General features: G+C 34.5%; 3 protein-coding genes across 15 annotated transcripts; all 3 read right to left on the bottom strand.

Moving 5' to 3' along the window:
* Positions 1-3,888: 3,888 nt before the first annotated feature.
* On the bottom strand, positions 3,889-17,669 carry onecut (homeobox protein onecut). 2 transcript variants are annotated; one of them, XM_073089987.1, is made up of 5 exons: positions 16,905-17,646; positions 8,035-8,185; positions 6,472-6,495; positions 5,978-6,084; positions 5,332-5,465 (listed from the first exon to the last, which is right to left on the bottom strand). In XM_073089987.1, exons 1-4 carry the CDS (start codon positions 17,620-17,622, stop codon positions 5,979-5,981), a joined length of 999 nt encoding a protein of 332 aa, XP_072946088.1. In that variant the 5' UTR covers positions 17,623-17,646; the 3' UTR covers positions 5,332-5,465; position 5,978. The 2 variants fall into 2 exon arrangements, with proteins under 2 accessions (XP_072946089.1, XP_072946088.1); XM_073089988.1 differs by lacking the exon at positions 8,035-8,185 and having other exon boundaries at positions 3,889-5,465; positions 16,905-17,669.
* A 9,661-nt stretch (positions 17,670-27,330) lies between these two features.
* NfI (Nuclear factor I) lies at positions 27,331-100,767 on the bottom strand. Of its 12 annotated transcripts, none has more exons than XM_073089787.1 (14): positions 100,640-100,767; positions 49,788-49,943; positions 44,393-44,584; positions 43,662-43,869; positions 42,161-42,232; positions 40,898-40,993; positions 40,303-40,467; positions 38,689-38,811; positions 37,538-37,656; positions 35,274-35,382; positions 34,762-34,919; positions 33,681-33,823; positions 32,620-32,732; positions 27,331-32,220 (listed from the first exon to the last, which is right to left on the bottom strand). In XM_073089787.1, the coding sequence occupies exons 1-14, from the start codon at positions 100,715-100,717 to the stop codon at positions 32,066-32,068; spliced, it is 1,887 nt and encodes a 628-aa protein (XP_072945888.1). In that variant the 5' UTR covers positions 100,718-100,767; the 3' UTR covers positions 27,331-32,065. The 12 variants fall into 12 exon arrangements, with proteins under 12 accessions (XP_072945888.1, XP_072945887.1, XP_072945889.1 ...); XM_073089786.1 differs by having other exon boundaries at positions 37,538-37,677; positions 38,704-38,811; XM_073089788.1 differs by having other exon boundaries at positions 27,331-32,205; positions 37,538-37,677; positions 38,704-38,811.
* A 25,785-nt stretch (positions 100,768-126,552) lies between these two features.
* On the bottom strand, positions 126,553-128,443 carry LOC140754714 (U3 small nucleolar ribonucleoprotein protein MPP10). The gene has a single exon (XM_073089772.1). The coding sequence runs from the start codon at positions 128,330-128,332 to the stop codon at positions 126,578-126,580; it is 1,755 nt and encodes a 584-aa protein (XP_072945873.1). The 5' UTR covers positions 128,333-128,443; the 3' UTR covers positions 126,553-126,577.
* Positions 128,444-133,765: the final 5,322 nt, after the last annotated feature.

Genomic DNA, 133,765 nt, shown 5'->3' with positions numbered 1-133,765 from the left:
CATCATTTATGTAAAACTAATTCTAGAAAATTGCACTTACATATTTCTTTGGTGAAAAAACTCAGTTACTATTATTAAAACATTTAAAACATCAAAGTCTCATAATAAGGGAACGTTCAGACTAGATTTTATTTCGAAAAATAAATTACTTAAAATAAATATTTTCTACGCCTATGTTACTTAAATATTGGAAAATAAAATATAATTTATTTAGCTACACTTAAAATATTACTTTTTGATGATAACAAAAATTGACGCATCTAATTTGCGACGGTATTCATTTGTATACACTTTAGTTCATTTCTTTAGCTTTGTACAAAACAACGCGTCACCATGCAAAGCGGGTCGCTGAATATATTTCAGTAATTAAGTTGCAAATAAGTATACAATACATTATATACCTTATTGCATTGAGATATCTTTGAAATACTGATAATTGAATTTGAACCTAAGATAGGAATGTATATTGGTGCAATGATAAGTTAAACTTTTAAAAACCTGTTATTATAGAAACATATCTTCGTAGGAGACGAGGATTGTACAAACATTTGCTACTTGATTACACAAATAAATACATATTTTTTCTACAATATGGCTACACACAATTCGGGTTTATTTACATCTACAAACATAGAACGTATTATACGCGTGCTGCGGCAGACAAAAAGTACATACATTATAGTATAATTAACGTTAAGCTTACCATAACTTAGCCGTGCAGTAGCCTTAGTATGAGTTTTTACGTTTTTACAAAAATGACTGTTTTTGTGTTTACGTATTTCCCATACATTTCCAAACAGTTCTAATACAGTCCGCTAGGGGTGCTGATTGGAAATGTATGGGCAAATACGTAAACAAATACAAAAAGTTATTTTTGTTAAAACGTAAAAACCCATACTAAAGTTACACATACGGACCTGGCCTGTAAAAAGATTGTATGTAATAATATGATTCTTTCTGTCACGGCCCGTGTCTGGTACGTTTATTGTCTGTAGATATAAATTACACTTACTGCGTCCCATCATGGCGTGTGTAACGCATCATGAGCATAAGTTTTGAGTCCGTTATTAATATTCAATCTATCTAATGATTTGCCAACTAAAGATCGAAATATGACAATATCTGCGAACTAGAACTGTGAAATTTCGATCTTTGGTAAGCAAAACGTTCGATGGATTGATTATTAACAACGAGTATTATCCAATAATTCGAAATAAAATTGACATAAATATTGAATAACTCATTATTCTCACTGTCCGTTTATAAGATATCCCGCTAAAATTCTCACGTTGAATTGAACGGAGCTTAAAAATATTGCATACAACGACTAGAAAAATTACTTTCGTGAGCAACAACTGTATGCGGCCTAATATAGGTTATTTAAGCTTCATCACTATCACTTATTCATCATCTCAGCCCATCATCAGTATTAACTTATGTTCAGATATCCAAATTAAATAAATCATGAGGCATTACAAGGTAGTATTTAGTTACAATGCAATATGGGCAGTCCTCCTATACTACTATGGACTATTTGGAGTTGATTACAAATGACTATAGCAGTGACTACCAATGGATTGGACACTCGGTTGTTACTTCTATATTATATAAAAATATGTCCTTATGCAATCTGCATTGCATCTGTGAGCCGTTGCAGACCTGATTTCGCCATCAGGGATTGATAACGCATGGTGTTGACCACACATGGTGCTCCTGAAGACTAAGTTGGAACGCCTCGTATAAGTGTTTCTCCTTTACCACACCCTTCAAACCAGTACCCTTACCATGAGTTTTCAAAACATCCCCCAATTTTACGTTACGTTTACTTAATTCATTATTCTGTTCCGTTTGCTTCAGTAGTCTGAGTAAACGTAACAATAAGTAAGTCCTCAAGTTACGATGAACTTTTTGTCTCCCTCACATGTTCGCAAAAAAGAGAGACAAAACATAAAGCGCCATTTTGTCAATTTATACATTTAATGTTACGTTATTGATACTATAGTTCTGATACAATCCTCTAGGGGCGCTGATTGGAAATTGTATAGGCAAATACGTAGGTAAACAAATACCAAAACAGTCATATTTGTCAAAACGTAAAAGCTCATGGTAAGGGTACAGAACACAGTAGCGCTTAACGCTGCTGTTATTGGGCAGATGTGGGTGTGACGGTGGTGCCGCTGGAGTCAAACCACAAAGTGTCTTAGCACTTTTTTTTAACTTTTTGGTATTTTTAAAAACAAGATAATACGGAACTGACACTGAGAGGATAAGAAGTGAGTTTTCAGAACATTAACCTACATTTGCACAATTTGGACTAGATTTATCAACTCCTTAATTTAAGCTGCTTAAATAATTTTAATATCTAATTTATTATAAGTTTAAGTAATATCACGTACGAATTTACTTTTCTGTTAATTTTCTACAGCATTTTGATTCAATGGAATGTAATGGAGATCTCCTGACTAGTTAAAAATATGGTCACAAAAGTCAATATAAGCAAAAATTAAAAAATAAATTATAAAATATTGCAACACCCTATAGATAATTAACATTTAACATTTACATCCTCCAAATATGTCACTGAAATTAATTATGTATATTGAAAACTGGCTTCAAATATCGCACCCTTGTAATTACAATAACGTAAGCGAATCATAAAGCTGATTTTAAGTATACAGAAAACACTTTGAAAAATGCCTGAGGTAAGCTACCCCTGAGGACTAAGCTGGAATATCTCCCTTATCACATCCTTTAAAGCAGAACGCAGCAATGCTAATGTTATTAAGCAAAAATAGATGTGACGGCGGTGCCATCACAGTGGAACACACCCTTCGAATCTTGACCACCTTTTATTCTCGTGTAAATATCATAAAATTGTTATATTTCTGTATTTTTATTTACGTGATTGTAATTCTAAGGATGTGATATGTTACATACAAAGATATTGTATATCTAGATGACGTTACGCTAAATAAATTAAACTTTAACATAATTATCTCAGTGTGAGTGCAAAAGGTAAGATAACACAAAAATGTCTTAAGCATTTCTGTTTTTACGTTGTTATAAAAATACCCCATGTAGACATAACAATATCTTTGAAACAATAAAAAATATATTTATATTACACAGTGTCAAAGTTATGTAAAAATAACAACATTTCCAATGAACATATTATTTAAATGTTATAATTTTAAATATCGTCATTCGAAAGTGGTCAATATGATTATTCATATTGATATTGCTTTTAATTGTAACCATTATTGACAGCCACTGGTTTCCAATCTAAGGGAGTTAATACATGAGCGACTGTTGATGCACCACTATCGACTACAGGTGGCGACACTGCGACAGTTACAAACTATCGCCGTCTGTCGCCAGCAACGTAGACGTAGTAACTATGTATTATTTCACTGTCGCTCCTGTGTTACCTCCCTTAGCGTTTACAAATGATATTGCCGGCGCAATATGATTATTTCCATTCATTTCTGATCATATTGCACAACAAAATTAAAAGCAACTCTCAACTTTATAAACCACTCCATAAGTGTATGAAAAGTGACTTAATGTATATAAACATTCATAAATATAGATACTAAAGGGTATTCAAAAAGTTATTATGATTTTAATTAGCAATATGATTTGGGAAATCCCTATTTTTTATTATTTTACAATATGATATTTTGTTAATATTGTATAAAAGTTTCAAATAGGTTATTTCAAACGTTTATTTCAAATAGTTTATTCAACCCATATGGATTATCATTAACCCATTATTGTTCTTTTCTTGGGCAAAGTGTGTTCAGTATACTTCGCATATCATTTAAAACAAGTGAGTGTTTTACAAATCTCAAACATGTACGCTGCCTCACAGTAATAGAAAATGCACTCTTATACAAAACTCGCAAACATATAGGTTTGTTCACACTGTAGATAATGAAACCAACTTGGATTTGAACGCCAGACCCTACCCTTTTGAATACCCTTCAGCACCCAAACACCAAGACATAATCACGTGGTATACAAATATGACTATAATTCACATCAATTTTTGTACATATTGACCTTGCAACTACATAGAAATTGTCCATAGCCCGATTTCATCGGACATTACTACTAATAACTGTCATAGTATCGATAAAGTTTATCGATAACCACAACTCTGTTATTGCATCATCTATTAGCTATAAAGCTATGAAATCACTCGAGGATCTCCAACAATCGGATTAAAACTGTGCAACATCTGACGGAGACAATCTAAATAAAACAAACCTTAGGGCTCGTTCATACTAGCTTTTGCTTGGCGCAGGCGTTCGATCGACGTAAGCGAAGCGTACACGCCACGACAAAACGACGTGTCGAGTATGGACAGCATTGCAGTGGCACGTGCGCTACGCATACGTCCATTGTACGCCTATGCTGGAAAATCGTTAATGTGAAGGAGCCCTTAGAGTGAGAACTCATGGAGCCTTTTTCTTCTTCCTCCACACTAGCCGAAAAATTTTTCTTTTTTTTTGAAAATTACATCTTTCTTTTAACAATATTTTCATATTCTACAGCTGCCTATTTTCAAAACAAATAACAGTTATGGAGTAGATATATGGAGAAAAACGCTCCATGACTTACAAGCCTTGTTCTACCTTTGGTAAGCTATATATACTATTTTGTACATTGAAATACATAACGTTAATCTACTTTTAAATAACTAATCCAGTACCGAAGCAACCTCCAGTGATTTCAAAACACACTAACAATGAAAAATACATACCGCTGAGCTAAAAGAACAACTAAATTATATATAACTATTCGATTACGTTGACTAGAGATGTATACTGAGAGATCAATCCTGGACCGTAACCGTACCTCACTTCACTATTGTTCCATTACTTAACTGTACACACACTTTAAGTTGTCAATGATTGGAATACGAATTCTGAAGCTTTGAAGACAATCAATAGATTTGAAGAAGAATCACTAAGGCTAAAAAGAAACAAGAAAACAGAAGAAGATAGAAAGACTAGTGAAGATAGAAAAATAAATAAAAATATCTTTAATAGTTAACGTAATGAAAGTTTCTTTACATTCTCAAGAAATAGAATAGCCTATGATAATTCTCCAAATAGACGAAAGTCTTCATTAGCATCAGGTATTTCATACTCAACATTTATATTGACAACTTTGAGCTCTTCTCAGAGTACCAAAAGAGTCTGTGAGACAGGGCGTCACAAGAGATGGTCGTCCTGATCATCGTGATCCTCCTCTGACTCAGCCGAATCTAGACTGGGTACGTGGTCCAGATCGTGACTGTCACAATGCGGGTCCATTTCCGTGGAAGGCGCATCGTCATCTTTCCACTTGTCCATTGATCTTCTTCGAGCGTTCATGAAGAAGTTACCAACTGTTGTCGGCTCCAAGCCTAACTGCCTCGCTATCGTCACCTGCATCTCTTTTGATGGCCTTTTTGTTTCCTGAAACATTAACATGGTTTTTATGAGATCTCTTTTCAGATTGTATTATTGAAATTATAACATACTTTACCGGTATTCATTAAAATTTAAACATTATTATTCTATAAGATTATAATAACAAACGAGCATGCAATCCAACTGATGGTAAATGATCGATGTCGCTCGTAGACATCTGTAACAACTCCATATACCATAAAGTTTCTACTCGAAGCCGATGACAAATTCTTTGCCACTCATGAGGACCAAGACATCCAAACCATCGCTATTCATATGCTGGCTTTACCTTACAAAAATCGGAGTACCTATTTATCTGCGATTTTCAAAACCGTCAATAAAACAAGTTGTGAATTATCCAAAGCTACTATAATAACTGATTTCGCCTTCAGACATTGCTTAGACATTATACCGATTTTGATAAATGATTTATTCATATTAGGTATAACCTCGACACATTATTCAAGAATGTCAGTGTGACGTCATAGTTCATCAAAATAAGAACTCATTTGTATTACCTTAAAAATAGCTTGAAGAGTACGCCGCTGGAGGTCTGTGAAAACCAAACGTGGCTTCTTCGGAGAATGATGGGTACCCGAGTCCATGTCCTCCTTGCGTTTGCAAGCTGGAATAGAATTGATAGTATGATCAGTTGGTGATAAAATTTCTATAGCTTACCTTCCGTCGGCATTGCTAATATTATTTAATCCTAACTTTAATAAAAGTCTAAGTAACTCAGAATCTGCTTTTCTTCAGAATTTATTTTTTCCAAATTTGTCATATTTCCATGATCTATTACTATTTTTTAGTTTAGTACATAGTAATTTAGCATTTGCTAATACCACTAAAAACCCTTATAATTAAGAAAAAACTTTTAATGGACTAGTGTAGATTTTACATTATGTTTCGTGTTTCATTTAATTTAATTGTGATTTATGTCTGCTAACTTAACGTAATTATAACATATTTTACGGCAACACTATAAAAGCATAAATATAAAAAAGATTCTTACTGCCTCTCTGAGGTATCTGGGCCGCTGAAACAAATAAAGGTAATTAGATAATTTTATGAAACCAAATCATATGTCACTGCTGAAATGGTCTATGACCATTGCCTTAAGCCCTTGCAATACCTAAGGACAACAACCATGCTACTAAACACAAACTACCTTCAAAGCCTTCTTTTGGTCTGGAAGAGATCATTTTAAAAATCAGTGATAGAACCTGTAGCATAAATACTTTAGATTAAAATACAAAAGAAGACTTATTGGCAGGCTTGAAACCTAGAAAATAAAATTTAGAACATATATCTAAAAACAAATCAAAACACGAACATCGAAATTTTTGTCATAATTTTTACATTTGAGCGCAAAATTTACAAACGGCAACGCTCGATCAAATTTACAATAAAACAGTTCACTAAAATCTAGTTTGACATGTTGGAGCAGTAAACAAGGCAAATCATTTGTTAATTGTATTAAACCAATAGAAAGATATGATAGATTTTGAAACAGAAATCACTCGTACTGATTCCAACTTGTCGATAACGCTAAACATAGACGTATTATTCAAAATCATATACCTGGCGACAATGTAAACAACAATAAAGGGTTCTGAAATCTCGCAGGCACCTATGAAATTATACCAAAAACTATGACAGCCCGGGCGCGGGGGAAAACAAAACGGGAGGGAGGGGCAGCGGTAGCAGTCTAACATTCATCTTGGCTTCTCGAAGCTAACAAAATACACTTACCTACTACTAAAAAAACAATATTTAAAGACTAATACGATAACAGTGATCCGTCTTTGTCTAGGCAGTATCATTGCCATAATATAGTACAATAGAATAGAACTGGAATAGATACTGCCTATCCAAAACCAAACATCTATGAAGAGCAAATTTCTATGTAATTTACACTTTTAGATAATGAAATCCATTCAGACGCCCTCTCAATCAAGGCTTGTCACAAAGCAACCTGTATAAAATTAAAACACTCAAAATATATCTATGGGTATATTGATAAAATAAATACACAATAATTATATATGTTATTACCTTTGCGACAAGCTATCAATTTTGTTACATTCAATAGAAACCAAGTCCACTGCTACGCAGCCAAGGAAAGGGGGAACATGGATGAGGATTCTGGATAAAAATATTAATCTTCATAATCAAATAAAACAAGAAAAACGAACTTATCTTTATGGCAATTTGTTCACGATTGTTCAAGGCAAAGTTGCCAATGCCAGGTCTGAATTTGTTGACATGATACTGTTAAAAACCATTATGACAAAAATAATTCTTTAAATGTTTTTTCGTTTAGAAAAGAGCACTTCCAAGGACTGCTATAAAGTCTGAATCTCTTCTGAGCTAAATGCAGCAAAGAAGCTCTTCTGAGCTGAGCTTCAGTATTCAAACCTACAAAAATTTCATCTACATCTCAGAGCTACAAATATTCGAATCCCAGTAAACAAAAATGTCAAATTCTTCTAAATATTCCTGAACATAAAAAGAAACCAAAATACAAAAGGATTGGATTGGAGATTGGTCAGGATCGAATCAAGGAAGGACTCACAAGCAAGACACGTCCCCGGCGGGTTCGTATGGTGGATCCCAGGGTGGTCCGGGGTACATAGCCGGGGGCGGAGCGCTGTACTCCCTGGGCTGGTAAACCTGCTGCATGTTGTTTACATTGTCGCTCTTTATCGTTTGCTGGTTGGGAGTATCTGGAAAATTAGTATCGAGTTCAGTTTGAATCGTGTTAAGCTCCCTAGGTTAGGTGTTGTGTTAGGTTAGGTGATGTTGGAACAAAATGGTGTTTGACTTCTTTATTTATTGGAGATCTTTTATTTATCTTGGTCCTATTAATAAAGTTCTTTATTCTACATATTTCATGATCAATAATATGAATCTAGAACATTCTGTGGAATAAATAGCTCAAATAATTGTAGATCTATCTCTAGATCTTCATCTGAATACGCCATCAGAAGTATAATATGATATATGAAGTGAAATGTCTCCTATTTCGCAAATATTTTCTGATTATGTCACATGGGTTCGTCTCTAACATCTCCCATATTAATGTAATAACTGTGAGTCGATTTCAATAAATAACTATCCTTTAATAAAGGCCCTGATCGTATTTTGAAAATGTATATTCAATATATGAAACATGAGAGTTAACAAAGGCAATTTAAAATTTATGAAGCAATAACGACATTGTGTATTTTTGTAGAAGCTATTCTGAAACGAATTGTATTAAATATACAAACGACATTCAAGGAAAGAGCTCGGTTTATACAGCTGGTTCCAAATTTAAGAGAAATCGATATCGAATTTAATCTAGGGTTAAATCCCAAGAACACAATGTTCGGGGAATCTATAAATTCTAGTATAGAGAACTCAATGAATAATTAGATCTCCTATAGCTTTTGAAAATAAACCATTTCTACTCTCTGTGCCTGTCTAGAGAACTCAATGATTAAATAGATCCATAGATTTTCAAAATCAATCATTATTTTACTCTCTGTGCCCGGCATGAATTTTAAAATGTGATTTACTGAATCGTTACTCCATGACATCATTAAAAAATAGTGACGTATACGTAACGTATGTATCCTATTCCAAATTTTGAATAAGAACGTAAGTAATATAGGTAATTATAAATTTCAAAATGGAATGTGAAAATTCATAATAAAATAGAAACCTATATAATTCGACTCTACGCCAATCTACGGGCAGAAAACACTGTCATAGCTGAATAAAAACTAACCGAACAGCTGTAAAGTCACAATTCCAATTTTGAATTCGAAAATCGACTTTCATTTCGATCCGGCGGAGCTACGGATCCTAAATACCTACATACACCGCGGTCTAGCGAGGTGCGGGAGGGGTCGATCGATACAGCGGGGAGGGTGACGTCACGAGGGGGACGCCATGTGCCGCTTTCCTAGCTCAGCGAGAAATGTTTTAATTTACACATTATGCTCTGCATTTTGTTTATTGGGGAATTTTAGTGGTAAACTAGTTTATTGGTAGTCATATCTGCAACGAATGTGGGAGTAATGAACATTGATTTAATATGAAAGTTGTTACTATCATAGATATATACGATACAATTCCTGCTATAGATGAATTTATACTTTCCGCAATACATATTAATTGTATTGGATATAATGTAAATGGTGTATTCTAGATTTTTGAAACCTTACGTGCTAAGTTATAAAATTTCTCCTTAGGACTATAATTAATCGATCCCTAAGTTAGTAAGGTAGTAGTACTCATAGGTACAAAAGATAAAGACAACAATAATGATAACGAACAATAATCTGAAAAATATTTCTTAGAGAAATTTATTAATAAATTTCAATTCCATGATTTCATTAAATAATTAAATGAATTTATATTCGTTAGAGAATAATGAAAATGTGCAAACGATTGTCAACATTTTTTTACTTTTACGTTCACTCAGATATTGCATAATAAATACCATTTTTGCTAAAATTTATTTCCAATTTTCTAAAAAGTCTCGCAGTTCACCATATATAATCCCACATTTAAAATGCTAACTTTTCAAACAAAGAGACATTCTAAAGATAGTAAGAACCGCCTACTCTATTAGTTAGATTCGTCTGCGACACAGATAAAAATACGAACAAATAAATGAAAGGTGGCAGAACTTGTAATTCTATTCTAAAAGTACCGCGACACCTATTTTAGCATTATGAAAGCAACGTAGCGCTGATGTTTTCATTGAAAGGGCATAATTTTTTATAGAAGAAAGGTAGCTCCTACCTAAGTTAGTAACTTAAGTAAGGTAGGTAAGGTAGTACCTAAGTAAGATAGGTAGGTATCAAGAGTAGTAACGCTTCTGTTACCACCTTCAAGAATTCGTAGAATGTCTATCTCGAATTAATCTTGAATTTAGTTAAACGGAGATAAAGGCCCTATTGTGGACAGCATACTCGTTTATTTCCATTAAAAACGTTATGCTCCTAATTAAAAGTGTACATTTGTCGCTCCAACCGCTACCAAAGAAAGGTCTCTTGAAAATTGGCGGATTGCCGAAGTACCTCGTCAGAGCTGTCAGTGACTTCCCCAGGATGACTATAAAACTAATGCTCACTTAGTTCTGAACCATTATTTTGATGGTCTACTCGAATATACTGTGGAAGGAAATTTTAATATTCATTTACCATAAAAAAAACTCCGGCTTAATTATAACTGATTTTACTATCAGCAAAATTTTTAGTAACATTTTTATCTATCACTCAAAATATTCAGTTCTCTTTCCTTTCAGTCTGTTCTTGTATTACAAATTGGTTTATTATTAAACAACAACAAAAATTTTACCATAAATATTAGTAAAACATAAAATTAAAAATGTTTTTTTACGAATCATTATCACTATAATCTTAATATTGTACAATAGTATTCTCTTAAAATGATACGGATGTAGCTTTAGTTTTCTGTTTGGTCAATTAAGTTGACATACATTATATTTATTTAAAACATTTCGGTTAACTAGCATGTATTAATGTTTCATCATAATACCCTTCACTATTATTAGCCCACTACGATTTTGAAAAATCAAAAGTGCATACATTGGTTTCAAATATGGATCTCCAAAACGCAAGCAAAATTATACTTATAGTACTGGCCGCTTGGTAACATTATTATCAAGTTTTAAAGGTTTTTTTTTTTTTTTTTTTATAATATAAGAGTAGCAGACGAGCATGCAGTCCACCTGATGGTAAGTGGCTACTGCCGCCCATGGACATCTGTAATCAACCCCAGATAGGATTAGATATTCCTACCTGAGGTCGGCCACAGATGCGCCGCTACCCCTGAGGACTAAGCTGGAACGCCTCGGAAAAGTCTGTCTCCCTTACCACACCCTTCAAACCGGAACACAGCAGCGCTTAACACTGCTGTTATTAGGTAGAAATAGGTGTGGCGGTGGTGCCGCCGGAGTCGAACCACAAAGGGTTCTACCACCTCTAAAAGTTTTAAAGGTAACAATAATTGTCACACTTGGTAGTGTGCTCCTTACCCTAGCCTTTCTTTTAAAGTGCGTCAAAGTGGCATCACCGTAATCGAAAAATAGTTTACTCCACGGACAATAACCTAATTATGTCAATGGTATGGGAAATCGAAAAGTCTTTAGTAAGCTCCACTTTATTATGTTCTAACAGCACAACATAGAAGCATTAGCAATAGAAGTATTGATGCCTATTTGTACCACCCCATCAATAAAATAACTTTAATAAAGGTTAACAGAATAGATTGGTGAGAGTAACGTGTTACAAAATAACTAGTGTTTCAAATTTGTAACGGTTTGAGTTCGATGATCGTGAGAACTAAATGTTTGTGTAATCTACGGGATACTCATATTATAGTGTGTTATTTAAAATATATTAGCAAAAGAAAGAAATATATAACTTATACTTCTTGTATCTAATTCTAATTTGAACGGCTCTGATACTGTTTTTAAGAAAACAATGCAATCGTATATAAAAAATAACTTAATTTAAATACAAAAAATATAATTTGAAGGTGTGTCTTCCAGATAACAATTTTCCGAGATATAACTGCAATTTTAAAAAAAAATCAATCTTACAAAAACACAAAGACATAAGAATGAATAGATAAGACAATTATAGGTAATAGAGAGAGTATAGAGCATAGAAATAGTAAAAAGATAAAGTAGAGAGAAGTACATGTCAGTCATTACTGAAAAAGTTGGCATGACAAAAATAAAATGATTTTAGAAGTTTACAATCAAACATTATATTTTGTCAATTTCTAAAATCATTTATATACACCGATACGCAATAATATTCAAAATAAATCGAATAGTTACTAATACAATACAAATACGACATCAAAGCTAATTTCCACACAGTTTCAATAAATTGAAATTCATACGTACAGGCCACTGAAAGACATGAAAATAATTTAGGTCCAATTTTACTTATAATTTCATAAAAGTTTGTAAAAAATATCATTAGATAAATCACTCAAGTTTCTTATGTTGTTAAATCACATAATGTTTTTTTTATAATACAGGAGTAGCAGACGAGCATGCAGTCCACCTGATGGTAAGTGGCTACTGCCGCCCATGGACATCTGTAATCAACCCCAGATAGGAGTAGATATTCCTACCTGAGGTCGGCCACAAATGCGCCGCTACCTCTGAGGACTAAGCTGGAACGCCTCGGAAAAGTCTATCTCCCTTACCACACCCTTCAAAACGAAACACAGCAGCGCCGAACACTGTTGTTATTAGATAGAAATAGGTGTGGTGGTGGTGCCGCCGGAGTCGAACCACAAAGGGTTCTACCACCTTTAGTATCAAAGGTTTTTATCAAATTTAATCAATTGTCATGCAAAAGTATGGTAGTACACTTTCTCTTATTTGTAACAAACGTATATCCTAATGACCCTATATTTTTAAGAAATAAACACTGTTCTGAGTAAAGCTTGATATCGTTATGGGAAAGTTCTATCAAAATTAAATTTGCTGTATACAACATGTTCCGTATAGAAGAAAAATAATTTAAAAGCAAAATTATCATGTATCCATTTCGTATTAAATATATTTGGTTGTAGGTGGCAAAAATGGTACCAAGAAGGCCATATTTTAGACCTAAAAAACGTACAGTTCTCTGTATTATTACAAAAATACTTAAATAGAAGAAACATTATCGTTCATAAAAACATTATTCTTTAAATAAAAACATCATAAATTGTTTCCTAGAAAAAGTCTATTACAGACACTTATACACCTTTCGACATATTAAAGAAATAGTAGAAAATTTAACATATTTGACTTATAATAATGTCGATGGACCTCCTGATAGAAAGTATTCACTATTACCTATGGACATTTGCCAGAAAATATTCAATCGTAAACTTTGAACAAAACTCTTTTACTCCTTTTTATTCCCAGTATATTCCAAATGAACATAACTAACATTTACTAAACAACAAGACCCATAAAAATAAACGTAAACCTCCCAATAAAAAATAAACGTAAGTTACACATAAAGTTTACAAACAAGAACCGTATAGTTCTTAGAAACCCGGTATCGTACCGCGTACGTAACGCACGATATCGAGCGGTACGCTAGTGACGTGCCGTATCGACCTGACGGTACGCCCCGCATCGATTCCTCGACAATCGATACGCGCAGCTGACGCTGTTTGTAAACGGTAAACATGGAGCGGCACTGTTTAGCTATTATTTTTTTGTTTTGATTTATTATTTAAATTTGGAATGTCAATCATTGGCTGCTTTATTGCTTTATGTTTGAATGATAAAAAGATTTGAATTGAGAATTTAAAATAAAAATACAATGTTTTAAAATTGTTTACATTTTATTAAATTTTATGATTATGAAACATTGCAGGACTTTAAGAGTTTTTCAATAATAAAATTGGATTAAAAAAGTTATATTCTGATATTGAAAATAATACAATTATTAAAATGTGTTGTAAATTTATTTAAATAAAGCATGTAAGAGTCATGTCTCTTTCTCTATTTCTCAATCTGTCTCGTAAACAAAATACTACAACTTAGCTTAGTTATAAACGACTTCGATTTGAATTTGTAACTGATTGTAAATATTTGTAATAAACGCGTTGACTTATTTTATACAATTTGACGGTAAAAAATTTGCTGCAAAATTATACATAGGACCAAACCAGTCTAATGCCTAGGAATAGTATTAAGTCTTTCTGCAACTGTTGAATAGTGAACATGAATACCGTGAACATCTAACCTACCATAAATAACACGGTCTTTCTGTCTACATTACACATACCTGCCTAAGAACTAAGATGAAACTGACACATCTATTTTAGTTTTATATCTTTTCTAGGCGCTATTAGGGTGCCTAAGATGAAAATGACACATATTTTATTTTTATATCTACGAGTATTTACGCGCCGTTGGGGTGTCGTGTCACTAGAGATATGTGAGGTAACTAAGCTTAAGATATGTGTCAAATCCACCAATACGATTACTATTATAATTTCATTCATTCAATTAAATTTCGTTCAGTCAAAATCCACAAATCCTATTGAAAGGTTTGACACACATTCAAAGGTTAGCTACCTTATGCATATGTAAGAGCCGAGCATGCAGTCCACCTGATGGTAAGTGGCTACTGCCGCACCTAGACATCGATAATCAACCCTAGATACGATTAAATTCCTACCTGAGGTCAGCCACAGATGCGCAGGTACCCCTGAGGACTAAGCTGGAACGCCTCGGAAAAGTATGTCTCTCTTACCACACCCTTCAAACCAGAACACAGCAGCGCTTAATACTGCTGTTATTAGGCAGAAATAGGTGTGGTTATTCTGGTCATGGTAGAAACCTTATCGGAAGTCTAGAGAATTGGTAGAAACCCTTGAATGATGATGTTGTCCCCTTGGTTTTATCACCTTTAACCTTTATAGGATATTCAAGGGGTGAGAAGGGTCTATGTTTGGCTCATTGAAATCTACCTGTTACAAAAACATCTTTAAGAAACCTTTTATGTACTTTGAAAACTTTCGGAACTTTATTTAGAAATCCCAGACGTCACGTTTTTACAACGTCAACAATTGACAATTAATTATTTTAAAAATAAAATATCTTCTTGTAATTTACTTGGGGCGGATAGCAGCAATAGCCTAGTGGTTGAGAAACTCGGCCTCTTGATCGAGGGGTCCGAGGTTCGAGGCACGCACCTCTGATTTTTCAAAGTTATGTGCGTATTAAAATAATTATCACTTGCTTAAACGGTGAAGGAAAATATCGTAGGAAACTTGCACACCTGAGAGATTTATATTTAAAAATCCTAAGGGTGTCAGAATCTACCAATACGCACTTGGCCAGCGCGGTGGACTATGGCATAATCCTTCTCATTCTGAGAGGAGACCCGTGCCCAGTAGTGAGTTAATAATGGGTTGATTAGGATTTGGGATTTGAGCCTCAGAACTAAATCCTTAGTGTGAAGACAAAAACAGTACTATTAGGCTCAATAAATAACCGTTGATAAAATTATAATTGTTTTTAAACCTGTAAAATGCACTTTTTGAGATATTACACATGCTTGTTTTCTTCATTGTTTACAAGTGAATCGAGCAGGAATTCAGAATTCATTTATTATTGTATGTCCCGTATGCATGATCATAAGCAATATTGGTTACATAGACTTATCGTGAAGATTTTAGTCTCAATGTCCGTAACAATTCGTGGCACTGCGATGAAATAATAAAAAAGACAGAATTATTTCAAAAAGAAAAGAAAAGAAAACATCTTTTGGATTAGATGTGGTATGGAACCAAAAGATATAAGAAAATTTAAAGGGGCTGTCTTTCAATGTTGTAGAACTTTCCGTGATTCAAAGGCTCTCACACCTATTTCTACCTTGTAACAGGGGTACCCAGTAACACAGGTTTCTCAACCCTTGCCACTTGTTTTTGTAGACACCATTTGAAAGCAATAAACTATTTTATTTATTTATTATAATGCTGTTGTGTTGTAGACGTAAGAAGCGTTATATCTTAGTCCTGAAGGTAACATAACACTTGTGGCAAGACTAAGATCCTACTTAGGGTAGACATGTTGGGGCCAGTGACCACTTACCATCAGGTAAACTGCTTCCATTGCTACTTATATTTCAGAAAAACACAAACATTTAAGTCGATATACCTAGAAGTCATTAATAAGTCCATTGAATACCTAAACAAAAGAAGTAACGCTGTTTTAAGAGAAGTGGTAGATTGATGAACAATATTATTTCCCGTCTAATTTATTATTAGGACAATAAACCCTAGAATAAAACAGTAAGACTACAGTTGGTAGGTGTAAACGTTTTGTCACGATGTTCCTTCACCATTTAAGCAAGTGATAATTAATTTCTAATACGCACATACTTTTGAAAAATCAGAGGTGCGTGTTGGGTTTTGAACCTCGGACCCCGACTGAGACGCTGAGCTTCAACCACTTCGCTATTACCGATAGACTTAGTATCTAACAAATAAACATAAGTAAAAAATAATCTGATTAATATTTTGTAACTTTATTCCACTCATATAGATATTCCGTATAAATAGTTATTTCACAAAATATTCAGTGACTTAAGTTTTTTGAGGTCATGACATTAAGATAACGAATGACATCACTGAATGAGATGGAAAGGTTTTGGCTAAAGCCTCCGACATAAGCTTATACATTACACTGATTGATATCAAATAACCCGACATAACTATATTTATTCGTAATTACTTAAGAGCTTGTATTAAACAGTTATAAGTTATACATACATTGTTGTTAAGAGTTATTTATAGTTGCAACGCAATTTATTTCATTTACACGAACGAAATGATTAATGATGAAATGTGTACACAAATATGCCATCTAAACAATAAAAGAAAAGCCATGCATCGTACCTGCTAACCTTAGCGCCGACATCCTTTGAAATTCAGGCTCTTGAAGCCATTTCCACATCCGCCTAAACGTTTCTCGCCCCGACTTTAGCTTGGACCACGGCTTTGGGTTCCGTAATAGATCGCTGAGCGTGCCCTGTGACCGACAGAGGACCCTCTGCGCAAATATCGCTTGAGGTATCGAGTACCGCTTCAGTTCCCCGCTTATCCTTTGAGCTAATTCTTTAGTATTAATCTCCTCTGTATCGTTCTGTATCTGAACGTGGGTTTGGACTAGTTCCTCTCGCGCTAACAGCGCCGCGTTGATATCCAGCCCTGGGCTAGGTATAGGAGGGGAAGGCGACCGCCTCTCGAAGGAGTTGGGAGACGCGCTCCGCCTACTGTACGCGGACTGTGGAGACAACGGCTCATTGTACGGAGCTGGGGACAGCGAGGCATATGACTGTTGTTGCTGGATGACCGTGAACGTGCCGCCGGCGTGGTACGCAAACTTGTCAGACACGGTACTGATGGGAGGTAGAGGTAGAAGCGGCGTGAGGGTGGCGTAGCTGGCCGGCTCGAGCCCGGGCGGGGTGAGGCGGCCGTTGACGGCGGCGAGCGGGTGGAACGCCGCATCGCCGTCGGGGAGCAGGTCGGCCGGGGACAATCTGGGGGGCGACGCGTTGCTCGGCGCGACGATCACGGTGAGTGGCGCGCGGTCTCGAACTCTTGGTTCATCCATGGCGCGCGGCCGGCGGCGGCGGGGTCGCGCGGGCGACTGAAGCACGCCTGCGCGACGCACCCTTCCGTCCCCTCGGTCCGCGTCCTGCAAACACCCCTATTTTCACGACCCCGGTACTAAACGCTCTATCTCGTCAACTGGCTACACAAAAACGACGCTTAAAACAATGGGTTACATTTGTAATTTGCTCGGAGTTGAAGTCTAGCCTGGCTGTGTGACGCGAACACTCTACAATGCACCCTTAACCTACCCTGCGGCGATACAACTGCTGTCCGATGCTCCTATTCTATATACAAAGTCGATTGCTGTCTCTCTTCTACAAGCCTGTACCAAATGACACAGCGAGCCTTCAATGGAAATGATGTACCAAGGAAATGTTGAGTGGCCAAAGATGTTTTGTTTCACGTAGTGAAGACAGTGCCCTCGTTCAAATACCACTGTCACTCGGCTACTTGCTGCCTACCTCTGAACGGAACTTCCAGCCAATCCAACAGAAATCTTATTTACATACCTAATTGCGAATATGTTCATGCTTACACATCAAATGAATATAGTAGTTCAAATAGACGTAAGAATTCATTGAATTCAAAATTCGAAGTCATAAAGGCTAAAAAAAGCTAAAGCAAGTACTTAATGAAAATAATAAGTATATATGACTAACAAAATAAAAATTTAATGCTACTTATATTAGTCATTGTACTTGAAGTTAAAGGGCATACAAATAGCAACAATAGTAAGCTCAAAAGCCAATCTAGGCATCAATGGCTAAGGGCATAATAAGTCCTAAAGTACAAATGTACCAGCGACCTGAAAAGGTACGCGTTGTAGACGGGTCGTGTGACCCCGCGCGACACCTGGCCCCGACAAAGGGCCCGCTAGGGATGTCCTACATATTGTCGATATAAAATATTGTCGATGATTGTATAGCAAATACCTTGGGAATAAAACTTATTTGCCGTATTTAAACAGTTGAAACAAATTTTCAGAATACCTTTTTCTTACAAAACGTTATAATTAAGTTCGCGGGTTTAAGTGTATGTACCAATAAATATAACTCCAAATAGATTAATGAAAATAAAGTTGAACTATTCCTCGTGACTATCCAAATAAATTATACTATTTAAATGATCGAATAAAGGTTTGCAATTTTTATTTGAAGAGTATGGTAAAACAAAGATACACATGAGGTGTATCAATTTAGTTTTCATAGGCAGCTATATAGAACGGGGAATCATTTATAAAAAAGTACATACATTTAAAAAACCCTCCTTCGAAGTCGGTAAATAGCAGATACTCCGTTTAAAAACATTTCGTTTACATGTATTTCATCGACATCGACATCACACCGGCAAGGCTCTAGCGGCCCGTGCCACCCCTACCGCATACGGAACGGCAACTCACTGTTACCTCAAATAGCACTGTCGCATGCCACGTGTCGAATTATTGTCACAAGTTAGCGGATACCAGTTATACCAGACAGATTCAGTTAATAGCTAACTAGTACTAAAGCTACGACTCTCCACTAGTTGTAAGTTTTTTTTTATCTAGATTAAAGAGCAAAGTAAGAGAATTGAGAGGTACCTAGTTAGTCTTCAAGGGCAAGAATTTATGTGCGATCGGCCTTAGGTAGGACTTCTATTTGGTTAATAAACATTGATTGGTTGTACGCATCGTATCTGTTAATACTTCCGATAAAAACTATTCAATAAAATGGAACTATTCGAATTGTTTTATGGAAATGCAACAAAATTTAATTATGAGGGATATACGATTAAAATAATAGATAAACAATACAAAAAATATATATTTACACATTAATACTTCCATTAAAATTTGTTACTATATGATTTAGACTAAAATTATCGCGGAATTGAGACATTTTATTATGTAACGGGTACTCACGATATGCGTTCGAAACGCATATCGTGAGTACCCGTTACATAATAAAATTTGTTACTATTCAATAAAATTGAACTATTTAAAATGTTTCATATTGAAATTTAATTTCGAAGTACTTTTATATCAGACAAAAAACAGGCAAATTATTAAAAAAAATACGCGTTTTTCAAAATCGACATCGGCATCACACCAGCAAGTCTCTAGCGGCTCGTGCCACCCCTACCGCATACGAAACGGCAACTCACTGTTACCTCAAATAGCACTGTCGCATGCCACGTGCCGAATTATTGTCACAAGTTAGCGGATACCAGTTACATCGCCAGACAGATTCAGTTAAATATTTCTTATATAATAATTATAGGAAATAATATATAAAGAAAATGTATTGAAAATAAATTAATCTGTCTACACTCGTAGCCGCTCACATACACATGTTTGTTGGGTTTTTTTTACACACACAGACGAGTAGATACATAAATACTCCGACCCAAATTAGATATGTTAATTTATTATTTAGAATTTTACCTCTCCGTGGATAAAACCCGGCACCTCCACCAGTCTGACCGTTGTGAAAACTGGTCCCAACGCAAATCATTTTTGTGAATGCTTTTTTGATTTCATTTTGATTGGTCATCGATTCAATTTATTATTTTTCACTAAAATAATGAACAAAACTACAAAATTTAATAAAAGAGAACTTAAGAGAGAAATAAAATGAAGCTATTAAATGAAATATATCGATTTAATAAAACAGAACTATTCGTTAAAAAAATGACCAATCAATTTTGTGATGGTTTAAATATAATTATGATAAGGAATGCAATAGTGCGTTTTATTCACATAATAATATTCACACTTGATTTGATAGCTTAATTCCTTTAGTATGAAATGAGTTCTAACAAGAATGCCTTCACACGGCAGAGTTTTTAAAATTGTTGACAACCAAATTTTTTATACTAAGTATTCTCCATTATCCTTTATGTAATTTCTAGTATCGATCGTCACTTTTAATAATTAAATGTATTTAAATCTTTTGCGATATCTTATCCATAGTACCACGTATTCGTTATTTTATTTTATAAGGTTTTACTTCTATGACATAGATTGTTTCCTTTCAGCAAACTTAATATCATGGGAGTAGAGAAAGCTCGTTTGGGGTTAAGTAAACATGCTAGTGAGTTTAGATTATTAAGCTTTTAATAAACGACATGTAGGTTTCTCACTATCTCATTCGTGGAAAAGGGATTTCCTTTTGAAATGTCAAGAATTGACACATAGTCTATCTTGCTGACCAAGTTCGGATTGCAAGACTTTATTTACGTTATTTTAAGTTTTTTAAGCTTATACACATATATTTTATTTATAGCAGCAAACAAGCGTGTAGTCTACTTGATTGCCACGAGGCCATTGCCGCAGATAATACTAGAGCCCTGATGTCAGCCACAGATATGTTGCTACCCGCAAGGACTAAGTTTGAATGTCTCGGAAAAATAATTGTGTCCTTTACCACACCCTTTAATACAGCAGTCCTCAGCATATTATTTTGCCTGACCGAGGATCAAACCCAAATCCAATCAGACCAGTAAGTCACTGTGCCACGTGGTTCTTCAACGTAACTATCATACTTTTTATTTACGTTACATCATCCCTTAACAAGCAAAAACTCGCTTTCTAAAGTTGCACCTTTAAGGGTAAAAAACAACCCTAAAACTTCGTATTTATATACTGGTTTTCCCCGCGACTTTGGTCATTTGATAATGTATTTATTTAACAAACTATTCATGTTTCAACAGGAGTGCCGTATTATAGTTGTTTTTAATGGTGTACTTTTTAGAAATATGTAGACATTTTTTTATATTGTTTTAGCGATGATGATGATTGTTAAAGCTTCATACTTCGAGGCAACATAGTGCCTTTTCAGAAAGTGATAAAACTTTTCGTGGTTCTACTCTTGAGGCATTATCGACCATACTCCATACTCCATCGACAAACCTATTTATGACTAACAGCAGTGTTTAGCGTTGCTGTGTTCTGGTTAGAAGGATGTGATAAGAAAGACATACAGGATGTTTCACCTAAGTCGTCAGAAATAGAAAGGCATCAGTAGCCAACCGTATTCATTTTCGGGATTGATTACTGTCCATGGACTTACCTCTTACCATCAGATGGACTGAATGCTCAGTTGCGACTTATCCTTCAACAAAATAAAGATAACGCATCTTAATAAAATAAGCGATTTTTTAAAGTATGTATATTATTATTAAGCAGTGATAAAGTGTGGTTAAGAAACTCGGCCTCTTGATCGAGAGGTCCGAGGTTCAAATCCCAGGCGAAGTTATGTGCGTATTAGAAATTAATTATCACTTGCCAATACGGTGAAGGAAAACATCGTGAGTAAACCTGCATACCTGAGAGATTTGTAAAAAAAAATCTCAAAAAGGTACGTGAAGTCTACCAATACGCACTTGGCCAGCGCGGTGGACTAAGGACTAATCCTTCTCATTCTGAGAGAAGACCCGTGCCCAGCAGTGGGACAATAATAGGTTGATGATGATATTATTATTAATATCTAGCAGGAATTCGTCAAAAACGCAAATTCGCGTGTTAGAACAAAACTTTCGTCACCCCTCGGTATATCACCCTATTTAATTAGCATAACACGAAGTGACAGCTGCGCACGCGCTCGGCGCCATATTGGCGTGACGTCACATCGATTTTTCGAAAATCGATCGTATCGACCGCACACCTGTGTTGCGTGTCACTGACTTCCGGGTGCGTCGACCTTTTAATAGTTAGGGTTCCGTGGCAAAAAACGGAACCCTTTTGAATTTTGCTTGTTAAACTATTTTCTGTTTCCATAACATAAAGAAGGGCTTAGGTCAACCGAAATACCTCTCTAGCAAGAGGCCATCTACCAAGGATTCGGTAATGCTGGGCCCGCAACCTTTCTTGCCTCTAGCGAAGGTAGACGTCCTAGAAAACCGGCAACGGTGACCAAAACCATCTCTCTGTTCGAACCTATAGTTCTTTGTCTCGGCTGTGGTTTAGTATCACCGCCAAAACCCGGTGAAGCTATAGAGGCCCCTAGGGTCAGCAGTAACAAGAATTCGAAAAATAAAACTGATTTTTGTCTCAGTGACTGTACGTCTGTTCGTATGTCCGTCAGTCTGCGTGTCCGTCTGTCTGAGTGTCCGTCTGTAAGTATTACTGTTTGTTCATGTCATCTATCAGAGCCATTTAAATAGATAATTATTGATAAGTTTAATGGCCTGAAAAGTAATTAAGTTTCTTATATAGGTATGACATATTTTGGATAACGCTGTATTGAGTTTAGTGATAATAGGAATAACTTTGTTTTGAGCTATTTATAATTGAAAATTATGTGACTTATTTAAAGAAACTGATAATTAAATATTTGACTAAAATTATTTAATATCCATTATCCATGGATAAGTAATTCAGTAATTTTAAGTGACAAAAATATTATTGTATAACAATCCTTTTTAACGCCCACTGCTGGGCACAAGCCCTTCACAACAATTGAGAAGAATGGAACAAAATATACTGTCCACTGTTAACTATGAAAATGGCCTAGTGTCGGCCCTTTTTAACCCTACCGAAGGTATCATGCAAGTTCATTCTGGTTTAAGGATATGAAACAGTTGTAGGGCTTCGTATTATTAAAAGGTGAAGGAAGTTTGCATCGAAGGGTTTTGGTTTTAAATTATAGTATGGTTAATAGGAACTATGGTCTGTGACCAGTGTTATAATAAATGGTTCACAAATAAAAAAATAAATATAGAAGAAATTCTATAACATGAAGGTGAGAATGAAATCAAATCAAAATCAAATCAATTTTTTTTATTCAAAATAGGTTCTTTACAGAGCACTTTTTGAATGTCAAACTACCACCACTTCACAAGGTGTTTCGTTATGGAGAAGAAGAAGAAGAATTATCAAATCTGTTTTAAATTTAGACCATCGAAACATTTACGATATTAATAAATTTGTGAAAAATTATAATACGAACAACTATGTTTTTATGTTAATAAAGGAAGTTACTAAATATTAATAATTATTTTTAAATTATGTAATCTTATTTCATGTTATCGTACGTAAATATAATAATATAATCGTCTCAACATTTTTTGTATCTTTTTTTTTCAATTTGTAGAGAATATTCGTAAATGTATTGTTACATTGTACATTATTGTACTGATATGAAGGAAAATCCGTATATTTTCTTGTCAAAGAAAACATCGATATTTTAACTAAATCATAGGTATAAAATACTCTTCACATAATATTGAAGACCCTAAATAAAATCGTAAGTTGAAATGTGAAAAAAAACCTATGATGTAATATTACTTCCTTCAAATTCCCTTGAAATTTTAAGTTATTTGATTGTACTTAAGCCTAGATACAATGATTACGAAAACCGAATAATCATAATGCGTCTCTCAAACCGATTTCTGTTATAATTCGAGCATGACCCAGAATAATATCGAAAATTGATAACCACGATCCTACAATATCGGAAATCTTACCCTCGTCGACGACCCGTTGTCATAGCAACGCCGCTCTGTACACGTCACACTACGAATCTGTTACCATCTCTGTCTTTCAAACGTGTGTTGTGTGGGTGTGGGAAAGGGATGGAGCATGTCTAGTATTGTGCTTAAAATACGGCAGCCCCTGCTAAAATCGATATCGCACAAGGCTAGGCGTCGATTATCTGTTCTTCGCGTTTTCCATCGAATAACGTCATAAGTACATGTCTTCTGTATTCGAATAAAACTTTATTACGTTCCCATAAAGTCTGTTTTATAGAAAAAATGTTTGTGCTATCTGTTAAAGGTAAAAATGCTGACATTTCGCGTACTCGTAGTATGATGTGACATCGACTATTGATATTTGCGATCGCTCGAAAAACTTCGATTTATTGAACGGTTTTAATGTATGCTGTAATGTTATTTTTGTCTATACATAAATGTGAACTGAATCATTGTTACTTAGATATAAACCTTTGTGAGACAAAGCTACTTTCGTCTTTGTAGTACCAAGATAGATAAGAATAGATACGTAACTCCTATAAGAAAAGGTGGAGTTAGGGTTCCATTTTGTAGGTAGTAGAACCTTTTGTGGTTTAACTCCGAAGATACCATCACCACCATCACCATCACACCTATGTATTTCTGTCTAGTGTCTAGTAACAGTGTTAAACGCTGCTGTGTTCCGCTTTAAAGGTTGTAAGGGAAAGTCTCCCTTACACCCTTCAAATGAATAAGTATTCATCCGAGTCATTCCAATTTACTTCTCAGAGTAACGCAGTAAGCGATCTCAGATAGGACTCTAATTGTATCTGGGTTAACTATGAATATTGGGCCACAGTGGACACTTATCAGATGAACTACGCTCTTTTGCTACTCCTATTAAAATGGGAGCCTAGACTTTTCCTTTTAGGAAAGAAAACCTATTTTTTTATAATTAAAAAAATAAAAACATGTAGCTTTTTATAATAAAAAATTTAGGTTTTCTTTCTAAACACTATTAATTGCCTACGTTGTAAAGTACCTATATGGACCATATTAAGAAGATTATTTGCTAGTTTCATAATAACAAAAGAAGTTAAAATGAAAAATTTAACACCAAATTGCTACCAAAGTTAACCCTACATTGCGCCACGAACAAACAAGTTTTAATTTTGTTTCTTGATGAAGGGGCTGGGGGTGAAATGAATGCACGGCTCACCCCTTGTTAAATGTATTCATATAGCAGGTTTTCATAAATGTGTAAATTAACAATTGTACAAAAGAACCAAAATGAAGCACCTATGGTCTGGTATGTATAGATCAAAACCAGTCTTTTGTAGATTGGTTATTGGTTGTAGAGTGTTAACTGTTATTTAAAATACAGTTTACAGTGCTTTCTTTTTATATAAAATTTAACTAGCATAGAAGCAGTCTATCTTTTTATATAATATAGGAGTAGCAGACGAGCATGCAGTCCACCTGATGGTGAGTGGCTACTGCCGCCCATGAACATCTGTAATCAACCCCAGATAGGATAAGTTATACCTACCTGAGGTCGGCCACAGATGCGCCGCTACCCCCGAGGACTAAGCTGGAACGCCTCGGAAAAGTCTGTCTCCCTTACCACACCCTTCAAAACGGAACACAGCAGCGCCTATCACTGCTGTTATTAGGTAGAAATTGGTGTGGCGGTGGTGCCGCCGGAGTTGAACCACAAAGGGTTCTACTAACTGATGGTAAGTGGCTACTGTCGCCCATGCATATCTGTAATCAAACCCAGAAGCCACCCCAACGTTGCTACCCCTGAGCACTAAGCTGGAATTCCACAGAAAAGTATGTCTCCCTTGTCCCTTAGAATGAGGTTTTTCGTTTTTACAAAAAATATTGTTTTGGTATTTGTTTACGTATTTGCCCATACATTTCCAATCAGCGTCCCTAGAGGACTGTATCAGAACTGATTGGAAATATATAGGAAATACATAAACAAAAACAAAAACAGTCATTTTTGTCAAAACGTAAAAACTCATACTCAGGGTACAGGGACAAGTGAGACATACTTTTCTGTGGAATTCCAGCTTAGTGCTTAGGGGTAGCGGCGCAGGGTTGGCCTCTGGGTTTTATTCGTGTCTACGTTTGTGTCTACGTTTCTACACTGACTGCTAGACGTTTGTGAGGCCGCATGTGCGTTTTCCAGGTCCAAAGGGCACATTAGGGTTTCAGACCAAGTTGTTATCACTGAATAAGAGTTGTTAAAACTTTTAGATCTACGAGAAGAACTAAATAAATCTCTTTATTTCGTCCTCTCCACAATAGAGCAGCGTTGTTGTGCTCCAGATCTTCCACAGTTGTAAAGAAACGATTATTCAATAAGGTAGTTGATCGAAAAGTTTGCAGCTACCCAAAAAGAAATGCATTTGATCAGAGGGTATAATTTTTTTTGTGATTTCAATGTAACCTCTCATAATTTCTGCCTAATATCGTTAGAATTTGAATTTGTTGTTCTAATTTAAGAAGCGGTAATCTCTGCGTTTGCGTTTTGATGAAAGGGTTTGGATGGCTAAATTTAAATTTGTGACGATCACTTTAGTCCTCAAGAGAGGTAACGCATCTATAATTGGCTTAAAGTAGAACCCATGTTCAATTTGAACTTGGTTACAGATGTCTATGGGCGGCACGAACCAATTCGACTCAAATCTTACAAAACAAATCACTTGCTTTAATTAAAGGCACACATCGTGAGGAATCCTACAACCCTAAGTGTTATTTAAGATGTTTAATATTATTAGGTCAATCCGCACATGACCAGCGTAGTAGAGTATAGTCTAAAAACCTCTCCAAAAGGAAACCTGTACCCTTACCATGAGTTTTCAAAATTTCCCACAATTTTACATTACGTTTACTCAATCCATTATTCTGTTCCGTTTGCTTCAGTAGACTGAGTAAACGTAACAATAAGTAAGTGCTCAAGTCTTTTTGTCTACCTCACATGTTCGCAAAAAAGAGAGACAAAACATCATTTGCGCCAAGGCACATATTGCAAACAAAGCGCCATTTTGTCAATTTAGACATTTAATACATTACTGACACTATAGTTCTGATACAATCTGCTAGGGGCGCTGATTGGAAATTGCATAGGCAAATACGTAAACAAAACCAAAACAGTCATATTTGTCAAAACATTATAACTCATGGTAAAGGTTCCTAACAGTGGGACAGTAATGGGCGGATGAAAAGGAATAGGTTAGAATAATAGAAGTCATTAAATAAAACTCAACTGTTGTTTGTTTCTTTGTATTGCATCAACTGTAACACTTTCAGTTTTCATCGATATTGAGCAAAGTTTACCTACATTATTATAATTGCTTGCATTTGCGCGCCAAATTGTTTATATGTCATCGGCCATTTTGAATACAAAAGCTTCGTTATCTGTGCGTGTTTGTGCGTAGCGTTACATGTGACTTTGTCATGGCGTCAATTTAGCAAATTCAATTTAATTATTTTATACCAAAATGAGTTAAATAGATTTTAATTTCAATATAACTGTCGTTTTCTAGATTATTTGACATAATAAACAGGTCGTGTGAAATGCTGCTTTTTCAAAATTTTTAAAATTCAAATTTAAATTTAGAATTTGAATTTGAATTTCAAACATTTTATTAAATGTGGGTACAATTTTGACTTGCATTGCGTGGTCTACTAATGTTATATCTACATGTTTTGTTTCCAATTGTTTAAGACTGCCTCTAATTAAATAAATACCCTTATCTCCTATTGTTAAAGAAAATAAATTATGCTTACTACTAGCTTAGTCTTAGCATGACATAATAAACAATTGGGCCCGAGATGCGAGCATAACAACGCATGCTATGTCAAAATGCTCGTCCCCACCATGACAATACACACACGACACCATTGCCGTTTCATATTTTGTTTTAAGCTTTAAGCACCAATTTTCTTTATAACAAGTCGTTCGAAATAATTAAACGACTAAAATTCTATAAATATCTTACTATGTATAGGTTAAAAATACATGTTATAACATTTTTACAAGTCTATCTTTAGTTATTATTATTACATACCTAAATCAAATAACCTGTTCCCAATTTCTTGTCAGTTGTTCAGTTGCTACGAGATCGCAGTCATTTGATTTACATATGCTCAGTTTTAACACAAAATTTAAAAACATAAAAAAACTATAGAAATGTGTAAAATTCATTAAAGGACAAACATCGTAATCGTAACTCAAAACGCGAACTACTATGTAATTGTACAAAAGAATTATTTATAAATACACTCCGAAAGATATTTACATACAAAAAATGGTCATGGACACAATCATAATACACTAAAATAATTAATAAATTCGCTAAACAATTTATAATTGCGCATCAGAAACGATGAACTAAGAAATTCATAACTAGGAGTATTCTTCTATGGGTTAATTATTCTTAATTAATAATTAGTTACGTATGTTATTTCAATTCAGAAATCCAAAAAACTTAGTAGTAAGACGGATTTGAGTTTCTTATTAAACTTCAATAAATATTTTCTTCAGAAACAAGATCGAACTGTAACGTTACTTAGTACAGAATAGATGTGGTATAATATTAAGAAGCCTCGCATGAATCAAAATTTACTACTTCGAAATAAAAGCGAGCCTAATTCAAAATTCGCGTAGATTAAGATATACATGCCAGTAAAGTATATAATAGGTACATAAGTGGGTATAATGTAGGTAATCACTAAAATTATAGAATATATTAGAAGTATTTATATTTCAGCAAAACTACGCATGGAAGCGTTACTTAATTTTATAATTAGAAGAGGGTACAGTAAAACTCTGGATTCGAAAACAATTTCCAGACTGCTGGGTGCCCAGTATCTTTTATTAATTTCGAAGTTACAACACAATTGGTGTTTGGTAATAAAGACGAATATTTAGGAAGAAATAAATAAAGACGAAAATACTAAGAGATTGAAATCATCCCAAATAATTGGGCCAAATATCTAAATTCGAATAGAAACTAGCGATGTAGGGATAGACAAAACTGTAAGAGATCCGTAGACAAGCCTCTGCAAAAATGAAGTCTAACGTGAAGGTATAATAGTTCCAGGCTTTCAAATAATATTAATTAATCATTTATTTCTAGTTAGCACGTTGTATAGAACGCATCATAAATATACAATATTGTTGTATCTAAGGCACATAATGTATAGGCTTTCAATTATTACTCCATATCGTAACAATGGTGCTAAGTAAAGAATTAAACGACTTTTGTGTCGCGACAAACACATTACTTTTATTCAAGAACCACCACAGAATGGTATTTTCGATGGAATATAAAATACAATGGTATAGCACCACAGAACTGTATTTTCCATCCAATACCAAAATGGTACATCTGAATTATGCAATGGTCAAAAGAGTATTGCTTGTAAGTGTTTATCGCACACATACGAACTATTGCAAAGCTAGTAATAAAAAAATACTACCAATTCTACCGACGCTGTCAACAAATATTTCCCTCTTAGTATCCTTACCGTTACAATCCTTAATTTTGCCATCATATAACAACTTCAATCTCTACAACATGTCTGTTTATACAAATACGTAATAATTATTATCTCTTTCCGTCAGCACTTAGTGTGCACATTTGCCAATCATACAAAAACAACTATTTCAATATAAGACACGTCCAGAATGAACATTTTAATCACAGTCTAGAATTTTCGGCACCAATGAGCTTGTAATTCGTCATCTTAATCAATCTGCCCGCGTCACAAAGTCACCATCATACGAGTATATAATTCGACGAAATTTAGTTGGTATCCCGAATATATTCAAGCCTTAAATGACATCACTATTTCTGTTTTCTTCTTCGTAATTTCTAATAATGTCTATAGCTAGCAATTGACTAATTCTCGCCTCTCTGCCTAGTTGAACTATTAATAGCTGTTATAATTATTATACCTCTATAGTTTGTTCTGTAATAGCTATGTATCAATTGTACCAAATGGCTTTATTAAGTTAGATCGAATTTCTTACGTAGAACCCAGTCAAGTATTTATCCTCTATAGAAAAAATATTCTGCGAATTATTATGAATATAGGATTGAACTACTCAGTACCAATTTCTAGCTTCACTAAAGCTGTTTTTTATCATTATATTACTTTACCTATTTATTGCTCGTCGTTTATTGCTACGTTTCCTACTATAATCTATCTCCTATTTATTTTTAGTAAATACTTTAGGGCGACAATAATGGATAGAATCTCAAATTAATTTCAACTCATGAAAGAGGCTACAAGCCTGTGTAATTAGTACATTTATCCTCATTTTCAGATGGATTTTCTAAGTAAAAGTAGGAACCCAAAAAATTGACCAAACTCGAAAAGTGTTAGTTAGAAGACGATTGTTTTGTCTTGTCACAAAATTTTATTACATTCATTCTGCCAGACCATTGTTAGCTACAAATTGACAACTTAATTGTATACTTACATAAGTCTAAATCTATTAAAACCGTGTATATATATTTGGATCTCATTAAGAGTAATTTGGCCACAATTTTAGTTTCGACCCCTTAATAAAGGTAAGGGGCTCTATAATTGTAAATACATTTTTACTTTATTTTAAGTAACATTAAATTTACAATGTAACTCTAATGACTAGCTTTTCTCGTATGGCCACGGGATTGCAAACAAAATGTCGATTATATTGAGAAAAAATACTCAAAAAACGGGATTTTAAGTTAATTATGTGAATTAATTATTATTTTGTAACCAAAGTATTGTCCGTAATACAATTTTTATGTATTTTTGGCTTTACCAAAGTCTTATTTTCAACCTACTAATATTCTTTGGCTACAAAATATGTTAGTCTTAAATTTAGACCGATTTTGAGTCCAGTTTCATCAGCGGATGGATTTAAAAGAACACTACAATTTACAAGTCCCTATTAAGTAAGTTATAAGTACATTATGAAAGGCACCTATAAAATGTCCCTTGACAAACGTTTCTACTTATACCAACCTATTGTTGCTTTCGATTCTAACTATTTAATTGACGAAAAACTTTCTATTTTTAGTATCAAAACATTTTCTATCTGGGCTACATTCTTTAGCGTCATATAGACAGACAGTAAGAAATCTGAACACATCACAGAATGGTTTCCAATTGAAACTTTTTAATTTCGTTTTAATTTTCGAATCGAAATCGCAACAATAAAGTTGCTTCTGGCTTCTAATTTACAACTAAACTAATTCTTAAGCAAGGCTCGTCTTTCTTAAATATTCGTTTAATAAGTTAAAAAAAATCTTCGTAAACTATTAAACTTATGCTATTATTTTTTCAATACAAAACACACAATAACGAAACAAAAACAACTTATAATATCACACTTTCGTCAATTGAATTTTTATGACGCTAGGTTTGGAAGCATTGTTTTCAATAACCGCTTTCTAACTGCCTTATAGGTCAGCAAAATAATAATTTATAAGCTGCATTCTCATTAACATCTTTAATTCACTAAATTACTGGAAGGCTTGATCATATCATACTTGATTTATATTCTATAAAAATATTAGAATATAATATGTTGCTTTTATTTAATAGCTTCATATTTTACACAGTATTATCGTTGGAGTATTGTATCGCCTTAAGTAAATGGAAGCCGTATTGACCGCCCGCCCTTTCACTTCACTACCTTGATGGCGTTGTCACTAATCAGCGAACCAAAAATCGACGTCGGTCCAAAGTCACTGCGTCTACGCGGACGGTTAATACGGCGAATTGTAAAACTAATTCAACTACAACCTTGCCGAGGTCAATCCCTTTAATATTTACACTAAGCCCGCACATGCCGGTCCGATAAACTGCGGAACGGTTTTGATTTTGGAACTATGGTTTTAAACAGTCCGATGTATGACCGGGCGCCAGTGCGGGAGGGGCGCGGGGGTCCATCGCAGCACCGTTGCGCCAGTCGCGGTCGACGCGTCGTCCGCGTCGGACGTCGATCACGGCGAGCGCAGGTCCGGCGCCGGCTTGTCGGGCGCGATGTCGTCGGACGTGTCCACGCCCACCGGCTGGGCAACGCTCGTGCCCGTGTCCATCGCTGTCGCGTCCGACGTTATCACGTTTGATTGGAAGAAGCGTTCTGTGAAGAAGACCACTTTATCAGTTTTGTTTTTCTGGCCAATAACAACGTTGTTCGGTTTAAACGAGCAAACAAAACAAAATAAACACAGCAAAACATTACATATATATACAGAGATTAAAAATTACCTGTTCGATGTTTAATTAAATAGTACTTTGTTCATTTATTACACCTACGACGATTTTCAGAATGGCCCACGTTGGGCGCCAAGATTTCATCAACCAGTTTTTCGTCCATATTATAAAATAAAACCATATTTTAAACATATACATTAAAAAATAAACACATTGAATTGTGCATTAAGCTTTTATATACAGCCCTTTACCATTTTAAGCCAGTACACTGTACAGCTTATGATCCCTTAATCTTAAACTTAAAAATAAAAAATATAATGATTATTATCAGATAGAATACCGTTACAGCATAAGAAAGAACTACCATCGTCAAGTAGCACCACGTGTTCGGGCCCCGCCGGTGCGGTCATTATGTTGAACTCGTCCTCCAGGGTGGGGAAGGGCGCGTTCCATCTGAAATATGTTATATAGTGTTAAAAAGGTGAAACTCTGTAGATTTTTATAAGAGCAGCAGTACTACAAATACTACCCTATTCTGACACTGGTATCAACCCCATGCCAGGGCGTGCACTTGCATCCCGATGGTTCCGGCCATCGGAATGCAAGGATGAAAGTACATAGGCGAAGAAAGCTCAGAAATATTTTAAATTAATCGGCGAAAAAAGAACAAAAAAATTTAGTCAGACCTACCACCATCTACCAAAACAATCTGCGAAACGTGTAAACGATAGTACGCACTACGGTCCAAGCGACTATAATGTACCATACGAGTACATATACGTAGACTAACACACAAACACGCAAGCCCAGAACATCTAAATTCATCATTAATGATATCTGGCCAGGCTTAGACCCCAGAACCCTCTACGCGTCAGTCCGGTATGGTAACCGCTTCGATACGTGGATCATAAAAACAATATCATTCAATCAAATTCGTTTATTATGGAATGTAGGTAAGCTAGGTACATGTACAGTGTACAGTCATAAAATAATATTCCTCGACATTCCCACCGCAAGCGGGCATACAGTAATTATAAGAAATACAAAATAAGAAATAAATATATTACAATGTGAATGATAAAAATTATGTACATAAATACATAGATTATTAAAGATACTTCGCCGCCTTGAAATTGAATTAAGCCACAAACGGCTTATTTTAGTAAGTTTTTTTTTAATTCTTGATAAATAAAAACATTTTTAGAGAAAATTTACGAATAAATAACTAATACTGCGTAATTTACTAAATAAATAATTATTTCAAATATTTTAGGGACATTTTAGCACGGGAGACGTGACAAAACTTTTTTACGCAACTATTTTAATTCTCAAAACTGGGTACATTTTCTTGTAAGGAGTGAGTAATCTTTACTAATCTATGCATAAATATGATAACAGTACCTCGGCGGGGCCCTCGGTGGTGGTCGAGGCGCGTATAGCCCGAGCCCGCCCGGCGGGGACGCGCCGCCGCCGCCCGCCAGCACCGCGCCGCCGCCCACGCCGCCCACACCACTCACGCCGCTCAGCGAACCGTAACTGAATACCTGGAGAAATAGAAATAGGGGCTGTAGAAATAGAGACTGTGGAAATAGACACTGAACCACGATATTGGAATAGATGCTTAATTCAATAATTGAGCTTATATTATGAAGTTTCTACAGTCCATATATCTATAATAGGGACTGTTGAAATAAGATATGCAAATAGACACTGGACCACGAAATATATTGGAATAGATGCTTAATTCAATAATTGAGCTTACATTATAAAGAATTTCTACAGTCCATATATCTATAATAGGGATTGTTGAAATAAGATATGCAAATAGACACTGGATCACGAAATATTTTGGAATAGATGCTTAATTTAATAATTGAGTTCACATTATATTATAAATTATTATTGATCTATAAAGTCTTCACTGACTACAGCATAAATAAAATACGAATCTGCAAAGAACTTACAAATTGATTTCAATCGTCGTCAATTATCCGATCTGATGCTGTATAAGAAATTGTAGGACATCTATACACCTAAGCACATTTCGCTCATTCAGTCACTAAGTTTTCACTGCTACACTTAGACAACTGCAACCAATCTACCATCGTAGCTACGTTGTTAGTAACTGAAACTAACTTTATATAACATCGTCAACTCTTGAATGTCCCATACCACAGCACGGGTCTCCTCTCAATATGTAAAGGATCCTCCGAACTTTATACATACAAAATTATAATAAACGAGCTTTTGCCCGCGGCTTCGCTCACGTTACGAAGTAATATTTTCATTCCCTATTTCCCCTCTCACCCTTGGGGGAGAATTGATCAAAATCCTTTCTTAGCGGATGCCTACGTTATAACATGTACCTGCATGCCAAATTTCAGCCCAATCCGTCCAGTGGTTTGGGCTGTGCGTTAATAGATCACTATGTCAGTCAGTCACCTTTGAGTTATATATATTTAGATAGATAAGATAATAAAACCTGTTGTGGCTGTGCATGGAAGTGGTTGAAATGGTTAATGGGCGGATGACAGTCGCGGTAGGCGTGTGGTGAGCGGCGGCGCGGCGACGCGGGCGGCGACCGCACTTCGGGGGACGCGGGAGAACCGCCGCCAACACCCACGCTTGATACTTCGCTTGCTGTGGATAGAAATAGAGTTGAGAAATAGAGGCTGATTTGTAGAAATAGACGCAAGGTTGTAGAAATAAATACTGATTTTTTAAAATTCAGGCTGATTTTAGGAATAAATGCTGATTTTCAATCAAACGAAATCAATAAGATGTTACATAAGTAAATAGTAAGTAGTAGTAAGTAGTAGTAGAAATAAAAAAGTTATAATCATGAATTAGCTGTAATAAGTCTGAACTACACAATATTTCAAAACCTAAAAATAATGATATTCTTGTTGTTGTATTTCTAAAGCTTACAAAGATAATTAATAAAATTTCCATAGACTGCAGTTTTAAAACCCGTTTTTTTCTTATGTCTATTACCTGTAGATCTAATAATGGCGACCGGTCTAGCCATGGGCGGTAAGGGCGGCGGAGGCAACATGGAACTGCTGAAATAGGGCGGCTTTGGGCTTCTTGAGAGGCTGTGTACCTGGAAACGAAAACAGTTGCATTTTAATTTATTTCTGATTGCGACCTATAATAATAAATAATTATACTTATTTTTTTATATAACTATTAAAGAAATGTGAATTTTCATAGATACTATTTCCCACATGCGTGAAGCACGCACGCGGGTCCCGAAGAAACTGCAGCGATTTAACTCACGCATGTAGGTGAGACGTATATTGAGGCGTAGACTCGCGTGACAAGAAAAATGCTCAAATCATTTCTTGACAAAAACTTTTACAGTTTGCATATTCTATAGACTTCATACTTTTGATTGGTGTGTAATTTGTCTATTAACCGAATTAAATTGTCTGAGAAAAAAAACATTTTTTAATCATATTCTGGACTGAATTATTTTGCTCAACCCATTTGTAATGTATATTTTGATATATTTAATTTAAAATAAAAAAAACGTTTCATCCATTAACCAGTTCAGTGAACGACCTATATTGGAATCCTCTACTACTTGATTATATAGTTGTAATGCCCATTATTTACATTAATATTATAAAGAGGTAAAGTTTGTAACTTTGATTGTTTGTTTGTTTGTAAGAGCTATAAATTCGGAAATACTGAACTAATCATGAAAATTCTTTCACAATCAGAAAGTTACACTATTTAGGAGTGCTATAGACTATTTTGTTGTAATTAAACAACAAGTAATTAATTAAAAAATCAAAAACCCGACTGCACTAAAGCTAAAGTCGAATTTCCAAAAACTGTGAAATAGGTGTTTTATTATTTTTATCCAGAAAGCCAAATACATAGTTTCATAGAAGGTATCTGCTTGAAAATCAAAAGATGTTCAAACCATATTATCCTATTTTATCCTCGTAGAGCTCATTTACGCTATATAAATAACCTATGAGTAAATTTCGAGCACTCTAAAGTTCAGCGGTTTTCCTTTGCGTTTATCTTTATCACAGAAGGACTACTCACTTAGTCAGACAATCATCTCAATATGTTTTATATATGTATATATTATATAATGTATGTGTAATATCTTTTAAGTTCCTTTATTTTGATACCCTACTCGATAGGTTTGGTATTTTTTTTTAAAACGTGTTACTATTTCGCAAAAAAAATATCCACCATTTACGATCTATAAAACATCTATCCGGTGATTATATTACCTCGTTGGGGTAGAATTTCATTATTTTTATCGAACAAGCCTGATACAACATTTTATAGTGTATGCGTCAAAATTGACGGTTGTTCAAATGAACTTTTAACCCTTATTTTACTCTCTACGGGGCTGATTTTTCGGAAAGGGATGGGGAGGTGTGTTCTTGTTCCTACCCAGAAAGCCAAATACTAAATTTTATAGTAGTTGCTTCAAAATTAAAGGATTTCAAAAAAACTGTTTTTCCCTATTTAACCCTCTTAGGGGCGGAATTTCCAAAAAGTTTTTCTTTGTATTTATTTACGATATATAGCAAACTCATGTGCAAAATTTCAGAACTCTAAGTTGAGCGGTTTTGGCTGTACGTTGATTTCTGAAAAATGAAAAAGTAATTTAATTAGTCAGTCAGTCAGCCATCTTGCTGTTTTATATATATACAAATATATTTTTATAGTCTACGTTTAATTTACTTTCATTTCATATCCCACTCGATAGGTTCGGTTAACTTTTTTTTTTACATTTGTTACTATTTCGCGCCAAAAATTCACTCTTTTGATTTTTTTTTTCTAACACCTATCTAAGGACACTCGGGTCATTGAGACGAATGTAATGACACATTAACTGTCGAAATTTATCCAGCCGTTTGTAAGATCGGATCAAATAAAGAAAGACAAACATACAAGATACGCGCGAAAAACATAACCCTTCCTTGGCAGTCGGGTAAAAAGTTCAGAGAAAAATAATGGCATATGTATATCAAGTGAGCGGAAATTGGGAAAAGTATGATGCTTTAACGGCGTGCGCTGACTAAACTGTTCGGTATAGACAAACAGTTTAGTCAGCTATAACTTTCATGAAAAATGTTGTTCTCTATTAGTTCTCACAACATAATTGCATCACAAAAATATAATTAACGTTCAACGAAATGGGCACTTGTCAGCTAGTACATTGTAATTGTATTGGAAAAGGACATTTCCTACAATAGAAATAAATATCATATTTAACTACTCCTCACTTGCAACTGCTGGACATCGGTGGGGGGTTCCTGGCACACGAACGTCACGAAGTCCCCCAGTGAGTCCTGGGGCGCCCCGTCGTACTTGCTCGAGTGTTGTCCAGACAACGCCTCCGACGCTGTGAACCCCAGGTAAACATCTAGCTGTATATTTAAATTAGCTGTTTGTCTCACGAAATCTTTCTAACGATAGGTGGCTGATAGATGTTATGTAGCAATCGATAGTGTGAAGTGAGCCTTATGTTTGTTGGGCGTAGTAAGAAGACTGTGTGACGCGTGCCTTATGTTTGTTGGAAATGGGACTTATATTAAAAGTAATAAAACAGGAATTTCCCACGAAGTAGTTCACAGAAGTCCTACTTTTGATAATTAAATTTGAATGTCTGTTATAAGTAGGTACATATGTGTACTTAAAATTTACCACCACAATAAAACGTTAAACTAACTAAACTAAAAGCTAGGTATAGATCTGACGGTGGCGCAAATAAAATTAATTTTGAAAATAAATACATAGATATTATCTTGATTAGTACGATTCTCTTTTGTGACTACCATGAATACAAATACAGACGTTTAATGTCATCATCAAAATTTTGCGGGGAATCGAACCCGGATCCAGTGGATTGTTATAGTGATATGTGGCACACGAGACATCATTATGTGAGTAATAATAATGCGAGCTTATATCATCATTGTTATATTTTAGGATTCACCATTATAATAATTAATCATGATAATAATATTATTGGAGATAAGTAATTTAAAAAGTCTTGTTAATTTTATTATTATGATATATGTGAAAGCAATGATTGAATAATTTTGTCTTCTAACAATGAATCTGTTTAATAAATGACATTATTAATATAGAAAGACAGATTAATTTTAATCATTACAATATTATGTACTTTATAAAGGCTAGAGCTAGAGGAACGTTAGACAAAAATTATCATTCAAAAATGTTCCACCAACCTTAAAAAAAATTACAGTTCAAAAATTTCGAAATGTGCTTTTCAAATTTGCGTTTAATAATTTAAATATGAATGCCATAACTAAAAGGATTTGCGGATTTGCAGTTAAAAAAAATATGAATGTAAAAATTAGTTTGCTGTTTGAATGATGATAATAATCAAAAATTCTCTAAATTTTCTTACAGTAATCCTCCTCACCAGTGGGGTGCGTGTCGGTGGGGGGTGGGGGGTGTTGGTAGAAGATGGTGTTTGATGGCACCAGCGGCGACTGCGCAGCGCTTAGCCCGGCCGAGCTGTGAGGGATACCTGTAAATGTAAAGTTTTCAGATATTATTATAATGTATTTTTTTAAAGTTCACTCCTCTAATCCAAGTGGGATCAGCGTGGTGAAATATGCTTACTAGAGTTGCTTCGTAACCAGCTACGGAAGAAAGTAGCAGTGAAACATAAAAAAGGTTGAACGATGTTAGAAAATAATTGATTTTTATATTTGCCTATATTACTAAGTAAAGTTTCGTCTTTTCCTATAAAATATTTGGTTTAAAGAATCTTTATTTTTCTCATAAGACATACATGGTCACTTAAAATGAGAAACCTTAAACTATTTACATAATAAAGCTGTGTATTTCTACACAAAAACTATTTTGACATAATATTTGTTCTTTTTAAAGGCCAAAAGGTTTCCTATACTAAAATTGCTCTTCAGAATTAGTAATCTGAATTCATAGAAATTTGTAAAAAATAGAAAAAGTAAATAGCATTCGATCGATCCGATGTTCCTGCATTAAAGAGATTTATTTAATAATCAAAAGGGAGTTTAACAGCGGGGACACAATTATTACACCTATTTTTAACTTAGCAATAATATTAAATGCAGCTAGCGTTTGGTTTATTTTTTTTGGTTTAAAGGGTTACGACCAGTTACTTATAAGAAGGACTCCAATTTATTCCTCAATGGTAGCAACAACTTTATACTCGACTTCAAGTAAGACATACGTCAAAACGAATGTCCTACGAATAGTACATATTGCATCCATTAAATATTACCAAGCTTATGAGCGTAATAAATACAATAAACCAAAACCATAACTTAACCATAACTAGAAACATAAATAAATAAAAGAATCAGTCATCGACCTAATAACAATATAATTACGTGTCGATTCATCGCAACTAATTTAGATGTCTATATTTAGTGGCTACGTTGTCCGTCGTGACGTACGTGCGGTGCAGGAATAACAATCAGCTCGCCTTTTTTATTCAAGTTTATTCACTCCGGCCCGATTGATCGAGATTGCGTTTAAGCTAATTGTTATTCAAAATCGCTAACTGTCTGTAATGTTATTCGATTTCAATCGTTTTATCTTTGATTTATAGCAACGTTTTGTTATGGTGTCTATTGTAATCCTCAGGGTGAGGTTGACCAGTTGTTGGCAAAATATGGATTTGTTAATTTAAGAAATCTTTGAGATTATGGATTGATCGCAAACTTACATGTTTCATCCGATTATTAAATGTGACCATGACGAGTAATATTATACTGAATTATCCATAACTACTTACTGATTTTTAAATTATGAGGGTAAATGTGCATAAAAAGTTTATGTACTTATTTTTTTTTATTTAATGGAAATAGGAAACAAACATCGATCTAGCATTCCTTCCTAGACAGTTAGCAAATGCTTAGTAGCCTCAAAAATGAACGGTTATTTCAAATTGACCAAGGATCTAAGTTCCGAAGAATGACCAAAAATCTATCGGATTAATTTGTACTTTTTAAAGGACATTTAAACTTACTAAAGCATTGTCCAACTAGCATAGCGGAGGGAGTGGCTCGTTCCGAGGGTGGTTCGAAGGCGGGCGGAGCTGGACTGTTGTAGCCACAGTAGTAGCCCGTCTCCAACTTGATGCCACCTCCGGAACCACCCGGAGACTCCGAGCCGGTCTCTTGGAGGATCGACGCTGAAAGTTGAAAAGGATCATTTGTATTTTTTACATTGATTTGTGTATAATTATAGCACAGAGTTGAAAGTGTTAAATACAATACAAGTGTTAAATGCAACAGTAACTTATACATAAATTTATATGTATGTACTATACAAAGAATACAATTTATATGTACTAATCTATGACACGGTAATTTGATATAAAGTATTTCTATATCGTATACAATTACATACATTGTTACATTTCCTTAAAAGATGAACATTTACAAATTAAAAAGGAGCCAGAAAAGCGTCCTTCTTAAAGGCGATATTTTATTAATACTTTTAGGGTTTTTTAATTCATCTCATGGTTTTATATAGCAATTACGATATAAAAACGTTAGCATCATCACAATATTTTAAATATATAAGTATTAGTCTCAATTTATACAATTAGGAGTAATTACCTTTAGATAACTTCCATAGTTCCTTCGACGAGAAGACACCAGTTGCTAGAATAATATCGTTGCAAATTACACCGTTGTACGGATTGTGGGTATAGCCTGCAACCCATTCACAATAGTTATTGTCATAACTATAGATCTAATAACTCATAACTCCAAAACCATCAAAGAATACGAACAAGACACTATAATTTCAACATTATTTATATATACCGGCAAGTAACTGCCAGATTTATGTATTTGTACGAAAAAATCTAAATTCAGGGTCTGCTCTAATCACAATCACAGTTCTAAATCTACTCTTCAAACAATTTTATAATAAAATGACTAAAATACGGGGATATAACCATTTATACAATTTAGAGGAGTTTCCTACACGTAGGGGTCAAACATCTAAATTATGTACAACAGTAGCATGACAACACTTAGATACGACAAACCCGTTTGAATTCAAACTATAATCGATGCTATTCTAAAAATGAGACAATTTTAAAAAGGTAAGAGTAAAAAAGTAAATAGACAACAAATAAATTACGAGTACAAGTAAATAGAATAATATATTAATTATAACTTCAAGTAACAGAGTCCGTTACAGATATCCATGCGTCATAATAATCAAGTGTGATGGATACGCCCATTTTCTTATCCTATTACATAAACAAAAAAATATAAATTAAATCAGTTATAAAATATCGATATATAAAAAACATTTTAAAAGCTATTAGAAGAGCATCGATAAATACGAAGGTAAAAAGAGTGAAAGAGAAGGAACACCGACTACAAATACAACAACAATCGAGCAACAACATCAACACGTCAAAATTTCCAAAAAAACTCCAACAAAAGCATGATAATGTGAGTGCAAGCCAATGCTGGGATTAAGATCAATCTCCAAATGCATATAAAAAATAAAAAGGTGTGAACACAACATGTTTTTGTGCGAATACCAATCACAAATGTTCTCTCTTCAGGCGTCAAAAAATTGAAAGAAATGGCGTAGTTACACTAAACATTTAAAAAAAGTAACAACCCCTACTTATTTTTTAATATTTTGTCCGTAAAATTAATGTATTAAACATCGATGTCAAATTATAGAACTTTAAAGAAAGTGTACTTTTAAAAGAACACAATTCGTATATTTAAAAATTGAATAAAGCGAAGATTATTTTACGTTTTTTTTACTTTTACACCATTTACTCTCACGACTGAAAAGAGAACGTAACGAGCACGACACGACACCGACATCGGGCCGATGGTCGCGGTTACCTTTGCTCTTAGCTTCGTGTTCATTCTCTTTGTCTCTAGGTGTGTGCGGCGATAGAGAACCGCTTAGGATATCTGAAACATATCGTTAGTTATACTATCTAACTACGTTCTGGTTGGGCTATTTTGGTATTTAGGTTATTCTAAAATTTTATTGTCTGTTTCGAAGTTGCGTGGGAAGATATCGATTTGGATGAAATACAGAATTACGGAAACTTTTTTGCTTGCAGCCCAGCTGATGGTAAGTGGCTACAGTTGAAGGACACCTGTAATAAACCCCAGGTGATATTAAAGTCCGACCTGTGGTCAGAGATACAAGAATCTGAGGAATAGAATATCTCTCTTACTGCACCTATCAAACCGAAACATTGCTCTTATCAAGCGGAAACAGGTGTTCCACTGAGTAGAACCACAAAGGGTTCTACTTCTACCACTTTCAAATTCAAAACTTTTCACCCCAAAAATTGCAGGAAATGATGAGCGAGAGTCATGTGGAGTGGAGCTGCATGAGTAAGTTGATCTTTATATTACATAATCAGTTTTATTATATTTGTATCTGAAAACCCGAAAGTCTCTAGACTTGTTTTTTCTTTACAAAACGCCGCATTTCTATGAAAGAGAGAGAAGTACAATAAACTCAGTTTTGGCATTTCGGTGTAGCTATGGAACGAATCAGTTCAAATCCGATGCTTACACTAAATTTATAATAGCTTAAATAAACACTAATATTTAAAAAAATATCGTTGACTTCATTTATAATTTTACTATATGTAGTACTACGTTATTTATTTACAAAATACAAGCTAAAAATCATGCATTGACGTAAATAAATATTAACAAAACAAATTAAATTTAGTCAACGATGACAAAGGAATGAAAAATATATTCAAAATTAAAAAACATACAGTTTGCAAAACAAATAACATTATTTACGATCTAAAAATAAAGAATAGCTAAATATAACTAAGTATATTGGAATTTTCGAAAATAACGCAAATATGTGGTACCTACGATATATTGTGCTAATAATATAGTGATTCTTAACTAAATTTTTGCCAAAATAAGTCGTGTAATATCATTAAAGGTACAAGTGTATTAAAATGTCGGGTATCAAGCATACCACATAATTGTGCTTTCACATATATCGATTTCTTTATAAATGAAGAATCATTGCTCATAAGAAAACATTGGCAGTAAAAAATCACAAACATTGATTTTTAACTTGAATTTTTTTTTTTTTGTTTTTCCTTTATTTTCATGTTTTTTTTAATTGAACCCATAACTGTCTTAGCAGTAGCGACATCAATGTTGCTCTTATAATAAATCACTTACATTACTTAGTTTAAATTTTTATGAAGAAATTGATAGATGACTTGGTAATGCCAGAGTTACAGTTAAAAGGAGATCCCATTTCGCCAAACGACACAATTAAAGTCCCCCAAACACTTGTACCTTCAACCAACGAAACAAAACCAAGCGATAACAATATAACTGAGCGAGAGACCTGGCAAGCCGTCGGTCCCATTACCATAGCTGTTGATGAAGTTGGCCAAGTACAGGTCCAGCTCTCTGACAGAGACGTTGATATGGTAAGGGTTCACGCACAGGCCCGGCTGGGTACACTCTGGGTGCTTTTCTAGCCGCTCCCCATCTGTGCTTTCCAGGGGTATCGCTTTGAACAGGATTACCATTACTAGGTCTAAACGCCACACCTGGAAGTAGAAAGCAGTGATTTTGAAACTATGTAGATTAGAGTCTGAATTGACCGATTCAAATTCTTGACGCAATGGTATATACATTAACAAGTATACTAATAATTTTAATATAGCATTAAACTATGTCCATCAGCAAAGCTTCGGCAGCAGGGAATTGCTTCAATTTCAAGATAAATAAGAAAAATATTAAAAGTATGGTCCTTATAAATCTCTCACATATTTGCAAGGCTTATCCTACTTTCATATTAAGTATCCAATGAATTATAATTTAAGAACCAACCAATAAACTCTTCTAATGTTGTCTATGGAATTTAATTCCCATTCACAAATCTTAAAGAATAACAAAATTAAATAACCTTGCAATGAACTTTCTTAAACCAAAGTCTCTTGGAAAACGATGAGCCTCCTGACTCCTGATGTTATATTGATACAGTGTCTAAATCTCAAACCGTGATCATCTCGTGGAGAATGCTTAACCTATTAATTCTATATTCGATATCTAATATTCCAAATATTCTACCTTATCCGCTTGCCGTAAACAGTCTATCCGCCTCATCTTGCCCTTCTGGTCTGGGTTGGAGAGCACGCATACCGCCGGCCTCTTTCCCGTGATACTGAGCACGAAGTCTTCCCTGCAGTCCTGCGTTATATCCTTCCGAAGCTTCCCGAGTAAACGAGACGCCCATTTTTGTTTCACTTCTGCTTTTTCGTTCTGAAATCATTTGAAAATTATTCCAAAATGTGATTTAAGACATGCATAATTGAATAAACTGCTAGTGATCTCTGCTAAGCGTAGTTATATTCCATATTTGGACAAGCAATAGAGATCAATAATCTTCTCATGAATTTCAAGAAAGAAGTTTTTTTTAAGTCAGCTCAAACTTGGAATCCAGTTAGTTTATGAAGATCACATATAGTGCAAACTTCGGTCATCGAAAAACAGTTAGCACTGTATGTGGATATATATTCAACCACTACTCATAGTTCTTGCCAATGGATACAGCTACAGCTGCGTTGCTACCCTGGGGACTAAATTGGAACGCTTTGAATAAGTCTTCCTTACCACACCCTTCAAAGCAGAACACAACAGCGCTTAACACTGCTATTATGAGGCAGAAATAAGTATGGCAATGGTGCCTGCAGACTCGAACTACAAAGGATCCGTAACATAATTTCGAAACCCCAGACAAAACGCAATGAAGTATACGCTCTCGATTAATTGATTTATAAGAAAAAAATCTGTCCGAATGTCCGTCTGTCTGTCTGTTTGTTCCGACTAATCTTTGTAACGTCTGGACCGATTTTTACAGGACTTTACCAGCAGTTACCTGGTGTTATAGGGAGTCATTCAAGCTCCTATGGTTCAGAAAAATAATTTGGGATTACAAAACCCAAACAACACAAGCCAAAAAAAATCAAACACCCCTGAAAAGTATGGAGTATTACCACTTTTGAACGCGTGTTAAAATAATATCAACATTGAAACACCAAACAAAACGCAACGAGATTTGAGGTCTCAATGAGCTTATTTCAAAGTTTATCATGAGCTAACTTGAATGAACCCTCAGCTTGAATAGCTTAAGACTACGCAAAGGTTCGTGAGGGAAAAGCGAAGAAAATGTGTGTTATATAGAAGCTCTCTTCATAATTTCAAGTATGCTAGTCTTGACGGCAAAGCAAACTATTATTGTATACTTATCACATTACCAGCAGAATAGGGTAATCTTAGATTAGTCTTACATATTTTACAATGTACATAATATGTTTGTTTAAAATTATAAGCAACAGAATAGAAAACAATTTTAAAAACATGATAGAGTATTGTTTTTCATTGTTTTTGTTATATATTTTTTGTATCAATATCTATGAATTTTGGTCGTGACTTTGGTTAATTAAATCTTTACGGTTTATTAAATCTTAGAATTAGAATATCAAAATCTTAGAATAGTACATTAGGGTGGATCTATTGTTTCACGTCGTTTTAGCAATTTTAGAAAGCAATAGTACTGCTAGGATTTATTTAACACATATTTTTTATCACTGTATTATCGATGACGGAATTTATAAATTATATATGAGAAGAAGTGGATAATTATTAAATTAAAATGATATTAATTATATTTTCTTCTCTTTCTTTCTTGAATCTTTATTACTGAATTTTATGTGAACATTAAATTTATTAGTAACAGCGGAAAATCATAATTATTTTTTTTACTATTTGTCAAAACTAATAAAAAAGCAACAATTAGTAATTTGAAGGCTACCACCCCTTATTAAAAATAAATCTAACCAATTTTTGTCTACCAAAGATTACAATTCGACAATTCCTGCTTACTAAAAGTAGACAAAACAATGATAAATTGATTATTAATAAGGGACTTAAACCAAAAACCCATCAAAGTAAAGACCAGTTTAAAAGCTTACTAAAAGTAGTAGACAAAACAATGGACAGATTGATTATTAACAACGGTAAGTGGATCAAAAACTATTTAAGAAAATACCAGTTTAAAAAATACTTAAATGAGCTAACACTTAGTTCGAAAGTTACACGCAAGAGCTTTCGAACACGTGAATAAGTATTCGAGTAAAGCTCGAGAAAGCCCTTTCATAATATTAATGTAGGTTGAGCTTTAAAAGCTCAAGCAGTAGCTCAAGGACGCCTATAATTGCGAACCAATCTTGAACACGAAAATGACATATTTTCAATAACGAGAAAGTTATATGGAAACCTATTTTCATGCGCCTACTAATAATACTTTTATTATAATGTAGTAGTCGACGAGCATGCAGTCCATCTGATTGTAAATGGTTACTGCCGCCCATGATCATCTGCATCCAACCCTTGATAAGACAAAAATCCTATCTGAGTTCGACCACATAAGCACCAATAACCCTGAAGACTAAGCTGAAATACCTCAAAAAAGTATGTCTCCCTTACCACACCCTTCAAACCAGAACACAGTAGCGTTACACACTGCTATAAGGCAGAAATGGATGTGGCGGTGGTGCCGCCAGATTCGAACCACTGAGATTTCTAACCTTTAAATGATTTAATGAACTATAATTAACTAAAATCACGACCAAAATTTTGATATATATACAAACATAAATTTAACAAACATACATTTTAAAACAACGAAAAACAATACTCTATCATGTTTTTAAAATTGTTTTCTATTCCGTTGTATATAATATAAAAACAATACACTATCTTACCGAAGTTTTGAACTTACCCCAGTTTGAAAGCGCACATCCATCGATTTTATGGTTGTCATAAAACTTTTGTTTTGCTAACATTTTATGACGGTAAATAAACCTGTTCTTAACCACAAGCTTAACGATGTTATTAGAAATATACTAATATCTGTTTTAAATTGATATCGTTAATGGTAGACTTTAAATACAGCTACCTTAATAATATTTTTTTTTATTTGTGTAAAGTACCAAGTGAGTAATAGGTACTTTATATTAATTACAATCTAGCCTAATTTAAGACTAATGAGTAATTCTACGCTAACTTAAACTGCTACATAATCATATAATGAAGGTGGCGTCCTCTGACACTGCACTTCTTTGTTTTAACACATAAGGGAGTAGACACATTGTTCTTGTGTTCTATAATGTTCACTTATCACTAACTCACTAACACTACACTGTGGCATGTCACAAGCTCAAAGGTTTTAGCTAAATAATATTAAATAATAATATGACCAATAATAACACGATATATTGATTTTGTTCGTCTTACAATATCATATTTTAGAAATACTATGTACTACAAACCCGCTACAAGATCTTCCTCCAGAATGATCTTCTTCTAGAATGAGATTGGTTAAGGCTTTATTAAAAAGAGAAGTTATTTTATAAGATTGGTAAGACTATGATTATTTTTTGAGAAATAAAAACCATAACAGTTCCCAAATACTGATATCTACATAAAAATATAATATATGGCGTAGCTTAAGTAGATTAATTAAAGTTCAAAATCAAAATAACTAATTAATAATGATTTTGCAATGCATCATCTCCTAGGTAAAAGAGCTAGTTTTTTTTAACTTTAAATTATTACAATTACTTTAATTATAATTTAACATGTAATTTTTTTAATGTACTTAAGTGTTTAATATTCTTAACGATAAAATTATTGTTATTGTTTTTATTGTTATTAACCTGGAAATAGACACAGGCCACAATAATAACAAGTTAAATGCATATCTAATTATTTCGATGCTAATTCTCAAAAACTCTGTTATTACAAATACGGCCATACTAAAACTCCTTGATATAAAATCCTCTTATGTATCATGTTGGCAAGATGTAGGTCGTATATGAAACTTTTTGCTAAAGCCCACTCTCCCGGCAACTTGTGGAAAAGTTATTTTATCATCTTCATGTGGAATACATCACACGTCATACAATTTTATATTAAAACTTACGGGTCTTTGAAAGAATCATAAATAGTTGGCAAAATGTGGGTTTTGGGTCCAGAATTTGAACCCTAAGGCAGTGGCTTTTACTTTATTATGAGTATTTATTATTATTTGCTTGAAAGCTGAAGAAAAATGTCGTGAAAGACCTACAGACATGAGAACCAATACCAAGGTCTACGAAGAGATAGAATTCACGAAGCGTTTTTCTTCCGCCTCTGCTGCGGATGTAAAATTCTATTTTGTTTCAGAATATTGAAACGTGTGATCGCAGTTTTGTGCGATTACGTAGCCGCCATGTTTACCTAGCCATAGCCATAGGACGAAAAGAGATCGATATATGTTGCCCAACGCCGTAGCGGAGACAGTATAGTTAGGGAGCCCAAGAGGGGATTTCGGAAGTGTCTCGAGCGCGTCAGACTATAGGAGATACCTTATACCCTGTAGAGTATCCTAAACCATAAATGAGCTTTCTATGTCGGGGGGTTTGCAGAATCAAAAAATCGATCACTGGACATACTCGAGCGTGGTCAATTTTCTTTTTAATATAAAGGAAATAATGCTAGAAAACGGGAAACATCATAATCTGCCAATTACCACACGTCGAAGTAGTGAAAAAAGTCATTTTGACAAAAAAACATCCTGTATTATTATGCCATCTGATAGTGTTACTTATTAGCATGAATCCCTGAGAAGTAATGATGCATCACAAACTAAAGGAAAAGGCTATTTTTTAGGAAAATACATTATTCTTCATACATTGTCATTTTTTTTCAAATCGTCAAAATAAGAAAACCCTCCGCTGAATCGAAAAATATCATATAACCTTTTCTTCATTCTAATGTCTAATCTACACTATCGTATAGGTCCCAATGACGCTCGAGTTTCTACACATTTAGCATCCTGGGCTCCCCTACCATAGACAATAGTAATGTCGCGAAAATTAATTGCGGTGTGGAAACGTCAACTGTCATTTACCCATATTTCTATATTTCACGCATAGAGCGGTTTCACGTCCGTACGGGGATGAAAGGAAAACGTTCCGTGAGTTCTAAACAGAAGTCTAAGTATTAGCTAGCTGGGGTAGTAAACCATTGCCTTAACCCTCTTCATTCGGAGACTTGAACTTACCCCAGTGAGATAGTAGTGGGTTGAGGAGTTAGTTAGGATACTGTCTATATACATACAAATAAATTAACTTCTAATAAGTGATATAATTATCAAAACGCACAAAGTAAGAATGACACTGTTATCATTAGTGATCTAAATGTTATACTTTATTAACGTAATTCAGAAAATTAATTGGTAAATTAAAAACATCGGATAGAGCTTCCTTTGATAAAATTTGCGCTACATATCAAATAGTATAAAACAACATTAACACAACCTTAACAATAACATCAATTAAATTGACTGATTATATTACACCAAATAAATGTATCGTTAAATTAAATAAAATATGTTATAAAATAAAAGCATGTTTGTTACCTGTAGTTCATACTTAGTGTGCCGCTCCTCCTCGAGACTCATCCGTTTCTCGTGTTTTTTGTAATATTTCCTTTTGGCCGCTTGTAAATTGAACCACGTGTACGAAAAGGACTTTACAAAAGGCATCAGGGCCTCTATGAACGGATGGAACTCGTCCTGTGAACATTCAAACAGTCAACAGAATTTAACAAACAAAAGCCACTTGAAAAATCTTGGCGCCCAACGTGGGACTATAAAATTTCCTCTCGATCACTTATTTTTTAACTTTATTCTTTCCAGTTACTGTTAAAAACTTTAAAACACATTGGATATTCAAATTTATAAATATAAACAATTGTTATAAGACTTACAACTAGTGACATAGAATGTCTCTTGTCACGGTTACACAGACAGTTATGCAGACTGATTAAGTAGACATTTACATCCAAAGCATTCATAAACATAAACAAATACCAGAGGCTATGGTAAGTCTTGCGCTATACTCGTACACGGTACTAGCCATTCTATGCGGAAAGTCCATGAATATATTGAAACGTCCTGATGTAACGAGCACCGGACTACTCTTTCAGTGTTTTGTTCTCGAACCGTACACTGTCTTGAAAAAGGAACGTGACTTGAAAAGAGCACAGATAAAATATCGGAACATAGCTGTCAATTCAACGTCAAAAAAAATAAGTAGGTACTTAAAATGTAAGACTTTGAATATTGTGTTATTGAAAAAAAAATGTTAAGTCACGGGTCACGAAAAGATTATGTCTGAATAGGTTTCCAAAAAATAGCAGCTGTTTTTGAAATATAATCAGATAGCCTTAAAGCAGATATGAAGTAAACCAGAGTTATTTTAATTAATATTAAATAATAGGGTATACCTATTATTTAATTTAATTTAACACGATTTCTAATGACGACGAAAAAATTAAACGAGCTACTACTTCTGTTAAATAGCCTATGAACAATTGTCAAAGTTCTTAAAAGGACATAAATGCAATTTAAAATTAATGCGTTACAACCCCTAATTACCAAGTTACATCATCTAAGTTTGTACTTACTACCACATCCTTCAAAACAGACCTCTGCAGTGCTGCATTGCTAAGTCAGAATATGTGTGACGGTGATATCACATTCAATCCTCGAAGTATTCTACTATCCTCAAGTAATTTTACGACTAACAGATTCCTTATAAATATAAGAATAGCACGTATATACCCAAACCACATAATGGTAGGGCGTGCATGTATTTAACCTACTCATATGGACGTTTCAATACCCTTGCTGACTCATCTTTGGACAATCGAAGTCTGCAGTAGAAATATACGTAAGAACCCCAAGGTAATTTGTCCACCGCACCGCCACCGGGCCGATATCGAGAACGAGATTATTTCGGGTCGATTTTTAATATATCGTGATATCGGCGATAGTTTGTCCACCGTGACCGATATCGGTGGTATATTTTTTTCCAGCTGTCCCGCGTGTGACGGCAATGTATAGACAAGTTCCAACTTGTTTTATATTGCCGGCACATCGGCCCGTCAAAATCTCGGTGCCGATCTAACGGTCACGCCGATCTACTCGAAATATCGGCGGCCGGGATGACGGTGCTCGGGTGCCGGACGTGCGGTGGACAAGCGTCTATAGTAAATGTATGTACGCTACTTTGGCGCTGTCATTAATTATCGGTATCGACTCGGTGACGGTTGTGGTGGACAAACAGCGTAATGCTCCAAACGTAATAAATATTCTTCCTTTGTAATAAATTTGTAAGTGGTGAAGATACTTTGAAGTAAGACAAGCAAAGGTAAATAAAATTACTTGTAAGCAAAGATGAAGAAGAATGATAATAATAAAAGTATAATAGAAATATTACTTTAGAAAATGAAAGACAAATATGAGCTACACTGCGCAATGAGAATATAGAATTAGATTTTGAAGTGAAATATTATTTTGCTAAAATGGTAACGTTATGTGCTTAAGAAGTTAGTGAAATTATTTTCCATGTTTTATTAAATATATCTAAGTCAGATTTAGTCAAAACATCTAAATAATTGAAACGTAAATTAGGATTTGATAATCGAATGTAAAACTTTGAAACCCTGAATATTACAATACCAATAGAAAAAAAGAAAAAAAATCCAAATTGAGGGATCTTTGAATAATGGGGAAACATACAAAAAGATTCCGAAAAACTGGAACCTCCTATTTTGAAGTCAATTAAAGTGTTAAAAACTAAACGTAGCTGTTTAAGTACTTACAAACCAACAAACAACTAAATCGCTAACACAACAGAACAAAAAACACAAAATATTGACACATGTCATGTCATGTTAAAAAACGTTAATCTCGTATGCATCGCGGGCCCGAACAAATACTGTATTGTTGTGCCTTGAATCATAACATAATATATGCAAATGTGTCGTCGTTACTTATCGCGTGCCCAGTTTAGCGAGCCATGTATCAGAATTCACGATTGTTTATTTTATTTAAGGTCCATTTAGAATTTGATGAACTACTCTTCGCTAGGCTGCGGCACGATCGATAGTGCCGCCTTAGAGTATTCTTGTGGTATTTCCTGCTTTCAGTATTAATAAGTTATGAAATGAAATGTTATGTACGCTTAAGCTATTGTTGTCTTTATATGTGTTATTTATATCTCTTATGTCTTTTGTATTTCTTTTACATTCTGTAGATTTCGAGTCTATAAAAAGAGTGTATGATGTATCTATAAAAAGAATGTAAGATTAACAGTAAAGTGCCTTAGAATAGAACATAGATACACTTGAAGAACATTACTTTTCTCCTCAGAAAACCCTAATTTATTGAAAATTGATCTAAAACATAACGTCAAAGATGTTTCTTGAAATGAAAGCAATGGAAGCCTCTTCAGTTTGTAAGTGACTTCGTATTGATTTATACCTTTTTAATACATTTCTTCTTTTGATAGGTTCTAGTAAGTAGGAATTTTCTATTCAATTAAATCGTATTCGATTCTTTAGAACACTATATTGTTTATTTAAATTCCATTGTATTGAGACAAATTGTTGAAATACGCCTCTTAGCACTCCTAGTTAAAGATTAAGATTCTTATAAAAGTCTAAAGAGAACAAAGGGTTTCGTTGACGTAAAGAAGATGAAGGTGCAGTTTGCTTAATTTTAAATTTGTCACGGCAGTCTGTAAATCTTTATTATAAAAAAAATAGGATCTTTTATCTCCACAAGTTCATCGCTAGGAATGTTTTCTCAAAAGATGACAATGTTAGCTCTAACCCGATCCGTAATTTTAAACACCTAACGCCCTCATTCCGCATATAGGGCGAGGAGGCACTACATTACGTTGTACATCGTAACGCACCTGTGACTGAACTCAATGAGAAACTCTATTTAACTTGGCCTGGAAATGCCCACAAGATTCTTGCTGATTACGTATGTACACGTTTAAGTGTTAATACCGAATCCTTCGGTATTAGATCGTTACAATTGTTTTAACCTTTAGTAACAATAAAAAGCTGCTGAAGAGTGTCGTAAGGTTGAGATACTTACACAAGATATTCCAATTTAGTCCTCAAGGATAGCCAAGAATCAGGGTACTACTAGATTATAACTTCTGTTATTGAATCGAGAAGCACTTTGGAAGCTAGTAGTAATATTAAATGTGAAACACAAGTAAAGATTTATATCTTGCGAATAAGTAAACAATTAAAAAAGGAAGACCCAGGTGAAGGAGATTCAAGTAATTCTAAATAGAATAGGGGCACCGAAGACCAAACTTAAGTTGGAAAGTACAATTTTTGAAATTAAAAGTTTGAAAGTAGAAATTTCAAATTTAAATCGCAAAAAAAATCCAAAGGTAAGTTGACATCCAGTGTAACTTGGAACGTCTACCTAGACTATAAACAAAGAGCCAGTCAAAACAGTAAATTGGCGATCATCTCAGACAGCGCTGCGGTGCCAACAGCGGCTGGTGCCCACTTGGCAGGACCCGGGGGACTCCTGGGTGCTGTTAATTGAGCCACAGCCAGGAACGTACGCGTGGCATTGAATGAAAGTTGGATCCATTTCTTTAGGTCATTAACTTCGGATATAGGCTTAGTGTAGGTCATGCTCTATTTCTAACTAATCAGTTGATGGGAAATAGGTGACGTTAGTTCTAATTGGTGTTGTTGAAGGAAATAATGATGATAGTACACATTGTACCATGAAAATATAAGTAACACAATGAAATGTACGATTTTAAAAGAATACAAAACTTGGTCTCCTTGCTAATAAGTTATTTCTTACAGATAAACTTAAAGTGTGAGCAAAATTATTGACGATAGTGAATTTTGATTCATAAATGTGTACTGCATATTATAGATTACTATTTGATAAAGAAATAGTAATTTTAAGTACTTAGTACGTTGGTAATTATGAGTCTTATTAATAAAATGGTTCTCCAGGAATCTAAGAATATATTTCTCAGACACTTAACTGAGTCCTAAATTACATAAATCATAGAATTGAGTTAGAAGAAACAATTCCATAATTCGCTTTGAAAACTCAGCTAGTTTACAAACTGAATAGAGAATAGACACCTGACCTAAGCTACTTTGCAGAGAAGCGCCATATTGAACACGGCAGCTGAAAGCGCGAACGATATATAAAATGCGTCATAAAACTCTCACAATACCGGTGATAAGGTGCAAATATTTGGCATATATAAGAACAACATGCTGAGTAGCGAGATTGTTGGCAGGAGCTCTGGTACGATCTAGTCTGTTTCCTTAGTATGAGATTTTACGTTTTGACAAAAATGACTGTTTTTTTATTCGTTTATGTATTTCCCATACATTTCCAATCAGTTCTGATACAGTCATCTAAGGGTTCTGATTGGAAATGTACGAGCAAATACGTAAAGAAATACAAAAACAGTAATTTTCGTAAAAACGTAAAAACTCGTACTAAGGGTACCGATGCTATGATATCATCTAGGGAATCCCGTTTCGATTGCATTGCTGTGTTAACAGTAGTTTTGTAAACTGCCTACTTGATACTATATTTGGAAAATGATAACGAAATCTAGAATATCATTATACTACTATATCATTAATCTTGTTGATCTCAGAGATTGTTTTACATTTCCATAATACCTTTGGGTTTATCCCTAAACAAGGATTTAATCGTTTGTGTAACCATATTTTTGGAGTTTAATCTTAACTAGATTATAGGTAGCCGTTACATTTATATACAAATGTAATTGATACAATTAAAGTCAGTCTGAATATCTTAACAAAAGCTCAAGTTATAGGAATAGAAGCTTTGTTTACAAACTTTAATATAACGCAATAAAAGTAGGTGTTCCTTATCGAATCACGAACTATTAGGACAACTTCCAACAGATGGACATTGCCAAAACACTGGAGTGCGTTCACCCTGAAACATTTTGGCGGCAAATCCGACCACGCGCTGACGATTCCTTCATTATTATTTTTTTCTGTCTTTATTTCGCGGCGGTCCAATTTATTTTATAGATATTGGCGCAGGTTCATTGGGGATGCCCGGCTGGACTTGGCCGTGGCATCGGTTGGCGTACCTAACTGGGTCGCTACGTCACAGGAACACTGGCCAAAATCACGACACACGCGGAAAGATGCCATGAAAAAAAATCACGCACTCCGCCATCTTGCCACGCGCCGATTTGGCGCGCAACAAGTGATGCGTCCAGAAACGCATACGCTTAGTGGACAGCGCACGTAATTCTACAATAAATCCCATTGTTGTAAACTGAATGCAAAATTCGATTATATGCATTTAGGTAGTTAACCCGGACGTTCGAGGAATTTTAAATTCCCTACAATTTTCAAAGTTGGAAACGTGCAGTTTTTGAACGATCGCTACCTACTTATTCTATTATCTGCAATTTCATTCCAAGTAAATTTCTCGTTTTCGTTTTTAGAACGAATATGAATCGGAAGCGTAGTTTTGATAGCGCACGTTGTTTTTTACGACTTTCAGATCGTAAAGCAATATGGTGTCAAGAAAATACCTACAATTTCGAAATTGGTCTGGAAACCGCCCATCAAAGAAAACGATGTTTTTCTTGCGGTAAAGACAGACTGATCTTTTTCTTGTTTGTCGCATGTAGGCCAAAGTTTTAGTAAGATAAAAGTTCGTCTTAAAATTTGTGACTTGATGAATATCAAAAAACATATTCTTTATTTATCTTTTTACAGCCATATTCTAGGCTATGAATGTATTTTCAATTTAATTTATGAACCTGAATAAAGATATGTAATGTTTGGTAAATTATATTTAATAATAACTCAGGATTTTCACTGTTGTAGTCATATATGCCTTTTTTAAACAGAAAGCTTTTGCAGTAATGACTACATGTCTGTACGTCTTGGTAATCACAATAGGAACTGCCCAGAAAGAAGCTCCTGAAAAGTTAAATTCAAGAGATAGGTGCTTTTGGATTTATCGTCTTAATTTTTATTATTTATTTACTTATTGCCGACCAATCGATTTTATTTTCTGTATTTTTGGTGGCCTTAGCTTTATGTTTCAAAAAATCACAAAGTTTAATTCATATTTTTATATTATTAAACTTAGCTAACATCCTCAACTTAGCTAACATTTCATCATAACATTTAACTTACACTGACTAACTGGTACTAAAAAGAAAGAATACCTGAAAATTTTTAACCAAAAGCCAGTCCATCTCAATCGAAAACACAACGCAATCCTGTCTTTATGCTCAAATTTTATTGCCATACAGATGTACAGATATTTATAGCATAACCAAGTTGAAGACCAGTAGCAGCTGAACCGTTTGCAGAAATAGAAAATAGTTTCAAGAACTACGGCCGGGTTCGCACTGACAGCGTATGGTGGATTGATTTAAAATAGACTTGATACACGTGTGAACGGTTTGTGCGTAATGTCCGTTATTAATAAGCTATCGACGTTTTACGAAAGATCGATTTGACAATTTACGCATAGGAGAATTTATAAAATGTCAGTATCAGTAAACAAAATTTCGATAATAAGAAGCTTTAGTGAATTTTTTTTCGAAACTACTGTATTGAATTCATTAGTGTTTTACTAAAAGATAAAGAATTGTACACAATAGCTGTGGGTATTTTAATCTAATATACCTATATAGGATTCACGGTGCAGAAAAAAAAACTTGAAAATATTATAACATGTGCACATGATAATTTGCGCGCACGTGCTGGATTTTAATAGTATGTCATAAATATAATAGTAGAGAAGAATGGGAAACAAAAATTCGTTATTATAAAAAGTTTGATGAATGAATACTAAAATAAAATTTAATGAAACTTTTCATTGTAGATTAAAATTATTTTCATCGCCATTTGTCTAACCATTTTGGATTCAATAATTGTAAAATTTCACCATCAATGTTTTAGATTTAGGATAGATTAGATAGGATTAGATATTCCTACCTGAGATCGACCACAGATGCGCCGCTACCCCTGAGGACTAAGCTGGAACGCCTCGGAAAAGTCTATCTCCCTTACCACACCCTTCAAATCGGAACACAGCAGGGCCTAACACTGCTGTTATTAGGTAGAAATAGGTGTAGCGGTGGTGACGCCGGAGTCGAACCACAAAGGGTTCTACCAGCTTAATGCGTTTTATGCGTTTTAAATCGGAAAGAAGAGAGTAAAATTAGTGAAAACAAAGTGTTATCGTGTCCCATTCTAAAATGAATATATCATGATGTTTTTATTTTTGTTGTTGACTAATTTCACTAACGCTACTACGACGCGACCTTCCAAACCCACGCTCATACCTTGGTACAAATACCTATAACTGCATCAAACATTTAAATATATAATAAATTAGTTTCATAATAAGATGTTTTGCCGTAAAAGATCTATAAGATACTCACATGTACTCACAATTGAACGTTGAAGGAAAACATTGTGAGGAAACCTGCATACCTGGGAGATTTATATAAAAATCTCAAAGGTATGTGAAGTCTACCAATACGCACTTGGCCAGCGCGGTGGACTATGGCCTAATCCTTTTCATTCTGAGAGGAGACCCGTGCCCAGCAGTGGGACAATAATGGGTTGATGATGATGATGATGATGATGATGATTTACTCACATGAAATTAAATGTTTTGATCTGAATTATTTATCACTTGCTCTAACGACAAAGATTTAAAATTGATAATTCTCCACCATCAACCTTACCAGAAAATGGCCTTAATATTTCTTATTAACAAAAGAATATTTCCTGTATGGCACAGAAGATCCTTCGAAAGGTAGAAGAACCAGTATTGTTCTTTCTGGAAGGTCCGTTTCTGTGGTGAAACAGTGAAGATCCTTCGAAAGCTGGTTCTACACCAGTATTGTTCTTTCACAGTGGTAGTTATGCCCGTTTCGATGGTGAAACAGTTTTCTGTATCAGAAGAGGGGTGTGAATGCCGAATGACTTAGGGTACCATCGTGTTTGTCCCTGTAGTCCCGGGACCAAAATACGGTATCCCCGGTTTGTCTTGAGAGGCGACTATGAGGAGCTTCCGGAGTTGCGGGCGGCAAGAGTGGGAGCTCGAATCGTCCAGCAAGCGACCCCAGTAAGGCCAGTGGTTTGTGTGGTCGCATATCATTGTAATCACCAGGGGATATAAGAGGAGCGTAAATTACTTTTCTCCCGCCAGGGCAGATCCCGTTAGGGGCATCGCGTTTGGAAAACTCCGGTTGTCCGTCGGAGATACCGGAGGTCTCCACCAAACGCCGAAGACGGTAATTTATTTCTGATTTTATTCTGTTTTTTTACTATTTTCTGAAAATTTTACCATATACGAGTGAGTACCATACTCGAATTCGCATAAAAGTTCGAATTGATAGCTTTACCTATATTTTAAGTAGATACAAATTAAATAACTGTAGTATATTTTCTCCAGATATTTTTCTTTACTATCAAAGCGATAATTTCTAATAAAATCCGCTATCAAAGGCACCATACAACATCCATAAATCATGCACTCAGATCGACCTTCTCCACAGTACATAGTGTTTCCATTCAAAGACTTAGCTAATGCAACAGTATATTATTGTAACTCGCGAATGCACTATGTTTCCTAAATTAATTGCAGATACAAGCATCTACGTACATACGTCCGTTATTTATAATGTATCTATCGATATCGATCTTGCTACTTCGTACTAAAATTGTCTCGTTTTGATCTGTAGTAGACAAGTGGATAGATTGAATATTATTAACGGTTGATTGTCGATTGATGTTACGGTGATCAAACGTTTATGAGCCAGGTTTGATTCTCAGCATTTTTGCGCACATGAAAATCATAGCATAGATTTTTATAGGACTGGAGTAGCAAATAATTATGTAGTCTATCTGATGGTAAGTGATCTCTGTCACCATGTGGACCAAAATGTACCATAGGGCTTATTTGTAACCATCTATATAGAATCGGGATTCTACCTGAAACCGATCACACATGACTCCTGAGGATACTGAGAGATTACCTCGTGTATAAGACAGCCGGCATCCACCCCTAATAAAAGAATTAATTTTCGACATGGTCTAAAACATTAGTAAATCCGCCAATTTTTGCGAAGAATTCGTCAACACCCTTCATTTAAAAAGTCATTTCCAATACGTCCAAAACATACAAAAATTTCAACAATTTTTGCAAAGAATTTGAACACGGAACTCTAGTATTATATTTTCAATTCACACCACTAAACCATGCCATAGGAGTTAATTCCATGCACTTCAGCGACCTTCAACGAAAGCTTCTAAAGTGCTCCATTGCAACCGCTAATGCAACGGCATATTATTCCATCTGATTGATGTTGTATTGTCTTGAAGTAGTTATTTCTAGTTTAAACCGGTATATAATTCAATTTTAGGTATGAATCATTGTGAACATTTCCGGTGTGAACTAGATTTTTTCTATTTATAATAGAAGGAAACGAGAATGCAGTGTACTTGAGGGTAAGACGCTACTGATGTCCATAAAAGTATGACATTAATCCCAGATACGATAAAAATCCTACCGGAGATAGGCCGCCATCGCGTTGATACCCCTTACTTGGAACACCTCGAATAAGTATGTTCCCTTACGACATCCTTAAAAGCGGAATTCAGCAGGGCTTAACACTGCTGTTATTAGGCAGTAATAGGTGTGCCGGCGGTGCCAGACTTTAACCACAAAGAGATGTCGTTGACTACTTCAATATCATAAAAAAAGGTTACTCCAAACTTTTCCCTCATCACTATTTGAAATATATTAATAACCTGATAAGGTCATCACTGGCCAACTAATCCACCAATTAGTCAGTCAACTGAGCCAAGCGGATCCAGGATGGAGTCGCTCGAATGCATTAGATCGATAAACAGGTTTAGCTTGCGAATCGATTAGAATTTCATGGTTATTAATGAAGATTATAAGCTCTGGGAACTATTGAGGAAAACTCTGTTTGATAAAGCTTTTTATAATATAGGAGTAGCAGACGAGCATGCAGTCCATCTGATGGTAAGTGGCTACTGCCGCCCATGGACATCCGTAACCCCATTGACATCAACACTAGATAATATTAGATTCATAACTGAGGTCGCCCACAGATGCGCCGCTACCCCAGAGGACTAAACTGGAATGCCTCAGAAAATTATGTCTCCCTTACCACACCCTTCCAGCCTAGCCCAATATGGCACAGCTTAAAGCTGCTGTTATTATGCGCAAATAAGTGTAGCGGTGGTGCCGCCGGAGTAAATTTTATATTGCCATTTTTCCGCGAAAATTACAGGGATCGTCGTTTAAAATATCATGAAGGTAATATGATATCGTCAATTTTAATAACTATATTATCATAATTTTGATTGTTAAAATATATTACGTAAAAAGTTTTAGTCTGAAACAAATTAACCGAGTTTTATACTCTACTTTCTATTAAGGTTGCAATGAAACACACTTGTTCCAATTTTCCGGTACTTCTCCTATTATCCAGAGATAATATTTACAAATCAATCAAATTGAAATGATTTAAAAATCTATCTACTTATTATTTCTTAAACGATCATGATATAATTTATAATATACGAAACGAAATTATAAAACAAATAATTTACACAATTTAACATAGACAAAGTTGCGCAAAATACTTTTATTTCCTATTAATATAAAAGTAATAATCGTAGTTTTCATCAAAATCTATAAATATACATAGAAAAACACTAATTATATCGATTATCATTACTTAACTCAACGTACTGAGTAACTTTAGAATGCTCTACATTTTTACACATACACAATCAAAAATCTTGTAAAATATAAAAAGATATATCATTATCGAAATAATATATTGTTTTCGAAAATACCCCTAGCCTAGACTTCTGAAGTACACAAATCCACGCCCCAAAACAAACAACAACCAAAAAACTTAGTCCAACGCTACTTACTACGAAGCGACAGCTATCAAAATCCTAAGAAAACCCGCAAGCCACTACATGCCATTAAAACGCATCACCTTTATTAGAATTCTTGCAGTACTCTGTTTATTCGTATGTTTAGTACGTGCAAGCCTTCACGAAGACAGGCCAACTGCATTCATCAGACATAAAGTCCCCAAGACGTATCCGGGAGCATGAGTGTCAGCCGCTTAACTTTACTACTATTTGCATAAGTGTGAATGTTTGTTTTAGGAATAGAAGACCGGCACTATAGCATGGTGTCTCTGTATGTTAACTATATCGTTGTATCACTAAGTTAAAATATATACAAAGAGGGAATAGGAATAGCCTAGTGGTTAAGAAACTCCGCCTCTTGATCTAGGGGTCCGAGGTTCAAATCCCAGGCAGTCATCTCCGATTTTTAAAAGTTATGTGCGTATTAGAAATTAATTATCACTTGCTTAAACGGTAAAGGAAAACATCGTGAGGAATGCCTGAGAAATTACAGAAAAAAAAATTCTGTGGTATGTGAAGTCTACCAATTCGAATTGGCCAGCGCGGTGGACTATGGCCGAATCGTACTTTTATTTTAAAGGTTATCTTAAATTCTAATTTAAAGGCCCCGCCTTCGAATATTATTGGTTGCATTCAATGATGTGATAGTGCCAGCCAATCAGTATGTAGACCATGCCAATCTGCGCCCACACCTCTACATATGATGCTCAGATAAGCTTATGAGAAATTAATTCAAAAACAGAATCTTACTGTTTTTTTTACAAGACTAGCAAACGAATATGCAGTTCTGGTGGTAAGTCACTGCTGACATAGACATCTGTAATCAATCCCAGATAATACTGAAGTCCTATCTGAGATCAGCAAGGGTCAACAGTTGTGTTACTACCCTTGAGGATTAAATGAAAACGCTCCTTGTCCTTACCCTTAAAGTCAAGGCAGAACTTATTAAAATATACATTTTTTTTAATGAGAAAAGCAGGCAGGTTTAAGCTTGTGTTAAAACCCGGTCTAAGCAAATCTGATGAATTTACATATCCACAACAGGAGATGAAAGAATTATGTTAATTAGAAGTAAAGGATAAATTGCAACCTTGTTGTTATATCAATTTTTATGACAAACAATATGTTGCTATTAACATACAACGTGTTTTATGACTAATATTCAGACTAAACGGAATACAATTTATTTTTACAACCAACAACTCAGCAGCCTGAATAGACAATTATATTTCTAGCGAACGTCAAAATGTGCAGCTAAACCAGGAATTCCCGGCTTATATCGTTCTTAATATACATAATACAATGGAGATGATATCTCTGCTAACCGTTCTAAATACTAATGCCATGAAGTAATAGTGGCCAACCGAGGCGAATACCAAATGGATGGGAAACAATTGAATAGTGCGCTCGTGCGATGCTCGCACGAAAATTGCAATGAGACTAAGTAGCGATAAATAATACTGGGAATAGTGAGAAAATTTGTGACGAGGTTCCTAGACGGAAAAAAGTAAAAAGACACAATATTTTGAAGGAGGTATCCTTTGTGTTTCGGTTCACCTATTTCTGCTTAATAACAGCAGTATTAAGCGCCGCTGTTTCCAGCTTTGAAGGGTGTGGAAAAAGAGAGAAGCTTATTCGAAGTGTTCCAACTAAGTCTTCAGGGATAGCAGTGCACGTGTGGCCGTCCTTGGACAGGACTCTAATCTTATCTGAGGTTATTACTGATATCCATGGATGGCATTAGTCACTTACCATTAGGCGGGGTACATACTAGTTTTAAATTTAAATTTCGACATTTGCACAAAATATAAATGACTTATATTGAATGTCTGCCTTATGTAAATGTTTTTCGTTTCATTTAGCTTCAGTTGTAACATGAAAACTATTATCGGTAATTACTAATGACATGAAGTAATAGCAGCCATCCGAGGCGAATACCAAATGGATGGGAAACAATTGAACAGTGCGCTCGTGCGATGCTCGCACGAAAATTGCAATACGATTATGTGGCGATAAATAATACTGGGAATAGTGACAAAATTTGTGACGAGATTCCTAGACATTTGAAGGTGTTAGAACCCTTGTGTTTCGACACGAGCGCCACCTACGCCATACCTATTTCTGCCTAATAACAGCAGTGTAAAGCTTTGTTGTATTTCGATTTGAAGAGTGTGGAAAGGGAGACATACTTATCCAAGATGTTTTACCTTAGTCATCATAGCAACCTGTAGCCGACTTTATGTGGGAATATCGTCGGATACTTCGGATAAGTATCTCCTTTACTAAACCCTTCAAACATGAACACAACAGCACTTAACACCGCTGTTATTAGACAGTAATAGATGTGGTGGTGGTGCCGCCCGAGTTGAACCACCAGATTGAATATATCGATATTTTAAATTAATTATAAACGTTTTACATTTTTTTATATAATATAGGAGTAGCAGACGAGCATGCAGTCCACCTGATGGTAAGTGGCTACTGCCGCCCATGGACATCTGTAATCAACCCCAGATAGAATTAGATATTCCTACCTGAGTTCGGCCACAGATGCGCCGCTACCCCTGAGGACTAAGCTGGAACGCGTCGGAAAAGTATGTCTCCCTTACCACATCCTTCAAAACGGAACACAGCAGCGCCTAATACTGCTGTTATTAGGCAGAAATAGGTGTGGTTGTGGTGCCGCCGGAGTCGAACCACAAAGGATTCTACCACCTCTAAACTTTAAACGTTTTACATTAAATGTTTTCCTACATGTCTCATTTAGTGTGTTACAACTTATCACAGATCATTTGCTTGAAGCATAAAACTAAGCATTTCCAACTCCGTAATACATCTGTAAAATTTTCAGATCGCAGCGAAACGTTCGACGCGGCACTTTGGAACGTTTCGTGCTCCGGACGGTAATGATAGTGGAATCGAAATATGGTAATGCGCTTTTAGTTTAGACGCTCTTTTGCCGTATATCGTGCGATTTATATTGGATTTATTGCGATTTTTTAGACGTAGAAGTTGATTGCCTAGTGCTTTGACACAAACACGCTTTTTCGATAAGTTAATTGTTACATGCTGAAATAGCGAAGAAAACCCCGCATCGTGAAATCTAAATACCTCAGGATAAAAAAAAGTTCTCAGAGATATGTGAAGTTTACCAATACGCACTTGGCCAGCGCGGTGGACTATGGCCTAATCCTTGTTATTCTGAGAGGAGACCCGTGCCCAGCAGTGGGACAGTAACGGGTTGTTGATGAAAAACATTACCCTCCACATTCGGGTAAAAACTATCAACAACATAATATACCTTAACTTGCCTTTTAAATAGTGTTACTATGTCTCGTTAGTTGGTTGAAGATCTAGTTTCAAGCTTATGTTTAAATAATGTCCGATCAATATTATCTTCCATTGCAGGTTTGAAAGTTCTTCAAAGTTATGAATCATAAACTTCGTCGACGTGTACGATTGTGCCCGTCGCCGGCAATTTTCCGGTGATCGACTGCGGAATAGTCATGTACGAATGAACACTTGGTTTATTTTCAGAAAAAGGGCAGTTTTCATGGATTTATCAGGGTTTTCGACTATTTGAAGCCTAGATAATTGGCTGATAATAAGCTGCCGGAAGAAATTTCATTGTGAAATAAGCAGTCCTTTGTACTTTATTTCAATTAAGTTCACTTTCTCTGTGTACAAAAAACTTATGAAATAATTTTTGATATATTTTTATAAATCTCTCAGGTATGCAGGTTTCATCACGATGTTTTCCTTCACCGTTTAGCAAGTTATAGTTAATTTCTAATAGGCACATACTTAACTTTGAAAAATCAGAGATGCGTGCCTGGGATTTGAACCTCGGACTCCTCGATCGAGAGGCCAAGTTAAGTGTTTTTAAAACGTATGAATGTCTTGTTCACGCTCTGCAACCTAAACAGCTTGACGGATTTCAACTTAAGAGGTTTCGTTGCATTCGTATAAATTGTGGTAATGTCATAGGTTTCATAAACCTTAGAAGAATCAATATACAATGCCAAAAACGCCATTTTTTGGTTTTATTTTTACTTACACCATTTTACTTAGTTGGAACTCATCATATTAATTATCCGTTTTAAAAAAAGCAAAAAAAAAATGTTGATTACATGAATGATGAAACGGATAAACTTACTCCAACGATCCTTTGAAGATCCTTAGACGCATACATTAAAAGCTATAAAATCATTTCTACTGTTAATTATAAGTCACATAACAGCAACAGACGACCTTAAACACCGTAGAAGTTTATTCATAACTCTTCACCAAGAACCCAACTACCTGCTTTGAAGAGATATTTTATTTGGCACTTGGTCAATTGAGTGACTAAAGTTTTCAAGGTCACTTCAGTAGTTAGCGGTATCCGGTGGAATAAAGTGTTAATATATTTTCGTAAACGGCCATAATTGATAAAATATGGACAGTAAAGCATATTTCATTACACTGTCATCATAATTGAAGTGATTATGAGCTTACACAGCCTTTCAGACTTTAAGGAAATAAAGAACCCTTATATAATTTGTGGTATCATGACCTTATATGTAATTATATAACTAAGGTAATAACAACTGTGTTAGACGCTGTCTTTCTAATTTAAGGAGAATGCTAAGGCACGCGAATCATGAGTCTACCACCTACCACCAACATCAGAAAAGGCTCCAATCCTATCAGAAATCGGTGACTGATATCTAGGTGGATTTTCATTTAGGTGGATTGTATGCCCGTATAATAAGTATAGCCCGTAAAATTTCTAGTCCGCTCTGAATATAGAAATGGATCGCGTCGACATAGCAAATTGTATGACTACACCTGCTCGCAACAACTACAAAGCGGACTAGCAATTTAACGCAGACTATACTTTAATTTCAAAATAAGTTTGCAGCTTCATTTAGTCACACTCAATTTAGACATAGATCATTTAATCACTCCTCTTTCTGCCACAGCTAAGTTCTAGTTGAAAGGTTCTGATATAACACTAAAGGGTTTCTATTTAGCCTTGAATCTCTAACCTAAGATTACCAATGTGGAAAACGTCAAAATTGTTAAATCTATTAATAAATATACTCGTAGGTACATCCATAATATTAATATGTTGCAATGTTGCGCTTTGCCTTGACTTAATCCACTTTCGAATCTAAAATAATTAAACAAATAGCAATTGATGCACCCATCAAAATAATCAAATCAACATGAAAGCTTTGGCAGGTGATTCAAAGGGATTCAAATCAATTCTATTAGTAAACAACAGTCCAAAAGATAAGACTATTTTACGCACGTAACAATATTAAAATTAGATAACTATTATGATTTAATCTAATTGAATTCCTGAATATATTCAAAGATTAAGTTCAGTACGATTTTATTCCCTTAATATTTCAAGAGTTTTAAGGATTCGTTCTATTCGTAAAAGTTTGATAAATCCTTGTCAACAGTCATCAGTTTCCGTTTCTACATAGGACGCCTTCCTAAAGGCGAAATGTTCATTAGGTTTAAGGTATATTTGAAATGTCAAAATTTCTCTCGCGTCATATTATCTCCATTGTCTATTGAAAATATCTAGTTCTCTCTTATCTTATATCTCATTTAGTTATTCCTCATGGGAGACAAGATGTTTTCCTTCATCACTAGAAATAGTGACAATTGTATTAATTCATAGTCCTAATAAAATTATATATTTCCCAGATTTTTTTCTATTATACATTTTCTAATAAATAAAATTTTTCACAAAATCTAAAGTTGGACTTTCATGTATTTGTACTTTTAGCCCATTAAAATTTCTTTCTCCGCAACATTTCTTTCATTCATTGCCTTACAAGTTACACTTGAGCTAAATCATTAAACAAAAACATATGAAAACATCACGCTTACTATGTCTCCCGTTGATTCCCCTAATTCTTTCTTCCTTTAATTCCTCAATTCCTGCACTTCCAACTACAACTACAATTACTTCTTCAAATCCCTCAAACACAAGTTCCACAAGCAGGAATCCCACGGTGTTGTCCACGAGCGAATCGAATCGAAAACTTTTCGTTTCCTTGCGTGTGCCTTATTTATATTCCATATACGTGGCGCAAGGTGACTAGAGTACGATGCACCGGCTCACAATTATTTGCAAATAAACGCATAAAATTCTAATCACGACTCTCTTTTTTCACAATGGCCCCGGATTGTTGCCTTTGACGTCTCGTTGTATAATAAATGTTATGTTAATACAAATTGTAATTGCTATTGTTTGTTGTGTGTCATCGTTGCGTAACAGTTTAAGTGTTCGGTCTTCAACGTAATTCGGGTCATCAGCTTTGTTTTTTAAGCTTTTTGTAATAAATATTAAAAGTAGTGTTGAACGCTGCTGTGCGTTGATGGGTGTAAGGGAGGCTTATCGAGCCGTTTCTACTTAGTCCTGTAGTAACGCACCTTTCGTCGACCTTAGATAGTACTCTAATATTATCCGGGGTTGATTGCTGATGTTCATGGGTGTTTGCTACTTCTATGTTATTAAAAAAACTATCTTTGCCTACTGCTTCGTTCGGACGCAGAAACTCGATGACTTGACCTGTGACGTCATCTATGTAAACTGACTTTGTACACTATTCTTTATTACTCCCTCAGGATGTTTTTGGATCATTGTACCAAATATTATTCTTCATTAACCATATTGTTAAGAAAGGTCTTTTCCTTTATTATTTCTATAAGAATGCTCTAAATAAACCCTATTTTCAGAGTTCATCTTAACTGGTTAACTTATTTATACAATGCCCAGAGATATAATCGTTTATTATGGCTCAAGGCAGGGTTACGCAACAATATATATCAAGGACGTGGTACATGTATGGGGTTTTATTTTAAGAACTGTACCCTCGAGTATAGGCAAAAGAAAATAAAGTGGCAAATAATTTAAAAAAAAGTGACGAAAGTACATGGGTGTAAAATGGCAATATTTTGGACAAGTTATTCAGTGTGTGGCAACCTCATAAACATCTCGCTAAGTGTCATCAAAGTAGCTTCCAAGGTATTACGCTTTTTGAATCAAAGTGCATAAACAATAATAGAAAGGAAAAGAAGATAACACTAGATTCCTTACTCAAGAAAAAATGCACACCGATACACAAAAGGTACCTGAAATTGGTGGAAATAAAATAGAAAATATTTCTAAGGATATAACTATAAATAATTGGCCAAGCGTAAATTGAACCAGCACCCGCAGGGTTCCATTTTTATTTTTAGTATTTGTTGTTTACCATTATACATACTCTATAAAAATTCTATGTGACCATCTATTATGGTTCAGGAGATAGAGCCCTGTAACAGACAGGCAGACAGCGGATGCTTAGTAATAGGGTTCCGTTTTTATCCTTTGGGTACTGAACCCATAGATTAGTAAAGATATCTCACCGCCTTGTAATTGACAAAGGAACAAACGGCTTACGGTTTTAGTGTATGTACACGAAATCACGCACACACTTACGTTAAACAGCTTACGGTTTATCCGGGTCGACGGGATTGGTCATTTTATTGTTTGAATTCTTAACAAATCCAACCCAATTTAGAGAAAATTTACGTATAAATAACGAATACTATGTAATTTACATAATAAATAAATACGTATTTCAAACACTTTAGAGTGACTAGAACGGAGACGTAGCAACACTTTATTATTACGCACACTGCTTCAGTTGTCAAAACTGGTTACATTTTCTTGTTAGGAGTGTGATCTTTACTAATCTATGACTGAACCTTACAAATTATGTACATTTGTCTTAAAGTGACTAGAAACTGAACTATTTCTATCACCTCATTCATGTACGTTGGCTGTAATGACATTTGTTTATTTTTTCGGTGAGAAAACCGATCATCGCCTGTCATTTGCAGCTTCTGACAACGACAATTTACGTAAATATATTATTTTTGCACGAAAATGGATTTATTACTATCTAGGAATACTGGGCACAGATCTCGTTAGTATGAAAAAGTAGAACTAGAGGTAAGAGGAGAAAGGTAGAACAGGAAAGATAGGTAAGACTTAGCTAAGATACTGATTTAGTTATAGAAGATAAAAATTTGAAATTAGTTTGAAAACTCAACTTTGGAGGTTATATAATATTGCTTTATCTGACTGTTAACGTATGTGAAAATTTATTTCTGATGAATATACGAGTAAGAAAGAAAATATGTGTAATGAAGAACAGGAAGGCCAAAGTTCATATCACTTAGCCATCACTATAACGGCAAAAGCACAAAAAATTACAACAACGCAACAAAAAAACTCATTGAAAATTACGTGAACAAAAGAACGAACGAAAAACGGTAACATAAACTCATTGAAAAACTTTAAAATCCAGCTAAAACCGTACTGCAAGCGCTTTATTGTTAAAAACGATTGTAGAATACAACGAAGCTCACTCCCTTTGAATACAAATAAGTTCTTTACATCCACGTACTAACTCATTAAGTACTAAGCGGCTTTAATCCGTTGCGTATTATCGCTGAAGTTAGGATATGGCCATTAGAGCAGTAGCACCATCTAAAAACATGCAAATCCCGCAATCAAGAGGCGAAAATCGTCGAAAATTATTCAGATGCAGTCTAAACCGCAATTCGGGTAAGACGGCAACGTCTCGAACACCAACGGATGACGTTTAACGACAATCGTATGCAAATAGATCCCGGTGTTGCCCGGGATACTGCGGGATTACTACTACCCACATCACTAATCCTCGTGTAAGTTAGCTTACGCCTGTTGTCGGGGCTTACCGTAAGATATCGAGCTCGTATGTTTGAATATCGGAGTAATGTATAGATGGATAAATATAACAGTGACATCGAGTTATGGCAATATACCTAGTGCGTGATTTGCACTGTATTGGCTTAATCTCTGATACTGCTGACATATGTATGTAGAACTACGACCCATAAACTCTACGGTCTACCGCAAATCAAATGATTGAAGATTCTGGACACGGCTTACACAATTTCTAAAGATTGACTCAATTTTCTCAATGTATTCCTTGAAGGCAAAAATTGTCAAACTTTGATCTGTGGTAGGCAAAATATTGGATAGATTGATTATCAATAACGTGTGTTAGTCAATTCTAAGACACCAAGGTAATTGGTGTTATGTCGGACTAAAACATCCTTGTAGGACCATCCAAGAAAAGTCACCACTCAATTATATCGTTGTAGACCACTCAGAGATGTATCGTATGCAAGAGATGGACAGCACAGTTTTAATCTAACAAAGTTATCTAATACGGTCATATACAGCGAAGCTGACCCTGGAAACATAGCAAAATTTTTCTTTATAACGAAGGCGTTTAATGGGTAGGTAAAGAAGGAAATTTGAGGCAGAGTAAAGTTAATTTGTTTGAGTACATAATATACAGTTACATGTAGGTAATGTTCATTATAATATACTATGTACAGTACAGTACAGTACAGTACCCTTACCATGAGTTTTTACGTTTTGACAAATATGACTGTTGTGGTTTTGTTTACGTATTTGCATACAATTTCCAATCAGCGCTCCTAGCGGATTTTATCAGAACTATAGTGTCAGTAACGTAACATTAAACGTCTAAATTGACAAAATGGCGCTTTTTGTTTTGTCTCCCTTTTTGCGAACATGTGAGGTAGACAAAAAGACTTGAGCACTTACTTATTGTTACGTTTACTCAGTCTACTGAAGCAAACGGAACAGAATAATGGATTGGGTAAACGTAACGTAAAATTGTGGGATGTTTTGAAACCTCATGGTAAGGGTACAAGCACTCGTTCGTCTCGTGAGGTGATTGTAACGGGGTGCAAGTGTTTACGCTTTATGTTTAAAAGTCATGCTGTTTTTTTATAAATATCATTTACAAAACCGGTCATTACGAGTTTCGTACGAAAGTCACGATCGAGTATGTTAAGCGTTTACGATGTAGGTACATTTAGATTGATGTGTTTATATTTTTTGTGAACATTCGAGAACTTTTACACTGAACACAACTTACGAGCATGTAAATGCAAATAAGAATTCTCCTTAATTGTTTTTGTTTCAAATATTGTACTAAATTATAAAAATTGGGGTAAATACCCCTTGAATCTAGAAAACAGTAAGACCAATACGTAATAAAGCATTCATATCGAAATAAATGTATCTGTATATTTAAAATACGCTTTCTACATTCATAGTCCCACACTAGGATTCCTTGTGTCGACACACTGTGTGTGTATTATACACAAACACCCAGAAGAGATATCCAAATTCATCATTCAGATATCTGTCTTTCCGGGGATCGAACCCTTTGCATGTCCGACCTACTGGTCGGACTGGTATCCGATCCGCTACACAGGTCGTCATTTCAATTCAAAATAAATTCCTCAAACATTTGTCTACTCAGAAGTCTATTGTTCCCACAACCCGGAACAAGACAGATCTATGCATAATACATTCAAAACTTCCCATACCGAGGATACACAGTAAATTAGCCATAAGCCGTCGATAATATCATATCACCAGAAACTTAAAAGACATGGCGCCTCACGCATCATACATTTTAATCGTGCATTGATCATTAATTCATCACATAGATCACACTCAGAGAAAACACTTGAAATGCAATGCCATTCTTCATGCACAAACGGCATACCAAGCGCAAAAAGATCCCACTGCACAGTGGCCTATATGAAAATAAGATGATTCAAATCTGAATGCCTTTGCAAATAAAAAACGGAAAGCGTCTGCACTTAAACTCAAGTTGCTCGCTTCAATAGACCCCGACGTCATTAGGAAGAAAGAAGTAATTAAAAGTGCGATAAAAAAACAGTAGAATAAAAATCGGGTGTCGTTTATGAACGGAGCCAACGGAGCAGGAGGTGTCTAAACATCCCATAATCAAAAATCTTGTGCAAGTGTTGAACTATAAACAAGATAGTGTTTGGCAAGGCTGCGAGCCGTTCCGATTAGACTGCGCCATCATTCCGTCGGTTCATTCAATATTTTTTTTACCGAACGCTGTAATTTCTTGGCTCGAACGCATCCGTTTACATGCCAAACAATAAATTTATTAGGCGAACGGAGGAGTGGCAACACTAAACCCGCGTCACTCGTCGATACGTCATCGATTGCGTGGAATTTTCGACATTTTGGAAATCGATTTCGGCGTGTGTACGTTCGATTTGCATGCTGCGTCGATTATATAACGCACGCCCGTCAAGGTGACTCGTTCGAAGCCACTACTGGATCTATTTTAGTTCGAATTTCATAAATATCCCGTGACAGCTCATCTCTCCTCTCCCGCGTCTTTTGCCGCCATGATCCGGCGGCCATGTTCGATGCGGGCTTGCGTAATTATCGGGGCTCTGGTGTCGCACAGAAATACCGTGCGGCCGGCGTCGTTCCACGGGCGTCCTTGCTAATTTTAAAGTCCTTTCCGAAAGTTTAGCGTTTATGAGGTAATAGAGGTGTGACGTAGGCCTGGCAGCGTGCCGGACGCCGTACGACGACTGGACCGAGGAAAAATCGTTCAGACGGCCGCGTGTGGTTATATTTAGTCGTGTCCCGCGGCCGCAGCGCACCTTGAGGGACGGCCGGAGTCGGCCAGAATCGTAACACGGAACAACTCTATCGGGATAGCCGTTCGGATAATGGCGATAGCGAGGCTGGCGGGAACGATCGGAAAACTAATCGTATATTACCCGTATGCGTGTACGGGCGGCAGATGCGCTAACCAAAATTGCGGGCCGGCGAGCTCACCATCAATATAGCCGACCTAATTGAATATTATACAGCAATTTGTGTTGCCGAAAATCTGGCTGCGAATATGCGGTCTCCATATATCGTGGGCTAACGGTGTTAATGTTTTCTATGGGCATGACACGATGCGATGCAGTATTGCAGAACTAAATTTAGCTGAGCTCTGTTTTAGCTCTGTAGCGTTTGCGCAACGTCGCCTCGGAACCGCGAGCGAGACGGCACGTTCTATTATCGGAAAAATGGACCGATGCGTTGGGAAATATTGTCATTCTGGACCGCCCTGCACTCTACTTCCTACTAATCGTTAACATTGTAACTGGGAATTTTCGCGTTTAGACCGACATCGGAATTTTGTGGAACCTATTCTGATTCGTGTGATATTTCTAGACGAGACGATAGCACTTAAAGCAAGTCGCAATTATCTTATCGCCTCTATAATAATATTGTTCTTATAATTGCAAATCACGTTTAAATACTAAATGGATTTAGTTGAAGGTCGAATGATGTTCTCAAAGGCAACACATCTATGGTTGATTTTGTAGCACTTCTATCCCAATTGGTCTGTATTGATATCGTGACATTACTCAGCCCGTTTGCTAACACAGCTATTTATAAGTATAAGATACCTTATAATATAAATAATAGGGAATTCAATGATGATGAGAGATTAAAAGAAATTTCTATCATACTTTAAGATTTTAGGTCCACGAATTTAAAATGCTTTTTCTCTATAAGACACTAGAATTTTAGTAAGAGATGCGTTTCTTGAAAACTAAATTGGAACTCCTTATGTAATGAACCTATATATGTAGAATAAGGTGATTGTAACGTCTTAATATGAATAATAATAAAGGGCTTAAAACAAGTGGTTGTACAAATTAAATCTTCTGATAAAAATCTATAAAAAATAATACAAACCTACTAAAGTGCCGTTGTTGGGTACTTCACGCATAACTATGTGATGTTTTCGTCACTGTTAAAACAAGTGGTAAATAATTACTTTGAAAAAATGGTGCGTTTAAATTGAACCCTGGACTCCCTACGAAAAGGCAAAATTAAAAATGAGACTATCATCATTAAGCATAACATTAGGCCATATTCCACTACGGTGGCTAAATGTGAATTTGTAGACTACACACCCTTGAGATTTTTTTCAAACTTTCCGGTGTGCAGTTGTTCTCACGTTTCCCTGCACCGCAAATGATAATTAATTTCTTTTTTTTATAATATAGAAGTAGCAGACGAGCATGGAGTCCACCTGATGGTAAGCGGCTACTGCCGCCCATGGACATCTGTAACCAACCCCAGATAGGATTAGAATTTCCTACCTGAGGTCGGCGACAGATGCGCCGCTACCCCTGAGGACTAAGCCGGAACGCCTCGGAAAAGTATGTCTAATATGTTAATTGCTATGACTAAAAAATAAAAGACGCCTGCCTGAAATTTGAACTCGGACCCCTCGATCAAGAGGCCCAGTTTCTTAACCACTAGACTATTACTTCTTATATACTATATTCCCACTAATCAACATCCGATCCAATTAGTCATGACTACATTGTAGAGAAGTGGTAAACAATGCAGTGTATCGACTAAAACTAAGGTATCACGAACGAAGGGCTGAAGCTATTTTTAAATACAATCACTGCAACGGAAATGAAACGGATCTTGCACCACGATTGGCAATAGGAAATGAATAACACGAAAGAAATTTTAATGATGGTAACATTATTTGAATAATTCTTGATTTTTTTATCCATTTCCACAACTTCATCATTCTTGAGTAGGTCATAGATTAGTAAAGATACTTCGCCGCCTTGAAATTGAATGAAGCCACAAATGGCTTATTATCGTAAGTTCTTTTTTTGAATTCTTGACAAATAAAACATTTTTAGAGAAAATTTACGAATAAATAACTAATACTGCGTAATTTACATGAATTTACATAATAAATAAATAATTATTTCAAATAATTTAGGGATATTTTAGCACGGAGACGTGGCAAAACTTTTTTACGCAAGTATTTCAATTCTCAAAACTGGGTACATTTTCTAGTTAGGAGTGAGTAATCTTTACTAATCTATGGAGTATGTACAATAATAATGTTAGTGACTTATACGTATTTAACGTTGGTAGTAATTTACATGTGGACTACATACCCCATATGCTACTTTAATTTTACACAATTAAACCTTATAAAACTCCTAATGAAAAAAAAAACATCCCTTAAAGTCTCAAAGACCAATTGCCTCAATCATATTCATTTATTTATTTAAAGGTCACCAATACAATATAGGCACATCGTTGCTCATTATTTTCTAGCCCAAATATTCTTCTATCGTGTTTTTGTAATTACAGGTGAACACAACTTACATATTTATTTTCACAAACAATCGTTAAAATCTTTACATAAACGTATTCCTTAAATAAGAACTGATAATATTGAAAAAAAAAACATATTCATCAACATAGTTCGTAATTGAACTAGACCAAAGAAACTACATTCAGAAAGAACATCATCAACAAATGAGCATGCAGTGCAGCTGATGGTATAAGACACCACCTGAAACCCACCACCTGAAAACTCTTGAATTATAAGTCTATGTCAGGTCTACCTGTTTCTGTCCCTGTAGTTCCGGGACTAGAATAGGGCTACGGTATCCCCTGCCTGTCGTAGGAGGCGACTAAAAGCGGGCTTCCGGGGTTGCGGGCGGCAAGAGTGGGAGCTCGAAACATCCAGCAAGCGACCCCGGGAAGGACGCCGGTATGTGTGGTCGCATACCGTCGTAAACACTACATGGTGTGGGAGGAGCGAAAACTGCTCCCCCAGGGTAGAGCCCGTTGGGCATTGCGCTTGGAGGGCTCCGGTTGTGTTCCGTTGGAGATCCCGGAGTTCTCCAACAAGCGTTGAGCACGGCCACCGGGGGGGGTTTTAGTGCGGTAAAAATCCCACATAACCCGGCGTCGCTCCCACGTCGTCGGGTACCTTTTGAAGGTTTCCCCCTCGAGAGAAAAAAAATGTGTTACGTTCCTCTTTTGGCGTCATGTGACAAAAATGCAATGACGTCTATTGTTTTAATTTATTCAACGCGACGTTATATTAGATGTCTCTCATGTGTTTGTCTATGAAATGCACTCAGTTTCCACACCTTTTCGTATTTTAATGTTGTAAAAGTAACGAACAAGCATTCAATTCATTTGATGGAAGATGGCTACCGTCACACATATGTCTCTGTAACTCTGTAATATAACAAGTTCTATCGGAAGCCACAAATTCATTGCCGCTTCTGAGGGCTAAGATAGTCTGCATGATAGGAATTTGTACGTTTATGTTAGGTTCATTAAGGTATTTACTACTAAGTTGGAACACCTCGGAAAATTATGTCTTGTTACCACATACTTCAAACGAGAACACAGCAACGCTTAACACTGCTGTTATTAGACAAACAGGTATAGCGGTGGTACTGCCTAAGTCAAAAATAGTTCTCCCACCTTCAAGTAGGTTTTACTTAGTAACTTTATCATTTATACAACCCGTTAGTACCAAAGCAACAAAAGGCATTAAAATTTAATTATACAACCCTCTAACGCCCAAATACCACATTAACAAGCATAGGCCTTAATAAACGGTGCGAACCGTGCAAACGCCCGCTCGGGCCGTTTGAACCGTAGTAAACGATAATGGACCAGTTAAATTCATCTGCTCCCCACATAATAGAAATTGTCGTCAGATAGAAGCCGGTTAAACCGTTGAATTTAACTAGGTATAAATAACCGTTTCCTGCGAAATATTTATTTTATACCACAAAAATAGCAGACGAGCATGCAGTCCATCTGATGGTAAGTGGCTACTGGCACCCATGAACATTTGTAATTTACCCCAGATAATATTAGTATCCTATCTGAGATTTGCCACAGACGAGTTGCTACCCTTTAGGACTAAGTTGGAATCCCTCGGAAAATTATGTGTTACTTATCACCTTCCAAACCAAAACAGCAGCGCATGCTGTTATTAGGCAGAAATAATTATGACGAAGGTACTGCGGGAGTCACAAAGGGTTTTATCCTTCAAGTATATACACAAATCGCACCGGTTAGTTCGTCAAAGCAACAAAAGGCATTAAAATTTAATTATACAACCCTCTAACGCACAAATACCACATTAACAAGCATAGGCCTTAATAAACGGTGCGAACCGTGCAAACGCCCGCTCGGGCCGTTTGAACCGTAGTAAACGATAATGGACCAGTTAAATTCATCTGCTCCCCACATAATAGAAATTGTCCTCAGATAGAAACCAGTTAAACCGTTGAATTTAACTAGGTATAACCGTTTACTACAAACTGCGGTTTTGAAGAATGTTTGTTTTCATAATCAGTAATAGATAGTATGGTAGTGTGGTGAAAGAAATTTGTTTTTTTGCCATTTCCATTACTAATATGCCATTTACTAATTTGATTATGTAATAAGGATTTGGTAATCTTTTTTTTGCCATTTCGAACTACATATTTACTAATTTGATTATGTAATAAGGATTTGGTAATCTTTTTTTTGCCATTTTGAACTACATATTTACTAATTTGATTATGTAATAAGGATTTCGTAATCACTCAAGTATTATGAAAGTTAAGGTTCTATTTCAGGACATACAAATCTAACAGAAAATAATTGCAAATTAGAAATTTATTAACATTCGGACTTCAGCTTTAAAGATGATTCATGTTTTTCTTTAATAAAGTCTACCAATCATTCCATGTCTAATTTGACAGACGAATCTTCTTAGGATTAATCTTTGTCATTCTCGCAGGAAACCCATGTCCAGGGGACAGTAATACTCATAGTTTAAGACTAGCATCTCTGCATAGCATATTTCTATGTAATACGATTTAGATCAAAGCTATTTTCATAAAATTCAGACGATATTTTTATATACTTACTATTAAATGTTACAAAGTTATTAAATGTAATGATTTTTAATAAATTAAATGTAATGGTTTTTTTAAGTACCTATAAGCAACTCTTTCTAGTATGAGGTTACATCATCCATGACACGAGATCAGTTCAATATCTTGTTTAAATCAATAAAAATAAAAAAATCTCCCTAAAATCACTAGAACGATAGCCTATCTTCAAAGCTTCGTCAAAAGCCTTTGATAACTTTTGAGTCAAAGATCGTGTCAGATTACGAAAGTACGTATTAAAATCGATATATAAACGGATATATACATATATACTCATTATGAAGGCGGTAGAACCCTTTGTGGTTTGACACCGGCGGCAGTGATAAACGCTGCTGTGTTCTGGTTTCAAGGGTCTGCTAAGGGAGACATACTTTTCCAAGACGTTCCACCTTAGTCCTCAGGCGGCAGTAGTCACTTACCATCAGGTGGACTGCATGCTCGTCTGCTACTCCTATATTATAAGAAAAACCTCTTTAATATATGTGTATATTGTTATAGATATCATGTGATATGGGTATGATATCGTTATATAAGTAGAAGTCGGACTTAGATCAATTAAGGTTTCCTGAAGAATGCTACAAAAGGATTTTCAGTATAAATACCGAGCTAACAAAGGTACAACGGGTTTTCAGCCTTTGAAAATGACAAATAAAAAAAATCGATCAAAAGTGCTACAAGTGCACTTTGAAGGTGGTAGAATCCTTTGGGGTTCGACTCCGGCGGTACCACCGCTACACCTATTTCTACCTAATAACAGCAGTGTTAGGCACTGCTGTGTTCCGGTTTGAAGGGTGTGGTAAGGGAGACAGACTTTTCCGAGACGTTCCAGCTTAGTCCTCAGGGGTAGCGGCGCATCTGTGGCCGACCTTAGGTAGAAATATCTAATCCTATCTGGGGTTTATTACAGATGCCCATGGGCGGCAGTAGCCACTTACCATCAGGTGGACTGTATGCTCGTCTGCTACTCCTATATTATATAAAAAAAAGTGCGAAACACTTGTTAAAAATATTATGTCAACATTCCATCAACCGTAAATAGACGATTAAATTGGTAAGCAAACCAGTGGCGGTTGTCGGAGGGCGGGGGGGACCTTTTGCCCATCTTAAGCCGCTAGGGAAGCAAACCTATATTTTTTATTTGTTTTATTTGTTGATTGCTGCAGACCAACTTCTAGCGTTACACCTAAAGTCCTTAATTTTTAAGGGATTGCTGAAGATCGTCTTCATTATAATTTTAGACACAATTATGTAAACATGTCCACAAACGACATTGACAGTGGTCACTCAGTGTCAAGGCTAGAATATCCCGAATTGTGTCTCATACTTGGCAAAAGTTCCTGCCACGTGCTAGCGGATATGTAATTAGGTAGGCTTAGTTCAGCTATTGCGTGATTTAGGTTTGTTTTATTTTGCTTTTGTGTAAGTACTATTTCTGATTAACCGTAACAATATAGTTTGGTAAGGCAGAGTTTTCCGAAGCGTTCAAACTTAGTCCTCAATAACGCATTTATGGCCGACCTCATACTATAGTCTGATTCATAATTAGGTATCCAAAATGTAAACAAAGAAATGTCATTGTCAAAATACGATACCAGATATTGCTAACCCTAACAAACAAGAAACGAAAACTTTCACAAACTCGACAAATAACAAAATCTTAATAACTGCACTCAATTTAAAAAAACGCGCTATGAAAACTAGAAAACATTTGAGTTCGACCACGATCACGAAAATGAATAATATCAACTACAACAGTTAAAAATGGCGGCACAAAAAATGTTTTGGATCCCGATTGTGTTACCATTATCAGAATTTAATTTTCTACCATAAATATTGTTTTTTATTATTATAACTGTATGAAATGAAATTGAGTTAATATAAATATTGGAAAATGTGAATTGATTTTAATTTACTTAGATTATTATTTTATTATCGTTGTATTAATTTAGTATTGTCAAAATAAGAAACTCCCATTTGAAACATATTTTATTGATAGTTCAACACCTTGGTTTACATTTTGGACACCTAATTATGAATCGGACTATAGTCTTATCCGGAGTTGGTTACAGATGTCCACAAGTGGCAGCCACTTACACAGGTGGACTGCATGTTCGTTTGTTTCTTCATTATAATAAAATGTTGATTACTCAATAAATTGATACGTCGATCAATCAATCGAATGTTTTGCCTAGCAAAGATAGCGAATGTCGAATATTTGAAAATGTCTGCATAGAAGAAACTGAGACTAAACATAGTTAATTTTGTATAGTCATTAAGAGATTACAATGATTTAATTAGGATTAGGATAGGGAGGATTAGGGCAGTAACATAGGGATTTCGGTTTGAGGGTGCCCTGCTCCGGACACCAGTAAAAGGGGTAGGCACCCTTCACTTACATTAGCACTGTAAAGCTCTGCTGTTTGTTTTCGTGTAAAACATGTGATAATTAAAGGATATTTACGATAAGCATCCCAACTCAGTCCTCGTCGGTTCTTTATCATATTGAATGAAATTAATCCGGGATAAGTTTTTTTTCTATCTGTCGTTGGAAACAAATGTATTGCTGAGACTGGAAACTAAGTTGGAATGCCTTAGTTAAATATTGTTTCTTACGATACCCTTCGAAACAGAACACAGCATCGCTAAAGACTGCTGTTATTAGGCAGATATGTGTAGGTGTGGCGGTGATGCCTCCGGAGCCGCATCATAGAAGGTTTGACCACCATCACGTTTCTTTCCGCTAGTCTTTTAGTCTTGTTTGAAGCTTCATTTAGCTAACTGTACTATTAACTAACGATAATAACCATTTATTATCAGGTGAAGTGCACTCATTTACTTGTATTTAATAATACTTTTAGGCCTTTTCCTTTTAATGTCTTATCACATATAGCAAAATAAGTTGAAATATAAATCTTTCATCAATTTTGCCCGACCAGTCTCCAAATTAATTCTAGGCTATTAAATTAAAAATAAATTCTCCATTACTTATATAAATACAGCCATAGATTGGTTCTTGCGGAAGACGTTTCCTTACAATTTCGCTTTTCATTTCTGAGAAAAATTTATCTGCACCTGCCTTCGACAAATTCTGCGATCCGATATGATCTTCACGGTATAGAGAACTTACGGTACAGAGTTATTATTTCAGTATCGTTATTTGATTTAGTTGCTATCTTAGGTTTCACGTTTGAAGATTTTTTATAATATAAGAGTAGCAGACGAGCATGCAGTCCACCTGATGGTAAGTGGCTACTGCCGCCCATGGACATCTGTAATAAACCCCAGATAGGATTAGATATTCCTACCTGAGGTCGGCCACAGATGCGCCGCTACCCCTGAGGACTAAGCTGGAATGCCTCGGAAAAGTCTTTCTCCCTTACCACACCCTTCAAACCGGAACACAGCAGCACCTAACACTGCAGTTATTAGGTAGAAATAGGTGTGGCGGTGGTGCCGCCGGAGTCGAACCACAAAGGGTTCTACCGCCTTCAATGGCGTCTTATTTTGTCTTAATGGCTGAATTACTAATAAGTGGATATTGCGTTTAGGACTACTTCACGAAAAAATGTTTAAAGATTACATTACTGGTACACTGATGAATTATGTAATAAAGGAGTAGCAGACGAGTATACATTCCACCTGATGGTAAGTGGCTCCTGCTACCCATGGACCTTTAAAATTGAACATTGGGAAAACACTTAATATTGGGAATGGAAATATTATGGAAAAGTCATATACCTTTATTAATGGCGTGGTGCGCGGTTTAAATGCTCAGTTGAAGAACTGAAGTTGCAAAGCTGAAGAGCTTCGTATAGGAATTTAATAAATAAGTATAAAGTCATTTTTGAGTTAATTTATATCCTTACACCTAATATTGACTCGGGCTTTAAGAATACAATTTTATATATATAACGTGTTCTCAAAAATATGCTACACCCCTTTGATATTAATTAGGTACAGCCTCCCTCCCGCTAAACTCTGTAATTTTTTATCATTAAACTTATTTAAGGACTTAAAAAAATTCTAGATACAACTATAGTTCAAAAAGTGGTTATCAATTTATAGGAGACGTTTGTTCCGTTGTGGATCAAATCAAAAAATAATTAATACATATAAAAGTGAAATAAAAAAAAATCTTTACTACTACAAAATTAAATCGAAAATTTAAATACAAGACTTAAATCGATGTTCACAAGAAAATAAAAGAATGTTGTTGAAATCTAAAAATATATAGAAGACGCTAAAACGTCAGCTGTGTTTTATTCTCGCCAGTCGTCAAGGCGACAAATCTGGGTATCTTGGCCATTTTAATATCCATCAATAAAATTATATAAAAAATAATGTTTGTAGAAATATTGCTTTGAAAACACTGTATTTAGTTTAAAACACCTTAATAGGGATTAGCTTCAATAAATCTGAATTGAAATAGCATATAAAATATGATCTAGGTAATCCTGAGATACTAAAGAAATACGCTTTATTCACGCCCTTAAGAAATAATTAAATATTGTTGTAGGCGTGTAACTTGTTTTATGTCAAATGACCAATTAAATTAATGATTTAAAGTACACACGGCGTATTTCGGGGCTTTATCTGTTGAACCATAAATAGACAGTTGAAATTTTCACGAAATATTTATTTTTATGGCTGCTATGATAACAAATATTAAAAATAAAAAGTAAATAAAAATTTGGTGGGACGGAACCCTACGTGTGCGAGTTTGTCCCACACTTGACCAATTATTATGAGTTACATAAGTACCAAAATAAAACCATGATTGATTGACTGTTCCCGGTAAAATCTCACTGAGCAAGGTAGCAAGGTCACTGGCGTGATGGGTCGTTGACAGCCAGAGGTCTGTTTGGCAGCCCCTCAACTTGGCACAACACCGTGGACTGCTTCGCCCATTCTGTTAATGTTGCTTCGGAGTTCTGATTGCTTCCGTTGTTTTAGGATGTGTGGTTACGGAACTGTTATTACTAAATGTAGTATTTACGTAAATTATAGTGATTACGAAGTGCTCTTTATATAATAGTGGTTGAGACGTGTTGTCTTTTAGGCTGTGTTTGTAAGACAAATTTACAAGAATACAATTTAGTCCTTGGAGGCAGCGGTACTGGCCTACCTCTGGTACAAACAGTCCTATTTGGAGTTGTTGTTTATCTTTTAGGCTGTGTGTGTAAGACAAATACACAAGAATACAATTTAGTCCTTGGAGGCAGCGGTTTCTGGCGGATCTCAGGTACGAACAGTCCTATTTGGAGTTCTACAATCATTACTTATGTCCATGTGCTTAAGCTCGGATTACTAGTTCAATATTAGGACTGTCTAATTCCACACTTACAAAATTTCTACTCTAAGAAAAATGCATTTATGCTTCAAGTTAAGAATTAAAGCTACTTTGAAATATCAGAGAATCACAAACACTGGATTATTTATTACGATTCGTTATATCTAAGCTATCCTTAGGTTACATTTATTAACATGATTTACTGTAGAAATGTTATAAATGTTACATACAAAAAATATTTTCAAATTTAAAATATTTCATAAAAAAATATCAGTTTCTTCTGCATTATCTAAACTATTATACTTTACAAATCCGTTAGTTTACTAGAAGTATTAGTAAACGCTAGTATTAACTAAACTTAAAATATTAGGCACCCAACTAAGCGAGAGATTAGTTCACGACTGTGGACCTAGCGTGAATTTAAGATGATAATCACTTCAGGCGAGTTAGCAAGGTTCACGGATTATAATGGTCAAGCCAAGCGTACTCACGAGCTAAAGTGGTGTACAGGAGTTAATAATACCCTGAGGTTTTTGGGAAATTAAACGCGGCACTTTCAAATTAGTAATATGTAGCTAAAATAAGGATTTTTATAGGAGTAGCAGACGTGGTCACTGCTTCCCATGGATATGTGTACTCAATCACAGATACGATTAGATGTTCCTATATGAGGTCGACCACAGATGCGCCGATACCGCTGTGGACTAAGCTGAAACGCCTCGGAAAAGTATGTCTCCCTTACTACAACAATCAAACCAGAACACAAGCAGCGTTTAACTCTGCTGTTATGAAGCTGAAATAGGTGTGGCGGTGGTGCAGCCGGAGTCGAACCACAAAGGGTCCTACCACCTTCAAAATGATTGAAGGTATTCTCTTGACCTCTCCGAAGTGAAAGAGGTCAGTACCAAACGGTGAAAACTACTTTCCTTCAAGAGCATTAACGTTATATTTGTATATTTAGATCAACATTTAACATTATTCTTAAATGTCCTTAAAATACTTCAAAAGAATTAAAATTTGTAATTAAATCCATTTATAAAGAAAACTCGAGTGATTCACCAATCGCTCCGGCAAAATAGATTCTGGATTCAAGTTTTTATTTCTTTTTAAATTTTAATCCAAATTCCATGAATTTATTGCACACCAATTTGCAAACGGCTTCGTTAGTTTTAAATTTAGACAATTCCAACTGTCAAATTGGATTCGGACGCCATTACAATATTGGAACACTGGCACAGGAGGTATCTTGCGAAGGGAATAAATAGGGCTGTAAAGCGGATATTTTTTTATAATATAGGAGTAGTAGACGAGCATGCAGTCCACCTGTTAGTAAGTAGCTACTCTCGCATATAGACATCTGTAATCAACGCCAGATAGGATTAGATATTCCTACCTGAGGTCGGCAACATATACGCCGCTACAGAGGACTAAGCTGGAACGCCTCGAAAGAGTATGTCTTCCTTACGACACCCTTCAAACCAGAACATAGCAGCGCATAACACTACTGTTAATAGGCAGAAATAGGTGTGCCGGTGGTGCCGCGGAATCAACCACAAAAGGGCTCTATCGCTTTTCGGGTTGGGAATCGAACCTGGACCCATATAGATATCAAATTGGTTTGGTAAAACCGTACCACATGAGATGTCATACGAAAATATATTTCAAAGCCGAAATAACCATATCTACATATCCAGCTCAATTATGTAGATTCAATATAGGTGTACACAGGGTGATTTTTTAAGTGTGCCTGGATTGCGATTTCTGAAACTATAAAGATAACTGATTCCGAAAGCAGTTACAAGGCCGATATACATGAAAATTTAAAAACAGTATCATTAAAAAAACTTGCCTAGAATCACACGGGTCTGTTTTTAAAAAAAAATCTCACCCTGTATAATTCCACCATCGGATAGCGTCCTTTATAAGGATCAAATTCTGTGAAGCAATTATAGATCACAAACTAAAGGCAAAGGCTCATTGTTAAGAAAACACTTCTCCTTTCAGTACCGCTTTTTCCTATAATTTCGGATTTGGCCATCCACAGAAAAAAACACGCTGTATATAGCATAGCTATGGGGAAAACAAGCTCATAGACGAACTAATATAGCATTGTTTGTCATGGGGATATAGGATTAGCTCTACTATGACTTGTTTCATTATTTTTATTCTTGTTGTGTTTAATTTCACCCTAATTTATTGCAATGTCGTTCGTTTGCTTCGAGAAAATACTACATTATTTTTCTTGTTTTCCTTGTAGCTTTGGCGGAGTTACTAGGGATTTGCCGGCTTTCCTTTCTTGTATTTTTCTTTGTATAGAATTAGCAAAAGAACAGTCAGTCCATCAGATGGTAAGTGACAAATGTCGGCCATGGATAGGACAGATAGGATTAATATCCTTCCTGAGGTCGGGCATAAATTGTACCCCTGTCGACTAACATCTGTTATTAATATTAAGACAATAAATCCAATATTTTGTGTACCAAACTGAACAATTGTGTACAAAATGAAGTTTGACAATTTTTGCCTACAAATTTTTGACTACAAATTGTCAAATTTCAATCGCTGGTAGGTAAATTTGGGTAGATTGATTATTAATAATGGTATGTTGAAACGCCTTGAGTAAATGTAATGCATTCCGTTTCCTTTCAATTATATTTAATTGTATTTTTACTTAGCTATATATAATGTAAATTCATTCAAGATACAATAACTACTTAAAAAAACACCATTAACTAAAAAGATATAAGACTAATTTAATCTGAACGGCGGAAATCCATAAAACTTTGTCAAAAGCGATAAATCCAACGATATTGCAGATGTATGAGATCCTGAAGTTTTCATAAAACTTGGATGATAATTGCACGTCTCGTAAAACTAATAATTTATAACTACTTCTTATGAGAATAATAAAGTTATTCTTGATAACAATTTGTTGTTAAACAAAGGACGAATAAACAATGTTTTTATTTTGGAATTAAAATATTTTTGGAAAAATTGCGCATAATTTTTTGACATTGAAAACAAAACACTAAGAAAAGACTAGAAAGTAGTATGAGTATATAGTATTGTTCATTTTGAAGTGAAAAATGAAAGCGAATTTTGTGTGATTATCCTGAAATTAACAATAATTAATCACAGTAGCAATCTGTGAAAATTTTGCTGACAAAATCGTAAAAGTAATTATAACTTTTACAGTATTTTCTACTTTTACACCTTTGATGTAAGAAATTGTGTTTTTAATGAATATTTTAAAGAGATTTACTGTCTGTTCAACTACTCGTACACAACCAAGAATCAAACCTAAGACTAGGCCGTTGTACGCACAATTAGGGTCACAAACGCAACGTAATTCAAAAATTTCAGCAAGATCTAGGTCCCGATATCTAGGTCACAACTCGAAAACGTTCACAATAAGTACCAAGAGAAAGTTACGTATTAGGGTGAAGTAACGAAAACCGTAGCTTTTAAGGTAACGTTTAAAATACAATCGCAATGATTTTTAAAAGGTTTTTGTAACTTATATCCCACTGATGAACATAGATTACAAAGTAGATTTTTTTAATTGAGTTACTGCTATTCAGAAAAGTTGTAGAACTTTAAATTGTTATTGTGAGTGAGTGTTGTTTTGATTTTTTTATACGACTAATGTAGCAGAAGAACCTGATCGTACGTGGTCACTACTGCCCATGGACATCTGTAATTAACCTCACTAGGACTAGGAAGTATACCTCATAATTAATCCTAAAAAATATTTTATTTTATAATAATCACCCTTATAATCTGAATAACTACATTGATTTTTGATATTTCTATTACTTACAAAAAATGATTTTATGTGAATCCGGTGTATTTTTGATATTTTCCTATATTATTACGATGATAATATTATGATGACATTTGGTCCTAAATAAAACAATATTCTCTTAATATACAAACTGCTCTTTGTTTTACCAATATCTTCGTAATAATTTCGTACAAACTGGAGTATTAGAGGATTAGTGTGGACCACTCTAATCCTCTTACGATCCATCAGTTTTTTCGACCAGCTTTTAGCAGTTTGTTATGAGATCGGGTACGTTTCGACCCAAATATGACAGAAGTCTTACCTAACTTAAAAACACTTTATAAACGTAAATAATAAATAACTTTATCATTAATTTTCATTCATTAAAATTAATGCAAACTTTGTAAAAGAACTAACATTCGATTTTTAAATTCGGCTTTGGTGCAATAGAATTGCAATAAATTATTTTTAAAATGAATTTGAAAATAATTTTGTTGTTATTAACAACAACATTAATACCACACTAATTTCTTTATAAATATTATTAGTTGTATTTAAATTGTATTGATGATTTTTGGACCCTGACCATTCACAATAATTATACGTAAATAACTTTATAAATTATAAAACCTGTTATAAAAAATATATTCTTGTTGTTTCATAATACCTATATAAATAACAGAAACAACTTAATATATGGTTATTGTTGTTGTTTGTTTACGCTATATAGATTTATTTTTTTGTACCCAGGCCCTGCATGTAATATCTGGGTCACAACTCAAACAACACCCCATAGTGCTGAAAGCTGCCCGCGAATGACGGATCGAGAGGATTACCGCAAAAATAAAAAGATTTCATGAAATATTATGGGACGAGTTTGTTTTTGAATGAGTTAATTTAAACAATTGTTTTAAACTGTTTTAAAATTATGTATGTTTAAAAATGTATATAAAAAATATTTTATAATAAATTTCGTTAATTCTTGTAAAATTCGTCGCATAAATGAAATATTTAATATTTGAATTGATTTGTATTTTTTTTATATTTACTTAAATTCTATTTCACGTAATAAATATGTTAGAAACGACTTTTATAAAAATAAACTTTAAATAAATGTGATTCATTCTTAAATGATTCATTTGTCATAAAATTAAATATCTTGTAAAATATAGAAACGAGTTTTATAAAAATAAACTTTAAATCAATGTAATTGATTCTTAAATGATTCATTTCTCGTAAAATTAAATATCAATTTTAAAGAATCAAACTATACGCTGATTGGCGCAGTCTACACACTGATTGGTTTGGACTGTACGCTGATTAACTTGGACAACACGCTGATTGGTTTGGATAAGCGTACCGCACAAAAGACCAATGATATCATCATTCAAGGCGTGGTTTTACTTTGGAGCTATTAAAATGACGTAACACTTGAAACTTTATACAGGGGGATTTTTTCCAATGTGTATTGATGAGCATATCCAAAACTATAAAGAATACGAGTAGCGAAAAATACTTAAAGGAGTTTCGGGTCCGATTGAAATACAATAATAATACATGGTGTGTTTTTTCTTAAAAATGAGTTTTAGTTTCGGTCAACGACGCTCTCATTAAAAACTCACATGAAGAATTTATTCTATTGCTCTGCCCATGCCCACACTAATAGGGCACAAATAGATTTTACAAATTTCAACTCCTATTTGATTGTTAATATACTACAGTAGTGTTTTCTTATAGTCCTTAAATATTACATTGTAAGAAAACAGAAATAGTTCCACAGAACAATTTCCTATCCTTTCATTAGATATTTATACTAACTGCGAATTGGTAGACTCTACAATGGTTCTATTGCAATATTAAGTTTCGTCTATAGTATTAAAATTGCATTTATTTTTGAAAATGGACCATTATAGATACAATTACGATATAACATGGTAATTGAAGGGTAAGAATTGTCAATTATTTTGATCTTAGATTTGCTAAATGTTTAATTTAAAAACCTAATGAGGGTGAAAATAATTAATTCGTGAATCCTCTAGCGATAAACAGATAACAGTGCTATTTTTGAAGAAAATCAATTTACTTTTCAACAATCAATTCATTTCAATTATTTCACATAACAGAAACGGCTTACGAAGTGTTGATAAATGATCTCCCAATTTTAAATAAATTTAATTTAAATTTAAAATAAACGGATAAATATTTTTGCCTAATTTTACGTTATTGGCCTAAAAGGATAAAGAAGATTTAAACAGAATAATAGTTTTAAATAATTTTTATGTTATATATTTATTATATTTTTCCTTTAATATTTAAAAACACTTAAAAATGGCTAAGTAATTTCCAGAGTACATGAGTATCTGGAAGTTTCTTAATAAAACAGCGTAGTAAAATTCAAACTGAAAACGTAGTAAAGATAATAACATCGAAGCTTTTATTGAGTGACAAAAGCACTCAAAGTCCGTTACTACCTTTCAGAATTGGCGGTAATTGTAACTCTTTCAATGAAGGGGAAAATGGTTTAAAATTTCAATCCATTCAATGAAATTTAAATTGACTGACTTTCATGGAGTTAAATAATAACTATATTTAGTCAGAAGATTTTTTTATAAGTTTTATTTACAAATAAACAGCAAAATCGCAATAATTTTGATTAAAAAGTACAATGTTAAAAAAAAATAAGAATACCTAAATGTTTCGATTACTTTACTTACTACTACTAAGTATTTCTTAACCCTATACTTGACATTGTGCACTTAAATGCACATTAGAATCAGATTTTTTTTTTCGGATAATGCGACATCGAATCTTACTAATAATAACTGAAAGCGAATTAGCAAACGTTCATTTATGTCAGAAAATGAAATCAATATCTGTCTCGTCCACACATTGTAAATGGTAAACAAAATAGCGAGCCGTCATTCAGCGTCTCCGCAACGCTCTCTAAGAATCTTATTTTATCTGAATGAAATTAAGTTATATGTACGAAATTTATATAATCTTACTTTCTGCAAGCTTTATGCAATATTTTGGTGATATTTTTTTGAGATATAATGTTTTGAATATATAGTAATTCATGACTTTTGTTATGTGTGCATTAAAATGCACACGGCCAACGACATACAATATTACTGTTTATCAATATTGTGTCTTTAAATGCACACTGCCAACTTTGCTACTATATACTAAGGTTCTGCACACAAGGTAGGGGGTTGGGTGAACAAAGTTCAGACAGAGTTTTTTTTTTATAATTCATGACTGAAATTAATATTTCCCCGTTTCCACTAAATTCCCAGTCCTTAGCTTGCAAAATTTTTTTCAGATTACTGGAGGCCGAAAAATTCTAGCTTTGGTGTCTAAATTGCGTAATTAAATCGGATGTAGAATCCAGCAAATCCCTAGAAAGATGAATTCCAGATGTCTAGGTCTCATAAAGACGTCCTTGAACTCAAGTCCTGTCCAATCACAAGCGCCTTCTGTCAAAAATGTAAACATCTCCAATAATGATGATTCCAGAACATCTGCAATATCAATCCCAGATAAGACCAAATTCCCACTTGAGGTCGGCTATAGATGCGTCACTAGCCCTGAAGACTAAGCTGGAATGCCTCAGAAAAATATATCTTCTTACCACATCCTTCAAACAAGTGGAATAAAGTCCAATCATATGCTCAAATTTAATACAACATTCTAACGGCAACATGGATGCAGGTCTAAACAGACAAGTCGCTTTATAGCGTACAAATGTGATAGGCCATTGTTAGTATTGTCCACACAGATCCTGGACATCTTCGTTTGTAATTCCTGGTTGCTGTTTCGTCATGGGAACAGCGGTAAACAAAAATTATTGCCACTCAAAAAGTTTCGAGTCGCTTTATGTGGGAACTGTGTTTTTTTGGGAGGAGGTCTTCTAATCTCTCAACTCAACTAAAATATCTCAAAACTTGTTGACATGTCATAACTTCCGAGACTTTTATCTTTAGTATTTTCAAAATGTATGATATTTTTTATATTTTTTAATTATTTCTTAGTTTAGTGAGTACTTGGCGGTGTGCATTTAAAGACACATATTTGTTTTCTCGTGAACCTGGCAGTGTGCACTTAAAGACACATACTATATTCTGAAAACTGAAATTCAGAGATTTTTTATTTTATTTTTCCTAATATCCTTATAACCCAATTAACGCAGGGAAGTAGCAAAAGTATATTTTTTTTAGGATAAAATTCTCTGCCAAGTATAGGGTTAAGACTAAAGTTTTTCATAGTCTACATTTCTAATAAAACAGCATTGAAATTAATTAAGGATCATGTAAGGTTAATTTACGCTTTTTACTTTTACATTACTGGCGTTGTAACAGACGTTATCATTATAACACGTTATAATGTTATTTTATCTTAGTGCACTAACGTTAAAAATCTTAAATTTATTACTTACCTGATTTCCACCGTTGCAAACATTTCCCAGTCATACAAAACCATTATAATTAATAACTAATTTAATTACTTCACTTCACTTATTTCCCTATAACGAATCTTTAAACAAGAAACAACGTATTCATTATAATACACAGAATAAACGAAATCAACAGCTATGTTCCAAATATTCGTATTAATCTTACCGTCAATATCGGAATCCACGAACATTCGAAATTCAATTCGCTAATGGACTTTCCTTTGCCTTTGGAATTCATGAAATTAAAAAAGAAGTAAAAACAAAAAAGGAACATGGGGGATCGTGCACATTCTTGCTGCAGGGAAGTGCATTCTGTACTCATGCACATTTTACAAAATATTAAAGAATTTCGACTAGAAAAATAAATTCCATTCACTTATAATCTCGTTATTTAAATTTCAAAGGGAATCACGGACAGACGTAGATGCTAGATGCTTTATTTTTCTAGTCGCTCTTTAAACATTTAGATTAAAATAAAATATACAGTTATATGAAATTTCTTGCGTGACCATTTTAATAATATTAGAATTTTAAATAGAACAATTTTATAAAAAAATGTTAAATATATTTTATTTTTACTTTGGACAAATTCAATGACATAAAGTAACGTCATAGATAAAAAATTGTTTTGATGACACAGCTGTCAACACTATCATAGACAATATTTGTTGCCAACTTAACAATGTCGACGCAAGCAATTTCAAAAATACAGCTAATACAGTTGGATACAAGGATTAATATCAACATTAACAGTTAGTGAAAACATTCAAACACCGAAAGTGGCAAGAAAGGTGATAGAAAGAGAAAAAAACAACACGAGGGGGATAGAAAACATCGAGTATATTTTTTAAAACACCGATGCGTACGCGGACCGCTCAGCGACAGCCAACCGGGTATTTTTGGATTTTATTTTTGAAAAAAACTACTTTACTACTCAAATTTAAAATAGAACAACTTTCACTTTGAGTGAAGGCAAATTCAGAGAAAAATGTACTGTACGAATATTGTTAGTGTGTACGGAATGAGGAATATTCAGTGTAAGTAAGTATATGTATATTCCCCACGGCAAATAATAAAAAAATATTTTTCAGGACAATGTCAGTTATTTTTATTTTATTTGATAAAAAAGCTCAACTTTAAAGACATAATAATACCATTATCCAAATCCGATTTATTGAATTTAAATTATCACTTTTTTATGCATTTCGTTTTTTTATTTAATGCGATTATTTATTATTATATTTTTATATAAATATTTGTAGTTTATTACGAAAACCCGTTCATTTTTTTGCAACTAACATGGGAACTTTCGTTTAATAACATTATTTTTAGTTTGCATTAGAACCTCTTATGTCGGTAGATTATTAATATTAAATGTAAATTGTGCATTCCTTGATTTTTTTTATTGTAAATTTTATTATAAAATATCTCAAGCACTTTTTAATTTGTATTACAATGATATTTATTTACGCAGGTTTTTCGTCACCTTTTCATTCTATTTTTACTCTTAGTTTTTCGTTACCTTTATATACATTGTTGTTATTTTGTTCTAAAATTGTTATCTTTAAATAAAGATTACACCGGTTCCAGCCCGCTGAATTTGCTGAAACAACACAAACAGCGTCAGAGCGTGACTGCGCTTTCAGCTAAAACTTTTCACCTGTAACCTATTCAATTCTAACTGGTTTAGTCGAAACAAATTTGAAACACACTTTTATGGACAATATGTAGTCCACCTGATATTAAATAGTCACTACCGTTGGTATATAAAAGCCGAAAAAAGAAAAAATAGTAAGAATTTCATATTTATAACTTTTGTAAAATATGAACACCCCTTTTCTGTTATTTCATTTTTCTTGAATTAATATTTATTTGAATTGTTTTTTAATATTCGTCATATTAATTATAAACATTTTTCGGCACTCATTTCTCACCTTTATTTTATTACTTATATTTCTTAAGTTTTTTTTTGTATAATTATTTTTATTCGGCACTCAGTTTCAGTTTATCATTATTTTTATATTGAAAACGTTTCAACAATAAGAAAGTTTATTTCAACAATAATACACGTCTCTTGGATTCATAATTCAAATATTAAAAAGCAATAATATAGATTATTACTTACTAAAATATTTCGAATATCACTTTATGAAATGGAACAAACAATTCGACGCAAGTAGAGTCAGAGTGTAACTAGGCTTTCAACTAAAGCTTTTCATTGTAAATTGTTCGGTTTGCACACGATTGCTTTCTATTTAAAATACATATTCAAAGTTCATATTCAACAGTTTCGAACAATATGTTAGGTTATCTGCATATTTCCTATAATATAGCGTGATACTAATTTTTTTTTTTTTTATATTAATACCTAAAGATAAGGCAGGCTACCTTGTGGAAAGCAGACACCGTCGCCTATGGACACTTGCAACACCAGAGGAGTCGCCAATGCATTGCCGGTTTTGAAGAAGAGTTCTTTTTTCACCCTTCTTAAAGAGCCCCATGTCATAGCGCTCAGGGAGTACCTCAGGAGGAAGTTCATTCCACATAATGCAAGTGATTGATTATTTTTCGTATAACTAAAGAGCTTTCGAATAGTCACTATCTTTTGCCGTTTACTCATTATTATCCCACTGTCTGGCAAGCGTCCCCCTCAAAGTATGTGGGGTTTAGGCTATAGCCCACCACACTGGCCAAGTGCGAGTTGATAGACCACTGTATTTCACTTAATGATATTAACTTGTAAGAAATCGAAATGAGCTTTGTTTTCGATGCAACCCTTTCGGGTCTTTGCCCACTATTGAGGTAGATCTAAAGGGTACCCCACGCTGTCCTAAAGCGGGTATAGGCTCATCATATTTGATGAGAATTATACTAAATTGCAAAACTTTGGACAATAACTTCATTGGTAGAATTTTAAGCTCACTAAAATTTGACGATAAGTAGTTTTGTGGGTAACGCAATGCGTAAACATCGGAAAATTGTTATCTCTTTGCTCTATCGCTAAATTTCTAGATACAACTCATTTCAATATCTGGAAAGTACTCCTTTTCAATTTTAGACGGTTGTGTCTTAAGATTAAATATATATTACGTATTATTATTAATATTAAATATATTATTTATATTAAATATTTATGATTAAATATAGATACGTAGTATTGAAAAAAAGCATTAGGGCATTTGGACTATTGTAAGCGTTTTCTATCATCGTAGCCCGTACATTAGAATTTTCTATCGTAGATGCTATGAAATAATTAAAATATTAAACTTTAATTAATACTTTAAATCATAATAAATTTCATGTTTGTCGTATAAATATGACACAATTATTTACTTTGGTCTTGTATCTTAAAACGGTAATTCTTATACAAATAAATCACATACACAATACATAATAATATATATATATAGTTATCGTATTTACTATTAACTATACAGGAATGCTCTATGTTCTCGCACAGTTGAATAAGTAGTGTAGAGTCCGGAACAATATGTAAGCTCAGTGGAAGTTTATCAGACAAATAGTGCTTTGTTTGGCCAGTAACGCAATGCGTACAGCGGAAAATGTAGAGTCATCTCTACAATGGAATTAATTCCCGATTCCCATTTGTAGAGTCAACTATATATTTGTAAGATTTATGTAGAGTATTGAGTAATATTGTTGGTTTTGTTAGCAATATTTAAATTACTAGACTAGACTCTTATAGAAATGTTTGTCTAGAACCTATTACAACTGATATGTTGATTACAACTGATTTGATTTTAGTTTAACTTAACAAATTGCGATATGATTGAATTTTAAAACAAACATATTTTGAAACTATAAAAAAATAATTTGAAATAATAAAGAAAAAAATTGAAGCAACCTAAAAATAAAAATGGCTGCAATATTTTAAAGCCTTCACTGTCATAATTATCAGAGGGCTTGGTAGTGGACTACCTAAGTTGCCATCAGTAACCCTCTACTAGAATATTCAATTTGAAGGATCAAGAGGGGAACCTAATTTGAAGGACGATTGTTTGTGTATTTCAACCGACTTCACAAAGTAATTCTTAAGACTTTTGATACTGTGGTCCATTGGTAAGTATACCGGTTTGACATAGAGGGTATGTAATACAACCCCATTAAGAGATACGTCTAAATAATGAATTTAGTTGTCTTTTGTGAATCAAAGACTGAATACATGTATTATTTTTGTGGACAAAACTCCCATGGTAAGAGAATTCTAATATACAATTTGTGTGGAAAATATTTTTATTTAATACAATCATAACCTTTAATTAAGATTATTTAGACTTGTTATGGAATGAATTTTCATATTAATTAAAAAAACATTTATTCTTAGCGCTATCTAAAATAAAAAAAAAACTTCTGTGCAAAACCGTCAGTCCCTATTCAAATGTTATATAGTAGATTTATTTATCTTGTCCGTAATATCAATTGTAATATCAATTATCATGTATTGTTAACAATTATTATTTTACACAACAACAACAATTATTATTAATTTATCATCATCAATAAATAGAAGAATGTTCTAAAAGTTTTTTTTTTTTAATATAAATACGTTAAAGATCTTTACTAAGAAACTTTTCGTATCGTTTCGTAAGTTCACACTAGTATTGGGTGGGTGCCATATACCCAAACTAAGATAAGGTATATTAGAACCCAAATACGGAAAAAAATATCACTACTAACATCTACTAGATTTCCCTACTTAGGAATCAAACCTCAATCATATCCTTTCCAAAAATCTGCTTAGCGAAATTTACGTGAGATAACTGAGAGAAATAGTTTACTGTTTGATTTAGTTCTACTATTTTACTTGAGATTCATTGAGTAATCGTTAGTTTAAATAAGCAAAGATAAAACACTATTATTTTTATTTGCTTTCTTGTTTTCATTTTGTTTGATTCCACAATAATGATTGCATCGAAATTATACGTACGAACTAGACGCACCGTAATATCATAGAAGTGTATCTTTATGGATTAATATATATCTACAGACATAGAGCGTATCAGACGCGTATCGTGTCAGACAAAATAGTATACTCATATACAATAAGTATTAAAGTATTAATATATATCGTAAGACACCCAGACACAACTCGTGTCTATAAAATCTTGAATAAAAAAATAGGATTTTGCCAAAAACAGCCCATATCTCATATAATCAAAACAGATATAGAACTAGATATATTATTCATTACTCAAAAGCAACATCAACATGATATAATTAGACAACCCCCTGTCGGAGGGGTTGAAATCGCGAAATTCGAGTGCAGATTGTCGATGGGCGGTGCGACTATGCCGTAGTGCCGCATTTCCCTTACTCACATCTTGTATCGATTTTAAATTAAGTTTTTACTGTTATCATTGATAACAAACTATTTATAATTAAAAGTTACATTTAAATTATGAAATAAGTAGAAAATATGAGATTGTAGTAGCATCTTGCGTTCATTTCATTTTCATTTAATATTTTTCTCTACGTAATAATGTCACACATGTGTCTTACATATTATAAATAATACTGTACTATGTAGTATTTTAGAGAATAAATAAATTAAGCAAGATGCCTTTTTAAACGTTTTAACAGAATTTAATTAATTACAGGAGATTTATATGAACGAATTACTCGTAACATTTATCAATATTGATTTATCATCTTCATATAAACTAAGAAATAGGTTTAACTAGTACTCACTTACTATTTATATCGAAATTAAATGTATTACATTTTAATCAATTTACAACTTTTACGCTATAGATATTTTTATCATTTCACACTCGTTATATCATTAATTTCATAATCATATTCATCATTTAACGGTATTTTTTTATACTTCAATTCAACATATTATTGAATTAAAAAAAAAATAAGAAATTATTTAGACATACGAAATTTAGCCATAAATACGCGTAGAGATAAAATTACAAAAGCTATACATTTTTCAGTTGCTGCTTCATTGTCAATCGATCTACGAGGGAGATGTCAAAGGGGTAGGTTTACAAAAGGGGTTACATTAATTTAGATTGACGTTTAATCAGGTTTACCAATTAGTATCTCTCAATCCCTACGTGTAATGATAAAATAAAAATACAAATATTGGCCGTAACACTATTTCAGAATAATTTGCTACCATTTTAACAAATGAGAATTTTGTGGTTTAAAAATAATAATAAAAAAGACACAAAAAATAATAAAATAACCCGTATTTCCGTTTTTATTTTACTGTCTATCGCAAATGACCAATTAACTTTAGATTAAATATGCATTTTATATATTATTTATTTCCACAAATTTTATCTTGAACTCGTTAATAATAATAAATAAGTAAAAAAAAGAAATTTGAAATAAATACGTAAATATGTAATCGAGTTTGTAAAAATGATTAAAAAATTAGGACTTTAACCATAACATTTTAGTTAAAGCAATTGTAACGTGGAGCTTTTTGGTTTGTTTTCCTTTCATCTTAAACAAAAGTTAGTAAGGTACGAGTATATTATCTTAACAGACATTACAAGATGGTTTATGGTTTAAGAAACTTTATTCTCATTAAGAATTCAGAAATATCATTACAGAAATATCAGAATGGAAGAGAACATTGTAGAATACAATATTACAGAGATAATACAAATGCTCATGATGTAATTTATTGAAAAAATATAAGCTTCTAACAGTAGAAACAACACAGCTTATTTCATTGAATGTGGGCGATACGGCGTAGCTAAATAGTTCACGACTGTAAAACTGAAATGTAGAGACGTAGGCTATTCCCAACAAATTTGACTCTACATTTCACTGTATGTATCGAGAAAATGCAATATCATTCCAATTTAGAATGAAATTGATACGGATACTTTTTAAAATATTAACAAATGTTATGATTGTGGAGATACTATTGTTAACGATTAATAATAACATTTGAAAAATCGCAAAAACAACTAACACAGAGTAAAACTCGTCTTATTTTGTTTTATATTAAGAGTTAAATTAAAATTGAATATTTTCTTATTTATCCGACTAAATGGGCGATATTTATATTTGAGAAATATAAAGTAATTTTATGGTGAGAATTAAACAGTAAAACGAATTTGCAATGTTAAGATTTTGGATTTATTTTTATGTTAGTCGTCATTAGTGAAAGATAATACTAATATTTGTCTTTTTCTGTTTCTGGCATACTCTAAAATAAATGAATATAGTGAAAGGTCAACTGTTTATTTATTCATATTTTAAAAATCACGAAAAATGATTTGTAAAATATGAATAAATAAACAATCATGAACAATGATTTGTAAAATATGAATAAATAAACAGTGACAGTGTCACAAAATGAAGTACGCGTGATTTTTCAAATTGGGAATAACGTGCCCAGCTTTGGCTCAGATTTAGATTGTAACTAATTAAATGACTAATGTATTATACAAATATCGTACTATGTATATCTATTGTACACGTCATGTCATGTTTCTAGCATTACTGTTTTGAATATTGATAATTCGAATGCTTTGAATAGTTGAAAGCATGTTCATTAATATTAATTAGAAGGACCTATGATTAAAATATGAACATCAAATAATTTTACACCGAATAAATCACGTTCAAAATATGCTATGTTTAATAGAAATTTAATTACAGTTTAAAGGGCATATTATTAAGGACAAATATATTGGATGGATTCTAATTGAATACGATGAGAATTCCAGATATTTAATGCAAATATAAAATAAGATAAAATAAATATTAATATATACACTTTGATTTATCAATGACAAATGGACATAACAAATATTACGTATTTTCAATTGCATAGCTAACAAATGTTTCTCATTTTGTATTAATTACGAGTATATTTCTCAATTGTTTAACGAAAATTTAATCTAAAATACAAAATATCGTATTAATTTATTTTAATGTTAGTGAAATACACAATAATGTTTGCGTCTATTATTTTTAAAATTAAATAAATCAAACGTATAATTTTTCATGAGTGCCGAATGCTAAATATTCATTTTGTTCTATTTATTTATTTCCTATTGCAATATTAATTACGTTCACAATATTTATATTTATTTGAAATATAAATTATATTATTGATGAAAGTATTTGAGTGCCGAATATTTATTTATTAAAGTTGTTTTATTAAATCATTACTTCTTCTCAATTTCTTTTTCAATTATTTATTAAATCAATTAATGATTAAGCATTAACTTTATTTGAAATGTAAATCCAATAGGATTGTGATTCACAAATATTTCAATTCTTATTAATTGCAATCATTTTATTTCGATACTTTTATATTGAGCACATAAAATAGGTTGTATCTATGAGATTGGATTATATAAAGTATCGTTAACTTAACTAGTGGTGTTTCTCCACTTCAGAACAATTTGTACCAGATGCAAACGTACAAACGTAAGCACATACTACAACGTAATTTATCGGGCATAATAATCTTTAAATAGACGTAACAGTTCCCATTCTTGTTTCTAAATACGTTTTAGTTAATCAATCTCCGTTTTAACAAAGGAATTGACACGATTTTTGTTTAATTTTAAGGTTATTCGTCCGATGTTTTCGTGAGTGAACATTTTATTTCGGTATTTTATCGTGATTAAAGGTCAATAAGATCACGAAATTTAAACCCGGCTCCGACGTACGACGCTGTGATGTAGTTTATAGAGCAATATCCTCGTCGTAACGCCTCCGAACTTTGGGAAAGCTCCGAAAGCTCCACCGCAGCCTGTTTATTGCGGCCTTATCGATCTGTTTACAAACTTTGTTATGAACACTATTTACGACATTACTTTCGACTCTCGACATTTTCCCGTACACTTCACTCTTTAATGTTACTGAATTTACGTTTGAATTGACTTCAGTCTTGACAGGTTGCGAGCCCGTCGGCCGGGCGGCCACGTGCTTTTGGGAAACGAAAAAAAAAGGTTTAGGGAGCTTGATTTTTTTACAGTACCTTGGTGTCTGACATCGTCGTAGCCAGCCTACCACAAGACATCACGTGCGACCAAATCGATCGGACGGCGAAATCGGCCCGAACCGAAAATACCCGGGCGGCAGACGCGGCGTAGGTAAGCGACAGTAGCTCACAACATCTGTTAATATGATCATTGTTAATTACATATGGGTTTGTTGTTAATATATTGTAGCCACCTGTCCCGAGGAGGGCGCTTGGAGGTACGTCGCTACGTCGTCCACCATGCAGGCGCGCGGAAGGTCGGGGAGGAACATAATACGCTAGAGGGCGCGCATGTCGCGTGCGAGCTGCGCGGCGCGCCGCGTCCGACTGACGGGCTCGTGCTGGCTACCCCCACCTCCCCACTGCCGCAGGGCTGAACACCGCAGATTTTCCGACTCCTGCACCACTAATTTCATTAACATGCTGTGCTCGGCTCCCCGATCTGTCAAACTCCAGTTCAATATAAGTTGCTGCTGTAAACTGTTTTGTTATGATATAAGTGGTTAGGTTTGCATAGTGCAAGCAGTGTTGCCATATTTAAGTGTGAATACGTAATAGTGATAATCATAATGATTTAGTCGATTGTCATTAATGTTAACTTAGCAAATTGTCACGTAATCGTATATAATACATATTTTCAAATTTACCATATTCAAAAATGTCTGCAAACTCTACATAGTTATAAATAATAAAGTGTTTACAAAAATAATTGCTCCCACTAATTACTTCCATTAAAATTTGATTATTAATTGAATAAATAGACATAATTATTATCTTATTGATTATTTTTTATATAAAAAAATTATTTCAATAATTTCCCTTTTTTCTACCCCCTTTATCTAAACTTATATTTAATTTTATTATAATTTTTGCTTAAAGGGCAAATATTATTATTTCTAACGCACACGCCCTAAATGATGCAGGGTCACTACATAAAAAAGTTATATTATAATAATATGGACATGGAACAGAAATAAATTTCTTATAACACTAATTATTAAAAAATAATTAAATAATAAATCAATGATCACATTCCGTATGTCTTTAGGCACACTGAAAATATTTTATCTTCTCATGCAATTAAAAATTGTCAATGAAATGAAGTACGGACAAAACAATTAATTATTTAATCAATAGTCATTTGTAAAATACAAAAATTTACAAAAGTTACATAAATTGACTTATTAGGATTAAATAAAACATATCAGTAAAAATTATGATGAGAACAACATCATCGATGATTTGTTTTAAATTTTATTTCTCATTCATCACTACTTATTTTCAAAGTGTAAATCTGCGCAAATATACGTCACTCCTTAAACTTTCAATTGAGACATCCAAAAAACCGCAATTATTACACAAACAACAATATTAATGACGTCCTAATAATTTATTTCCCGGCCGTCAATACTCATTTGCAAAATGTAAATCTGCGTAAAATATACAAATTTTCTCCTGCGGCAGCCCTGTAGTAGTAATGCACTCGGCGCCGCTCGGGCCCGATCGGTACGCGCTCGGGACCGCTCGTCCGGCCGAACGCAACGAGCACACGAGGCATTCCAAAACCAACCTTACTCCCACCACACTCAGTCCACTTCCAAACGTGTGGACGCATTTGAGTGTATTCGACTTCTGAAATATCCTAATTTATCGGCCTTTCAGCCAAACGTCATAACCTCTGCTTGGAAGACATAAAGTCCATATTCCCGTGCGAGCTTTTTCAGCTGACGCGTCTATAAATGTCAGGTTGCATGTGTGTGTGGTGTGCGTGTGTGAAAACACATCTTGGGCGGATCGGCGGCGCGATTTAGGCGGATTTTTTCTATCTATTATTTTTTATTTTCTATGTTGGTTGAGTTGTAGAGTTGACCAAATAGACTTATTTTGGAGCTTACCCTTACTAAGTAGGTAGAGTTTGTTAAAACACTTCTTATTTTTTTGTTATATGTAAGTATACAAATATGGATTAATACGATTTTAATAAAATCATTAATAATCTAATAATAAAACATGAAATTATATTACTTATATTTTGACTTATAAGTTTTTCTTAGCTTTCATTTCCGATTAATTCCATCAAATGACAATTAATACTAGTTATTCATACAGTATACTAATATCATTAACTTATTGTGCAAGTTGATAGAGTCCTTCTAGTTTGTCTGCAGCATCAGCGAGGCATTATCTACAAGAGAGCTATAGCTACTGTAACAACGGCTTTTCCAAAATCTCCATAACATATGTTCATATAAAATAACGCAATCGATACTACGATTATTTTACGAGTATTGTAAATTTGATTGCAGATTTCCATGGGCGGCAATGGAAGAAAGGAAAGTGTTTTTTTAGTAAAATTTAATAATGAGCTACCGAGCTTGAGCACATCTAATGGTAAGTGGACTATTGGGGAGGAAAATGGACGCCAATAATGTACCAGGATGTAGATCCTGGTTGACCTTCTACTGAATTGCATGAAAGATTATGATTTTTTTTTTATTAATATAGGAGTAGCAGACGAGCATGTAATCCACCTGATGGTAAGTGGCTACTGCCGCCCATGGACATCTGTAATCAACCCCAGATAGGATCTAATCCTATCTGGGGTTGATTACAGATGCGCCGCTACCCCTGAGGACTAAGCTGAAATGCCCCGGAAAAGTCTGTCTCCCTTACCACACCCTTCAAACCGGAACACAGCAGCGCCTAACACTACTGTTATTAGGTAGAAATAGGTGTGGCGGTGGTTCCGCCGGAGTCGAACCACAAAGGGTCTTCGACGCTAGAAAATAACTACGATCGAACGACCTTCCAACATCATTTACAAGTAATAAATAAATACACCGTAATATATAATTAACACCATAATATCCATAATTACATTAATTTTCAAAAATAACAAACTTCTACATACTTCGACTTTTACTGCACTTCCCTTACATCTATTTCTGCGTTCTCTTATATATAAAATTCTCGTGTCACAATGTTAGTTATCGTACTCCTCCGAAACGGATTTACCGATTTTCAACAAATTTTATATGCATATTGAGTAGGTCTGAGAATCGGCTACTATCTATTTTTCATACCCCTAAGTGATAAGGGTTGTTCACTCTTAACATTTTTTTATTTATATGACAACACAGCGTTTGCCGGGTCAGCTAGTATCAATGTAATATAGCTGTATTCCACTATGAAGACATTCACCAATCTTCCTTATTTTATATTAAGTATATAAAAAAATATTCTCATTTGTTATAAAACTGAAAAGAAATAAAGAATATTTATCGCTTCAACAGTCATAAACATGTTTTGTGGAGCTGAAAGATTTTTTCAGTGCGTTGCATATCTTGGAAGCGTTGAAAGAGGCTTCCGTGACGTTATTCATTGTTATATGCTTCTACGAGACTGTCGTGTCTACTAATGTTTTAAAACAGACTGACATAATCATTGTCATGACTTTTCGTTATGTGAATATGTTATTTTGTTTTTGTATCATATTATTTGTGGCACAGTATTAATATTGTTTTTTTAAGTAAGTAGCAATGCATGTAAGTAGCATGCTTATATGCAGACAATCTGATAGTAACTGCAGTCATTAATAGAAATAATATTTATTCCATGAACTTAAGCAACGACACAAATTATTATATACAGATAATAAATAATTGCTGATTTTGAAGGTGGTAGAACTCTATGTGATTCAATTCCTAAAACTCCACTTCCACACTTATTTTTGTCTAATAACATCGGTGTTAGGGGCTACTGTATTCTGGTTTGAAGGGCGCGGTAAAGAAAACATACTTATCTGAGGCTTTCAACTTAGTCCTCAGGGACAGCGACGCATCTACGACCGACCTCGAGTAGGACTCTAATCTTATCTCGGGTTGATCACCTGTCCATATTATTACACATGCCCATATTGCCCATGGGCAACAACGGCCATAAACGGTGGTAGAACTCTCTAAGTTTCGACTCCGGAGACAGCATCACTACACCTATTTCTGCGTAATAACAGCAATGTTAAGCGCTGCTGTCTGCCGGTTTGAAAAGTACGGGAGTCACACTTATTTAAGGCTTTCCAACTTGGTCCTCAGGAATACAAACGCACCTGTGATCGTCCTCAAATAATCAAGAAGAACTCGAATCATATCTGAGGTTTCTTGGACGACAATGGTCTCTTACTATAACGTAGACCGTTGTATTTATAATAAAACGCTACTTTAATATTATAAAAAATGCGATAGTAAAATAACTTCTACGACGTAAGTTATTGAAAGATTTTTTTCAGTGCATTGCATTTTGCATCTCCATAGCGTTGAAAGACGCTTCCGCGGGCGACTCGTAATTTATTGTTATTCGCGACCACTCAGAAGCGTTACATTTAGCGGAAAAAAAACATATTTACATTTACACTTTAGAAACATGATTTGTTTAAATGCTTACATTTAGTAAATTGCTTGTTTTGTTGGGTTGTTTTTTTTTAACTTTTACCAGCTTAGCAAATTTTATTTAAATAGGTGTTACAATACAATTTAATTGAATTTCAATTATAATAACTACCAGCTTGTTCAAATCAAATCAAATTTATTTGTGAAATGATTAATATACATATTTTAAAATCCTAAAGAAGCCTTCAGATATTCAATCTCGAAATATGGTGATGGATCACCTTTTTCTGCCTTGTAAAAGCTGTATTAAGCGCCACCGTGTTCTAAATAGTTGTATTAAGGGTAAGTACACAAAGCATTCCAACTTAGTTCACAGAGTAACAATTATAATGTTCTTGAAATCAAAAAGGACTTCAACGTGAGTTGAGTTAGGATGTTTATGGACGACTGTAACCAATTACCATCAGGTGGAGAGCATGCTCGTTGGCTATGTCAAGTAATTGATGTATTATATTAATCGGTTCTAAAAGCAGTGATAGCCTAGTGGTTAAGAAACGCGGTCTCTCGATCGAGGGGTCCGAGGTTCAAATCCCAGGCACGCACCACTGATTTTCAAATTTATGTGCGTATTAGAAATTAATTATTACTTTCTTAAACGGTGAAGGAAAACATCGTGGGGAAACCTGCGTACCTGAGAGATTTATAAAAAAGAAAAAAAATCTTAAAGGTATGTGAAGTCTACCAATACGCACTTGGCCAGCGCGGTGGACTATGGCCTAATCCTTCTCATTCTGAGAGGAGACCCGTGCCCAGCAGTGGGACAATAATGGGTTGATGATGATGATGATGATTAATCGGTTGAACTCTGAGAACAAAGTGAAATGATTTGGTGCAAAACTCTACCCTACAATACTCGTTAAACCAGAAAATAGAAGAAACTAACTTTACTTTTAATATTGTTGTTATAAGACGGAATCATTGTAACATTGGTTCTGCCGAATTCGCACCAAGAATCACCTTAAAGTACCACAATTTTCACACGTAATATAAAATTTTCCGCAGAATATTTTAAGCTTTTCCGATGTAAGCGTGTCTAAGAAAGTATTTTCATAGGTTTTATGTTAGACGCGACAAGGGGTATGGAAATTGCAATTTGGCCCGGGACATTAAAATGCGCCAGAGAATTTGTGAATATTGGATTGGAATTTATATTACGTGTAACCCGCGGACGGGCTGCTACAGCAGACTTGAGAATGTCTAGAATTATTCATTTTTATCTTTATGTGACATTTTATTGTTATTGACATTTTATCTTATTAACGTTTTAATAATATTGGAAATTAGTATCTACAATTTAATAATTTGAACTTATAAAATGCGACTTAAAATGATATTTGTACGCCATTTATGGCAGAATGAGCGAAAATTCTTGACTATAACACCAATGTATGCACCTTATTCTACAAATAAAGACTTTTGTATTTGTATTTGTAATTGAACAGAGGCAAATGTAGTACAACATACGTTATATATAAAATAAATGAAAAAATGTGGAATGAACTTCCTCCTAAGGTATTCAATAGGGATGCAAAAAAGAGTTCTCCTTCAAAGCCGGCGATGCATTGGCGACTCCTCTGGTGTTGCAAATGTCCATAGGCGACGGTGACTGCTTTCAATCAGGTAGCCCGTCTGCCTTATCGTTAGGTATAAATATAGAAAATTAAAAAAATATGAGGAAAACGTTTTAATCTTTAGGAGCGGTAACGTATGTGTAATCTGTCAGATAGTTCCTATTCTTCATGGTAGTTGATTTAATTGATCCATGTAAATATTTGATTGGAATTAATATAACGGGTATTCTCGGACGAGCTAGAGCAGAGTTGGGAATGTCTAGAATAGAAGAGAGTATAATATGATAGAATATACAGGCAGTGGCGGAATAAGGCCGTCGAAGGCCCGGAGTGGAAAGTAGAATGGAGGCCCCAGTGTAAAAAGTTCGCCTGTGATTCGGTGACCTTTTATTTTTTCGCTGACTTATACACATTTCATAGATTGTTTGGTACCGACGACCTTTTTTTAGCAATCTGGGTTAAAATTTTGATTCATATGTCCATGACAACCACAAATAATTTCATAATTTAGATACATTAGCGGGGGATAGAACCCGGAACACTCTGCGCCTCAGAGAATGATCGCTTCGCCATGCAAGTCGTTAAAACCGCTTTAAATTACGCCGTTTATTCTTTATTTTATTACATAATCAATTTTGCTACGTTTTTAAGCGTTTTTTTCCTTTTGTATTGTTACATAATGAGTTATGTTATTTGGTTGATCTGTCTATATATTAGTAAGTCTATGGCACATGAGATTATCTTTTGATGTAGCGGCGCGGTGCAACTTAGCACTTTTGGGTTGCACCCGCGACGCGACCATTATCTTATGTCCTGCTTCGATCTCATATTATTTTTATACAAAGATAAAAAAAGATATGGAGAAAAAGAAAAAGAAAGAAGACGTATATAAATGGAGATGTATATTTATATTTAGATGTAAATGAGGTCTGTAATTGTATTTTTTATACTATAGGAGTAGCAGACGAGCATGTCCACCTGATGGTAAGTGGGACACATGGACGTCTGTAATCAACCCCAGATAGGATTAGATATTCCTACCTGAGGTCGACCACAAATGAGCCGCCTAAGTATTTATTCTAATGGATATTAATTTCTTGAATGCAATCGTTTTATCAAATACTATCGAATCGAATCGATCGTTTTATCAATTATTTAATAAATGTGAATCAAAATAATAAATAATTTGTCATAGTATTTAAACTTAAAAGACCATACACTTCAATCCGGAACACAGCAGCGTTTCACCCTGTTACCAGAAAGATAGTAATAGTTTTGGCGGTGATGCCTCCTGTGTGTTTGACAAAGGATTAACCTTTAAAAATATAAGGGAAAGGTTTTCATGCGTAAGCTCTTCAGTTATTGCCATGTAATCTATATGGTATACAAAAAAAAATATAGACCAGGAATAATTTTATCATAATAAATAATCTTATATATAAAATTCTCGTGTCACAATGTTAGTTACCGTACACCTCCGAAACGGCTTTACCAATTTTCACCAAATTTTATATGCATATTCAATAGGTTTGAGAATCGGCTACTATCTATTTTTCATACCCCTAAGTGATAAGGGTTGTTCACCCTTAACATTTTTTTTTATATGACAACGTTTGCCGGGTCAGCTAGTTTAAATATAATATTCAAATGTATTTAACGTCAACTGTTTAAAATGTTCCTAGGAAGATTTTTAATACAAAAAAACACCACGCTATTAACCGCCATTTAGCGCTAAAGGTCGCAATTTCAAAAATAGAAAATGATACGTGGGTAGTTTATGCCAATTTTCAAATAACCGTTAACCGATATTCGACCATAGATAAGGCCCATAGCACTCCGGCGGGCTATCGGGCGACATAAACTCCGGCGGTCGAAATTAACCCCTTCGCTGCCACTGACGTTATATTCCGTCATAAAAGTTCAGTCTCAATATTACTAGTATGTAGATAGTAGATATATGGTACTATTTTTTTGGACACGCTAATTCAGTATCTTTCTTGTTTTTTATAACATTTTGTTGTTAAACTAATACTTAAATTAGTAACGTAACTACTTTACTTACTTTAACTAAGTAAGTAATTTAACAGCAAAGTGAGACATTTTTTTACTGAATTATACAAATAAGGAATTTTTGTAGTCTTAATCAACAGTCTGCACAATATCTTATGACTCTAGCTTCTCACGCTAAGTCTAATCAGCTTAATCCTACAAACTATGATATCCTAACCTTATAAGCCTATGCATCCAAATTCCTACGACGCTAACTAACCCATAAGTCTAGGGGCAAAGAAAGCAAGATGAAAACCAAAGGAATAATTTATAGGTAATTTGTATCGCAAAACAGCACATAGCTAAGGACTATTAGAAAATCCACAAAAATCTTATTGTGGTAAGGTTAAACGGACTTCGGATTAGGATTTAGTGACTCTAAGTCGTTTTTGAGTGGATATATAATTATTCGACATTTTATTAAAATTCCATGTATTCAAAGTATAGCAGACTTACTAGACGTAATAAACCGTCAACGTATCATGGAGTCGTTTAGTCCGCGCAGTCGCAGGGTTAAAAGAGTAACGGTGGTATCGAAGCCCGGGGCGGTGCGGGCGGCAATTTTTTACTTTTTATTGTAATTAGCGACCATTTTATGTGCAATGAATTGGTTTTTCAGCAGTAAAACAATGATGTTATGACGTCAGTTTATGGAATTATGTTTGAAATTATGTATTATGTGGTTTACTTGCTTGCCCATACACGTAGCTGTGACGTAGTTCGAAAGAATTCTGTTACAATATATATAAAAAGCGAATGATAATAAGCAGTGACATCTCTTTGAAGTTAAACTTCGGAGCTACGACCGCCAAAACTATTTTTTTTAATATTTTTTATATAATACAGTAGACCCGCTTTAATCCGGCCCCTGTCTAATCCGTCACCCCCTGTAATCCGACATGGTCTATTATTTATTACATATGTATTTAATATTTTTTGACAATATTTTTATAAAGTTCTATAGCGTTAATGACGTTAATTTTATAATAAAACGTGGGTTATCTATTGTATTGTTAAATTTACTAAATTTGACATAAATAATGAAGTATGATTTGTATTTCAGAGTCCATATACACACAAATTACAGATCCAATGATAAGATTTTATATTTTGTTTACATATGTATACAAAATATAAAATCTGTAATTTGTCGGATTACAAGGTACTCTTTCGTAAAAAGATTCGGACTATAGGGGGTCTTATTAGGCAGTACTTTATAATCCGACAAATTCGATAATCCGACACTGCCCTGCAAAATGATTGTCGGATTACCGCGTGTCCACTGTATAGGAGTAGCAGACGAGAATGCAGTTCTCCTGATGGTGGCTACTACCCTCGCTAATACTACTAAGCTTAAACGCCTCAGAAAAGTTTATCTCCCATACCACACCCTTCAAACCAGAACACAGCGTTTAACACTGCTGTTATGAGGCAAAAAATAGGTGTGGCGGTGGTGCCGCCGGAGTCGAACCACAAAGGATTCTACCTTCAAAATATAATATAAATATACCCCCTACCCAACATTAATAGCCCAAACTCCAGAACTTAGAATCTTAAGCCATTCACAGTCGAGTTAACGGGAGGGAAATCAAATCAGTATTTAAGGCGAGCGCACACTGCACGAGCGAGTGAGTTATTAAAGCGGGGCTCTGTGCGCGGCCTAATATAATATACGGCGCCGGATTGTGAGACTCCTACTTGTGCTATATTAGATTTACTGCTCTCTGATTATGCGCAGAGTAGCTACACACAGAGAAAACGGCTTAGACTTTTATTGAATAAACTTTACTGATCTCTTATTTTGCATAGAATTGCGGCTGCAGTACAACACAAGGAATATTCCTTAATTAATAAACTTATACCCCTAATATTGATCTGCACAAGTACTCTATACCTCTGTAGTGCAGCTAATCTATGTTTCAGAACTGCGGTCGTCGCAACAATGCACAGCGACACAGCCCCTAACTCTGCGAATATTTTAAATTAATAAACATAGTCCCTTCATTGACTTCCGTAAAAATCACGTATGTAATATTCTCTTTATATAAATTAAATAAATTATATCTGTATATCATAGACTATTTAATTTATGTTGTCTGTGTATACAGTAAAACAGAGAACAATGAAACAGAGGGACTGTTTCATTGTTCTCTGTTGTATATAACAGTACAAGAAATTGACATAATATAATAAACCTACATTTCCCTATTCCATCTTTATTGAACTCTAAAAAATATGTTTATTGTTTTGACAAAATTCTCTTTGGTATACCTACTCTATGCCGGAGAACTGCGGCTGCAGTAAAACAATGCACGCGACACAGTTCCTAGCACTACGAATAAGTTTCTAATAATAAACCTACACTTGCATATTGAACTCCGTAAAGAAGGATTTTGCAAAGTTCTGGAATTTCGTGAAAAATCCAAGTTTTCTATGACTCTGCGGTGCACATACACTATGCCCCAGAACTGCGCCTGCAGTAACATAGCACAGTGACACAATCCCTAATACTACGAATAATTATTCACTAATAAACCTACAATCCATTTACCGACTTCACAAAAATATCCTATGCCTCTGCAGTGCAGCTACCCTGCGCTCTAGAACTGCGGCTGCAGTAGCAGTGCACAGCGACACAGCTCCTAACACTAGAAATATTTCCATGCTTAATATACCCGCACTTTCATTGAACTCCATTCAAAGTCTGTATTTTCTTTGCCTCTGTGGCGCAGCTACTCTATGCTCCAGAACTGCGGCTGCAGTAGCAGTGCTACAGCGACACAGCTCCTAACACTAATCAGCCGCTAATAAATTATCAGCGTAATGCGCCCGCGATTCATTAAGAACATAATATAATAAAGCTACATTTACCCCTTCCATCCTTATTTAATTCTCGAAAAATATATTTACTATTTCTACAGAATCTTTTGTGATTTATACCTACCCTGTGTCATAGAACTGCAGTTGTACTAAAATTATGCACACGACATAGCTCTTAATACCACAAATAATTTTCTAATAACAAGCCTGCACCTGCATATTGAACTCGGTAAAAAGGTTTTTGCAAAATTCTCGAATTTCATGAAAAATACCGGTATTATCTATGCCTCTGTGGTGCAGCTACCCTGTGCCCCAGAACTGCGGCTGCAGTAACAGTTCACAGCGATACAACCCCTGACACTACGAATATTTCTCTACTAATAAACCTACTCCCTCTATTGAATTCCGTAAAAAGATAGATGCAAATTTCCCTAAATCCGTAAAAATATTTGCAATATATGCCTCTGTGGTGCAGCTACCCTGTGCACCAGAACTGCGGCTGCAGTGAGAGTGCACAGCGATACAACCCACTAAAAATATTTCCTATTTAATAAAATCACTACTTTATTGAACTCCATTAAAAAATGTAATATTTATGCCTCTGTGGTGCAGCTACTCTATGATCCAGAACTGCGGCTGCAGTAGCAGTGCACAGCGACACAGCCCCTAACACTAATCAGCCGCTAATAAATTATCAGCGTAATGAGCCCGCGATTTATTTTATCCCGGCAAATGGAAACGAAGACGAAATAGTAATTGGTAAATGCTTTGTAATTTTAATTGATTTTACAATTGTTTTTCTATGTTTCTAATTGGACTTTTCCATTAAAAGGGTTGTTGCTGCTATGTTAATTAAGTTTGTTAGGGTACCGTACGAATTACAGAACCGTTATAGAATAACTCGTGCGTCTGTCGGTCCGTCTGGTACAGCCAATTTGCTCAGAAACTACTGGACCTACTTAAGGAGTTTAAATTTGGTACATTATGCTTTTCTGTGATGCAAAGACGAAAGTAACGTAATCAACTATTTTTTTAATTAGAGGGCGAAACAAAATTAAAACGAAAGTTTTAGTGATGAAAATCAAACATTGGATGAAAAAATGGAAGAAACAATGGATTACCATTGTCGCTCCCGCGGCACTGGGTACGTTTAATAGCTTCGCCCCTTTACAAAAACGGCATAAACATGTGTACCAGTACCCTTACCATGAGTTTTCAAAACATCCCACAATTTTACGTTACGTTTACTCAATCCATTATTTTGTTCCGTTTGCTTATTAGACTGAGTAAACGTAACAATAAGTAAGTGCTCAAGTCTTTTTGTCTGTCTCACATGTTCGCAAAAAAGAGAGACAAAACATAAAGCGCCATTTTGTCAATTTAGACATTTAATGTTACGTTACTGACACTACAATTCTGATACAATCCGCTAGGGGCGCTGAATGGAATTTGTTTGGGCAAATACTTTTATCGACGGACAAAAGTTCAAACAAAATCCATTAATAAATCATTTATTTATCATAATTGTCTCATGTATCAATAATATTTTGTCTATTTATTTGTCTATTTTCCACAATATTAATTTATGAACCATTATTTTTCTATCATGCGTAATTGCGTAGTATTTCAAGCCTGTTCCAAATTTGAATGTCGCGCCATTCAAAGTACTTGTGATTATAGTTTTTAATAAGTTAAACTAACGAAGATACAATAGATATGCATCCATTTTATAAAATTATCATAAAACGACTATTAAATTTATTATAATAAATTACTACTATATTCTATGCCCTAAATTAGTATATTTGTTTATTAATTGTTATTATATGGTATAAATCCATAGATCACCTAGCTCTATAAATACAACTTTATATTATGACGCTAACAGTTCGGCCATCCTGTTTACCGCGAGTCCCATCGCGGCTAGCAAAAATTAAAAAAAAAAAGAAAATAAACTATAACACAACAAAAGCAGCACGCACCCACTTGCCAAAAATAACATATTAATCATATTACATTCCAAGCCCAATAATTATATTAAATAATTTAATGCCCAGCCTACACGATATAATTAACCATTTAAAACGAATAATCAATGGCCCCCGACTGAAACCAACATAAATTAATATAATAAAATTACATTTCAAACCGATCACTTTCCAACATCTTTAGTACATTGCATCAATAAAACGATGTTATTAATCAATATTAATTCAATCATGCGACAATTATTTTTTTTATCAGTTAAACTAATATTCACAACTTTATTCGTAAAACCAACACAAATCAATATAACAAAATCACACCTTAAACTCATTACTTTCCAACAACACTTGCATTTATAAAAGTATGTTTTAACTAATATAAATTCAGTATCCATTAATTCACCATCCATTATCCATTAATTATCCTTTCCAGTCAAACTAATAATGACAACAATAATTCACAAAATTATCATTTCTAACACACCCCTTCGTGGAATCATCAGGATCTTTACCACTTTCTCATCAGAACTATTATCGAATTTACAAACAAAGCTCCACCAAGGCTGAATCCCGCCCAAAGCCACAATCCCATTATATCGCCGACCACTCCTGTGGCCAATTACAGGATGAACAATTTACCATGCGATAGGGGTCCCAGCATTGCACTATTATTTTTTTCGATTGACCATCGTGTGGTACTGGTCTTTAAATTCTAAGCAAGTCACTCACTTTATACTCTCTACCTCCTTTTCTGTTTGTCACAAAATATACTTTTGTTGCCGCACCCACCTCAATTCGTTGAGCAGCTACTTCCCCAACCTAATAAGAGTATTCAATGCATGGTATGGGGCGCAATGTCTCACCAATTATTGAATCCAATATGCCCCCAATATGACTCCCATGATTGGCACTAAAACCAAATAAAAGTTTAGATGTACACAACTGTGTAGCTTTGTACACCCACTAGTAGTACCTAAGCCCGTCCGAACACTGCGTAATTTCTCGTCCCATCCTTCCTCTATCCATTTCATGACTTGACGTAGCCAATGCTTCCCTCATCGATCAGTTACACCTCTCTACCCAACCATTAACTCTAGGAGCTCCAACCACATTCGTTTATATGCTTATTCGAAACTCTACAGTAAATTCTCCCTTCGCCACCGGTGCTCCGTGACAAGTCCACCCTAAACAAGACGTGACATATATATATATACTTTCCCAATATATTCCCATTTCATTCGAGTGCTCCCCCGCGCCCACAACACTGAACATCGACGCGGCTCCCCCCAACCACTTGCCAACGTGCACCTTTATGCACTGAACAACTCAACTCATCCCCCACTACGTGATTCGTGAACCCGCCCGCTATCAAATTTAAAGTGTTTATGAGTACCAGCTACATATTTACATAGATTCACTATCATTCTGTATACTCTTCATCCCAACCATTTTCTCATCTGCTGATTGGATTGTTAAGATATCAAGGACATGCGACTCATTTGTTGGAGAAGCCCCCATCGGCCTTCCTCCCAAGACATGGCCACTAACCCGAATCACCATCCGGCAATAACAGGAATCAAAACTCTTTTGGTCATAGTTGATCTAAGAGCGCTACAATCCGTTAGTATCGTAAAAGGAATCTCAAGGTAGACCCGAAACCTATTCAAGCCGCAGTCCACAAGAGCGATGCCCTTGCTCTTCAGCAGTCGTTCCAAGACTAAAATATGGAACCGGTCAAAAATGTCGCTATTTTAATTACGTTGTAGTCAAATACCCTCCAAATCACTGCTGCCAGCAACAGTGTGGAGGTATATTTCTGGCTGGGTCTAAAAGGGATCGCGTGGATACCAAATCCTTAATTTACTCCATTTTTCTCCTCAATTTGGCCAATTATTTACCAAAACCATTGGGCTAGGGTATAAAAAGGATGGATCCCGTATAATACAACTTTCAAGCACCTCCCGCATCACATCCAGCACCAAACACCTCTCTGAACATGCCACACCACGTCTGCAAACCACAGGCTTGTAACTCCACACTCATCCCAGTGGCACTAACAATTCCAATCCGACATGAAGAGCCAAGCGCCGTTCGGCATTTAAGCTGGGATTATTCATTTCAGTCTTTATAGTGAACCCGCATATATCAAGTGTATTAGGCAGTATAATAGATCTAATATATCTAATAGGTTGATAATTATTATTGATATACGTTATGAATAAGAAGTGTACCATAATTGTTTAAATATTCGCGACCATTGTGCCTTCCACACACCAATGAACAGGAATAACACGCAAATTACCAAGCAACAGGAATTTCAATTTCATTGCAAGAAACTACATAGATTAACTCTTTTATTACCATTAGCGATTTGAAATATAACCTTATCAGAAGTTTTTGTTATAATTATATTCGATTTTTCTGTAAACGATTGTCCCAATAAAAATCGATGACTTAGTCGACAACACATATGTATATAAATATCTCTTCCTTTTAATATTTTGAACATTAGGCACCAATAGCTCTAAGCACTGATAATTCTAATCAGTTAAATTAATATTGAATTCAAGAACATTGCATCGCTTTCTGTAATTAATTTTACTTGGCTGACCAGACTTATATTAATATGACATTCACAAGTTAACCTACTTATTGTTTTTTTCTTTTATATAAAATAACATTTTTGTTTATGATGACAAGCCAAAAGCATGCAAGACGGAGAAACCATGCTCCCAATTTCCAGTATGAGCAGGGAGTGATGTAAAGTGAAATAAATAATCATCTGCACAACCCTAGCAACTACGATTGATATTAAAACGTATGCTATACTCGAAGAGCTTCTTTATCTTAAATACCTATAACATATTTACCAAACCATCATTATTCCTGTAATTAGAATTTTCATCTGTTTTATTTTCCGCTACCTTTCTTGTCCTTTGTGCCTCATTCCGCTCCTCATACACCCACTCTCATTCATTTATTTGACACATATAGTTGCCCGCCAATTCCAATGTCTATCACAAAAAACTCGAACGCCCCATTTGACCACAGTCAAAACATCCTATACCAGTGCAGCCGACGAATTCACTATTGTTAAGCTTATTACCGGCCCCTATCATACCCTTATCAATTTAATTTATTTTAAAAATTACCGCTACCAACCCTATTGTATGAAGTTAAACGTAATATTGACATGGTGGACAAGATTCCAAAAGTATATTATTCCACTCTGACTATTGGACCCTAAAGTTGGGAGACCGTGATACCATGACTTAACAACCCCTCATGATTTTGGAAGATAATAGTGAATGATATCTTTTTAATTCCAATCGTAAATTGCCGTACACTCTTTTAATTTATTAATCCACGTTAATATGGTCCTTTTTTTTTAGGCATAGGATCAAAGTTAGGTATCACTTTCACATTAAAACATAATTTTGGCTTATAAGATTTCACATCTTTCGACATAGTTCTAGTCCTCACAGACTCACCTGATGATTCCCACGAACATCGGTATCTATACCTCAGATTTCACATTAAAACATAATTTTGGCTTATAAGATTGCACATCTTTCGACATAGTTCTAGTCCTCACAGACTCACCTGATGATTCCCACGAACATCGGTATCTATACCTCAGATTTCACATTAAAACATAATTTTGGCTTAAAAGATTTCACATCTTTCGACATAGTTCTAGTCCTCACAGACTCACCTGATGATTTCCACGAAGATCGGTATCTATACCTCAGATTGTTGCCTTGTACACAAGTACTTTTCATACCTGAATTCCTTTCATAAGCGCCATCGTCATCAAATAATGTCATTTTTCTTACTTTGCAAGATGGTCTCTCCGGCCTCAATCCCTTCCTATTTGTCTCTCCAGGTGCACTTATGTCCAGTTCCCTTGTACGCCTTCATCACCGTAAATTCCTGACCCGCAACCTCGGGTATCTTCATCATTGGGCCCTTAACCTCGGGTGGTGTTGTCCATAAGCCCTTAACATCGAGCATTAATATTTATTAACCCTTAACCTCGGGTGGTGTTGTCCATAAGCCCTTAACATCGAGCATTAATATTTATTAACCCTTAACCTCGGGTGGTGTTGTCCATAAGCCCTTAACATCGAGCATTAATATTTATTAACCCTTAACCTCGGGTGGTGTTGTCCATAAGCCCTTAACATCGAGCATTAATATTTATTAACCCTTAACCTCGGGTGGTGTTGTCCATAAGCCCTTAACATCGAGCATTAATATTTATTAACCCTTAACCTCGGGTGGTGTAGACCATAAGCTCTTAACCTCGAGCTATATTATTTATTAACCCTAACCTCGGGTATCATCACTGCAAGACCCTTAACCTCGAGTGGTGTTAACCATAAGCATATGACCTCATGTTTCACTATCATCCATGTGCTCTAAAACTTAAAACAATAAAGATTACAAAAATTGCCGATATAATTCCGGAGCTAAGAAAAATAAACTAAGATAATTTATTATTGTTGTTGTTTAAAAACAGAACCCACACTAGTACTTTCCTGTGTCATAGATGCCATGAACACACAAAATAAAACCAGAATAGATATAAAAATTCATCAATTACATATCATTATGGCCGGGTATCGAACCTGGGACCACCAAACCAAATAACAGGCCATAAAGTTGGTTAGTAACATAATCACTAACATTGTTTTTTGTTTTCTGTGATGTACCTATAATTTATAATGCATGTATCTAATTAATAAATAATCAAAATAAATAAAATGTGAATATTATAATCTTAAAAAAAACGTTAATATACATAAAATCATTAGCTTGTAACCATTTTATATTAATCATTTGTCATAAGGGTTATAAAAAGGTTAGTCTATCTATACGAACGATATCAACGCTAATATAAGTACTTCACGTGCATGCAAGTTAAAATTTCGAGTTTCAAGTTAGAATAAAAGAAAGTAGTGTGACATAAAAACAACCAAAAAAAAATAATTTAACAATTTCTAAAAAGAATTCAAAATTTGGTATAAAATTATTTTGTTTTACTTAACTTCAGTCTGTAGGCGTGTAAGGAAGTTTTATGTATCCTTTCGTATCCCCGCTTCTGAACTTTTATCGACGGACAAAAGTTCAAACAAAATCCATTAATAAATCATTTATTTATCATAATTGTCACATGTATCAATAATATTTTGTCTATTTATTTGTCTATTTTCCACAATATTAATTTATGAACCATTATTTTTCTATCATGCGTAATTGCGTAGTATTTCAAGCCTGTTCCAAATTTGAATGTCGCGCCATTCAAAGTACTTGTGATTATAGTTTTTAATAAGTTAAACTAACGAAGATACAATAGATATGCATCCATTTTATAAAATTATCATAAAACGACTATTAAATTTATTATAATAAATTACTACTATATTCTATGCCCTAAATTAGTATATTTGTTTATTAATTGTTATTATATGGTATAAATCCATAGATCACCTAGCTCTATAAATACAACTTTATATTATGACGCTAACAATACGTACACAAATACCAAAACAGTCATATTTGTCAAAACGTAAAAACTCATGGTAAGGATACAGAGGTGCCTCTGGAGCAGAATCACAAAGAGTTCTACGATTCCTAAATATTATACTAGTAATAGAAAAAGTAATCATCATTATAGTCTTCTAGATAGTTTTGAAACAAATTTTAGGGTAAAAGATCGATAATCGTTTACTTTATGTACGGAACTCTTCATGCGTGAGTCCGACTCGCACTTGGCCAATTTTTTTAATAACTCTCAAGTAAGGCTTTTATTTTCAACATAACTGAATGTTGCTTATATAAAATATTTGTGTCAGAAATGTGTAGAACTGTGATTTCGTAGAACCTTATTACTGGCTCTACGCTAAATGCTCTACGATGATTCCGCTGATGTAGAGTCGGCGTAGCGGCCATTAGTGAACTATTGTTGGAATTCTGCTTATTTATTTACGAATCATTTTACATCGACTTTACTGTATTGCTTTATTATTTTCTAAATTAAAATAGAATACGATTAAACGATATTAGTAAGAAGATAGGATCCTTTGTGGTTCGACTCCGGCGGCACCACCGCCACACCCATTTCTACCTCATAACAGCAGTGTTAAGCGCTGCTGTGTTCTGGTTTGAAGAGAGTGGTAAGAGAGATAAATATATCCGAGGCGTACCATCTTAGTGCTCAGGGATAGCGCATCTGTGGCCGAACACACGTACCTAATCATATCTGGGGTTAATTTACAGACGTTTTTCGTAAAGGGTTGATTACAGATGTCCATGTGCGTCAGTACTTATAGTCCGCGCCGAACTGCTAGTCCGCTATGAAGTTGTTCCGAGCAGATGTAGCCATACAATTTGCTATGGCGACGCGATTCATTTCTATATTCGAAACGGACTAACAGTTTTACGTGGACTATACCATCAAGTGGACTGTAATATCTTCGTTTACTAATCTAATATTACATTAAAAAAAGTATTAACCTACTCAACCATAGTAGTAGCACCATACTAGTTCATATGGCTCGGCGGGGGAGGTACCACCGTCACACCTGTTTCTAGCGTGAAGTAGTTCTTGTAGGTTAGTTACCGATTGATTCCATGAGCTCTTATACCTTAGGAGTGGCAGGGCATCATAGATAAGCTAAATGTGGAACCTCTATTATACATAGCATTCGTTACTCATTCACCATCACTTACCATCAGGTGGACTGCAGCAAGTTCAATCTCATAAACATACGTAAATAATATAAAATATAGTTTTATCTCACATACATAGATTAGTAAGCATTACTCACTCCTAAGAAGAAAAGGTAACCAGTTTTGAAAATTCAAATTGTCACTTCATCTATTTTTGGTTTGAAAAATATTAAAAAAATATAGTTTTTAGATCATTTACGAAAGAAACGATATTTCTTCGCACTTTTCTTCGATTACGTGTTTTTTCAACACTTAACTGCACATATCGGCATTGTTCCGTGTAAATTACACTATGACGCTAAAACGACTGACATATTGTCAGCCGTTTAAGCCATTTAATGGCTTCCTTCAATTACAAGGCGGTGAGATATCTATACTTATCTCGCTAACATATCACAAAAAAACGAAAAAGTTTATTTATTTCTTTAATTTTCTATTTTTTTTTTCAAACACAGAAAAATGCCGTATATGTTACCTACTTATAATACTAACTAAGTAGTTATTTAAGTATGTGGTGCTAAACGTAACGTAGCATTAGCGATCATCTGAAACATTGGACTGGAATCGGGTGCCAAGTGGGCCTCATTGCTATGTTCGTATCCATAAAAATTTAACTTGAAGGTCTTATTGGTAGCATCGTTAAAATGATTAAGTGTTACTTATATTTGTTTTAACTGTAATACAGTTTGTTATTATGGTATGGTAATTTTAATCGCAATTATATTATAACAATTTAATTAAAGAAAGAAAACTTTAATTACGATTAGCGTAAGAAACACGAATATAAATTTAATTTAATTTACGTAACTATCTAATCATCTTTATGAAAATGAAATTAGTAAATAATTGACATTGACAAAGAAACAAAGTCACATACACAAAATGATTAATATTTTGTTAAAATTGTGCATGTAATACAAAACAATTAGTACAATTTGACGACCCGCGTGGCGGAGCGGCCACCATACCGGTCTGACGCGCAAAGGGTCCCGGCTTCGATCCCCGGCCAGACAGATATACTAAATGACGAATTTAGATTTCTGTTTCTGGGTCTGGGTGTTTGTGTATTTGTCTATGTGTGTGTCCATGGCACCCACGACACAGGGAATCCTAGTGTGGGGCTGTGAGTGTAGAAAGCGTTTATTTCGTTTAAGCGTTTTTTATTTATTTATTTTATTATATGTTAAAGAATATTAAATCTGTAGCTCGAAATAACTACGCTATCCTTTTTTTTACTAGGGAGAAACCTTCAAAAGGTACGCGACGAAGTGGGAGCGACGCCGGGTTATGTGGGATTTTTACCGCACTAAAACCCTCCCGGTGGCCTTCCTCAGTGCTTGCTGGAGAACTCCCGGATCTCCGGAGTCCTTCGAGCGCAATGCCCCAATCGGGCTTTGCCCTGGGGGGAGCAGTTTACGCTCCTTTTACGACAGGCAGGGGATACCGTAGCCCTATTCTAGTCCCGGGACTACAGGGACAAACTACGATATCCTACGCTCTTAATATGCAACATATCCAAATAAAAATGCAGGCAGACGTAGAGGCATTCCAACTTCCTTAAGAGTAGCAATGCATCTGCGTGTGACCTTAAACCTTAAACAATATCAGTAAGATTTAGAAACATACAGGATACGTACGAAAAATAAAACCCTTCCTAGCTCGACTATAAAAAAATAAGTACAATAAAACACAAAAACAACAAATACCTACAAATCAGTAATATTCTAATAACAAATACAAGTAGAAGCATCGACAGCAGAGAAGTAACAGAAGTCACGGAAGCGTTCGGAAGCGCCCCGAAGCTTCCTGCAGCGTATTTTTCCGCGCAAGGTTGCGCTGATTTATGCTGCGCTTATCGCGCGCCGAATTTATTTGTCTGCTCGCTGCAGCGCCGCTGCAGTGACGCTACAATGGAGTAGAACTGCCGGTTTATTTGTTATCCATGGTTTTGTAGATAAATAATACGCTCCGTTTATGTAATAATAATAACGTGATTTAATAACTGAATTAAATACTTAGGTACTATGTCTTTTGATAGTAACTTTTGAAGGTTTTAAAGCTGTTTATTAAAAAGTATTTTGATGCTTACTCAATCACTACCAATAGATATAATATATTCAATGGCACTTTTACTAATTATTTATTGGTGGATTTTAGCCGAAAGTATTTTTATGTAATGAAATACACAATGGTAAATAGGTTCTATCGCTCATAGACGTCTGTAGTCAAACTCAGATAAGATGAGAGTCCTGCCTAAGATTGGCCATAGTATGTCTCCCTTACCATACCTTTCAAACGAAAACACTACGGCGATAATAAGGCAAAAATAGATATGATGATGCTCACGAAGGTAAGCGAAAAGGAGTTCTACCAACTTCAAAGTTTATTTACCGTTAAAACACAATACATGGAATTTCTTATTTGAACCCTTACACTCAAAAACGCACAGGCTTCAAACCCTAGACTTCATAAACACAGCAACAAGCATCAGCCCCACTCTACAACATTCCGAATCCTACAACCGTTGTCTCGGCAGTGGTAATTGTACAAATTATAAATATGTGAGCGAGCGACTTGCGGATTAAAGTCGCACGGTCGCATAGTCGCAAGTCGGACCGCAGTGGCGTTATTTAGTAATATCTGCCGCATCGCGCAAGATGCATGGATTATAAATGAAAATACTCGGCTTAACCTATTTCAGTTCGTATTTTGCACTAATTTTGGGAATTTATAGACGGTTTGGGTGAATTTAATGTAAACAGTAAACACAATAAAGTGTGGGTTATATTTAAAAGCTCAGTGGTCGCGATAAATATGTTACGTCACTAATCAGTAAATCCTCCTTGCCATTTTTACTAGAATTAGGTACCTATTACGTTCAGCAAAGGCCTATATTATCATATAGGTCTATAGGTAGTATCATATAGGTAGTATAATATCACTTTCTATTAATAAGGCTGAAGCATAACATCTTTAAGAAACCTGCCCACCTCAAGGTTGTGTGTCTGCCAAGTCGCTTGGCTTGAACCCGGACCCTCTAGGTGTCATATCGGTAAGGTGACCGCTCCGCCATATGAGCCGTCGTCAAAACCCAAATTATGAATGTCATGTGTCTGGCAGTGATCCTATTCACCTACCTATATCTAAGAACCGATCAAGAAATTACCATCAATTCTATCTACTTCTATATAAAAATATACAAAACTATATAAAGAGTATAATCCTCTTATAAAGTCAACGACCCCAGCTGTTTCGTAAGTTCCGGCCTGAGTCGATAAAATGCAATAATTGCGTTTTCGTACAGAGATGCGCCTAATAGCAGCGCTCTTTCGCATTTCTACATATTGCGTTTATTTTTGTCCAGGCGCTTTGGTATTTTTAATATTTGGGAACATTTTGACAAAATTACAACGATTACGCGCTAAATATTTTTGTTTAGCGACGAGCAGCATGTTCAGCTATAAACGTGGTATTTGAGACTTTTTTGTGAAATAATGGAATATTTGAACGCTGGTAGAACCAATATAGTCCACCGGAAAGGTACCACTGCTGAACCTATTTTCAACATAAAACAGTTTTTGCTAAGTAGCAACAGAACATGCAATCCACCTGATAGTAATGGTAAGTGCCACCTAGAATCCAATTAAGGATGCGTAGCCACTCCTGAGGACTAAGATGGTCCCCTCATAAGTCGACAGGTATCGTTACCTTTCCACCAAAACGCAATAATTGCTTAACGATAGAAATTGGTATAATATATGTTTGTGATCGGTCCAACTAAACGCTAAAGTAAACTAAAAGCTATGTGAGGTCCGTATGCACACAATTAACAACAGATAGACTGCTCACAATATACTCACAATATCCGTCAGATGAACTGCACGCCCGCTTGCATTGCATAGCTACCCAAAAAACAAACTGACTAAAACAAAACAAACAGGACCAAATTAAAGTTAACGTTACGTTATACGCTCGGAATTGTCTCGTTTCCCTCAAAGCCCGGTTTTAACGCGAATAGACATCCCGTATTTGAACCCGGGAACTAAAAAGTAACGGCGCAGTTATGCAACTTTCTAGGCGCGAGCTCGCTGCTATACGCGACGTGGAGCTACGAATAATGTGGAGATAGAATTAATTACCTATATTTAAAAAATATTATGTACTTCTTTATTACTACTATAGAACCAGTACCCCTCATAGACAATTTTGAAATCAAACAAAAAATTAAGAAACAAAATTAGCGCAACTGCCTATTTCTGGGTGTGGTAAGGGCGACGTACTTTCCCAAGGCATTTCAGCTTAGTCCGTTTGGGGGCGACCTCAGGAAGGAATCTCATCTTATCTGGGGTTCATTACAGATGTCCATGGGCGGCAGTAACCACTTAGCATTTGGTGGAAAGCACGCTAGTCTATTGCTCTTAAATTATAAAAAAAATGTAAAAAAGGTTTCTGTTAAACTAGGTGTCTATAATACCCCCGGGAAGGACGACGGTGTGTGTGGTCGCATACCGTTGTAAACACTAGGTGTGTGGGAGGAGCGTAAACTACTCCCCCAGAGAAGAGCCTGATTGGGGCATCGCGCTCGGAGGACTCCGGTTGTGTTCCATCGGAGATCCCGGAATTCTCCACCAAGCGCCGAGGACGGCCACCGGGGGGGGTTTTAGTGCGGTAAAAATCCCACATAACCCGGCGTCGCTCCCACGTCGTCGGGTACCTTTTGAAGGTTTCGCCCTCGTAAATAAAAAAAAAAGGTGTCTATAATACATTTCGTAGCTCCCGGGATTGAACCCGCGCTAATTACCGGCGGCAGCGCCAACGCAGTTTGCGGCCGCCTTGCGCGTAATGCCGCTGATCGGCTTTTTGTCCAAAAAACCTAATGGAACCATGTGTTTGGATGCTTTTACCTTTTGACCATGATTGATATTTTTATACTTAATATAGGAATAGTAGACGAGCATGTAGTCCATCTGTTGGTAAGTGATTACTGCATGGACCGTAATCTGTAATCAGCCCTAGATAAGATAAGATTCCTAGCTGAGGTTGGCCACGGATGTGCTGTTATCGCTAAAGGCTAAGCTGGAATGCCTCGGAAAATTGTATCTTCCTTAGCACACCAACCACAACAGAGCAGCGTTTGTTATGTAGAAATAGGTATGGCGGTTGTGCGGCCGAAGTCGAACCACAGAGGGTTCTACACCTTTAAGATACAAAAATAAATACCTGAATATTAGTTAATGGTATTCGCCTTATGGTAAGGTTACTCCTGCCTATGGACATTAGTAATCAACTCCAAATATGATTCGAAACCTAATATCCCTCAGACATAAATGCTTCATCAGAAATAAGTTCCAGTTCGTCATGCCCTGGGCCGTTGTCACATAACCTGATATTCATTACAATTATATAGCAGGCCGGGTTCAAAACAAATACAGGTCTGTGATTCTGTACAACTTACCTACACACATGTATACATACGCTCGATAAACATTACCCTCCGCACTCGGTTAAAAACGAGCAACGAAATGTAGGTAATGAAATGTAGGTAATGTCTAGTACAAATAATGCACAAAGGCCATGTACCTAAATTAGTAGAAATCAAAATTTAATCAACTCGGATAACCATAAAGCACCAAAAACGTATCAAACAGCTTAAATTATTTCAGCCTTTCGAAACAGGTCGTAAATATAAAGAATTTACAAAATATTTTGTCTCTGTAGTTGCTCATAGCTCGGCTACCTTTTACTTTTCCTTTTTGCAACTGTCCATCCGTCTACAGTAAAGCTCGTACTACTAAACAAATTGATTTATTTTTCGTTCAACGTGAGCCTACGAGCCGAATATTTTTGAAATCATACTTCAGAGAAGAATTTAGTCGTTTAAAAACATTTTAGTTGGCTTAATATGACGTAACTTTTGACGCATTTTTTGTATTACTTATTAACTTTACCCTTGGCGCGTAAACATTCCAAAATATAATATATATTATATATAAGAAGACACATAATTGCTTATTAGTTTAATGAAATCCCATCTTCTATCTCAATTATTATCTTCATGGTACCTACTGATACAAGATATTAGAATTACCTGTTAGAAAAAATGCTATTATATCTGAGCAGGCACTTCATTGAATTTATTTAAGTAAATGAAAACTCAATGATAATGAATGTCTGTTAAGCTGATATCTAACTTAAAAGTTTTCTATATTCATTGATTAAATCACCATCAAATACATGTATTGTATGCAAGAAGTGCAAAACCTATATTACTTTGGAAAAAAGGAAGATTCATTTCTAAATGCAAAATAACCTCATAAGTCTAATAATAACAATGCCTACAATTTAGTAAGAAGCTATACACATTGTATTTGTATTTTTTAAGTATTAATTAGTATGTATTTTAATATTGGGTTAAGAAATAAGTAAGACATTTTGACACAGTACAAAATTTGTAATATTAAACTGAACATTTCTATTTAAGATATGAGAAATAAAAACAAAATTTTCAATTAACCAAACAATAAAATTTATTGCCCTTTATTTTTAACATTTCGGTTAGTTTTAGTTTTAATTAGACTAGTTGCTTCATCGTTTAGCTGTTGGAAGAAGGCTTTAGAGGTCTTTAAGGCTTTATCGTTAACTTCCACACCTTTCGTTGTGTTCCTATGTTCCGTTACTTTCATGACTTTACCCTTTTTCCGTTGCAACTTTTTCTTCTTCCGCCGTTCCCTGTTCTTGTCTGTTTGTGTGCGTTCCGCTTTGCTCATCAAGTCACCTCTCTGTTTCTTCTTAACTTCCTCCGGAGCGAGTAGCGCTGCATCGCTAGTAGCTACTGGAGCTACCTCCTCCATTGATATAGCGGGAGTGTTACTGACAATCTTGACTTCGGCTTGCGGAGCTTTTGGTGTGTAGTGGTAATGACATAGAGCGTCAAGTTTAGAAAATAACTTGCTCATTGCCTCTCGGATCTCTGTGTGACTCTCCGGTTCTTTTTCCTCCTCATCCCCACCAGATAGCGCTTGCTTTTGTTTCAAATACTCAGCTTCGTAAACTTGCGCTAAACTAAGTTTACTCTTATTCTGGTCTAAGATTTCTGGTTTTTTGAACGCTAGTTGGTCGTCAACTGGCTTTTCCTTTTTAACAACATCATCCCAGGCTTTATCTTTGATCCTACGTTTTATAATCTCTTCTAGCGTTAATGTTGTTTGCTCAGTAATGACTGGAGGCGGTCTCGTTGTCAGATCAAAGTCTACCACTTCTTCAAGCAACGAGTTCTGTGGCCGTTTCGTTGCATCTACCTCACCTTTTAACTGCCAAGGAGCCTCTGTGAGGGTTTTTTCTTCTAATTTTGATATCTGCTGTTTCAAGCGTTGTTGCCGCAACTCAAATTCAGATTGCTTTTCATCATTAGTATGACCATTTTGAGCTGTGTTGTCATTTGTTTCAATATTACTATCATCGGAGTCATCATCAGATTCCTGAGTAGCAAATCTGACTTTTTTACCTTTCTTTTTAGGTTCTACATTGTCTTCTCCTTCAGAAGCATATTCTTCACTATTCGCATCATTATTTTCTTCCTCATAATCTTCTTCATTGTCACCATCGAAGAAGTCAGAATATTTCACATCTTTCCCCTCCCCGTCTTCCTCATCATCATCATCATCATCTATATCCTCAAACATGTCTATTGATTCCTCATCACTGTCATCCTTTTTATCAACTTTACCCTCCATTTTCTCTTCTTTCAGCAAAAACTTCTCCATATCTTGCAATTTGAAGAACTGGTCATCCACTATGGATGTTTTTGTTTTTGATTTGGATGTATCTTTCTTCTTTTTCAGTTTAGATTTTTTAGACTTTTTGGTATCAACATCATCCTCGCTATCTGCAATATGGTCCTCAGAGTCTTCAATATGGTCCTCTGAGTCTGAGTTTGCAGTATGATCCTCAGAAACTTGCGGTTGTACAATTTGTATAGGGAATTTGAGATCAGTTTTCGCTGACATGCAGTTAGCCACTTCCCACACAAGGTCATCCCAGCGCTCAGCATTCTGAAGCTCGATTTGTTGCCAAATTTGTTCCTCATCGAAGTCCTTCACAATTATTTCGGGCAATGCACCTTTACCCTTCTTATTTTCTTGCCCCTTCGTATAATCGTAAAGAGATTTAACTAAGTTTTTTATATCTTCCTGAAGATCATTTTGAACGGTTAGATACTTCACGGGTTTGTCTGTTAGCACGCTAAATTTATGGATTATATCCTCCATTTCGAGACTACTCATGATTATTTACTATAATACGACTAAAGCTTACATTTAAATTACGAAAAGAGTACCTAAATATTAGCCTGTTGATTAACTACACAACTCACACGCGGTGCTGTGTTTGACAGATTCGCAACATGACTTTGACATTTGACGTAAGTTACGTTTATTGTTTTTTTTATGGTTTGAGAAGAGGCAAAAGCATACGAATGTAGAGCCGTAATATGTAATTAATACCGATGTTTTAATATTAAAGTAAAAAATGCAATATTATAATTTAAACAAAATATTTATTTTTAGTTGAGTTAAACTAAAATATGTATTAAAAACAACCTTACGGAAAAATCATTACTGTTAGATGCTCTATACGGCAACATTAAATTAAGCCATGGAATCTCGATTCCGTAATAAAAAAAATGAGTAAATTATTTTGTCGAATACTTTATTACATTAATTTAACGAATTATATAAAAAATGTATCCGTTTTTAATACCAGATACCCAAGAAATCTCCGTCTAAACTCATTACTGTTCCACTGCTGAGCATAGGTATTGGGAGTGAGAGGGACTTAGGTATAGTCCATCACGTTGACCAAGTGTGGATTGGTAGACTTAACACTGCATTGAAAACTTCTAGTTAAAAAACTCTCAGCATGTAGGTTACTCTACATTTCATCTCGTTATTAAATCAAGTAATACTTAATTTCTAATACCTTTGAATAATCAGAGGTGCGTGTTTGAAATGAGAATCTGGGATCTCTGATTAAGACAGTTTCAAGCTACTGGGTTATTGTTGCCTTTTAAATTATCTTAAGGAGTAACATTTAATTGTAGGGAAGGGTGGAGGGGGTTAAATAATAAATTCATATTAATAAAAGATTTCTGAAAGTCGAAGGTTGTTGTCCAATGAAAACAAAATTATATTTGTGTTTTTTAATGAAATTCGATTTATCTTACATTTCATTTTATTATTAAATATAACTACATCAGACCTCGATTCGCGTTAATTTCTTATAATGTCGAATATTAACAGACATAATCTTAATTATATTAATGTTTTACAATTAAAGTTTTGACTTACTAATTAGTTAAAATAAATAAAAAGTTTGGAAATACGACAATAAACTCTTAAATATAACTGATAAATTGGCACATACAAGAAATAAAACTTTTACATCAATAAATAAACAACAAAATTTCGATTTAACTTTATAAGTAAACTTTAAAAAATATCACAATTAAAATGACATAAATTTAAATGAACATAATGTTCAAATTATATAAAAATAAATAACTGTAAGAACAGAACAGTAGATTTAAATATCTAAAATTTATTATAATCCATTAACCAATAAGTCGGCTAACTTCATCCTCTTTCACTCAATCACTAGGTACAAGTAAAGTAAAGGAGATTGATTTTAATTAAAAATCTCCCAAATTGGCATCGCTTAATATACTAATATGCTTAACCTATACAAGTCGGCAATACAGTTGACTAGAACTTTATCACAGCAAATAAATAATACTGAGTCACAGAAAAATTGAGGCGAAAAATTTATAGAGCGGTTTAAGACTAAAAAAGCGTGTTCATAGTGAGTGTTTTGTTTTAAATAGAAATTTACAAAGTGGAATACTTTAGTTATTAGTTTATATCAGAAAGCAAAGTTTCTTGACAACTTTAACTGCAATTTTATAGCTGTTGATAATAACTTGCTTAGAAAAATTGCCAAAATTTCGAACCTTTGGTAGACATAAATTCATTAGGATGTTAATAATAACTTTAACTAATAATATAGAGTACTTTTCATTCCATAGCCTACGGTGTTAGTGTGAAAAAAACCACTGCAAACTTTAGTAACTTTAGTAAAACAACAAGTAAAACGTTTCAATTGCATTAACTATATCAAATGAATAGGACAAATAATGTTGGTCACATCTTTGATTTAGAAACAACGACCAAAAGACAGAAATATCTCCTAATAATAATAATCGCGAATATCTAAAACCGCTCTAAATAGTGATTTAAGGAACTGTCTCTGTGTTAATGGAACATGCTTTGAATACAACCAAAGTTTTGCTTAAGTTAACTGTGTTATTAAAATATTTGCATATTGATTATTTGTATTAATTACAGTAAAACTATTTCACTAACCGTGCAAAATATTGATAGCTTAATTAAATCTATTTAAAGTTGGTACTTAGATTGGTATGTTAAAGGTATGCCACAAACATGTCGTTAAACAAACGCTATGTAAAAAAGCGTACTATAAACTAAGTGATTATTTGACTGACAAAACGGTGTGGTCTGAAGTAGTTCCAGCTCCACATGTACCATTAGGTTAAGTTTAACATTGTAAAAAACATTTTTTTTAAAGATGTGTGTTATGGAGTTTCTTTCGCCGCTTCTTCTCCATAACGAAACACCTTGTGAAGTGGTGGTAGTTGTATTGACATTCAAAAAGTGTTCTGTAAATAACCTATTTTGAATTAAAAAAAAATGATTTGATTTGATTATTTTTTTGGCTTCAATTATTCTCTAGAAGAAAAGTCAGAAAAAAATTGTCACAAAAAATAATAACACTTTCCATGACTTTTAAGTTGTTATATAATAACTGGTTCATGATTATAATCTGTGCGTATATAAACAAAATTACATCAGAAAAAAAACTAGTGTTTTTTTTTAATTTCAGGTTGTTAAAACATTTAGCGTATCATTAAAATTTATTTTATTTATTCGTAAACCATAGTGCGGTATGACTATAAGGTTAAAATACCATGTAAACCAAAATTTTAGTTAAAAAGAACAGATCACAAGCCTTGTATTCAAATAATATCACAAACTTTTAGTAAATTATTGAAGAGATTCTTAGCAAAAAGCTAGATTTTGGCAACATTTGTTTATATTTTATAACTTATTTAAACACAAATAGTTAATAAATTATTAAATATTATTAATAATACTGACATAGTATTGGGCATAACCCGTTTGGAAGAATTAAACACAATATTGTGTATATCTCGCTCACACATTATAGAGAACGACAGAGAGAGAAGACATTTCCCCGCCAATTTTGTATACTTTCTTTTGTTAACGAATTATACTATACACTTACATAGACAATAACATATACATACATATTATAATATGTTAACTTATATATTTTTACATAGCTTGGATAGTAAAATTATATACCATACATATTCATTAGTATTTTGATTGATAATTAACGATTAAATCTTCGTAAAAATTAACTTGATACTTCACAGTCATGCTATTTAATCATTATAATTAAAACTGAAGTAATACCAATGAAATTAAGACGATCGTCTAATAAATATTATGCCAATATTCTTAATAACTTCTTCGCAGGAATGTTTGACATTATATATTCTGAAACATTTTATCTCCACATTTATATAGCTTAAAACATTTTTTTAAGTTCCTAAAAGAACCAATTTTAATATCAATTATAACAACAGGTAATACTTTTATAATGGTTTTTAATTTTTGAATACTTAAACGAATTAATACTGGGCCAGACCAAATAATACTGATTTTTAATCAATCATAATATAAAAATTAAAATACGTTTTAACAATTTATATTCTTATATAATAACAATAGGAATTACTTCAATTATACCATTTTAGAAGATCATCTTCAGATTAAATTTTGGGGAAGATTTAAAATATCTTTACAATATTTAATAAAGTCATTATGGCAAGTGATTTCAAAATAGCCAGTACAATTTAAAATGGCTAAGTTTTTGGAGTTTATGGCTCTCCGTCGCAAAATAAATAAAATAATATAGTAATTGAACAGTAAACGGTAAAACAATGTTTGGCACATTAATTTGGAAGTTGAGACAAATTTTGGATTTTAGGCAGATATTTTGAAATTGCATTTATATGCAAAGGTACAATACAATACCTTCAAGGCAGTTTCACTCACCTTTAGTCCAAAACTAGGACCCTGGTTCGTTCAAAAAAACAGTTGAACGCAGTAAAAATAATAAATAAATTAAAGTCTGAGGCATGCTATGCGTTGGGTTTCCATACCCACAATCATACACTTATTCTACCAAAACTTACACTACCTCCCTAAACGTATGTCATTATACACAAGGAAATTTACAGCAAACACTATCTAGTAAGGCTTCTTTACCGAAGTAATCACCTGTAATGTACCAATCCAATATTTTGAGCATTATAATACTGTCTCGCTTATTATTTTAGAAATAATGTGTAGAAACAGACTATTCTATGTGTGTAGCAGTTTACTAAATGTTTTATGTTCTTTTGTCTATATTATCTTTTTTGTATATTCGTTATCAGCTTCATAAGCGATGTTTCATTTTCCCCACGTAGTTTTTAAGTAAATGTAATAAAATTACGATGTTAAAAATTCTAGCTTTAAGCAGTGATAGCCTAACGGTTAAGAAACTCGACCTCTCGATCAGGAATCCGAGGTTCAAATCCCAGGCACGCACCTCTGATTTTTCAACGTTATGTGCGTATCAGAAATTAATTATCATTTGCTAAACGGTGAAGGAAAACATCGTGAGGAAACCTGCATATCTGAGATTTATAAAAAAATATATCTCAAAGATATGTGAAGTCTACCAATACGCACTTGGCCAGCGCGGTGAACTATGGCCTAATCCTCTTTATGAGAGGAAACCCGTGCCTAGCAGTGGGACATAATGGATTGTTAATGATGATGACATCTTAGCAAAACTAAGATCGCCAGTGGAACCCCTGCCACACGCATACAACAGTTTGTTGAAGAATAACTGTAACAAATTGTATCATTACAGATAACACTCTGTAATGCTCGCTTCCCCTTACTAATGTAATACTAAATTATTACATTACAGGCAAATGCTTCAAATGAAGAAGCGCCTTTTAAATTGTTTATCTATTTAAACATACAATTCTAACTTTACACTGCGCACGGTAAATTGAACTATAAGTCTTTAAGTTTAGAATTAAATGCGTGCACAATGTAACTGTTAGTTCTATCGATTTTGGGAGACCCTTCTTCATATGAAATTTTCCAAAAAAATAAATAAAAACAGCCATCTAAATAATATGTTATATTTCCTGATCAATTTGTTCTTTTAATTTGGCACTCAAATTTCAATTTAGTTGAATTGGCAATTAAAGAAGCACTCAATAGCTTCAATTCTGTTCCTTTAATAAAAGTCCAGACTAAAATTCTATAATACTGAAATTCAAAACTTAATACCAACAATAATAACCTATAAAAAGGCTTTTTTCAAATGACTACTTGAAGGGTACTTTTTCATTTTATACCATAAACATAGTAAACAAATAGGTTTCTATTTCTTCTAAGATTTTTTTCCACAGAAATAAGCCCCCGAAGGATTGCAGCATGAGGGAGCAATACTACACGCTGATTGGCTCAAACACCGCGCTACACAGACCAATC

The sequence above is a fragment of the Epargyreus clarus genome, unplaced genomic scaffold (genome assembly GCF_041222505.1).
Source record: "Epargyreus clarus isolate Ecla_fem2 unplaced genomic scaffold, WU_Ecla_fem_2.2 ptg000031l, whole genome shotgun sequence".
Lineage (NCBI taxonomy): Eukaryota > Metazoa > Arthropoda > Insecta > Lepidoptera > Hesperiidae > Epargyreus > Epargyreus clarus.
This window is presented reverse-complemented; position numbering and strand designations above follow the sequence as displayed.

What these genes read in the sequence shown, in the direction of transcription:
- NfI (XM_073089786.1), bottom strand. Translation starts at nt 100,717, where the DNA reads ATGTTCCTCCCCGACCTTCCGCGCGCCTGCATGGTGGACGACGTAGCG. An exon ending in AAGCGCCCTCCTCGGGACAG is followed by an intron (nt 49,944 to 100,639) that starts GTGGCTACAATA and finishes GAATGTTCACAG; the next exon opens with GACGAGTTCCATCCGTTCAT. An exon ending in CCACCGAGGGCCCCGCCGAG is followed by an intron (nt 32,733 to 33,680) that starts GTACTGTTATCA and finishes AACATATTTCAG; the next exon opens with ATGGAACGCGCCCTTCCCCA.
- onecut (XM_073089988.1), bottom strand. Translation starts at nt 17,622, where the DNA reads ATGGATGAACCAAGAGTTCGAGACCGCGCGCCACTCACCGTGATCGTC. An exon ending in CCAGATACCTCAGAGAGGCA is followed by an intron (nt 6,085 to 6,471) that starts GTAAGAATCTTT and finishes ATTCTATTCCAG; the next exon opens with CTTGCAAACGCAAGGAGGAC. An exon ending in CTCTTCAAGCTATTTTTAAG is followed by an intron (nt 5,466 to 5,977) that starts GTAATACAAATG and finishes TTAATGTTTCAG; the next exon opens with GAAACAAAAAGGCCATCAAA.
- LOC140754714 (XM_073089772.1), bottom strand. Translation starts at nt 128,332, where the DNA reads ATGAGTAGTCTCGAAATGGAGGATATAATCCATAAATTTAGCGTGCTA.